The 144,179-nt window shown below is 38.2% G+C and overlaps 1 protein-coding gene across 1 annotated transcript; it reads right to left on the bottom strand.

The window, feature by feature from the left end:
- Nucleotides 1-58,780: 58,780 nt before the first annotated feature.
- LOC308653930 (cell surface glycoprotein CD200 receptor 5-like) lies at nt 58,781-117,679 on the bottom strand. Its single transcript, XM_081302703.1, has 10 exons — nt 117,619-117,679; nt 88,851-88,896; nt 79,416-79,649; nt 76,895-76,948; nt 74,965-75,285; nt 74,596-74,844; nt 69,478-69,531; nt 67,906-68,223; nt 61,507-61,630; nt 58,781-61,101 (listed from the first exon to the last, which is right to left on the bottom strand). The coding sequence occupies exons 3-10, from the start codon at nt 79,477-79,479 to the stop codon at nt 61,095-61,097; spliced, it is 1,191 nt and encodes a 396-aa protein (XP_081158829.1). The 5' UTR covers nt 79,480-79,649; nt 88,851-88,896; nt 117,619-117,679; the 3' UTR covers nt 58,781-61,094.
- Between the last annotated feature and the right edge of the window lie 26,500 nt (nt 117,680-144,179).

A 144,179-nucleotide genomic window follows, 5' to 3' on the forward strand; every position in this document is an offset into this window, starting at 1 on the left:
CTCTCGTGGACTTAGAATCATCTGCTAATGAATTACAGTAGATGGCTTAGAGAGAGAAGATGGGAGTGGAGGGGAGGGGAGGGGAGGGGAGGGGGGATAGTAGAAGATAGGAAAGGCAGCAGAATACAACATACACTAGTATGGCAGTATGTAAAAAAGTGGATGTGTAACCGATGTGAATCTGCAATATGTATATGGGGTAAAAATGGGAGTTCATAATCTGTTTGAACCAAATGTATGAAATATGATATGTCAAGAGCTTTGTAATGTTTTGAACAACTAATAAAAAAAAGAAAAAAAGCAACATTCCCACAAAAAAACAGAAAAAAAATAAAAACTATTCTTGTATTTAAAAAAAAAAAAAAGAATCATCTGCTGTGGGCCTCAGACCCCATGACTTTCTGTGCCTATCTGGAGAACCCCACCCCACACCCCACCCTCAGCTGAGCCTCAGCCCTAAGCACACAGGGTAGGGTGGTCCTTCAAATGAGCTTCACCATGAGGTAAAGGGAGGAGGCATCAGTGTTTTGAGTACGTTGCTTGTGAGACTGTTATTAGATTATAGTTTGGTGGGTAGTGATATCTCATTTGCTTTTATGTCACTTCATGCAGTGGCTTCTTGGAACCAAGCTAACTATGAAACAGCAAGGACAGCTCAGTTCATGGGGCCAAAGAGGACAGAGTGCAAGGCTCCAGGTGGCCTCTCTTGGGACTGATGTTCTTTCAGCCTAGGCCATTTTTCTAGCCTACAGTGTTCTTGGTTAGAATTTATATTGACTCAGCTGGCATGGCTGTGTTGTCACCAGAAGACTGTTAATTTCTCATAAAAGGCAGTGATATATAAGCTTTGGTCTGGGTCTGTCTGGAAAATAAATGAGTAAGTGTCCCCACTCCAGAATTACAGAGGAGCCACAAACTCCTTGGTGGGAGGCTACCAGGAAGTCTAAATATCTTCTACTATTTAATGCTCTACTAGCCAGCCCTTAACTTGTGCCACTCATGTGATTCTCTCTCACATCACACCCCTACCGCCCACTCACTCCCCTTCCCCTCCTCAAACAGTTCTGGAGGTACGTGAGGTGCAGCTGGAGAGCACCTCCCTTTTGTAACCGGTAAACTGAAGTCCAGGGAGAAAGAGTGACTTACCCAAAGTGAAACTGGAGCAGAATTTGGAAACAGGAAGTCCTTACTCAGTGAGCTTTACAGGAGAAGGCAACACCCTGGGTTAGACACTGTGACCCTCATTTGGCCTGTCTTCCTATACATACCATGGGGTGGGAACTGTCAGTTTCCACAGGGATATTTGAAAAATAAACATCGTGCTCTGCTTTCTCTGAATTTCCTGTAGATCCTATATCAGTTTCTCATGGCTGCCGTAACTAATGACCAAAAAACCTGATAGTTTACAGCAATATAAATTCATTCTCTCACCTTTCTGAAACCTAGAAGTCTAAAATTAAAGTATTCGTGGTGTTGATTACTTCTGGAATTCCAAGAAACAATCAGTTCTATGCTTCTCTTCCAGCATCTGGTGGCTGCCAGCAGTTATTAGTGTAGATATATCATCCCAATCCTTGCCTCTCTCAGCTCTGTGTGTGTCTGTCCTCTGTGTCTCCAGGAAGGACACCTGTTATAGAATTTGGATCCCATCTGGATAATATGAGATTATCCTATCTCAAAGCCCTTAACTTAATGACATCTGCAAAAATCCCTTTTCCAAATAAAATCACATATATCATTTTTGGGGGGACACAATTCACCATACCATGGATTCCTGATATCCTGGTTTTTTGGATTTATTTGCATTATCTCAGACTTGCTATATGTTAGAGCTAAGTAAGAAAATGTTTTCTGAGTTTCTACTATGCAGCAGCTACCGTCTCGTGACATAAAAGCTGATAAGATATATCTCTACCCACCTAACTGTAATCTAATAACAAGCTCACAAGCAACTGACCCAAAACACTGGTGAGGTACACACACAGCAGCAGATGGTAGGCCATCAGCCTGGGGGAGGTTTGCTTAGCATATAAATTTTAACAACAGTAAGGCATCTCTCCTAAAATCCCACTCACAGCTAAAGGAAATACCATCATTTCCTTTGTCTTTGGTGTGAGCCACCATGCGGGAGATGACAGGAAGTTGACATAGTTATGATATGCCAAACCTGACCCTTTTTTATGTGGCATGTAGTAAAACTTTGGCCAGCTTTGCCTCTCTTTGATTTCTAGGGTCAGACACAGTTAAACAGAATATGAAGTTCGAGAAAACATTTCAGTGTGTCAAATCGGCAATGTTCTAAATCCTTCCCAAAAGGCAATAAAGTATAAGAAAATGTATTGACCTATAGAAACAATAACTGCTTCAAAACTTTGTCCCTATGAAGTTAAGGAGACCCTAGGAACAACAAGTTCCCATGGAGCCTCACCTCTCCTAATTAAAAAGCCACTCTGCTGCACTTTTTCTGTCCACGTGGGCTAAAAACCTCTAAGCCACCTGAATTTACAAGAATCAAGGTCACTGAATGAATTGTGTCAAAAACAAGAGAATGTTAAATGCTTTGAATTCCACTTCCTCCTCCATTCCATTCCCCAGGTGTGGCATTCAGCTCAGCAAGTCTGTGCCATTTCATGAGTAGATGCTATTCATTGCTTTTTTCAATGGAACAGCCTCTGAAAAGCAGTGCAAGAACAAAAAAAAAGAAGAGTGTATACCTTGTAGATTCATATTCTTCAATTTTGCAAGAACTAGAAAAGGTTTAAATCCCCATAAATCCAAAAGAATAAAGCTCAAGAGCAAGGTTTGAGCAAAGCAGTGTGTTCCACCACCACACTATCCTGCTGGCACAGATGAGATCAGGACTTCTTGGTTTGGGTTTTGCAACAGAAGAGAGAGAGAGGCCCTTTCAAATTAGTAATGTCTGGCCTAATTCAAGGCCTAAATTGCTATAGCAGTTAAGGCCAAGTACTTAGAGATGGGATTAGAATGCTGGTACCTGCAAGAAAAACCTTGAATCAAATTCCAAATTAAAATTGTACTACGAGGGAGGGACAAGGATGCCCTCTTTATTAATTTTCCCTACTATTATAAAATTCTTCTGGTCCATATCCCTGTTTAATTGGTCAGTCACATTTGCTCTCAAGGCCATGAATCCCACTCTCTGATTATACCCTTTCAGAATTGTTCCCTAGGGCGTGCCAGTCTGGCCTCATACCAGATAGGAAGCTGTCTTGTGGTATTTACTTCTTCTATAGCAATGCATTTCTACCCCCAAAGTAAGGATCCTATTCCTTTCTCAGTCCTACTCATAATTCTTTGGCCTTCTCTCCTATTGCAGGCTTCCAAGCTGTCATCTGGAGATTTCATTAGCTTATTTATCCCCAAGGTCACAAGAACATGAAACACTTACCCAGACCTGACCACTTTCCCCTTGAAAGGCCCACTACAGACTTCTCCATCATACCCGCAGTTACAGCAGTATTTCTTGTGCACGTGACACCATAGCTCTGACACTTGCTTAACAAAATCTAGCAACACATGTCTCCAAATGTTTAATATTCTTGGGACACTTCCCAGATGTTTGTGTCTTCTGACTTTTTAATTCAGTTCACAATGGACCTTTAGACATGTCGGGGGCCTTTGCATTCAATCTCTTTCATATGTGAGGAACCCAGTCATAAGAACTTTTCTACTTTACACAGTTCTTTTCGATACCTAGAATCTTCCAGGAAAAGATTGGAATAAGGTTTTCTCTATTTCTATCCCTATTATACACTCAGGGACAAAGTAGCACAGGCAGAATAATTTTTTTTTTTAAAGTAAGCTATAAAATACGACATTGAAGGTGAGATATGGAGGGATAGAAGATGATAGTCACATTTGACAAAATTTTTGTGTTCGTGTGTGTGAGTTTGTTTGTATTTGCTGTTTTTTTCCCCTCTGTGTTTTCAAATTAGTGAATTTGCTTCATGGTACAAGTTGTTTCATGATCCAGAGAAAAGTCTGCCTAGAGAAACTCTGGATCCAACTTTCATGTCATGATTTCTGAATCACATATAAAGACAGTAGCAATGAGAAGAATGGTCCAGAATTAAGGCCAGTTTAAAAAAGAAATTGTGTAGAAGGTAAATTTTGAGGTTGAGCCCAGCTTCCTTTTTTGTAGCACTCCTCCTGAACTCATTTGGGTCCCCTCTACAGTGCCCTTTTATTACAGCAAAAGCTGCCCTTTGGATGTAGGCTTTCAAAATTCAGAGCCTTCCGGTCACTGTTTTATTGACCATTTTTTAACTTTAGTCATTAAGAATCCTTCACTCCAGTCATTTCCTTCACTGGGGAATTTATGTTGATCCTCTCCCAAAAGTGAGCCAGAAAGTTCAGCTGTTGTGATGGGTAATTTTGGGTGTAAACTTGATGGATTAAGGAATACCCAGACAACTGGTAAAGCACTTCTTCTGGATGTGGCTGTGAGCGTGTTTTCAGAGGACAGTGGTGTGTGCATTGGTGGACTGAGGGGAAGATCTGCCTTCTGTGTGGGTGGGCGAGAGATTAGAAGCCTTTGCAGAACAACAACCAAAAAAATATAATTTTCTTCTCTCTCTTGCAGCCGGGATCATCTTCTTACCCCGTCCTCCAGGCCTTCAGGCCTTTGGGCTGCATGACTTACCCCCATGGCCCCTCTGAAGCTAGACCTGGACTGAGCCAAGCTAAAGTCATCCTAGAGTCTCCAGCTTACAGACAGCCTGTCATGGGACTTCTTACTCTCTGCAACCCCATGAGCCAACTCCCCTAATAAATCGCCTCTGTCTGCCTATTTACTCACAGTCATGTGTTTCATAACAATGGCAGACCACATATACAATTGTAGTCCCAAGAGATTATAATGAAGCTAAAAAATTCCTATTGCTTAGTGACTCTGTCAGAGTCAGAACATTGTAGCACAGCGTATTACTCACATGATTTTGGTAATGCCATTGTGAACAAACCTACTCTTCTGCCACTGGTATAAAAAACCTACTCTTCTGCCACTGGTATAACAGTTATGTAAGTACTTAATACTCGATAATGAACTTATTAGACTGGATTATATTTTACTATACTATGCTTTTTATCATTACTTTAGAGTGTACTATCATTTTTGTATAAAAATAGTTTACTCAAATACTTTGCCACATTCTGATGACAGCAGACTCATATATCTTGTGTTACCACCTCTCTAAATTATTTCCTTTTAATTACTTCAAAAGACCATAACAGGTGATTGACCTCTGTTAAGTGTTCATCTCTATCATGCAGATATGTGTAAGTGTATTCTGTTATACTCACACAGTGATAAAATAACCTGAGGACATATTTCTCAGAATATATCTACATTATTAAGCTCTTGATTATATGTGTGTATATACATATAACATATCATATATATTGATTTATATATATATAATCATATCTGGACATAGATATAGAGCTAGGTCTATCCAATTGGTTTTCTCCAGAGAACAGAGACAGCTATGATTTGCCTAATAAAAAGAAGAAAGAAAATAAAACTGGCTTAAAAGATGGCTCCAATATAACCAAATGAAAGTGATTACTAGAGTAAGGAACTTCTCAAATTAGAAATTCATTCCAGTCTGAAATTTGTTTAGGGTAGAATAAATTAGTATTGGAAAAATTGTTTGAGAGAGTTAGAATAGTATTTCTTCTCTAGATTAATAATAATTCTGTGGTGAGAATTTTTTAAGAGTGTATAGGGTTCACTTTTCATTCAAAAAGCAAGATAAGATCAATTAGGAAAAAAATTAAAATACGGAAAAGAGGAAGATGAAAAATTCAAACACCACCCACAGAAATTCCTAATAGACTGAAAACTATTTTAAGAGGCAGTTTTGTGAGGAGAACTTGAGCTTTGAAATTAGAGAGGTCTGGATTTAAAACCAGCTCCAAGTGTGTGACTTTGGGCAAATCTGTTTAATGAGCAGATACTTAACAAATGGAAATTGAACAAGCCTGGATTATTTTTACATAATGAGGTCACTGGAGAGAAATACTCACTTTCTTTTCAGATAACTCACTGGATTCAGGTCAGTGTTTAATTATCCTTAATGTTCTTCATTTTTGTCTTCCTAGCCTCCAGAATTCTATGCAATAAATTTCTGCTTCTTAAAAATGACCCAGTCTGGGCTGGGGTTGTGGCTCAGAGGTAGAGCGCTCACCTAGCTCTGGCAAGGTGCTGGGTTCGATCCCCAGCACCACATAAAAATAAATAAAATAAAGGAATGTGTCCAACTACAACTAAAATATATATATATATTAAAAAATGACCCACTCTGATGTGTTTTGCTTTAGCAGCCTGAGTACATTAAGACTTTGTAATATGAACTTGGATACAGGGTAAGAATGAGATGACAATGAAAATCTGAAGGAGGCAGGGATGGGGAAAGGTAGGTGACTGGGTAGGTACCAAGGAGATTAATTCTTTTTATGGTTCTGCCAAACTTGTACACACACACACACACACACACACACACCACCCTACATACACATTTGCCAATCTCCTAAATCCCTAAATATTCTCCAATTGCTTCCTCTGGCAAAATGGCCATAGACCTTTAATCTTAAAGCATTCTGAAAAATATCAGTCCAGATAGAGACATGCACAGGAAAAAGACCAAGAACAACCAGAGATCTCTGCTTCTTTCTTAGGCTGGGTATAAATAATTAATGAAAAGATGATCAAGCCACCATTTGATCATATAGTTTTCTGTTTTAGAGTTTCTAAAACTTAGATTAATAAGACTGTGAAGTATAGACAGAGCCTCCAGTTTTAAATTAGATGATGAGCTGTTACAATTCAAACATGAGAACACTTGAAACTTTATATTCTTAACCACCACAGCACATATTCTACAAATATTGCAACAGTCTTTCCTAAAGAAAGGTTTGGTTAAACCACATCCACTTCTCAGTTCTCTCTGCATTGAGCGGGGAGTCTATATGTGAGCTTCCTTTGCCCTCTGTCTTGATCTCAGGTAGGACCTCAGGAGGCAGCTAAGCAAAAGCCACAAGGGTCTCTTCTAACTCTCGTTTGGGTACATTTGACATTTTCTCACGTTTCTTGCCACCATAAGAACCTCACAGAGAGAGTGTGAGTGTGAGGTTGATTGTGCTAGGGAGAGAGGAACTGAGGACTCACCCATAAGGCACCACCACCAGCCCAGAGGCAGGTTTGGTGAGAAGTGGCAGCAGCTGCAGGGTCCTTTCAGCTGCTAGGAGTGCTCAGACCCTCCCTAGCCTCTCCCTGCTTCCTCCCATGGGGGTAACAGAGGACTTAAACCTGGTGTTTGAGCTTCTTTCCTGCTCCACTTCCTCTCCCGCCATCCCTTGAGGCCTCCCTATACCATTCCTCTGTGCGAGGCAGATGTTTGGATCCCCCCCACCTGGGAAGCCTACCTCCAGGAACTTTTCTTCTTCCAATACCATGAAGACCTCAATTCTACAACCGTTAACCTCGATTTTAGTCTAACCAGCATATTTAATTATTAGCATAGAGAGTTCTGTTGGGATGATGATATTGGTCCATTTCTTCACCTAGGTGGTGACCTCACAGTGTGTTCACTTTGTGAGAATGCAGTCAGCTGAACACTGAGGAGTTATGAACTTTTCTGTTCATACATTGTGTTTCAATAAGAAGGTTTTAAATATCCCATCGTCTCCACTAGTATCTTCCCTGAGGACTATTTTCTCTTGTCTCATAATTTGCAACCAAAATGCCTGACACTTAAAAACTGATCAGAGGGTATGGATCTAAATGTTATCGAGCCTTGTTATAGAAGTAGTAAAATATAGTTAAAAAAAACAAACACTAAACTAGAATAAAGGGACTTAAATTCTGGTCTGGACATCTTATCATTTACCTGAAATAATGCAGGCATTTTCTTTGGCCCCTCTGAACTCAGCTTGTTAAACTATAAAACAGGCTTCTCTACATTTTCTTTCTTGACCTCACAAGGATTCTGCCAGGAATCAGATGACATATTCTATATGAAAGTTACAGGAAAGTGTAAAGTGCAAGGCACACTTATGTGGGTTTTATCAGGGCACTCCTACTTATATTCACGTCATGTGGTCTGGGTTGTATTTCTGGAGGCCAAGGATGGGACTTTGGTTTCACTCTTTGTACAGTAGAAATAGAAAAACTTCTATATTATGAAGGATTATTTTAAAAGATTGTATTCTCCTCCCCCAATCTGCCTCCTCACATTGCTTCTGAGAACCTTCCTTATGCTCTTTGAGTCTATCAGGTTTGACTCATGAGGACTGAGGACCCCTTCTGTCCTCCAAGGCCACACACTGGACTCGCTCACTTCCCACCCTGAAATATGCAGAGGCATCACTGGCTGGAAACAGCTGCAATGGACCTCTTAGAAAGATGGCAAGAGAGGAGAAGGGAAAACTGATGTCAGTAGAGACAACAAGGATTGCACAAACGGAAGGGCTGACCACTCTTGCCAAGATCTAACATGTAAGGCATGAGCCCCCCTTGAACTGAGGCTTTTGAACTTCTTGCTCAGAAGTTGATCGATCAATCAAAAAGCAATGCTAAATGGCCTTCCTGTCCTGGAGAGTGAACCAGGGCTAAAAAGATAACCTAAGGGCTAGAATATGTTGTGTGATATAATGGGCCAGGCAACCTCAGTTTGAATCTTAGCTCCACAGTTTTCTAGATGCATGCCTTTGATCTCTCTAGACCTCAACCTCAGACCTCAGGTTTGTTAATCTGAAAATGTGCCAGTAGGTAACCCATGAATGGTCTATGAAATTAATGATAGAATGCATGGAAAACACTTAGCACAGTGCCTGATACATAGTGAGTGCTCATTAAATATTAATAATCATTACTACTCTTGTTAAATAAAATTTATGGAGGTTGCTAGGATTAGAATGTCCCCGGTGAGATTTATTCTGAAATTTAATCCTGTTTTCGGGTATGAAGAGGAAGGAGCAGATGGGACCTTTACAAGATGACTGGGTCATGGATTAATGGACTGATAGGTTATCCTGAGACTGAGTCATTATAAAAGCCAGTTCGGCTCAGTGTTTTGTAAATGTCCTGCACCACCTCAGTACTCTGCATAGATTCCCTACCAGCAAGAAAGTCCTTTTCAGATATAGTCCTTCAATCTTGGATCTTCCAGTCTCCAGAATTATGATCTGAAAAAAACCTTTGTTCTTTATCACTTAGTCTGTGGCATTCAGTTTTAGCAACAGAAAATGGATCAAGACAACAACCATTGATTTGGACTGAGCTCCTGCACTAAGTCCCCAACAGATCCTAAACTGAATCACTCATGCTACGGTTCCACTGACCTTCTGAGAAATCAGAAGGGAGATGACAGCTAAATCCCCAAACAGGTCAGTTTTAACCAGAATGAATAGGAAGTCTCCTCTCCTTACAAAGAAAGCAACCTGGAGCAACCTGATGTTAACCAATCCTGTTTCTTTGTACTTTATAAAAACTGACTATTTTGACATCATAGCAGAGTGTCTTTCTATTTCATTTATGGAATGCCATTCAATTCTTGAATCACTAATGAAAGCCAAGCAGATCATTAAAGTAAATTTCCTGAAGTTTTGTTTATTGACACTATTAAGTATGAAAGAACCTCCTGAATATTTGACATTGAAGGTAACCCAAGTAGCGGCACTATGGGTGCCAAGGATAGGAAAGGAAAACAGGAAAGATCAAAGATAAAGTTTGTTGGGGATGGATGTCAGGTTTGGAGGAGTGAAGCTGAAGGAGAAGCTCTTACACCGTTTAGAATCACAGCATAAACCATTGTCAAATGGTTACCAGAGTTGTTAACATGGAGAGTTCCACTTATTTTTTAGGCCCAATACTGTGGCAAGGTTGATAAAATTTACTAATGTTAAATTGGCTGTATCATATAGGCAAAGATCTCCTAAACAGATTACAGAAATAACTAACACATATAGGAAAAATTAATGTCACTAAATTCAATAACTGTCCATAAAAGGATACCATTCAGAGAGTGAAAAGACAAGCCACAGACTGGGAAAAGATATTTGCAACACATGCATCCAAAATAGATTTAGGTAAAAGTATTTGAAGAAATCACATATGTCAATAGAAAAAAGCAATCAACCCAAATAAATAAAATGTGGGGGGCGTGGAGCATGGGGGTCAATGGAAAAAGACTTGAATTTCACAAAAGAGGATACACAAGTGGCTAATAAGGATATAAAAAGGTGCCTATCCTTTAATGAAACACAAATTAAAACTATTCCCTGCCCTCAGAATGAAGGAAATGTGTTGCCAAATACATGGAACATCTGGAACTTTCATACACTGTCATCAGGAGTGGAAATTGGTACCAACAGTTTAAAAGTGGGTTTAGAAGTGTGAAAAGACAAAAATTAAAACAAATTTAGTGTTAATATTTTAGATGGTTTTATTTGCGATCCTAAAATTTGGCAACATATGATTCAATAAAATAGACTGATCATGTCTGTGAGTTGCACAGAAGAGTTTGATTTTATAGGTAGAGTGCTTGCCTCGCATGCAGAGGCAGTAGGTTTGATCCTCAGCACCACATAAAAATAAACAAATAAAACAAAGGCATTCTGTCCATTTACAACTACAAAAAAAATTTAAAGGGGACAGGACTGGGGTGTTGGGGTGTAGGGGTAAAGCACCCCTGGATTCAATCCCCAACATGGAAAAAAGTGAAAAAGAAAAAGGAGTATAACAAAGTTAATTTTTATTTTGTGGGTTAAAGCAACTTTATTATGCCAGCTAAATTTGAGATCTTGCCTTTTATCTCCCTCTTGGTTACTCAGCAATTCAGATGAAGAGCTTAGATTGGGCTTAGTGACTTGGAACTTTGGCATGAGTGACTCCCTTTTCATTAGGTCTGTTGGGCCCAGTGCAGGGGTTCAGTCCAAACCAATGGCTCCTATGCAGTTTATTTAACATAATTATCGACTCTCCCTGTATATATGTGTATCCTAAAGTCCAAAGTTCCACTCCTTGGTATTCAGGATTATTCAAACAGCATTGTTCACAATAGCATCTTCTGAAAATGGGTCAAATATTCATTAGCAATGGAATGAATTAGCTAACTGTGTTAAATTTATTAAAATGGTGTACCATTTTTAGCATTGAAAATGAACAAACTCCTACCAGCAGAACAGCAATGTGGATGAGTCTCATAAACCTAATGCTGAGTTAAAGAACTCCAACATAAGAGGATGATTTCACTCACACCAAATCAAAATGACCAAAAAAAAAAAAAAGTTCTCTAGTGAGCACACTGAAAAAGTGGTTATCTTCTGGGAAGGAAGAGGGGCTGTAAGTGGCTCTTATGCACATGGATGATTCTGAAATGGTTTTCCTTGTATTTCTTGAATGTATGAAGGTCATTAAAATTTACTTTCTTTTTTTTTTCAAATATTTTTTTATTATTATTTTATTGTTGGTTGTTCAAAACATTACATAGTTCTTAATATACCATATTTCACAGATTGATTCAAGTGGGTTATGAACTCCCATTTTTACCCCGTATACAGATTGCTGTGTCACATCAGTTACATTTCCATTGATTTACAAATTGCCTTTCTAGTGACTGATGTATTCTGCTGTCTATCCCATTCTCCACTATCCCCCCTCCCCTCCCCTCCCCTTCTCTCTCTCCACCCCCTCTACTGTAAATCATTTCTTACACTTATATAATTTCTCTCCTACTCCTCCTTTCCTCTTATATGTAATTGTGTATAACCCTGAGGCTCACCTTCCAATTCCATGCAATTTCCCTTAACTCTCCCTTTCCCTCCCGCCTATCATCCCTGTTTAATGTTAATCTTCTTCTCCAGCTCTTCATCTCTACCCTGTCCTTGGTTACTCCCCTTATATCAAAGAAGACATTTGGCATTTGTTTTTTAAGGATTGGCTAGCTTCACTTAGCATAATCTGCTCTAATGCCATCCATTTCCCTCCAAATTCTATGATTTTGTCATTTCTTAATGCAGAGTAATACTCCATTGTGTATAAATGCCACATTTTTTTAATCCATTCATCTATTGAAGGGCTTCTAGGTTGGTTCCACAATCTTGCTATCGTGAATTGTGCTGCTATGAACATCGATGTAGCAGTGTCCCTGTAGCATGCTCTTGTTAGGTCTTTAGGGAATAGACCAAGAAGGGGAATAGCTGGGTCAAATGGTGGTTCCATTCCCAGCTTTCCAAGAAATCTCCATACTGCTTTCCAAATTGGCTGCACCATTTTGCAGTCCCACCAACAATGAACAAGTGTACCCATTTCCCCACATCCTCGCCAGCACTTGTTGTTGTTGGACTTCTTAATGGCTGCCAATCTTACTGGAGTGAGATGGTATCTTAGGGTGGTTTTGATTTGCATTTCTCTGACTGCTAGCGATGTTGAACATTTTTTCATGTACTTGTTGATTGATTGTATGTCCTCCTCTGAGAAGTGTCTGTTCAGGTCCTTGGCCCATTTGTTGATTGGGTTATTTGTTATCTTATTATCTAATTTTTTGAGTTCTTTGTATACTCTGGATATTAGGGCTCTATCTGAAGTGTGTGGGGTAAAGATTTGTTCCCAGGATGTAGGCTCCCTGTTTATCTCTCTTATTGTTTCTTTTGTTGAGAGAAAACTTAAAATTTACTTTCTTAAAAACTCATTGTTGGGCTGGGGATGTGGCTCAAGCGGTAGCGCGCTCGCCTGGCATGCATGCAGCCCAGGTTCGATCCTCAGCACCACATACAAACAAAGATGTTGTGTCTGCCGAAAACTAAAAAATAAATAAATATTAAAATTCTCTCTCTCTCTCTTTAAAAAAAACCTCATTGTTAATGAATTTTGTATTTTTATGGATGTGTTACGCACAAATAAAAAATAAGTTTACTCGTAAATGAAGTCAAACTTGCCCTCCCCTCCCCCACCCACAGAGAACTGCATCACTGTGACTCATGGAATGTGGAACCTGTGTGAGCCTGATTTTTGCAGAGGACCTGGAACTCTGCAGCCTTTCTGGGAGGAGAGCCACTTCCCATCAACAACACCTAAACATGGGCAAAAAGGTCTGAGAGGCAACAATGAGTTATCAAAGTGCCATTCAGGAAATTGATGAAACAACTTACACAACATGAGCCCACGTACTCAGTGCCAAAGCACAGCCACAGCTAGAGGGAGGCCTCAAGCAACAGGAGCCAGGGGGAGCTTCTGAGGGACAGCAGAGCCTGCATCCGGGCCTTGTTCTTCCTGGTGGCAGGCATGAAGTTTAGGGACCCAGGGACATAGTACATGGTATAAATAGGCAAGATCTGCACCCAACACTTAAATTTTTGGCAGCCTGGCTCCAGAGCTTGGAACTTGACTCCTATGCTGTGCACCTTCCTGAAGATGAATAAAATATAAGGAAGGACCGCTCAGTAGCCATGTAATATGGGCTACATAAACGATTTGGAAATTTCCAGTAGTCACAGACATATAAAAAATACAACATGGTAAAATTAATTTTAATATTATTATTTTATTTAACCAAAATATTATCATTTCCACATGAGATAAATATTTTGTAAAATTAATTTCTCCATGAGGTAGTTCACTATTTTTAAATATTGAGTCCTCAGAATCCTGTGAATGTTTTCTTTACAGTTCTAATCTATTTGGACTAACCACACTTCCAGTGTTCATGTGACCATTGTATTGGACAGCACAGGTCTAGAGAGGTGGAGGGGAAAGAGAAACACTATCCAGTGCGAGGAACAGCCTGTGCCAAAGCTCTGGGTTGAAGTCCTCTAACATTTGGGGCATCTTTTATGAACTGTCTGAATCTGCAGGCCTGAAAAGCTGCTTCCGGGGATGTTCCCTCTACGCCTTGGTATTCCTTTCTGCATCTGGTGATTAGAGAGAACTGAAAGTCCACATACAAATGAGCCTGTTCCTGAGTCCCCTGGGCTTTCACACCCATGAGTCAGTGTGAGGGAGAACCCGCTTTGAGGCACACCTCTGTAAGTCCACGGCCAAGCCTGGTACCAAGACCCTGCTTCTCCACCAGCACAACCTCGCCTACTCAGCCCTGTGCCTCTTCTCCCCACCAGGCACTCTCTTCTCAGGCTCATTTTTCACTGTCCTCCCGCTCCCATCCACCTCCACCCTCCTCCTCATCCCTGACCTCACACTTTCAGGGATGTTACTCTGCCTTCTTCCCTCCTCCCCTAGCCTCTCCAAACCTCCTCCACCATTTCTTTAGGACCCTGATCCAGATTCTTCACATGACCTACCAGGTGAGCTGCACCGTCCAACATGGTTTCACAGCCAACTTGTCCCCCAACCAGAGTTTTATTTTCTACGGGGGCACAGTGTCAGATAGATATTAGCAACTTATAAGTGTTGTGGGAATAAAACCTACAAGGGTTTAAAGAAACAGAGTTCTCATGCCAACAGATCTATTAAAAGAGGGCAGTTGAAGTAGCTGTGGTTTATTGTGCATTTGCCAAATATTGTCCTATTGAATCATTTATTGAAGTCTGTCTGATCACAACTTTAACTATGAATTAATTCTGCATCTGTATAGAAACAAATCGAATGTAGTCAAGTGATCTCGTTTAGAAGTGCTGGCATTCACATTTCTAGATGCTCAGGCAAGAACAGACTGAGAGAGGTTCATCTACAGACAAGCACACCATGCAGATGTTGGCATGTCATAAGCAATGCCAAGTGTCAAAACTTTGCAATGATGCACTGTTTCTGTATAACCTTAGGAAACTACTCATCATTGCTGCATATCTCGTCCTTACTTTGTGGTCTTTCTCAAGCATTAACTAGAGTAATATCTCAGTTTCTGGGAAACACGTGGCTATTTCTATAGACGAAACTGGTGGCCATCGGGACCATTGCAGTGGTATGCTGTAAACCACAAGGCTGAATCTCTGATGTGCAGATAATTTTCAGGCTGCTTCCTCTCTGAACTGCTTCTCTTTGAATCTGTGAAACGGGAGGAAGTGCACATACAGAGTAAGGGGGAATAAAACATCAGCTAGAAGGCACACATATTGCAGGAGTCTGTGCTCACTAGATGGAGCCCTGAAGAAGAGAGTGAGGATGAATGTGACTCCTCTGATTCTGCGTATAGGTGGGTTGTAGCTTTGGATTTAGTTTCATGAAAGGAATTATAGGGTGGGAAGGAGGAGAGGGCAGGATTAAGTACAACCTCAATTCATGGCACCCAATCATCACCATCCCAGGCAAGGCTCTTCCTTGTTTACTGTTGTTATTGTTTGTTTGTTATACTTCATATTATACGTGTATTCTTCATTCCTGGCTTCTACTTGCCACCTTCATAGATGCTCACTAATATGTACTTGGGTGTGTGCACATAGTAATACATTTGAAATTTTATGATTATCTCTGTGTACATTGTAAAGATGTGTGTGTGTGTGTGTGTGGATGGATGGATAGATAGATGGATAGATGGATAGAAGATTCGATTATGGAACTCATTCTTTTTCTCACTTATTGTTTCACTCAGCACTATGCTTTTAAGATTTGTCCATGAGCTTGATGCACCCTACTCAGGTGGCAGTTATAGAAGTAGACCATAATGCACAGTGGTTAGGAGTACTCAGGAGTCAGACTGCTGGGCGTCATAACCTGTACACCATCTGTGTCAACTTAACACATCTACTAAACAACTTCTAACCTTAGTTTTCTCATTTTTAAAACATGGAATAGTAGAAATATCTACTTCATGGCATACTAGGAATGTGTCGATTCCTTAGCACCCACAAGCATCCAGCGGGAGTTAGAAAACATCAGTATCACCATCATCACCATCACTATTATCCCCATACCAGTGCCACAGTGAACACCCTGATACACATCCCTTTATAAGCTTGTGCCTGGGTTTCTCGGGGGTGTAGACTCCAGAGAGAGGTGGCTTGGTCATATGGCATAGGCTCACCTAAGTATACCACATACTGCCAAATTTTTCTCCAGAAAGAATGCCCCAGTCTGCATTCCCACCGTCAATTCCTGAGGGTTCCAGGAAAGGTTTTCTCAGCAGTGAAGGTACAGATTTTAAAAAGTCTCCCTTCCGGTTGCTCTGATATCATCTGAGAGACTTCTCTATGACAGTTCAGCAGTCTGTGCTCTTCTGCACCCTAGGTTCTTAACAATGATCAAACGGGGGGGGGGGGGATCAGAATCACCCTGGGGTGGAGTTCAAAGTACTTCCCCAGGATTTGTACATTCTCAGTGGACAGAACCCTTGGTTTCCTACCCTCAAGTAAGAATCCTTGGCTCTGAGAGCCACTGTCACTAATGAATGATGTCCTCCTCAGAGAACCAGTGAGGGAAGAATAGGCCCACAGTGGGTGAGGAACCTGAAGGAGTTGGAGGCTGCTGGTGTGGACTGATGGAGCAGAAGGCACTGACCATCCCCATGTCCGTAAAACTCTCTCTCCAGTGGTCAAAGTTCTCTTCATGGCCCAGAGAATACCAGAAATGCCACTGTTTAATTCAGTCTTGTGGATTAAGCCCGCATTATCTCTGGAAGTCTGTGCTTTATTAGCACCTTCCCTGGGAGGACCCTAGTATCAACACTTATTACTACCAGAGGGTGTAAGCATTCAAGCAGTAGTCTCTGAGGTATTTGGACATTTAATAAGTGTTTGGTAGATGAAGTAGTATGATAAATGTCTCATGGGGTTGGGAGATGTTCGTCTTGTAATCCCCATGGATAGTGAGTTCAGCTCCAGGGGAGATTATGAGGCTCACTTCAGGGTATCATTTATACCTAGCCTGACACCCACATCTTCATAAAGATACTAAACTGAATAGCTGCCAGTAATACCTCATCTAGGTCTGGAATTCAGTAACTTCCAAAAATATCTATTTTTTTTGAGCGATTGAGTCAGCAAAATTCTGTTTCCTCTGTGTCTGCTTCACAAGACTTCATTAAACTTCAAAAGCAGAAACTAGATTATTCAGCCATTGCCTTAACTACTGGTGAGCTGTTTCTAGGACAGAGTTGGTTTCTCCTTTGAAAAAGAAACTTCAAGCAATTGATTGTGCTGAAGGTGTTCAAAAGTGAAATTAGCCCTTGGATGTATGAAGATGTGTAGCACTCAGGGATGAGAGAAGCAGAGAAAGAAGCCCTGAATCAGGTAATGGGCAAACTGATGCCTCCCTGGTGAGGTAACAATTCTGATACAATTTGGCTCGAGGCTTTCTCACTCTGGTCTGAGTGATATCTGCTATGTGTTCAATTTTATACACATAAGAGAAGATACTGGGGAAAAAATGAAATTGGCATAGAAATGTATCATTAATTTTTAAATATTATCCTTTATTATTACTTTGTATTCCAAGTAATTTTTTTCTGTGGATCAATCAGATGATGTGCAATAGATTCTCAATAAATGTTTTCTGATGACTGATTAGTCAGTAAAAGACAGGGCTGCTTACTCTGGTCTCAGATTTCAGGTGAGAACAGAACCCACTCTCACCTTCCACAGAATCTCTTGATGCTGTAAGACACATATTATTTAAAACAGAAACATATGTTGAAACATCATATAAAAATCCAAGCTGGGGGCTGGGGCTATGGCTCAATGGTAGCACACTTGTTTGGCATGTGTGAGGCACTAAGTTTGATTTTTCAGCACCACATATAAATACATAAATAAAATAAAGGTCTATCAACATCTAAAAAAATAAAAAAAAAAATCCAAGCTGGAGGCTGGTGAAGTCTCGCTGAAGAACTAGTCTGAGTTGTGGCAGGATGAGGTCTGAGGGGTCTAAGTCAGGCCAACAGCAGGCTCAAGGGAAAGGGAAGTGAAGTTCCTATGAACCAGTATTAGGAAGTGTGCCAGCCTGAGGGACAATGATGATTGCTATGAACGCTTAGAAGGCAAGGACTGATGCTGCAGAGCACGGATGAATTAAACAGAGGGCATTTGATGGAAGAGCCAGGTTGGAAGGTCATACTGGGGATTGGGGGCAGGGATCAGGTGTACAAGAGCAGAAGAGGTTGTAATGAGTCAAAGAGTAAGAAATAAAGATGCTAAGGCTATAGTATATTCCACCCATATCACCCACACTCCTACATGTGGACAGCAGGGCTCAAGGTGTACCCCAAGACATGCAGGAGGGGGCATCTTCTGAGGTTTTGCCTTCCTGGTTTGGTGCCAAATTCATATCAGCAAGTGTCCTTTGTCTCTGCCTTCTAGAACCAGGCTCTGCTAGATATCTAGCCTCTGTGGCCCTCTGAGAGAGGCTGTTCCCTACCCCCACCCCAAGTCTCTCTATGATCCTGAAGAGACAGGACCAAGGGGGAGAAATGTAAACTAATCTTACCTAGCCATCTGGGTCCTGGTCTCAATTGCTGTAGACTTTGACCCTGACTTTGACACCCCCCCTCCAATTCTAAACACTGAACTTCAGTCTTAACTCAAACACATTATGAAACCCCCTACCTTGAACTCTGGCCCCTACTGGAGATACAGTTATAAATAAAAACATTAGCCTTATCTTCAGGGAGACTACAGCCTTCAGAGAGACAGGGTTCAGTAAATAGGCAGTTTCAATAAAATGTGGTGAATACTGGGATAGGGAAATGGAAGCGCGTAGGAGGCTAGCTAACCCAAACTGGAGGAGGGAGGGTGGGGCAGGAAAGATTTTCAGAGGAAGTGAGAGTTATACCCTGATGCAAAGGACAAGTAGTAAACCAAACAGAGAAGAGGTCTGTGGGTGTGGGTGGGAGAAGGATGTAGGAGGAAGTTCAATGGCCCAGAGATTAAAGAAAGTCTGACGGGCTCAGGATCTGAACTAACTATGGCTTTAAAGTCATAGAGGCTAACCTGCTTACTAGCTCTATGTCACTTGAACAAGCTATTTGTCTTCATTAAGACAATTCTCCCATTTGCAAAATAAAGAAAACAGTATTTATTCAACGGAGTTATTGAGGGCAAATAATGACCTTGATTCCCTTCCCCTGAACCCTAATAACCTTTGAATCTGAGTCTATAAGTCACAGCTCCATGTTTTGAAGTCAAATTTGTCCTTAAATGCCAGGGTAGAGGTGATGAATACGGTTTATAATAACAATACAAAACAGTCCATGTTACAATGACCTGATTCCCTTCCCCTGCATAGTGATAGAACCTACTTGGTATCTGGCTTATAATAGGTGCTCAACATAGCTTTACTTTATTTTCTCAAATAACTGGAACTTAGCAGCAAGAATGAACATACTCTACAGAAGGGAACAGCTTGAAAAGATTAACTATATTTCCTAGATTCAAAGTCATCATAGCAATTATTTGCATTCTTCAGACCCAACCATGCTTACCCTAACCCTGTTCCTCACAGTTGCAGGTAGAGACCTCACTTTGTATTTCTTTGTAGGTACCAACGGTAGGTGCTCCCATTAGGTGGGCCATGGTGAGTTCATAGCTCATCTATTCAACTTGATTGCTTTTTAGGTTTCATGCCCAAAGACCATTAACCAAGGATGGATCCTAGAATGCTGGTTTCCTATGGAAAGCAGGAACATGGAGGTGAAGAGCCTATTGCTAGTAGCCTGGTCCCCCTCACATCTATTGGCTGATATTCTATTGCTTTTACTCAGATACCTTTACTTCTTACTTTAATCCTCATCCCTATCATGTCCAGTGCCAGGTTGCCTGAGCCCAGTGGGCATTGCAATATTGCTTTGGCAGATCCTTTGGTGCTGATTCCAAGATCTTTGATCTTTGCCATAGCATCTCAAACCATGGCTAATTGTCTTCATTATTAATTTAAAAGTGCACTAAAGGGGATTTTTATTTCTGTAGAATCTTAGTCCCTTTAATACCCCTCATAATACAAAACATTCCATATTACAATGATGTTGATTCCCTTCCCCTGCACCCTGATAATCTCTGAATCTGAGTCTATAAGGCATAGCTCCATTTTGGAGTCAAATTTGTCCTTAAGCAACAGGATGGTAGTGATTAATATGGTTTATAATAAGACTTAACTAAATATCTGATCCATCTTTTCAATGGTCCTGTTCTTATCTTGGGAGTCCTAGGATTACATTAGGAGAAATGATTCTTGGAGAGAGAGTTCAAAAAAATAAATAAAACAAACAAAAAACTGACAGGTGGGCCTAAACTGTGAATGGTGCTGACAAATCACTTATCCCCACACAAGGCCTTCTGTACCGTCCCCTGTCTGCCTATCACGGGCGTTGGTGTCCACCACACTGAAAAAAGGAAGAACCACAGGAGTCCTCAGCAGTCCTTTAGACTACCACCTTGGTCTGTGTCTTTGCAGACTGTCAGCAGGCCTTTCACTTACAGGAGACCAGTCATCTGATGCTAATCTTATCTTTCAGAGCCAGATATGCTGTGCTCATTTCTATGTTAGTCATCTTTGGTCACCTTTAGACTATGAGGAAACTGATAAACCTGTCTCAGAGGAATTTTTTTTTCTGATTCTCAAACCCCACTGGTTTTTTGATCATCCATGATAACTATCTTTCATATCTTTTATTTTTGTACATATGAATCAAGGGACATATAAACTTAGGTGCAAATTCATTTTGCACAATGCATTCAATTGATCTTTTACAATGCACTTATTCCCAGGGACCTAAATCTTAAAAGTTACCTGGATTTTTTACCTAGTTCTCTAGAAATACAATCCATTAGTACTTAGAGGCCTTGGTTGTCTACCTAAAAATCATTTGTTGCACGGCTAAATTCATTGCATCTGATGTCCTACTCTCTATCTGCTCCTGCCTACCCAGAAAACTCCCTTCCTGTCTCAATGAGGCTCACAGTGACTCTCTGGAACTTAGAAACATGTTGGGGCAATGAATATGGTTGTGGACTAATTTACTTCAGACTCAAGAACTTGTAGGTGTATCCTTCTAACACTTTCCCTGGGCCTCTTCTCAGAGTATCAATACCCAACCTCTGCTACATCCTGAACAAGCTGATTCACCATTCTTCCCTGATCCCACTGGCCTAAAGCTGCAGCCATGATAACTAAGGCACCTTCTCTTTCAGGTTGTAGGACACTAGTATATGATAGTGGGAGTGGCAATGATCCCACTGACTCTTAAGTCTCTGAGGACAGTGTCCCCTATGCCAAACCTTCTCCTAAATTCAGTCTCAGAGCCCTATAGTGAAGATGAGATCATTGACTCAGAAAGGCTAAGAATGTCAGTTTCATGAGGCAGAAACTTCTTTGTCTTATTCACTGCTATTTCCCAATACCTAGTGCAGGGCTCAGAACACTTAGTATTGAATAAAGGAATTACAAGTTCAGAAAAATGGAAAATCAAAAAAATACAATAAAGAGGTTTTGATTCCTCTGTGTTAAGAAGAGAAAATTTAAGAGGAATTTAACAGTTAAAGTTTTAATTTAAAAAGTTGAAGACCTTAATTAGAAATGGAATGTAAGAAGTACTATTAGATAATCCTAACAGTACAGGATTGATTCAGACTGCCAGAGTTCAAATCCTAGTTTTAATGTTTACTGTGCTTGTCAATGCTAGCAGGTTAGGCAGCCTGTCTTAGCTCAGTTTTATTTTCTATAAGATGGAGATAGTAATAGAAGTGTTGTGGAAATTGTATGAGGTAATACACAGAAAAGGCATAGCCTTCTAGCTACAGAGTCAGCCCCTCATCATTGATAGTTGCTACTATCAGTAAAATCATGACCTTGTAAGTAGTGGAATTATCTCATACCAACATCAATATTTTAGAGATGGTTTCCTTAGGGCTGTGTGAAAATATGTCTACTGAATATCTAGCCTTCAAAGGAAAAAAGATTCACATTGGCCCTGGACTGGAATGTAAATTTCTTAAGAATAAGAACTATGATTATTCATCTCTGCACCTTGAAAATTATTGGATACATGGTAGTCTGTAATAAACTTTTGTTAAAGTGTTTAATCTTTGTATTGGCTGACTAACAGATCTACTCTGCCTATAATTCCACATGATGGATTATTGCAATCATAGTGTTATGATCCCATAGTAAATATCACAGCAAACTCTGGTTCCAATCAGGTGGTGGCACAGTAAGAATACACAGCTCCAAAAAAAATGTTCCACATTTCATCAAGTTCCACACATTCCAAGAGGGATTAAAATCATTCAAGGACTCCTCTATGTAGTGTCATGCATGGACATGGCTGATTTATGTCTCTCTCTTTCTCTTTCTTCAGAAGTCTTTTTATTTTCTAACCCATTTGAATTACATAAAAATTCTTTGGGAATACTTCAGTCTTGTAGCAATGATCTGACAATGACTCATCTACATTTCATAATTAAACACTGTAAAAAGCAATACTCACAAGCTTGCCAGTGAATTCCTCAGCTGTCTTCTCTATGACCTATGGAAATAACAATGTCTTTTTCTATCATCACCATAAAGAAGATGGAAGGATATTTTGGCAAGCAGCTCAATTAAAAAAATTATCTAGCACCAGAATAACAAAGCAGAACTGAATCGTCTTGACTTTTATATTTAAACATGAATCCCAGATTACTTCAAAATTTACAAGTATTCCTGGCTTAGTACTAGGGTCACGGAAAGAAGAAAAAGCCTAATACAAAGTCCTAGGAAAGGGGAAAAGTATTGTTAGAAATGAGGTGTTCTCTAAGAAAAGGACAGTGTTAACTGGAATAACACTGAAACTTTGAATTTAAGTGAGAATTGCTATTGATTTTCTCAGAAAACTTCAACCTCCTACAATTGCAGGCAATTCTACTGAGAACTGAGCAGATTTGGTTGGTTATTTATTCAGGATAGAGCAGGTAGGTGGGTCTGAAGACCTAGTTCTGGATGTGTATGGCTCCTGGGAAGGATGGAAATGGGATGGGAAATGAGGATTGGCATCGTTGGAGCTGATGAAAGCCAGGATGAGAGGTACAATCATCTTTATATAGCACCACCTTCCTGGAAGAAAAATCTGTACAATAGTCAGAAGATCGAAATTTTAAATTAGAAGAATTATTTGGTCAAGCATGAAGTTAAGTGTGAAGTTGTGGCTGAAAATTCTTCATTTGTATTTCCAATTTGCACTAACATATCTATTTCAAAACTAATTCAGAAATGTTTAAAGGATATGTTGATGGTAATTAATCAAACTTTAGAATTACTGATATAAGTGGAATGTTATTTTTTAAATCCTAAATGATTTAGCTGTTTAATATGCTCTCTGTGGCAACCCAGAAAAAAACGAGCATACAAATATTGGCTTTAAAGAGCAGAGAATTATTAGTCTTTGAAAGATAGAGAAACTTGGAGTCAAAAAGAATCCCATGGCTTTGAAAAGATCAAGAAGAAGTGATGTGGTCCCCAACTATGAGAAAGTCCAATTTTATTTTTTCATATGTGGCATTAGAATCAAGGATTCCTACCCTGAACATCATGTGTAAAATTATAAATACCTTTGCTCTTTATGGAGAGTTTTATCACCTTCAAATTGCTGTTTTTTCCCATAGCACTTATCCCCTTCTAACAGACTATTATTTCATTTTATTGTCTGTTCTCCTCACCAGAATATAAGCTCTAGAAGTGTTAAGAACTTTTGAAAGTTTTGTCTACTGGTTTCTCCCAGCTTCCTATAATAGCACCTGGTGCATAGTAGGTTGAATTAAATGCATATATATTTTCAGGCATATATGGGAAACAAACATTTTTTTCCTGATAAAAGGAGACATAAATAATTTATATGGTCCTTCCCTCCTCTTCCTCTGTAGAATGTGGACATAAGTATGGGAGCTACATTGGACAACTCAGGTGCCTGAGGGGATAGCCAAGAGAGTTTCAGTTTCCTCCATCTTTACCTCATTAGAAACTGCTGTAGTTTGGATCTTGAGTGTCCCCCCAAAGACTTGTATGTTAAAGGCTTGGATCTTAGCCCATGGCATTATCAAGAAGTAGTAGAACCTTTTGGAGGTGGGCCTATTCAAAAGAAGTTATGGTTTTGAGTGCATGTCTTCAGAGGAGACTGTGGACACCAGTATCTTCCTCTATTTTTATCACTTCCCAAGCACCATGAAGTAAGCAGCTTCCTTTGCCATTCATTCCCACCATGACACACTGCCTCACAACAGGCCTCAAAGAAATGGGTCAATTGACCATGAACTGAAGTCTCCAAAACTTTGGTCCAATTTCATTTTTTAAGTTCATCATCTCAGGTATTTTGTTACCTGAGATAATTTGCTATCATAGACACTAAACCAGTATGAACAAGCTCCTACCTCAGGATCTCTTATTAAGTAGGAAAATAAATCCGCTTTATTTAATCTATTGTACTGGTAATTTACCTGCTTGTAGATTTATGTTGCTTTGTTGGTCAGCTTTCCATTGCTATGATAAAATACCCGTGAAAGTCAACTTAAAGAAGAAAAGATTGATTTGGGCTCATGGTTTCAGTCCATGGTCGTTTGGCTTTGCTGTTTCTGGGCCTGTAGTGAGGCAGAACATCATGGTAAGGAACACATGATGGAGTAAAGCTCTTCACCTCATGGTGGCCAAGAAGCAAGAGACAGAATTTACTTTTCCAACAAAGCTCTCCTTCCAAAACCCATTAAGCAAGAATCTTTAATGATTATTCCATTGATGAAGTCAGAGTCCTCATTTTCCAATCATTTTCCAAAAGTCCCACCTCTGAACACTGCTGTACCAGGGACCAACTCTTCAACACATGAGTCTTTGGGGGATGCTTTGGATCCAAACCATAACAGTTGCACTCTTCCCTGAAAATGATATTTCCAAACTCCATGGCCAGTTGATTTCATCCAGGTCTAGTCATCAGCAGCACTAGCAGGAAATATGAGTCAGGAAAGGAGAAGCCAAGGTATTTCTTCCCCTTTTCCTCTAATTCATGTAGTGTCTCTATTACTGGCTTTGTCCTCGCCATAATCCCAGATACTGCCAACAAGCCCTCTTCCATGGTCCAGCTTCCACTCATCATCCATCTTTTAGATCCTGAGAGCTCTGGTAAACATTATCTCCTTCCTTTGTCCCTGCAGTATTGCGGATGGTAGTGGCTTCCTGCAGTTACTAATCTCTAAACCACCAATCTTTAAGAAACCCTATGTGCCCTCTCAGCAATTCCAGCCCCTTGGTAGCTACTGCCCTGCACTAAATTATTTCTATTAGAATATCTGGCATGGACTAGGTTTTACTGACTGGATCCTGATTGCTGTGGCATTTTAATTGAGTTTCCCGGTAACTTGCATAGATCACCTTCCAAATGGATTCAAATCTTAAGAAGTAATTAAAGCTTCTTTATCTCGTAGACTGCTAGATTTTCCATTTTCCTTTTTAAATAAAATGCAAAACCTTGCTAATCAGAGATCCAAACTACTAGACTAATCGGAGCCTGACTATCCCCCTAAACTAGGTGGCAGCAGTGGGACAAGAAGACTTCCTGTTGGAACACAGTTTGCTTCTTGAACAAGATGTTGAGTCAAGCTGAATTCAAACCTATAATAAAATCATTTAAGATCATCTTCTTTCTCATACTCTAGATTGACATGGATTCATTTCTGCCTCCCTTATTGCCATGCCAACTAAACCCATCTGGTTCTCAGGGGAGTGGGAATAAGACAAAAGCTTCAAATCTCTCAGAATTAGGGGTATGTCCAACTTTCAAGCATGGCTGAAATGATGCATTTAGCAAAGGGCCTAATAACTCTTCCCCTATTTCCCTTGTGAATATGTGCTTAACAAATTTATTCTCCATGCTATGTGAAAGTCCTTTGTGGACTTTTCCAGAGTCTCAAATCTAATCATGGTTAAACCAACAAAGGGATTACGGCTTTATCAGAAGTTTATTTTTGCAAGACTGTCACATTTCTCTGTCAGATATGGTATCCTGTTTTGTTTTGTTTTTTCCCACTATGCTGAGCCCAAAGATCCCATTAAGTAAAGTTGAACTCCTCAGTTACGCAGAAATGTAAACAGTTTGCTCAGTGTGATTTGCAATTATATTTTCTTTTAGGAGAGAACAAAGTTCCCATACTAAACAGTGTCCCTCTCTGTAATGCAGGAATCTGAATATGATAGAAGAGGAAATTCTAAAATTTCTTCATCAGAAGAAAAGGCACTATAGATTCAAAACACACACACACACACTTTTTGCAATTTAATTCCATTTAATTAGCTTAGCTCTGGAGTCTACTTGATACAGAGTTGGATGACCTAATTAGGACATTCTATTCCTCTCTGTAGCATGAAACAAACCCAGCAAGAAGCTTTGTAAAATCAAGTCTAAAACCTTGTTCCAATAACAGTTCAGCCTAACCTGTGTATATGGTATTTTGTGGACTTTGTAACAGGTGTCAGGAGAAACATATTATTAGACAAAGTCCTATATACAATGTAGGTTTTCATACACTGAAGATCTAGTAGTATTTCCTTGGATATCTGTAGGCCTCACCAGTGAAACAGATGGTCCATGCTCTGATGTGATTAAGTCCAATCAACCACAACAAAATCATTCCTATTTCTATATGAAATTGTGAACTTAAATCTCAAGAAAGAAATCTATCATATACCTTCAGACCACTACACACTCTCTTTCTACTGGAGCCCTAGAAATCTAAGCCACATCTTTTCAGGTGAAATTCCTATGATGCAATGATAAATGATTCGGTTGGAGACAATGGCAATGGAAGAGGGTTTTGTGAAAAGACTTTTATAAACCTATTTCACACTTCATTTTTGTTCACGTACATAGTGCTTAAACAAGCAGCACAGTTGATCCTCTTTGCATTATCAGAGAGATGGTTTTTACCAACAATATCTCCATTTTTCTATGTGACTTTGCTACTCCCCTATCAAGAAGTGAGTCTAATTCCCCTTGATTTGAATCTGTGCAGGACATGTGACTGCTTCTAATAGCTGAGTATAGCAAAAGCAATGCTTTGTGATTTCCAGGATTGATCCATAAAAGGCAATGTGATTTTTGCCTTGTTCACCAGAATGGTTCCATTTGGAGTACAGAGATCCACATAAGAAACCCGAAGATCACTCTGCCAATAGTAAGCCAAACTCTGTGGAAAGACCACATGTAGGTACTGCATTTGACACTCCCAGTGTTGCTTCCGGAAGGTATCAACCACAAGCACTGTGAGTTATTCTTGACCATCCAGACTAGTCAAGCTTTCAGGTGATGACAGCCCCAGCGATGTCTAATTTCAACTTCTTCAGTGATCCCAAACTAGAACCGTTAATTGAGCTCTTACCAAATTTCTGAACCAAAAAGTCCTGAGCAAAAATAAAATCATTTTTAAGTCACTAAATTATTTGTTTGTTGTAGATGGAAACTTATTTGTTATTTACTTTAATGCAGTGCTGGGGATCAAACCCAGTGCCTCACACCTGCTAGGCAAGTGCTATACCACTAAGCCACAAACCCACACCTTAATGGTAGTTTTTTTTTTATGTAACAACAAAGCCAAAATAGAATTATTTCAGAATTACTTTTAAATTTTCAGGCTGTTTCAGAATCTAAGAAAATAAAAAGTTTCTGGTCACTCTCAGGGAAGGAACATCTTTTCTGAGTCTCTTGAACTTTTCAACATCTTGACATTCCTAGAATTTGCTAACAGTTAATGACCCTGATAAGCAGCCACATTATTATGCAATCAGGAAGAGAAATGTATATTTACCATAATTCTTCTACAAAAAATAATTTTACATATTTGGGGAAATACGTTTCAATCAACTACATGGTGAGGGTAGAGTGAGATATTCAAGTTCATTTTTAAGTAGTAATAAACAGTTGCTCAACATTTTCCTAATAGGAGAGGGAAGTCCTATACACTGTAGACTTTGATTTATTGAGCACCTAGAGATTGCAAGTTTAGGAGAAGAATTGAATTGCTCAGCAGAAGAGTAGAAGTTTGACCATGTTTGGAAAAAATAAAAAGCAGAACATACAGTTGCTGAGTAACTAAAATTAAAATTTTGGGGAACAGAGATTTTAAACAATGTTTTTAAAGAGTTCACTGTGCATTATAAGATAACTTTATTTTCTGTCATCCTTACCAGAGTTTCAATAAATAATATATTGCTTAATAATTCTCTTTTCTTGGTGGTTCAGGGAAATGCAGAGGTGTTGACATTAGAAAGGGTAGGAAAGACTACATTCAGAGACCATCTGAAATTTTTACCACACACTGATAAAGACATAGCAGGGCCAAACTACTGAAAAGAAAAAGGAAACTCCAAATAATGATTTACCTCAAGGTATCACCTAATCATAGAAGACCTGTTTTTTATTAGTGCATATTAATTATAAAGAAAATTGGCTTCATTATGGCATATAACTTACTTTGATCATATCCATCCCCCCATTGTCTTCCTTCACTCTCCTCTCTCCCAATTTCCCTTCCTGTTCTCTAATGGTATCCCCTCCACTATTTTTTTTTGTACTGGGGATTGAACTCAGGGACACTCAGCCACTGAGCCCCATCCCCAGCCCTATATTGTATTTTATTCAGAGACAGGGTATCACTGAGTTGCTAAGTGCCTCATTTTTGCTGAGGCTGGCTTTGAAATCTACAATCCTCCTACCTCAGCCTCCTGAGCCACTGGGATTATAGGCATGCACCACTGTGCCCAGCCCCTTCTATTTTTTCACATCATTTATTTTCTAGATTTCACATGTAAGAGAAAACTTGTGATAAGTGTCTTTCTCGGTCTGGCTTATTTCACTTAATGTGATAACCTCTAGTTCCATCCATTTTCCTGCAAATGACGTATTTTCATTATCTTTTGTGGCTAAAAAAATACCCTAATGTGTATATATGCCACATTTTTATTCCATTCATCTGTTGAAAAGCACTTAGACTGATTTCATAACTTGCCCGTTGTGAATCATGCCTTTATAAACAGGTATCTCTGTAACATGCCGACCTTACCTCCTCCTCCAGGTACATATCAAGAAGTGATATAGCTGGAACATGTGATAGTTCTACTTTGAGTATTTTTGAGGAAACTCCATAATGATTTTTAGAGTGGCTGTAGTAACTTACATTCCCACCTCTAGTGCATAAACCTTTCCTTTTCCCCACATCCTCATCAGTACTTACTGGTTTTTGTATTCTTGATAATGGCCATTCTGACTGGGGTGAGATGGAATCTCAAAGTAGTTTTAATTTGCATTTCCATGATGACTAAAGATGTTGAACTTTTTTAGTGTTCAACTGGTTCTACTGGCCATTTGTGCTTCTTTTGAGAAGTGTCTGTTCAGTTTATTTGTTCATTTATCTATTGGTTTATTTGTGTGTGTGTGTGTGTGTGTGTGTGTGTGTGTGTGTGTATGTGTGTGTGTTAAGCTTTTTAGTTTTTCACCTATTCTGCATGTTAATCTTTTGTTGGAAGAACAACTGGTCAAGATTTTCTCCCATTCTGTAGGCCTTCTCTTCATCCATTTTATTTCCTTTGCTGTGCAGAAGGTTTTACAATTGATGCAACCCCACTTGTTGACTCTATTATTTCCTGAACTATAGGAATCCTATTCTGGGAGTTGTTTCCTGTGCCTATATCCTGAAGTGTTCTCTCTGTGTTTTCTTTAAGCACTTTCAAAGTTTCAGGGATTAGGTCTTTGATATTTTTGAGTTGATTTTTGTACAGGGTGAGAGATAGGAATCTAGTTTCAGTCTTCTACATGTGGATATTCAGTTTCCTGATGCTTTTTGTTAAAAAGGCCATCTTTCCTCAAACCTATGTTTTTTAACCTTTGACAAGAATCAGATGGCTGTAGCTATGTGAGTTTCTCTCTGTGTTCTCTATTCTAGTCCATTGGTCTTCTTTTTTGTTTTTATGCCAGAACCATGCTGTTTTTTTTTTTTTATTTTACTTTTGAAATCAGGTATTGTGATGTCCCCAGCATTGCTCTTTTTGATCAGGATTGCTTTGGCTATTCTGGATCTTTTATGCTTCCATATGAATTTTAGGATTGATTTTTCTAGTTCTGTAAGGAATACATTGTAGTTTTTTTAATGGGGATTGCATAGAGTCTATAGATCACTTTTAACAATATACCATTTGAACATTATTTATTCTGCAGATCCATGATCATAGAAGATCTTTCTATCTTCTACTGTCTTTTTCAATTTCTTTCTCCAGTATTCTATAGTTTTCATTGTAGAGGTCTTTCACTTCCTTGGTTAGGTTTATTCCTAGGTGTGTGTGTGTGTGTGTGTGTGTGTGTGTGTGTGTGAGAGAGAGAGAGAGAGAGAGAGAGAGAGTGTGTGTTTTAAGCTATTGTGAATGGAATTGTTTTCTGATTTCTTTTTCTGCAGGTTCATTATTAGTTTATAAAAAAATGTTGACTTTTGTATGTTGGTTTTGTATCTCGCTACTTTGCTGAATTTTTAAATCAGATCTAAAAGACTTCTGATGAAATCCTTAGGATTTTCTCTATATAGGATCTTATCTTCAGCAAATAGGAAAAGTTTTACTTCTTTTTTTGTTTGTATAACTTATATTTCTTTCTCTAATTTCTCTGACTAAAATTTCTACATTGAGTGAGAGTGGTGAGAGTGGACCTCTTGGTCTTATTTTGGATTTTAAAGAAATTATTTCAGTTTTTCCCCATTCAGTATGATTGATGTTAGCTATGGGCTTGTTATACATAGCCTTTGTCATGTGGAGGCAAGATCCTTGTATACCTAGTTTCTTTGGGGCTTTTATGATGAAGGGATGTTAAATTTTACCAGGGAATTTTATGCATCTTTTGAGATGATCATGTTATTTTTTTCCATTTCTGTAGTGTATTATGCTTATTAATCAATATGTGTATACATTGAGCCATTCTTGCATCCCTAGAGTGAAAGCAACTTGATCATGGCTTATGATCTTTTTAAGGTATTGTTGAAATAAGCTTGCAAGTATTTTATTGAAGATTTTTACATCCATATTAATTAAGGATATTGGTCTATATTTGCTATTGTGTGTTCTCATCCAGTTTTGATATCAGGGTAATAATGACTTTATAAAATGACTTTGGACTCATTCTCTCCCTTTTTGTTCATGGAGCAGTGTGAAGATAATTGGATTTAATTCTTCAAAGATTTGGTAAAATTCAGCAGGGAATCCATTTGGTCCTGATTTTTTCTTTGGTGGGAGACATTATATTACTGCCTTAGTTCTATTTGTTATTAATTTGTTTGGGTTTTTATATCCTTTTGATTCAATTATGGCTGGTTTTATGTGTCCACAAATTTATCCATTTTTTTTCCAGATTTACTGGAACATAAATTTCCAAAGTAGTCACTAATGATCCTCTGAACTTCAGTGGTATCTGTTGTAATTTTCTCTTTTCACATCTAGTTTTATTACTTTTGGTTTTCTCTTGCTTTCCTTTGGGTTAGGTTAGTTTGGGTAGGGGTTTATCAATCTCATATTTTCAAAAAAACAACTCTTTGTTTAACTGATCTTTTGTTTGCTCTTTTAGTCTCTATTTTGTCAATTTTGATTCTGCTCCATATTAGTTCTTTTTTTCTCCTGTTTTAGATTTGATTTGTTCTTGTTTTTCTAGGACCTTGAGAGGCATTTATTTGAGACCTCTCTGATTTTTCAATATAGGCACTCATATCTATAAACTTCCCTCGTAGAACTGCCTTTACTCTATCCCACAAATTCTGGTATGCCATGTTTCTATTTTCATTTGTTTCTAGGATATTTAATATTTCTCCCATGATTTCTTCAATGATCCCTTGATCATTCAAAAATGTATTCTTCAATCTAAAATTGAATTGTTTATATAGTTTCTCTTGTTTCTAATTACATTCCATTTTGATCTGATATCATGCAAGATGTTATTTCAATTTTTTATATGTTATAACATGCTTTATGGCTTAAAATATGATCTATTTGGAGAAAATTTCATGAGTTTCTAAAAAGAATGTATATTCTGCTATTGTACAGAGTATTTTGTAGATATAAGTTTGTTTGATCTATAGTGTAGTTTAACTCTGATGTTTCTCTGTTGATTTTTTTGTCTAGATGACCTATCTATTTGTGAAAGTGGGGTACTGAAGTCATCCGCTATTATTAAATTAGAGTCTATCTCTTTATGTAAAGTAGTGTTTGTTTTATGAAATTGGGCCGACTGATGTTCTAGTATACATTAATAATTATATCTTCTTGATGGATTTTTCTCTTTACCAATATCCAGTGATCCTCTTTGTCTCTTCTAATTTTGGCCTGTGTGTTTTTCCCTCTCTGTGATAAAATAAATGAGGAAAACAACTTGAAGGAGGGCAGATTTATTTTGACAGTTTCAGACTGTCATTACTTGGCTCCAGTACGCTTGTGGTGAGGCAGAACATGGTGAGGAGGATGTAGCAGACCAAAGCTACTCACCTCATGGCAGATATGAAGTAAAAAAAGAATTAAAAGGGCCAGAGATGTGCTTTTTGGTATACTTCCTACAATTAGTCCTCACGTCCTACAGTTTCTGCCACTTCTGACAATGCCACAAAATTATGAATCCCACATTGTTGCATTAGGGACTAAGTCTTTATCATGAGACTTTGGGGAATATTCTAGATCCAAACTATAACTCCACCAAACAGCTTGAAGTCTGCCTTATCAGATATGAGTGTAGCTACTCCTATTGCTTTGGGACTCCATTTGTATGAAATATTATTTTCAATCCTTTCATTTTCAGTCTGTATATGTCTTTGTCAAAGAAGTAAGTTTCTTACAGGTGACAAAAAGTAGGGTATTTTTTTAATCCAATCTGCCAGTGCATGTCTTTTAGTTGGAAAATTAATACCATTTATATTTAAGATTATTGTTGAATGGTATGTACTAAATCCTGTCTGTTGTTTTGTTGCTTTTCTAATGTTTCTTTCTTTTCTAATTCTCATTTTCTTATCTACTCTTCTAGTTTGATTTCTTTCCTGTGTTCTCATGGTTATATTTATTGCAGAATGCCTGTTTTAAAAGAACTTTACACACACCATCCTCTGAAGGTAGAGAGAGGAATCAAGTTCACATAGAGGAACACCTAGGCACCAATCAGTATTTTTCCCCAGATGCTAATAATTGTTTAGTTTTGAAGGGAAAGAAACTCAAGGGGAGGTTTCGGCTGTGGATGGAAAGAAAAGGTCATATACCCAATTAAATGGCCTGATGATTTTCCAACTCCACCAGTGAGCCTTCATTTCTTGCTATCTTTTTTCAAATTTTTCCTGCCATTTTTTCCTGTTTTCAGAGAACTAGTTCTAATTTGAACCTATTGATGAATAATATGCAGCAGAGTGTTAATAATTGGTAATAAGTGTATATATTTTATATATCTTAGGGGCAGTTGCATTTGTAGCCTGTACAAGTTTTATTCCATGAACTCAGAGATGAGAAAACTATTTCATTTCTTTGGTTTCTTTCCCTCCCCTTCCCCTAAGATGGTATATAAACCTCAGATTCTAAACACCTTGTGTCACATTTTTTTTGAACTCCTATATATAGACAAAGTAAAAATCAGTCATGTATTGAACGTATCTTTTTAAAATTTATTTATTTGTTTATTTTTATGTGGTGCTGACGATTGAACCCAGTGCCTCACGCATGTTAGGCAAGGGCTCTGCACTGAGCTACAGCGCCAGCCTCTGAATGTATCTTTTTGCCAGTTTAGTTAGCAGGCCTCCAAGACCAAACTTCAGTGGGTAGAATTTTTTTTTTCTGTCTGATAAGAGTCTTCCTTCCTGAGATCATAGAAAAATCAAACATCAGATCATTCTGGCATCAATACAAAATACAGATCTTGTTTCAAAGGAAATAAGAGAGAGATAATTCTGAGCCAAATATCAGTGACCAAGGTCTGGGAACACTGATTCAGATGGCCCTGAATAACATACTCCACCATGAAAGAGGTTACGTGAACATTTAAGGTCACAGGAAAAGAGGAAATCATAAATCAATGCAATTACCGAATACATTGGTCAGAGCATTATTTAGGTGGATTCCAGTAATGCGGGGATATCTTTCCTGTGTGTTTCAGATATTATCTCATAGCAGTCTTAGCTTTGGGGTTTGTGGAAGTCAGAGGTCTGCTGAGCTTAGGCATAACTTCCAGTAGTTTTACGTTAAGAGTCATAGGAATGTTATGTCAAATATAGAGGATGAAAGTAGCTATTGAAAGACCTAAGATAGCCCAAGATAATTTTGGCTCTTGACCTGCAGCATTTCATCTCTCCTCAATCACGATGTTGTACTCAGTCAATGTCGGTCTTCAGAATCTTTAATGGAGATGTGACTTCTTCAGAGAACTTCAGCTCCACACTGGGTTTGCTGAGATACATTCATTGTCCAAATAGCATTGATCTGGTATCCCCACTATTTTACCTGCTGTGTGAGGGCAGAGAAATTATAGCTAAGGCAGAACTCTTTGTGAGGGTCCAAACTCCTCAGTCCTGTCTCCTTCCTTCCTGTCTCCTTGGTCCATGGAGTAAATCCTACCTCTCCTATGCAGATTTCCATTTGCTCCTGTCTTGGGAGGCACCTTCTCAAAGAGTACTCACTTTTCTCTCATCTCTCTGGCATAATCCTCCCAAGAAGCACAGTCCCCGAGTCAGAAAAAGACATTGCCTTTCTCATCTACATTAAATAATTTTTGTTTCATGTGCCCATAACGCAAACCTCCTCTGAGACAAGGGAGGGGCTCAAAGAGCAAGCTGGCTTTCTGGGGAAAAAAAAGAGAAAAACATATTGCAAGAAGAAAATACTACTATCTCAATAAAAAATACTCAGCAACTACAGTTGTATCAGCTATTGCTAAAAGTGGCAAGAAATGGGCCTTTTAAAATGGCTCCTTTCAGGTCATACAATGGGCCCTCTACAGAAAGACTAGGCCGAGTTTGAGGTTAAGTGCATTGGAGACAATCTTGAATTTGCACATGTTGTTCTTGGAGAAACATTTCTCATGCTATCCCAATGCTTGTGAGCCTTTTATTTCCTCCAAGCAGAAAATTCACAACTGAGATTCTCACCATAAAAATTACTCACCTACAATGACCTTGGAATCTCTGAACACAGTGTTCTTGCTTCTTGCTAAGGGTGGAGTAGCCCACCTTCCCTTGAGTTCAGTTTCCCTGCCCACCCTGTGAGACCTGCCTGCCAGGATGTGGTGTTGAATGGACTCTGAGAAGTAAACATTGAGGAGGATGTTTTCCTGCCCCACCCCTGCCCTCTAGGAGATGACAGCGATAATTCTGGGTTGTGAGCCAAAGGCAGGCCCTGTCCTACCTGACTCCTGCCAGATGCCTCTGCCTTAAAAACAGAAATTGTAGCTTTCCCCATCAGGTGGAAGCAGCCCAAGCCCTGGCACTGAGTGGACATCATACTTCCCCCAGGCCAGCACGGATGGACTTGAGAGGAGAGAAGGAGTTAGGGCATGGCTGCTGTTCCCCTCTTTCCTGAACTCCGGTGACTGTGAGATGACCTTCAGAACCAGAAGCTTTTGGTGCTATCTGGGTCCCTTTGACACCTGAACTCTGACATGAGATATCAGAGGGGCTCTGTGGAAACCCCCTACTATTCTCCTGAAAAATGACATACCTGAAAGTGTAGAAGGATATAGATTTGCATAACCTAAGATAGAGAGTTTAAAAAGGGACCAGTTGTGTTTCGTAAGTATTTGTAATGTTTCACTTTGGTCCAGGCACCAGCAGCCCGAGTTCTTACTCTGGTTTACATCTCTTAGTAGGTCTGCTTTACAGACTAGATAAGGTGCAGGGGGGATTAAATAAATGACTATTTCAGGTCCCACAGACAGTAAATTATATAGTCCAAGATTCTAAGATAATATTTCTATTTCTTTTCACCCATTTTGTAACCTATTCCGATGTTTATTTCATCAAAAAGTTTTTAGATTTGCTTGTTAGTTTAAGATAAATGCTTCAAGAATAGCAAAACTTCCTAACAACAAGATGGGCTGAGTCCCTGTTAGGAAAACTAGGCATGTATTTATAAAATTCTAAGTAAATTGGTGTCTCTGAGGAGGTCCAATAGAATCACAGTTGGCAAGGGAAATCTAAGCTGATCCTTTCTTTATTATCTTGAGAAGAGTTGTTTTCTATTTATACTCTCCTAGTTCAATTTAAGCATTAGTGTGTATATTAGGTGTGTGTGTGTGTGTGCGTGCGAGTGTTAGAGGTGTCCATGGGGTAGGCAAATAAGCTTTAATATAGAGCTGAGTAAGGCCAAAGAATAAGCACATTGTATACAACAGAACAACTAGAGTATTCTGTAGCTTTGAAAAACATTGTGGCTAAACAAAATGTTCTGCCAGGGGCAACATGGGTTATCCCTCTATCATCTCAGTAGGAACAGGTTATATTTTCAGGTTCTATTGGCCTTTATGGTCCAGTCTAATACACTGCGTTCCTGTGTAGCTCAGTTGCCAAACAAGACCAATAGTTCAATTTGGGGAGCTGAGAAAGAAGGAGAGAATTTTCAGTTCCTTTCATAGAGCTATATCTTTTCCAGAAAAATCTTTTGTCCCCAGCACGTGCCTCCATTAAAAAAAAAAAAAAAAAGAGGCATGTTTTCTTTGAGATGTTGGAGAATTTTTAAAGCCAATTTTTCAACTGGATGAGGATTTCACAGAGACTGCGTATTAGTAACAACCATTAATGCAGAGGTACCAGATAGATGTGATCTCATTTGACCTCTAAGGAAGGCTGTGACAAATGAAGCATTTTCACATTTTGAATGCAGAAATTAGGGTTCATATATTGTAAATAATTTGGCTAAAATGTTCCCCTGGAAAGTGATGGAGCTTTTGATCCCAAAGTCTTAACAACTGTACCTTACTTCCTCCCAAAGAGGTGGGATGAATTAGGATAAATTATCCACATAGGATAGATGGAAGTTGGCAACAGATCACACACAAAAAAAAAACAACAACCAGCTCTGAGCAGCCACTCTCATGAATTGGAGGATAACTTTAATCTTGATCTTGACTTTGAGGAGAATTCCCCCCTCATAAGCATAGTCAGTAAGTTTTCCAGTTACAACTGGGAACAGTTTTTAAAAAGATAATAAAATTTGGGGCTGGGGTTGTAACTCAGTGATTGAACACTTGCTTAGCATGCACAGGCTCTGGGTTCAATCTCCAGTACTGAAAAAAAAAATGATAAAGTTAATTGCCTTGCAGAAAACATTATTTTTTTCATCCTCTAGAGCAAGGGAAAAAGTCACATAAATTATCATCATCACTTGGTGGTGACGATAGAAACCAGGAACACTTTACCCAGCTACATCCCCAGTCATTTTTATTTTCTATTTTGAAACAGGGTCTCACTAAGTTCCTGAGAGTTTTGTTAAGTTCTGAGGCTGGCCTTGAACTTGTGATCCTCCTGCCTCAGCCTTTCTTCGATAATCCCAATCATTGCTAGAATTACAGACATGTACCACTGCACCCAAATATAAATTTATTTCCAAATTATTCACATGCAAAAACTTCTAAGGAGCTGATCACATGAAGATCATTTCATTTTATAGAAAAATCACATGGAAGTTCAAATATATCTAAAACAGAGACCTCTACAGAAACTTACTGCAAGTACCAGTAATATTAATGGTTTAAGCCACAGTAGTCTTCATAGAAAGCCTATTTTTAAAATGATTTATTTATTCTAATTTGTTATACAAGATGGCAGAATGCAATTTATTTCATATTACACATATAGAGCACAATTTTTCAAGTCACTGATTGTACATAAAATATTTTCACACCATTCATGTCTTTATACATGTACTTAGGGTAATGATGTCTAACTCATTCCTACCCCCTTGCCCCCTCCCTTTCCCTCCCTCCTCTTTGCCCTATCTGAAGTTCCTCCATTCCTCCCATGCCCCCACCACCACCATTATGAGTCAGCATCTTCATATCAAAGAAAACATTCAGCATTTGGTTTTGGGGGATTGGCTTGCTTACTTAGCATTATATTCTCCAACTCCATCCATTTACTTGCAAATACTATGATTTTATTCTCTTTTAATGCTGAGTAATATTCCATTGTTTATATACACAAAAATTTTCATATCCATTCATCTACTAAAAGGTACCTGGGTTGGTTCCACAATTTAGCTATTGTGAATTGTGCTGCTATAAACATTGATGTGGCTGTGTCCCTGTAGAATGCTGTTTTTAAGTCCTTTGGGTATAAACTGAGTGATGAACCCAGCTTGATTCCATTTTAAGGTTGGGAGCCATCTCATCACAAAGTCATGAAAAGTTCATTTCTGTTTTACTATAAATTACTTCGATTTCTAAACTTGTTTGGAATTCCTGCCCATGCTTTGAACTCACCCATGCCTTGCTTTCCCTGACCAGATAATAATCCTCTCTGAAACGTTAGTGACACCTCATAAATTCTGATGTTGGGATTTGAATTTACTCCCTACCTTGAAATGTCATGCCATTTAGATCATTAACCTGCTATCTGCCTTTGTATTATGCTTGTCAAAATCCTGTAAGTTCTCAAGATACCCCCCTTTGCAACTTTTTGTGCTATAAAACTGTGTCCCTAGAAAGCTGGGGTACTTATCTCTAGCCCGGAATTTCAGGTGAGACAGTCGATGGCCAGCCTTGTGTACACAAATATGAGCATGCTTTAATTTGATTTAAAATTGGAGTTGGTGGTCTTTTCTTTGTGTCGGTGTTCAACACCAAGGAGTAGGATAGCTGGGTCAAATGGTGGTTTCATTCCAAGTTTTCCAAGGAATCTCCATACTGCTTTCCAGATTGACTGCTCCAACTTACAGTACCACCAGCAATGTATACTCATTGCCTTTTCCCCCACACCCTCACCAACAATTATTGTTTGTATTCTTGATAACTGCCCATTCTGACTGGAGTGAGATGAAATCTTAGAGTAGTTTTGATTTGCATTTCTCTAATTATTAGAGATGTTGAACATTTGTTCATATATTTGTTGATTGATTGTACATCATCTTCTAAGAAATGTCTGTTCAGTTCCTTGGTCCCTTTATTTATTGGGTTATTTCTTTTTTTGGTGTTAAGTTTTTTTTAGTTCTTTCTATATCCTAGAGATTAGTGCTTTATCTGATGTGCTTGTGGTAAAGATTTGCTCCCATTCTGTAGACTCTCTATTCACCTCACTGATTGTTTCTTTTGCTGAGAAGAAGCTTTTTAGTTTGAGTCCACCCCATTTATTGACTCTTGGTTTTAATTCTTGTGCCAAAGGAATTTTATTAAGGAAGTTGGGACCTAATCCCACATGATGGAGATTTGGGCCTACTTTTTCTTCCATTAGGCACAAGGTCTCTGGTCTAATTCCTTGATCTAGTTTGAGTTGAGTTTTGTGCATGGTGAGAGATAGAGGTTGAATTTCATTTGTTACATGTGGATTTCCAGTTTTCTCAGCACCATTTGTTGAAGAGACTCTCTTTTCTCCAAAGTATTTTTTTTGGGGGGTGCTTTTGTCTAATATAAGATAACTATTATTATGTGAGTTAGATTCTGTATCCTCTATTCTGCACCATTGGTCTACCAGTCTATTTTTATGCCAATATCCTGCTGGTTTTGTTACTATTTCTCGGTAGTATAGTTTAAGGTCTGGTATAGGAAAGCTTCACTCTTCTTGCTAAGGATAACTTTGGCTATTCTGGGTCTCTTATTTTTCCAGATGAATTTCATGATTGCTTTTTCTATTTCTATAAGGAATGTCATTGGGATTTTGATTGGGATTACATTGAATCTGTATAGTGCTTTTGGTAGTATGGTCATTTTGACAATATTAATTCTGCTTATCTAAGAACAAGGTAGATCTTTCCATCTTCTATGGTCTTCTTTAATTTCTAGAAAGCCTATTTTAATGTTCTTTTTTTTAAAAAAAATTTTAGTTGTAGAAGGACATAATTTTGTTTATTTAGTTTTTTGATGTGGTGCTGGGGATTGAACCCAATGCCTCCTGCATTGGTAGGCAAGCTTTCTATCACTGAGCCACAAACCCAGCCCTATTTTAATGTTCTTCATAAGTGAAAATGGTAGTACCAGAAATTGTAAAATTATGATTGCTTTTGTTTACTTAGCATTACCAACAGTCAGGTCAAGATACAAAGAAGATAAACCAGGAGAAGTTATTTGGAAAGTATATACAGACATATATCTATATATCTTTATTTAGATATCTATATACCTACATATAGACCTCTCTAGAATATATAAAGAATACCTATAAATCAAAAGGAAAACTGGCAATCCAATACATACTTAAAATGAATAGGCAAATGACAGAACAAGCAAAACAGATGGTTTATGAACACATGAAAAGGCACTCAATATCACCAATAATTAAAATATACATTATTAAAACCATGAGATAGTGTTTCAGTTCTTCAGATCAAAAAAAGGTAAAAAAAATCTAAGAACAGAAAATACATAAATATAAGGCCATTTATATAAAGTTTAAAATCTACAATATGTAAAATTATAAAATGTATTTTATAAAGATGCAAATGAACATATGTGGTAGCTGTGAAAAATTTCAACATAATGACTTACTTTAGATGAAAGATAGTGGTTATCTCTAGAAGGAGAGAGTAGATGAAATCAGAGTGGGGCACACAGAAGGCTTTGACTGGATTTGTCAAGTTTAGTTTCTCAAGCCCAGAAGTGAGTCAGGAATATCTCTTCTACTGTTTACATCTTCTGGTTTTACTTTTTTTAATATATCATATTTTTTAAAAAAAATACTTTTTTTTAGTTGTAGTTGGAAAAAATACCTTTATTTTATCTATTTATTTTTATGTGGTGCTGAGAATCAAACCTAGGGCTTCACACATGCTAGGCGAGTCCTTTACCACTGAGCCACAATCCTGACCCTATATCATAATTTTTTACGATATCCCCAGAGCTCAATGCCATCTGTCGAAATGGGCCAAGCAATATTGGAATGCATTGCTTTCTTTGGATCTTGGCTGTGAATGAGCTTACATCTCATATTAAAAAAGGAAGATAATTCAGAAGTCCATCATAGACAAATAAGTGCTGCCTGGATTTTGTTGAACAACACTCAGCAAACCACTAGTATAGATTACATGCTCTGCCCTCAACCCAGGAGCCAGTAGGGGAAGGAACAATAATTTTTAAAGCCAGAGATAGATTTAGGTTTGCATTCTGACATAGACACGATTTAGTCTCAGTTTCTTCATTATTTAGTGGAACTAAAACATTGAATTTTTAGAAGAATGAATCAGTTACTTCATTCGAAGTGCCTGATACACAGTAAGTGCTTGTAAATAATGTGGTCGTGATCAAGGCAAATCATCAGTCTAGGGGAGCCTCTTTTGATTCTCTTATTCTTTCTTTCTCCCCGTATCTGCCATTTTCAAATTTGCCCTGTAATAAAATATTCTCATTCAAATAGGTTTCCTGAGGCTTATGGTAACATGCACCCGAATTTACTGTTCAGATGATTTTCTAGTTATTTCTGAACTTAGAAACTGAGAGGAAAAAATAAGTGTTCTACTTAGTCACATTTCTTTCTTCCTTAAATGCACTAGTTGAGGTCATGAGACCATTACCTCAGAGTGCTCAGACATTACTAAAACAAATTACTCTGTGTCAGTATAAGGGGAGCCCTAATACTCATTCCAGCTGAGGAGGTGGAAAGGCCCCTTGAGGAGAAGTGAAAGAAAGGATCTCTTGTTGGCTCACAGATGCCATTATTTAGAAATGGTTTGTTTTGCTAATATGACCAGATGACTCCCAGCCATATATAAAAACACCCCACGCTGCCACACTGCTTTGCTTGATGAGTGTCCTATAAAAGGCAGTTAACCTAGACTCAAGGGCATAAGTCTATTTGGGGATAAACTCTTCAAGGATTGCATTGTCTGCTGCCGAGAATGACTCCTAGTGAGTTGCTAACAGGAAGTCACAGGCTTGAATGCTTTACCCCTCCACTTCTTGCTGAGGTGGCATGAGTAAACTGCTTCATTTCTTCACTTTTAAACCAGGGATCATAATAACTTACATAGTTCTGACAAAATTCAAGAGAATATATGGAAGAAGCCTGGTAAGCATTCAAAATATGTTAGGTGACATGTGAGCTGACTCAGTAGGTCAACTTGGACTTGTAACTTCAAATTTCAGCTCCTAGTTTCAAGATGGTAGGGATTAAATGGAGTGCAAAGAATGCTAGACTTGCATGCAGTTGAGGAGAAAAATTAAATTGTTCTTACTACTTGCCAGGTGCCTTTGGACAAATTTCTGAACTTTTTGAGTCTGATTTTCTTAATGTACAAAATGGGACATAACAATATCTTCCCTCTCTATTTTCAAGATTGTTGAAGGGGACAAAGTTTGTCACTGTGAGTCACCAACTTCACGTTCTGCATTCTTCATGTTTCTAAAATTAACAACTATTGTTAAGCATGCATTTGTGTTTTCTCAAATTATTAACTTCTGATTAAAAGGATAGACTTTTAAAAGTCCTGTGGAAGAATTATAGCTAGGTTCTGGAATTCTGCAATCTGCTCTTTTGCAAAGGCAAACAGTATCTCCATAGCAGAGTATTTGTAACAACAATGATTAAGATAATTATCCACCTCTGGAGAAATACCACCACATTCTCTGACCTTATGCTTTCAACTTCAATAAAATTGAATAATTCCATAATGATTTAAATCCCAGAATTATCTTTACCTAAACAGAGTCTGGATAATTGTTTCTGAACACTTGGGAAATCAAATTTTACTATCAATGGCTGCATTTTGGGGTAAATCAAAGAATAAAGTTTATGAAATCCTGAGTTTATTTAAAGGATTCAAGCACATGAAGTATATGTGGAAGTTTATATAACCTTGCCTGAAAGAAAATAACTCAAGACAGATTTTAGTTTTATTGAATAGAAAATGTTCAAGCCAATTTATCTTACTCTCTTCAATTTGGAAAAAAAATCCTCTTTAATGTCTAAATAATGCAAGAATGCCTTCTTACACACACACACACACACACACACACACACACACACACACATACACACACAAAATGTAAATGTTCCAGATAGCATAAGTCCCTTTTATCACCATTCCCCTTCTCAAAGTTGCAAAAGTGACTATTATTATCAGCTCACTGTGTATCTTTCCAGAACTTTTTTCTTGGCATTTTCACATACATACATATTTTTGTTAGTATGTGTTCATGCATAGGTAATTTAAACTATTCTATAACTATCTTTTTACTTTACAGTATGCTTTAGTGATAGTTTCATGTCCGTTAAGGGATAGCTAACTCTTTTTAACAATTGCATAGTACTCCTTGCTATGGATATACAATCTTGTGTTGAACCACTTCTGCATTAGTCAGCTTTCTTGTTGCTGTAATAAAATTCCTAGAATCAACTTAAAAGAACAAAAGGTTTATTTTGGCTCTTGGTCTCAGAGGTTTTGGTCTATGATCCCTTGCCCTGTTGTGGTGGCACAATACATGTGCCAGCAAGAGTGTGAAGTAGAAGACAATGTTTACTTCATTGTGGCAGGAATCAAACTTAAAGTGAATCAAGAACCTAGGAATAAGACCAGAGACCCTGCTCCTAAAAGAAGAAAAAATAGGCCCAAATATTCCTGATGTTGAATTAGGCCCCAATTTCCTTAACAAGAGTCCTAAAATGAAGAAATAAAATCAAGAATCAATAAATGGGATGGATTCAAACTAAAAAACTTTTTCTCAGAAAAAGAAACAATCAATGAGGTAAAGAGAGAGTGTACGTTTTAGGAGTAAATTTTTGCCACACACATATCAGATAGAGCACTAATCTCCAGGATATATAAAGAATTCAAAAAGCTTAACACCAAAAAAATAAACAACCCAATAAATAAATGGGCTAAAGAGGTGAAGAGACACTTCTCAGAAGAGGATATACAACCAATCAACAAATATATATAAAAAAAGGTTCAACACCTCTAGTAATTAGAGAAATGCAGATCAAAACTACTATAAGATTTCATCTCACATCAGTGAGAATGGCAGTTGTCAAGAATACAAGCAAAAATAATTGTTGGTGATGATGTGGGGGAAAGGCACACTCATACATTGCTGTTGGGACTGCAAATTGGTGCCACCAATCTGGAAGACAGTATGGAGATTCCTTAGAAAACTTGGAATGGAACCACCATTTGACCCAGTTCTCCCAGTCCTCAGTCTACACCCTAAGAACTTAAAATCAGCATACAACAGTGATGCAGCCACATCAATGTTTATAGCAGCTCAATTCACATAGCTAGACTAAGTAACCAGACTAGGTGCCCTTCAACAGATAAATGGATAAAGAAAATGTGGTACATATACACAATGGAATATTACTCAGCATTAAAAGAGAATAAAATTATGGCATTTGCAGGTAAATGGATGGAGTTGGAGAATATCATGCTATGGGAAATTATCCAATCCCACAAAACCAGGAGCCAAATATTTTCTCTGATAAGTGGATGCTAATCCATAGTGGGGCATGGGGAGCACAGGATGAGTGGAGGAACTCTGGGTGGGGCAAAGGTGGAGGAGAGGTCATGGAGTTAGGAAAGACAGTGGAATGGGATGGACATCATTACCCTAGGTACATGTATGATTGCACGAATGATGTGACTCTACTTCATGTACAACCAGAAAAGTGAAAAATTGTGCTCCATATGTGCACAATGAATTGATGAGCTTTTTGCTGCCATGTATAACTGATTAGAACTAAGAAATTTTTTTGATTAAAAAAAAATGCCTGTATCAGTTCATATTCTCAACAATAGTGTACTGTTGGTATTCATGGTATTCATTTCTCTATATCTTTACCAACTTGATGTTGAACATTTCAACTTATGTGTTAAACAAAGGATGCTTTTAATTGTATTTCTTTGACTTGTAGTTCTTTGACTTGTAGTTCTACTTAGTACTTGTTCATTAGTGTATTACTTGTATTTTTCTTCAATAAAATACCTGCTGATACATATTTAATCTTTTGCTTTTTCCTATGTAGATGCTACATTGTATCTCATTAATCTTGCTTTTCATATTTTTAATATCTTGAAAGGGAAGACTTCCATTTGTTTTTTTACCTGCAGATTGTAGTATTACAAGTATTTTGCAATTAATTGTAATACTGTAAGTTATTTCAAGGAAATGTGTAATCTGACATCACACTTGCAACCAAATGACAGATATTACTCTCTATTTCTCAGAGATGAGGAAATAAAACCACAAAATGTACAAACTCAGATCTAAGACCCATTATCTTTGGATCCAGACTCTTCTTCTAGACTAATGTTTTGCAGTTTATATCCAGGTACCACAGAAGCCTAGGACCTCAGAAGGAAATCAATTTAGGTAAGCATTATCTAAATTTCATTTCACAGCAAACTAAGGCATGGGAAAGCTTAGTATCTGAAACCTGGTGTTAAAACTCAGATCTTTAGGTTTTCAGCTGGGATGCCTTCCATTAAAAAATGTGGGTTTCTAGACTGCCAGTATTTCACAAACAAATTCTGGTGTTTTCCCCTATCAATCTCCTGAAAGAAGAAAAGAATTTAGAACTATTGTCAAACCTTCAATTTTTTTCATTTTCTTATTAATGCATTGAAAGGAAATCTGTTAAATTTAAGTTCAAACTCAGAAGTATTTTATATATTTATATTCTATCTATGGCAAAAGAAAAAGGAAATGAAAACATCCTGGACTAGAATAATATATTCTGTATATCTACTGTCCACTATCTAAGTATCTCAAAAATATCATGGATGGTATTATGGTTTGGATCTAAATCTTCCCCAAGGGCCTAAATGCTAGAGGTGTTCTGTGGTGTTCTTGGGAGGTGATGGACTACTTAAGAGGTGAGACCTAGGAGAAGGAAGTTAGATCATTGGGGGTGTTTCCTTGAAGGGGATATTGGGACCCTAACCCTTCCTCTCTTATTATTCGTTTATTTGTTGCTTTCTGTTGCCATGAGATACTGTGCCACCACAGGCCCAAAGCAGTAGGACAAGGGACAATGGACCAAAACCTCTTGAGATCGTGAGCTAAAATAAACCTTTGTTCCTTTTAAGTTGATTCTAGGTATTTTGTCACAGCAACATAAAACTGACCAGCACAAATGCCGTTATGTCTAAAAGCAAGGATGGGCACACATGTTTGGAATCAGCAGTCATAACTATCCTGAGGCTTCCTCAGCAACAGGAGGGGATTCAAAGTTTCCCTTTTTTTTTTTTTTTTAAAGAGAGAGTGAGAGAGGAGAGAGAGAGAGAGAGAATTTTTAATATTTATTTTTTAGTTCTCGGCGGACACAACATCTTTGTTGGTATGTGGTGCTGAGGATCGAACCCGGGCTGCACGCATGCCAGGCGAGCGCGCTACCGCTTGAGCCACATCCCCAGCCCCAAAGTTTCCCTTTAATTGTGATCTTTCATTCCCTTATTTTCTACAGTCAAAACTAGGAAACACATGAACACCGGATTTCAGCAATCATCTTGTTCCCACTGCTAGTACTTTTATTTGCCAAGACAAAAGGATAAGAATGGTTTAGCCTGCATCACTAACTTCAGAAGAGTTGTAGCTATCCCTGGAAAGACAGAGATAGGAGGCTGTCCTTGCCCAGATTAAAAACTCAAAATCTTCTGGATTTTGAGCAAGAATGAAAATAAACCAGCGCTTGAAGTTCTAAGAAACTTTGGGTGCATGATCTCAGATCCTCGGTAGGGTCAGTTACACAGCAGGACAGAAAGAGTCCACCGAAGGGTCATGAGCCACATAGTTTGACTGAATGCTTTCTGATTATTCCTGGATCCCTGATTTGGCCACCTCACAGCCTGCATTTATAGTCCACAGGCAAATTCTTTAAGCTTCTGGTTGCATTTTCCATTTCAGTTTGTTATAAATAATAGGTCAGAACACATGTCCTTAATAGCCTCAGATCTAAAACATATGTGTGTGCAGTGAGACCACAGAGGTAGAGCGACAAAACCTGCAGCCAATTTTATTTTTAGCAGAGGCTTTAGATGTCTGCTCAACACATTTATCTGAAAAGTAATTGTTGTTCATCTAATATGTCATGTTGTCGAGAGACATACCCATGAAGAAGGCCAAGTTCCTGCCCTCCAGGAGCATGGAATCTCAATCCTTGTTCATGCAGAAAGAGTGCCAGTTTACAGAACCTGAGGTTCAAACAAAGTAACAGAAGTAAAGTGGAGATGAAGGGGAGCTCGCTATCAGTCCATCTCCAGCGAAAGAGAAGTCTTCACCAATTTCCTTTGGACTCTTTGGGTAGGGACTGCAGAATAGCTAGAGGGTTGCTCCACATGGTGGCAACCCTGGTCTAATTTATAAAGTTGTTCCTTTGTTTCCATGATACTCGAGTTCTGTGTACCCTTTCCTGGCTCTAGAGCAGAAACTTAGATACAAAACCCATTTTTCAAGCCAGCCTACCTTCCTCTCTTGGTGAGGAATCCACTCAGCATTCTTCCTTTGAACTTCACTTCTTTCCTCACTGATTTTGCATTCACTTCTCTGCTCCTTCTGGAGATTTCTGGTCCCAGAACAATTCCACTTTGTCTTCCTTTTCCCCTTTCCAACTTCTTAGAAGAAGATCTAGGAAGTTACAGGATTGCAGGAAAACTCTGAGTTAGGACCTCAACTCTACTTGTTGGACTTTGGAGCTTCAACTTTCTTTCTCTGTGTTTTTTTATCTTTTTAAAATTTTTCTTTTAAATTTGTTCATTTTAGATATACGAGACAATAGAGTATATTTTGACATACTATACATACATGGAGTGTAACAGTCTAATTAGGATCCCATTCTTGCAGTTGTACATGATGGGGAGTTTCCCTGATCGTATATTCATATATGAACATAGGAAAGTTATGTCCACTTCATTCTACTGTCTTTCCTATTCCTATTCCTCCTCCCTTCCCATCATTCCCCTTTGTTTAATCTAATGAACTTCTGTTCTTCTCTCCACCTCCCTTATTATGTGTTAGCATCCACATAGCAGAGAGAACATTTGGCTTTTGGTTTTTGGGAATTGGCTTATTTCACTTAGCATGAGTCTCCAGTTCCATCCGTTTACCTGCAAATCCCATATTTTCATTCGTCTTTATGGCTGAGTAATATTCCATTGTGTGTGTGTGTGTGTGTGTGTGTGTGTGTGTGTGTGTGTATATCACATTTTCTTTTTTCCATTCATTGGCAATTATTAAGAATACAAGTAACAATAAATGTTGGCAAGTTTCACTCATAAATTGCTGGTAGGAACGCAAATTGTTTTAACTACTATGGAAAGCAGTATGGAGATTCCTTAGAAAACTTGGAATGGAACCACCATTTGACCCAGTTATCCCACTCCTTCGTTTATACACAAAGGACTTAAAATCAACATACTACAGAGGCATAGCCACATCATTTATAGCAGCTCAATTCACAATAATTAAGCTATGGAACCAAACTAGGTGCCCTTCAACAGATGAATAGAGCTTCAGTTTTCTTAATTGTAAAATATATAAAAAAAAATAGTACTAACTATCTACCTCAGAAGACTAATGAAACAATTAAGGTATGTGAATCAAGTGCCTCTTTATAAGTGTTTGCTCCTGTCTTCTTTACCTAATTAAACTCTAAATTCCCCCTTTAGGTTGTAGACTCTGGTCTGAAGTCACTATTATTATTATTATTATTATTATTATTATTATTATTATTATTTTAAACATATTTATTTTTTAGTTTTTCAAGTGGACACAATATCTTTATTTTACATTTATGTGGTGTGGAGGATCAAACTCAGTGCCTCAAGCATGCCAGGCTAGCACTCTACCACTAAGCCACAACCCCAGCCCCACCTTTATTATTTTTAAAAAAGCTTCCTTGGCTCTAATCCCTGTACATCTCCCCGAACTAGCTCTCTCTGTCCTGTGAGCACTGTCTTTGGTTGGTTCACCCCAAGGCTCCTCAGGTTTCCCCAATGGTTCCCCCACCACGGTGTTGCTGTAAACTCCAGATCATAGCCTGTCTTCTCAGGGTATCCTCATTGCAATATGTTGATTAATTGATGCTTTCTAGGTGGGCACAGGGGGAGCCCTGATGGCACTGTGGTGTGAATATTGCCACAATGGCCTACTTCAAGCTACCAACAGTCTAATAATCAAATCACAAATTATCTGAATAATGAGTAACAAATCTCACAAGCTACCAAGAACAGGCTCCAGCACATGACTGATGTCATTCCAGTTGAATACTCTTTCTCTTTGTTCAAGAGATCTTCTCAGGGCTGGGGATGTGGCTCAAGCGGTAGCGCGCTCGCCTGGCATGCATGCGGCCCGGGTTCGATCCTCAGCACCACATACCAACAAAGATGTTGTGTCCGCCAAATACTAAAAAATAAATATTAAAATTCTCATTCTCTCTCACTCTTTCTTTAAAAAAAAAAAAAAAGAGATCTTCTCAGACTCTGCAACTACCATGAAGTTTCACAGGAACTTCTACCATACCCTGCTTCCAGCATTAGGGGCACCTCTAGTTTAGAACCTGTTCATAATGATGAAATGATTGGCATGCCCTTAAACTCAGTAAATTTCTGAGCACTTTCTGGACTAGATATTAAGTCCACTTTCCTCCTTAGATCGAAACTCATTTTCTCTGCCCCTGAGAAGTTGATGATTGGTAAGGATTTTCTGTCTTTCTTCTCTCCCTTCTTTATTACTTTCTTAAATGCTGTATTACTTATTTAAAACCAAAGAGACATACTATAGACTATTTGTCCCCTACAAATTCATATTGAAATCCTAACCCCTGATATGATAGTATTAGGAGGTGATCTTTGGTTAGGTGATCAGGTCACAAGGGAAGAGCTCCTTATTCCTGGCACCAGGGATTGAACCCAGAGCCACATCCATAGTCCCATACCCATATTTTTTGAGACAGTGTATTGCTAAACTGCAGAAAGTTACCTTGAACTTGTGATCCTCCTGCTTCATCCTCCTGAGTCATTGGGATTATAGGCATGTACCACCATGCTCAGTTCAAAGTCCCTTCTTTAAAAAAAAGATTTTTTATTCTAATTTGTGATACATGACAGCAGAATGCATTTCAATTTATAGTACACATATAGAGCACAATTTTTCATTTCTCTGGTTGTACACAAAGTAGCATCACACCATTTGCATCTCCATACATGTACTTAGGCCCTTCTTAAAGAGATTACCGAAAACTCCCTTGTCCTCAAGTTAGAAATACATTTCCTTTGCTAATAATACCTAGTCTCCGGTATTCTGTTATGGCCGCCTACATGGACCAAGATAAACATATATACAAAAAATTTTCACTTGGGACCCAAGAAGGAAAATTTTGTCTAAATTGTCATTTCTTCTGATCTCATGAGAGCAATAGGATTAGAAAGACAGAGCCAAACTCATGAGAGTTGAACAAGAAAAAGGCTAAGACTTGTCCTAAAGCTGGAAAAACAATGGTCTTTATCATTCCCAATCTGGGTCCAAAACCTCATGACTGCTCATAATTCTAGGCAAAAAGAATCTAATATTTTAAAATAATTTAAACCTTTCTGATCATCCAAATAAAATGCTTCAGGAAGAGCAAATCCCCTTAATTTTCTAGGTTTTTAATTTTATTTTATTCTGACAAGTTTGGAAGAGAAATGGGAAGTATATTTCAATAAAGAAATTCCAAATTGGCTTCAATTGAAAAAAATTCTTGAATCTGTTTGATAGGCTTTGAATTGTTTCTGGATTTTGTTTAATCATTCTAACTTAATGGAGTCAGCAAAACTTTTGGCCTTCAAATCGAGTAATAATGATATCCTCATTGCAAAAAAAAAAAAAAAAAAAAAACAACAACAAATATGTCTACATATCTCAGAGTCAGATGGAGAATGGATCTTTTTGACTTTCCATTCTGATTAAGAAATTAAATAGATAATTCACAATTTTCTATTTGCCTTGCAACCTGGTGCCCATGTCCCACCATCATCCTTTCCTACACTGACTAGGAATCAACTGTGTGACCAACAGACTGTGGTGTAGAAAAGTCATAAAAGATGTTGCAGCTTCTGCTTTGCTCACTCTTGGATTACTAACAGCTTCCACATCATGAGAACATTCAGCCCTGCAAAGAGGTCTACGTGGCAAGGCACAGAAGCTTCCTGCCAACACCAGATGGACTGTCAGCAAGTGAGTGAGCCATCTTCAAACTGGATGCCCAAACCCATATCAAGCCTGCAGAGAACTGCAGCCCTAGCTGACACCTCGACTCAACCTCACGAGAGTTCCAAGAACCCTCTATTTCAGCTTCTTGAAATTCTTGACCCATAGAAACTGTGTGAAAGAATAAGTGTTTATTTTTGTTATAAACTGCTACTTTTGGGGGTAAATTGCTATGCAGCAATACAAAACTAATATAATCAGTTAGGGATTTAAAAGCTAATATTCCGAGAACCAGTGTTTAAAAACCTCTCATGGTCAGTAAGAGCTAAAAGGCTGCATTTTTTCTTAAAATTTTTGAAGCTGTAGATGGACAGAATGCCTTTATTTTATTCGTATATGGTGTTAAGGATCGAATCCAGTGCTTTTCTCATGCTAGGCAAGCACTCTGCTACTGAGCTACAGCCCCAGCCCTAAAAGGCTGCATTTTAATCCCTGTGATAGACATTATTGGGTTTTTATGACTCCTTGGCCTTTGAGCACCCTTCCTCTGTGAATTCTGTACCTCCTGGATTCTGGTAAGAGGTAATGCATTTCCTAGATAATGCATTAGACCTAGCAGATGCAAGGTGCCAGACACTTACTTTGGCAATGTCAGCAAGAAGCTTCTGTTCCTTCCCATGCAGACCTCTGGTAGCTGGGGTTTGAACAAGGGTCCCAGGCATGACTCATCAGGTGCACTTGTCCACTTAGGATCTTACATCAAGAGCTAGCAGATGCAAATATGCAGGCAATGAGAGCTGGTGAAGTGTCTGACATCTGTTGGCCAAATGGCAACATTGTAAGCTATGGCATCTTGTGGTCTAGAGGTTATGACATTGGTGCCCTTCTTTACTAGATGGCTTTGTTCCTGCCCATTTCCCAATACTAGCTTTTCAGGATCAGAGATTCTATGAGCTACCTAGTAAATTTATTTTTTGCTTAAATATGTATCTGTTATATACACACTACATCGTGGTAGTTACAATGGAAGACATGAAGGAAGAATCAGATATGTAAAATATCTGCTGTCAACAGGAACTACTTAAGAGAGAAGATTATCTCATTCTGGTTGATTGACTCTGTCTTCAAAAGTACAATGTAATGGACAGGGAGAAACTGAGTCACCTTAGGGAAAGATAAAATAAAAGGACATAATTTCTAAAATAAACTATTATAGGTAAACATCAGTGCACCAGGGGTTTGGGATTCTCAAACACTAGTGGTTTGTTTAAAAAAAAAAAAAGCTTTCAGTCTAAGTTTTTCTTCTCTAGCCTTGTATTTAAATGTTTATTAACTTACTAAAATAACTTCTAACCTGTCATGAACAACAAGAAACAGAGGTATCAAGAAATGCAAAATAAAATTAATTCCAAAGCCATTCTAGTTAAAGCAAAAACACCAAGAACATGAAATTTAATATGTACACAATTTAACATGTTTGAATTTGAAACCAGCTAAAATGTATGAGATAGTCATAAATTTCAGATTTTATGCTGTTTTCTCAAGTGATTAAAAAGGCATATGCATGACAGTACTTGGATTTAATGGTTCATCTTTCCTACCATGTGACTTTCATTAATTCTTGAGTTACAAACTCTCATAAATTCTAGTATTTTTAAACTGCTAAACAAATCTGTAAGCAGGACAGAAAAAAATGATCTTCATGAAGAAAAAAACAAAAGTACAGAATCATAGCTTCCTGTAGGTCATATGTGGTTGGCTTCCCTGCAGCCTTATTTGGATCTGTCAGCCTTAGCAAACCCTAGAACTTTTGCCTTACCTTCTGCCAAGAAAGTACATTAGGTTGTTTTACTTTCTACTTTTTGGGGAAATGCATTTTTTAATTACATGGATATATTCTCAGTGCAAAACTCAAGCCTCGCAGCTTAAGCTTCTCTTCACCATCACCCACCATCAAGCTTACAATCTTCCAGATGATTTTGCAGGTACACATTGAATCATAGTACAGGTGAAAAGCTCAGCTTCTTAACTCTTGTATGCAAGAAAAATCATAGCATTTCGAGGATTTGTTTGAGCAACATGAAAAAAAAAGTATCCCCAGTTGTCAGCTCCTTCTCTCTTCATTTTCACCCTGTGTATCTAAATTTGGTGGTCATCAGAGAAGTACCTTGTTGGTGTTGTGTGCTACCTATGCCACAGGCATTAGGGAAGAAACCCTTGTTCCCCTTTATCCACCTCTTTGGATCTGGAGACTGCTCTTGCCTTTTTAATTTTTAATTGGCCCTTTCCTGATTACTAGTTTGAATATCATTTCAAGTTTATTTGATAGATAGATGAGGAGTACTGGGGATAGAACCCAGGGTGTTTTACCACTGAGCTATATCCCCTTTTTATTTGTTTGTTTGTTTGTTTGTTTGTTTATTAATTTTGAGACAAGTTACTGAAGGTCTGGCCAACTTGCTGAGGCTGGCCTCAAACTTGGTTCCCTTCTGACAGTCTCCCGAGTCACTGGGATTACAGACATGTGCCACTGTTCCCTGCTATTTATTGGACATGTTTATTGTCTGTCTTATAAAATGGCTATTCATATCTTTTGCCAATGTTTCCAAGGGATTTTTATTTTGTCTTTTTCTTTTGATTTGTTGGAGTTAACAGACTTGAGGCAATAATATTTTGTCTTATATATATTGCAAATATTTCCTCCCTTTCTGTCTTTCATGGGTAGAATTCCATCTATTCACATAGTCAAATATATCCACATATCCCTTTGTGAGACATATATTTCTCAATATTTTTTGGAGGAAAGTTTAAGTTCAATTTCAAAAATTCAGTATGTATTTATTGAGTATATATATATATATATATATATATATATATATATATATACACACACACACACACATTATGCTAAGCAAAAAAGATATGTATAATATATATTATATATATTATGCTAAGCAAGAAAACATAAAAATAAATGCCCTGTGGCATCTGTTCTCATGAATTTTACAATTTAGTGTTGGAGATAAATATTCACAAATACCTATAAAAATCAAGGATATTTCCACAAAATACTATTTTAAGAAGTTCTATGGTGGGGCCATGCCTCACTTAGAACAACGCATCTGGGAAGATTTTATGGATACTGTTATACTGAAGAGAAGGCAGGGGTGGGTACAAAGGCAGGAACACCACAAGCCAAAGCAGAAAACTAAACAAGAAAGGACTGAGATAAATTTCCAGGAAAGTTGGATAATAGGTGTGTGGATCGAAATAAGAGGATCATAGAGGAAGACAGAACACAAAAGTAGGGTATAGCTGTCTCAATCTTTTACCCATAAATAAGAAACACGGGAATAAATTCACTTCCTAGTCTCCTTGAGAAGCAATCATTAAGAACACTACTGACTATGAGGAATTAAGTAAAATTTGGAGAGATCATGTAAACCTAGATAGCCTCACCCTGACATGTGATGACAGCTGAAGATGGATTGTCCCACAGTCCATCCAGCGTCTACGTGTGCATTGCTGGGGGATCTGCTGATTTCTGCCTCTCCAGAGCTCTTGCCCAAGAACAGCTGTGGTTTGCAAGTTTTACCATCCTATAGAGGTGAGAATTAAATAATTTATGCTCTATGACTTCACAGTTTTCTGGAGAGACTGCCAAAGAAAGCATGTTTGGGGTAGAAATCAGAGAGAGAAAAAAAAAAAGCAAAATTGAAATAAATTTTAAAATCCAGGCCCAATTTTTTTAAGAATAAGGTTTCCTATCCGATCCTCCCTAAGTTCTACCTGCAGGATGCAATGGCTGTCACGGGTTACTATGGACAGCAACAGGCCATCTTGAGCTACATTTGATAGGCAGCTGGAGAGTATAGGGATGTGTGCTTTAGTGGAAAATGTTACCAACAGCTGACCTCCTTCGCCTCCACCGAAATGGCGGCCTTCCTCTGCACATTTTATGTAGCTGTGGGGAGAATGACAAAAGACAGATGCTTCTTGCTGGAATGCTAGTTGTTTAATCATTCTTTCTAGTCCCAAGACATTTACTGTAGCTTCTTGGAGCTGACATCTTGGGCTGCTCCTTGGTTTTCAATGTCTTGTAAATTATGTTGCAATTTTCCATTACAAGGAATATGGGGAAAGTCTGTGGCAGAGTTTTTTCAAAGGTGTCATGTCGTGGATGGTGTTGTCTGGGGCCAAAAGCCTTAAAACTGGGAATGCAGGAATTTTTGGTAAATAAACTGTAAGTTCTTGAAGGGGGACACAAAATATATAACCTCATCTCCACCTGACTCCCACCCAGCCTCCCTCAGAACTGCAGAAGCATTCATGTCAACTAAAAGGTTTCACAGCCACACACCAGGTTAGTTTTCCCAATAGCATGGCCTGCCACATGGTACCCACAAAGGAGGAAACCCACTTCCTTTCCAGGTTCTGTGGTCCCCACTGAACGCCCGCATGCTGCATGGCAGACTAGATGCCCCTCAGAATAATAGTAAAACTCGTCTTAGTCACAGACCACCCTCCTCAGTAGGTTTCTTGCTCTGTTTTCAGAAAGAATGAAAGAGAGAAAAAAAGAAAAGCAGCATGAAAGAGAAACTGCAAAGTCATGATGTCCTCAAGCGTTTTCATCAGATTACAGGGGAGCAGTAAATGATTGGCTTCTCATGTACATCCTTGTTTTCCCAGGGGGATCCCATTCTTACCAACAGGTGAATCGAAACAGCCATTTAGAAAGTGATTTATTTTCTTTTTAACCTAAAAGTCAGAACACTGAATTGAATTTCATTAAGTCCTGTTGTTTTAGCATATCTGGTTATATTTGGTTTTTTGTTTGTTTGTTTGTTTTTTTAATATGAACCTGTGAGTATTTTTTTCTCTTCCTCTAGTTAAAGTTGCAAATTATCTTGCTTTGCTCTATAGCCTCCCTCTACTGTGCAAAGATGCTCATTTCTTTTCTCCCTGGTGATGATTGTGTCTCTGAAGAGCTCTCTTCAATATGAGGGAGCTTTGGAATAGAGAAGGCACACTAGAAATGGAATCCAGTGTATATGGTACCCATGGGCTCTCTGTTTCTTACATAGGAGAAAAGAATACACACACACACACACACACACACACACACACACTCATGTGTACAGGAGGTACATTTGGCAGCAGGTAGGCTAAATAATAAGATCTTGTCTTCCTAGACCACTTTCCACAAGGACATTTATAAATATATAAAGATTATCTTCAAAACTCTCTCTTCAGCTACACTAAGTGCTAGTATTATTTTCCTATTTCATGAGGCAAAACCAGAATTAGGAGAAACGACTCAGCTCTGCCAGCTTCACCCAGCTCAGAAAGCAAGTCCCACCCTTCTGAGACTCAGCGACATTATCCATTAGACCCAAGCCTCTCCCAGCCTCTCTGGCTCTCCTCTGTGTACAGACCAATGTTCTTGGCTCCTCATTTGATCTTAAAATCAGTGTTGGGTGAATCAGAAGATTTGGACATTCTGTTCAGGGAACATTATAAATTCATCAAGATTTGCTGGATCTGCAAAACTCTCCTGGCATTCTTAGTAGAATAACTGTCCTCTGTCCCCAGATGACTTCATGAAATGTAAGATTTGTATGAGATGATGGTTTCCCCATCGCCTGGAGAGATAACCACCCTGACGTATGTCTCTGCTGCCCATGAGGTTTTCTCTTCTGGCAGTCTTTCTTGCCTGTCCTGATCCACCAAGGCATCGTATAAAACTCAATTTGACTATTACCATCTCCTTCACTGAGGCTTCACACCCATTCTCCACTTCTACCTTCTTAGCAATGCCCCAGATTTATTCAGGTCTCCACTTACATCTCTCCCACCAAGACATGTGTCTGGTGAAAGTTGTTGATCTTAGCCCTAGCTCCCCCAAAGTCAATCAACATAAGCAGAATATCTGTTTCTTAACTGTCCCGTGGCCTTGACCATCAAAGGAGAAAAGAAGCACATGGGAGTTCTTGGTTTTCACTAGGAAGACAGAATCCAAGAAAGAGAGGGACATTCCTCTTCCTCCGAAGTGCCATTGTCTGTCTGTTGCCATATGATGGCTGCCTGCCTCCCTCGGGGCACCAAGAAAAATAGGCCTCTTTCTAAGACCCAGTAGCCACTGAATTCTGAGAGTCTCAGTTTCCTCTTTTGAAAAATGAGGAAGTTGACCTAATTTATCTGTAGCTGCCTTCCAGTTTTAGAATACCAAGTATGCTTCTCAAAGATGCTGGGGAGGGCCTCGGAAGTGCAGAAGGCCAGCTAATTTTATCCATAGCTCTAACAATCTGGAGCCATTAACACTTAACAAGCAGTTGGAGTTTTAAGAACTGGGTGATCTCAACTCTTCATCTGAAGAAATGAGTAGTAATCTTGGTTCACCATGAAGACTCACACTACTTTTTCCCTGCAGCCAGGCTGTTAAAATCCACTCCTACCTCATTCAGTAAAGAAAATGTTTCTACTAAATTAGTGAAAAGAGTAGTACAAGTTTAGGAAGTGAAAAAACTTTTTTTTTCTCCTTAATTTTAAGTTAGAACATTCCCCACCCACTGCTGATGTAATTGTCTCAAAACCACCCAAGAAGACCTGAAGAATTAGTAAATGGTAGGGCAGTTGTATGGAAAAATTAAAGAAAAAAAATACAGGATTATTTTGCCTTAGGTTAAGTAGCTTTTTTAACTTGCTTCAAAATGTTAAAAGAATTAAGTTGAAGCACCATCTAGTGGCCCTCAATTGTGTCTTGCCACAAGTAGCCCCAGATTTTCTTTAGTTTGAGACCGTGATTAATTTTTCTGTACATGCATATATAATACATATGGGTGTTCAAGAAAGAAAAATAATATGGGTTTCCCCGCCTCACCATCTTTAATTCTCTTTATGTAGAGATAGGAAGATGGTGGTTGGAAGAGGGGGCTATAGTTTTCTACTCTTGCAGTTAAGTGCCATCAATAACGTCCTTCCAGTGAGAATGGGATAGAGAGGTGGCCTGAATTCACGTAAATCTCTCCCACAAATGATTGAGTCCCGTTGGTGAAAAAAGAATTAACACAACAAAGTCCAATAGATCTCAATTCCTCTGTTTCTCTTACTCACAATGTTATGTTCGTCTTTCCAATCCTACAAAGCAGATATGTCCTCACATGTCTAGTGACAACTAGATGACCTTCTCACAGCCCCAGATTCCCAAGTCCTTTCCCACCCACCACAAGCCACAGCATCACTTAACTTTACATAACCAACCGTTCTTGCAAAATCTTCATAGAAATGGCTCTGTGATTCCTAACCTCTGATGTTATGCCTGTTTTATTACCTCTAAGTCAAGAACAAAAATAGATCACTATATGCACATAAGTAGAACATAACCTGTTCTTGCAAGATTGACAACAAACCTTCAGATTGACCAACTAGGTGTTTATGACAATGAGGATGAAGTTTGGCTTTGTGTACAGTAAAACCCAAAATAGCAGTGCCATGAATAAAATAGTTTATTCTCTTATACAAAGTCAATAGGTAGATGGACTAGGGTTGGTAGGGCAGCTCCATGGTCATCAGGCCCAGGATGCTTCCATCTTTCTTTTTCCATTTTTTTTAAATCCATCTCGGTGAATAGTCTTCATCCTCAAGGGTCACTCATAGCTCAAGTTGGCTGCTGGACCTCCAGTCATCACACCAATGTTGCAGTCCAAGAAATAAGGAGGAAAAGTAGAAAAGCACCCTTCCTTTATCTTTCAAAAAGTTTTCCAGAAAATATCACAGAAGATATGCTTATATTTCATTTGCCAAAACTCAACAGGGAGGTGGGCAGGTTGGAGTGAGGAGATTCAGCTATACCCTATGTCGTTCTCACTCCCCCAGCAGGTTAGGCCAGACATGTTCTTATTGGAGTAGTAGGTAGAAACATGAAGGACCTCACGAGACCCATGCTCAGATGGTACACTGCCACTGCTGCCTCATTTTATTGGCCAAAACAAATTACATATGGTGGATAAGCATGTACTCTCCTTACGGAAAGGACTTTGAAATCCGCTGAAAGCTTACATGGGTAAAAGGGGGTGTGAACATAATGGCCACAAAGAGAAAGGGTAGGACCACAGTGGACCAGGCAACTTGCAATCTCTGCTGTCTTTTTCAGTCTATTACAGAATTGAATTACAAGACTCCTTCACTTTCAATATGCTATCATAAACATGAAAAAAATCTAATACAAAATCTAATAAATATCTATGATATTTACTAATGAAATTATTTATTAATTCATGTTAGATGACTAATAGAGTAGGCATTAATCTTAGCACTAGTCCTATTATTTACTATTGGCTGGATGTATAACAAGCTTGATTCCTTTTCTTCCAAAGCTTTCAGACCATTTTCCAAGCTCTGTACAAGTTACCATGACCTTCAGACTGAACACTAGACAATGGAATGCGAGTAGAAGTAACTGCTACTCCAAGTCTGGCCTGTAAAATCCTCCCACATAAAATCCTGCTGCCTTTTCACCAGGTGACTACAGAGTACTCTGAGGAAATCAGAGTCATAGAATAAAGAGGATAAAATGCTAGCTTGGAGCAATACCTGTGGAACCACTTTCCCAGACCCACCAACTACATTGGAGTGTGATTTGAGTAAGAATTAAACTTTTTTAGTGGGCAACCAAGAATCTAGGATGAAAGCACCACCTAATTAGAGTACTGGACTAGTGTAGTATCTTCCAGTATTAAGCATTCATTTTCTCCCCTACAGTTTTATTGAAAACAAAAGTAACAGCCCAAATCACTCACAACTTTACATAAGAAATGATTCCGTTAGCTGGGCTTGGTGGTGCATGCCTATAATCCCAGTGACTTGGGATGCTGAGGGAGGAGGATCACAAGTTTGAGGGTAGTCTCAGCAATTTAGCAAGGCCCTAAGCAAATTTAGTGAGACTCTATCTCAAAATAAAACATGAAAAGGGTTGGGGACGTGGCTCAGTGGTGAAACATCCCTGGGTTCAATCTACAGTATGGAGGGAAAAAAAAGATACATTTAGGTAAAACAAAATTTATTACTACAGGATTACCATCTGAATCCGCAGCCTTTCAAGATATTAGGGCTTCACCAATATCTTACCCTTACCATCATTAATCCATTCCAATCTGTAACTTAGAATGTAAACAACAATTAGTACTAAGACACTTAGAGCTCTAAAAGGTCAGGGGACCTTCAGCATCGTCTCCAAAGACACTGGCAGTTCCTTAGTTGGGAACAACTTATAACTTCTACTAAAATGCAACTATTGCTAAAAAAAGACTCTAAGCCATTCACTTAGGATTCAGTCCAAATATGCAATGTGACTTCCCTGGTACTTGCTAGCAAGAAAAAAAAAAAAAAAAAAAAAAAAGGACAGAAGGTTCGCTACTGGCCAACTTGCAGGGAGTGTTTATAGTGGCTCTAGCCATTGCAACTTTGATAGCATCTCAAGTGGGCAAAGGAACCAAGAAGCTGGATGAAAGCACCATCCAAAGGACTTAAGGACTTAGAAAAACTGCTCAGCATTGCTGTTTGAATCACTGAGCCATCTTCTTCTCTAGGCTGGGAAGCAGGATTGTTTTACTTTGTCTAATAAGCATTCACTGAAGGAAAGGGAAGAATAGACAAAGCATCCTTGACTTTTATGACAGCAAACACCAAGCTTTTGCATATGTGTATATACTGTATGTAAAGAGACTGAAACAGCTTGCCAACTTATGTCCATTCTCATAAACGCTTAGGTACAAAAGTGTACTTCAGCTAGATGTTGAACATGAGGCTGATTACAAATGGCTGTTTTCTTATGATGTCATATCAACTGACTTCCAGCTCTTCTGATTTTTATTCTCTAGGAAGAAACATAATAATAACAATAATATTATTAATGATGATGATAATAATAATAATGATGATAATGACAATGCAAGAAACAAGTCATCTGAATCATGGAAACATGGAAGCAAACTCTTGAGAAGTACCAGCAGCCTCTTAACCTCCTGCTGGAATCTCAAGGAGTGTGCTAGGCTAGGACTCTTGGTTCAAAATCACAACAAAGCTCTGGCCCCAGTTCTGTGGACACCTCTGCCAGGTCTTCCAGTTGTTCACCAAGCCTAATGTTAAAGAAGCGGCTGAGGCAGCAAATGCAATGTATCATGAAATGTGTCAAGCTCACTCCAGCACAGAAGGAACTCAAAAGTCTCCCAGTGATGTTTGCTTCCTACTGAGTCTTACCAGTTCAATCCTCAGTTCTTACCTGCAACCATTTATCCTCTGGAAGAAAGCAAATCCCACGATGACCAGAATGACCACAAGAAGAGAGAGTTTCGCATAGAGAATGATCAGCAGAGTTGAACCTGGAGATTCTGGTGTTCCGAGACCTTTAAATGTAGGTAAGAATTAAAAGTCTGTTGGAAGATTCTTATAATTCACAAATTAGAGTCAATGGTTTAAAAGAATACTTTAAAAGTATTCCTAAAAGTTCATAGATTGCCAAAATTTGAAAAATTCTAAATTATATTTCAAATATTACTAATGTATCATTATTTCATGACTGAGTTCAGGAACCATATCTTTGTTTTGTACTTGGTACATTTTAACACATATTTTCTGAAAGAATAAAAATATTCTAAGCATTTTTAATTGTTCTAAATATTTAAAGAAAAAGAAAATTTCCCTTGTATAGTTTAGTCTTATTCTGAATATTTGGGGCATGATCTGATAACACTTTCAACACACAGTGAAATGATTTTGTCACTGAGTAGATAGAACCACTTTAATAAAGTGTTTTATGTCTTCCTACTTTCGTTTTACTCATCTGTAAAATGCTCCCTGGGATTTGTTTAAAAGATAAAAGCAGACTAATCGGATCATTATTATGCAATCTTTTCTTCTGTGAAAAGGCACAATGAGGGGATAAGAAGACAATATGATAAGGATGCTGATTCATACTGGAGATGAGTGGGGGATCATGGAAGGAATAGATAAACTTTAGACAGGGCAAAAGGGAGGGAAGGTAAGGGAGGGGGCACAAGGATAGGAAAGACAGTGGAATGAGAATGACATCATTACCCTAAGCACATGTATGAAGACATGAATGGTGTGACTCTACTTTGTGTTCAACCAGAGACATGAATGTGCACTATAATTGAAATGCATTCTAGTGTCATATATAACAAATTAGAATAAATAAAATTTTAAAAAAATTTTAAATAAATTCTAAAAAAAGGACAATATGAATGCAGTCCCCAAAAAGCTCAGAGTCTAACTGGAGAAGTCAAATTTACACAAATGAAAGAGAAGTCATGAGAGAGCAAATGGTGCTGATGAGCATTAGATTATAAACCATCTGAGGAATAAGAATGGTTCATCAACTCTGGGGGTCAGAGAGAAGTGGGATTTAAACTGAGATTTGCTGTCTGCAGTGTTAAACAGGTTAAGAGAAGAAGGAAGGATGTTTCAAGGGAAAGGAACAACTTAAAGCTTTGAGGATTTGGGGCATAGAGTGGAAAATGTAGAGACTGGGTTTTCTGATAATCAGAACCTAATTGTGCAATTATTTGTGTCAGGTATTGTGACAGACCTTAGTGATGTAGAATTGGGGAAAAAAAGTGGTTCCTATTTTCGAGGAACTTACAACATACTGGAAGTCAAAGACATCTGTAGTTGTGATACAAAGAGAAATATAATGTCTTTGTTACCTGGCTCCTGGCACATAACTTCTAAAACCTTGGAAATACCACTATAGTCAGAGTATCTTTTGTATGCTAGCAAGATGACTGGTGTCTGGAAGACCTTATATATCTTCAGAATGAGGGTTAGTTATCAGAAAAAGTAAGGCATGATTAGAGTTGTAACATTCAGCCCCCATCACCACCACAACCACCATCACTGAGCTCCAAGGAGGCTAGAGATTGAGTTAATCATCAAACACCAATGATTTAGTCAATCAAGCCTATGTAATGAAGTCTCCATAAAGACAGTGAACAATGGGTTTTGGATAGCTTCTGCATTAGAAGACATATCCAGGAGCTGGGAGAATGGCTTTCTCTAAGATAGTATGGAAGCTCCAGGCCCCTTCCCCTGTACTTTGCCCTATGTATCTCTTCCATTTGGCTGTTCCTGTGTTGTTTCCTTTATAATAATGAATAACAGTAAATAAAATGCCTTCCTGAGTTTTGTGAGCCATTCTGGCAGATTATTGAATCTGATCAGAGGAATGTGGGAACTCCTTGAATTTATAGTCAATTAGCTATAAGTACAGGTGGCAACTAAGACCTGTTACTGGTGTCTCAAGTGGGGGCAGTATGTGAGACTGACTCCCTAAGCTGTGGGATCTGTTCTAACCCCAGGAGTTAGCATCAGAGTTAAATTGAATTTCAAGATACCTGGTTAATACCTGGAGATTTAGAGAATTGATTGGTGTGCAAAGAAAAGAACCATGCTCATTTAGTGTCATATTGTGAGTGAAAATAGTTCAGAGCCATCAATGACAGACATATGGAAGTACCCTGACAGAGGCATGCATGAAGCATTACGTCAATACAGAGAAGAAATAGTTGACTAAGCTTCAGATTAAAGAAAAAAATCATCCCAGAGGAGCAATGGCAAACTAAGTCTCAAAACCTCAATAGGAATTGATCAAATGCAATGCAAGAAATGAGCACAGAGAAAGAAGTACATTGTGGGGATGTTGAAGCTGAGTGTAAAAGGCAACAGAGAAACAGAGCAGAATACTTTTGAAAAGCCTAAAAGGACCCACATACCTGGGGTGCAGACTGGAGAAGAGTGAGACATGAGGCAGAGAAGAGCTGCTGTAGTGCAAGCTGTCAAAGGGGTTTAGCTTTCCATGAAGCCAAAGGAGCCTTGGGGGTCATGTAAGTAGAGGAGTGGGACATTTTTCATTTTAGAATGGTCCTTGTGAAATAATCCAGGGAATAAATTGAAAGTAAGTAAGCTAAGGGCCAGTAGTCTTGCTCTAAAGCCATATCAATAATCTTGGTGAGATATGATCATACAAATACTAAGATAGAAAGAGAAGCTTCCATATTTAAGAATGATTTCTAAGGTCAAATCAATAAAACAGAGTGCCTGGTTTTGAATATGAGGAATAAGAAAGAAGGATGTTGTAGAATCTGTTTAAGTTTCTAGCTTAAGAAATTTATCAAGTTATAAAGTGCATGTATGAATATGTAACAATGAATCCCACTATTGTGCATAATTATGATGCACAAATAAAAATATGGAGAAAAGAAAATAATTGAAGAGAATGTACAGAAAGATTTGTACAAAAGAATGTACAAAAATTTAAAGTTATAAAACAAACGTGCAGAACTCATGAAGGGGTAGAAATATTTGAGTTTCCCTTGATGCATCTAAGTAAACCTGTTCAGTTTCAAGTTGAGAGAGCTAAGAATCAAAATCTGGGCGAAAAGAAAACACAGATTTGAGAGTTAAGAATTAGCTGATAGATGAAGCAATGGGTATGATTTTGAGGTTATTCAAGGAACATAGATAAGTGAGAATCAGGTCAAGGATGTAACCTATAGAAATACTTTCATTCATAGAATGAATACATGAAAACGAATAAGTCAACTGAATGTTAAGAAGAGAACCAAGAGATGGAAAACAAAATCAACATACAAAAATCAGTAGCTTTCCTATATGCCAACAATGAATTTGCTAAGAAATCAGGAAAATAATCCCATTCACAATAATTTCAACAAAAATAAAGTACTTAGGAATGAAACTAACCAAGGAAATGAAAGATGTCTACAATGAAAATTTTAGAATATTGAAAGAAGAAATTAAATAAGACACAAGATAGAAAGACTTCCCATTTTCATGGATAGGCAAAATTAATATTGTTAAAATGGCCAAATAACCAAAAATAATGTACAGATTCAGTGCAATCCCTATTAAAATACCAATGGCAATCTTCATAGAACTAGAAACAGCAGTCCTAAATTTCATTTGGAAGAATAAAAAATGCACTATAGCAAAAGTAATCCTAAACCAAAAAATAAAATAAAATAAAATAAAATAAAATAAAGCAATGCTGGAGACATCACAATACCTGATCTGAACTTGTACTACAGACCTATAGTAACAAAAACTGCATGGAACTAACATAAAAACAGACACATAGGGCTGGGGATGTGGCTCAAGCGGTAGCGCGCTCGCCTGGCATGCATGCGACCCGGGTTCAATCCTCAGCACCACATACAAAGATGTTGTGTCCACCAAAAACTAAAAAATAAATATTAAAAATTCTCTTTCCTCTCTCTCTCTCTCTCTCTCTCTCTCTCTCTCTCTCTCTTAAAAAAAAACAGACACATAGACCAATGGTACCAAACAGAAGACACAGAAACAAGATTCACACACATCTACAGTCATGTGATCCTTGACAGGGGTGCCAAAAACAGACATTAGAGAAAATACAGGCTTTTTAACAAATGGTGCTGGGGAAACTGGTTATACTAATATAGAAGAATGACACTAAATCCTTATTTCTTTACTTTGCCCAAACATCAACTCAAAGTGGATCAAAGACCCAGGAATTAGACAACAAATTTGGTAACTCATTAAAGAAAATGTAGGGCCAACACTCTAACATATAGGCATAGGCAATGGCTTTCTCAATAAGACTCCTAAAGTTCAGGAAATAATACCAAGAATTAATGAATGAATGGCATCAAATTTAAAAAAAAAAAAAAACTTCTGCACAGCCAAGAAAATAATTAAGAAGGTGAAGGGAGAACCTACAGAATGGGAAAATATCTTTGCTAGCTACTCTTTGGACAGATAATTTACTATCCAGCATATGTTAAAAACTCAAAAAACTTAACACCAAAAACAACCCAATCAATAAATGAGCAAATGAACTAAACAGACATTTCTCAAAAGAAGAAATACAAATGACAACAAACATATATATTTAAAAAGTGTCCAATGTCTTTAGCAATTAGGGAAAGGCAAATCAAAACTATATTGAGATTTTATCTTCACTTAGAATAGCAGTAATCAACAATACAAACAATAATATATGTTAGTGATGATGTGGGGGGAAATGAAACACTTTTACACTGTTAGAATTATAAATTAGTACACTACTACAGAGATCAGAATGGATATTCCTCAAGAGACTAGAAATGAAATCACCATGTGACCCAGCTATATCAATCCTTGGTATTTATCCCAAAGAAATAAAGTCAGCATACTATAGTACATGCATACCCATGTTCATAGTAGCACAATTCACAATAGTCATATTTTGGAATGAGCCTGGGGATGTCAATGGATGAATAGATAAGAAAATGTGGTATGTATACACAATAGAGTTTTATTTAGTCATAAGGAATGAAATCATGTCATTTTCAGGAAAATGGATAGAACCTGAGAGCATTATGTTAAGCAAAGTAAACCAAACTCAGAACATCAAGGGCCCTGTTTTTTTTCCTCATATGTGAAAACTGTAGAGGAAAAAGGGAAAAAGGTTGCAGGGAGGGTCTCATGTCTCATGAAAATAGAAGGGACACCAGTAGAATAGAGGAAGGGAACCAGAAGGCATAGAAAAGAGAAATACAGGGAAATGATGTTAACCTAATTATAATGCTATGTCATGTGCATTAATCTCACTATTATGCATAATTATCATTCATCAAAAAATATACAGAAGAAAAAGGAAGAGAATCAAGTGAGAATGGGAGGGAAACACATGAGAAAGGAGGAGTGACCATACTGAATATTATCAAAAAATAAATCAACTATTAAGAATTAATAAATACTATTTAAAGTTACCAATTATTCAACATCATTGAATGGTAAATATTTAACATTAATATTTGTGAAAACTTAAAATAAAGCTAAATAAGCTAACAAACAAAGAAAAATTTATATTTTATTTGACATCTGGGGAATATTTGATGCTTTTTGTCCGACTACTTTCTGGGAAGGTAGACACAAAGGAATAAATGTCAAGGGATAGATGTGAGGTAACATAAAAGAGACAATAAATGTACGTTTCGTTTTGTAAAGAATCTTGGACATGAATAAAAGACAAGAGCTAGAGTGAAGAAGTAAGAGCATCAAGTTCTTAAACAAAAAACAAACTAGAAAAATTACAAACCAGGAAGCAGATCTATGGATAGACTCCTATTGCCAGTCAAATGGGAGACTAAGCAGGTCATAATAGATACGTGTCTATCTGAATAGTGGCACATACTCCCGGCTGCCGCTGTGTCACTGTCATAGAATTGTCTGTGTGATAAAATCCCCCTCTGGTGTCCAAATAGTTTTTGCAGCTGACTTGTCTGCAACTGCCTTTAAGACCCCAGCCCTGAAAGCAGGGACTTCAGAGGACACTGAAGAGATGTAAGGGAAATCATGCTTCAATCTTAACATAAGAAATATGAAATTTAGAGACACTTAATTCAGTCACAAATCTGATAATCTGAAATATTGTATTCACAACATATGACATTCTTTTCTCTATTTTTTATTTTTTAATGTTTATTTTTTAGTTTTCGGTGAACACAACATCTTTATTTTATTTTTATGTGGTGCTGAGGATTGAACCCAGTGCCCCATGCATGCCAGGCGAGTGTGCTACCGCTTGAGCCACATCCCCAGCCCAACAACATATGACATTCTTTACCTAAGACTTGGAGGTGATATCCACGACGGAAATTCCCATGATATGTTGCCATTTGACACCTAAAATATCCATCATGAGTGATGGCTGTTGCATAAATCTGAAGGTGAGGACTCTGGTCAGGTCTGGAGGCCCAGGTTATTCTCCTGTCAACACAGCTGGTTTTGATGGTCTGGTTTATTTCCCTGTCGTGAGCAATATTGCACGAAGGCTTGTTTCTGAAGCGTATTTGCCATGTTGTTATCAGTACTCTTGTCAATGGAATACAAGGGCAATAGAGCACCACCTTGGTACCCATCTGCACGGACAGTGAAGTGGTAACTGGACACACATGCATACATACACAAGGAGAATGAGAAAAGGAAGCCTTGATAAAGGACCTGTGTGTGTGATTTATCCACCGCACATTACATGAAGTCCTAGTACAACATTGCTTAGCTGGCGATCTTACTCCAGAAATACTAGATTTACATAAGAAATTAACATTCACAAAATTGATGAATACAAAACTATCAGTAACATCAAATCTAAATGCCTGTTACTAAGGGTGCAATTCCAGACAACATAAATGTGGGAAGTATGTGGCACTTTTACTAAAGTTAAATAATATAGCATTTAGATTGAGCGTGATGGAAATTTTTAATTTTTTATAATTTACAAATCACAAGTCAGTAAAACCAATATATCTTGAAATAATATGCAGTTTCACCAGTTCAGCCATTCCATGAAAATGAAAAGAGACCTAGTCTAGTGAAAAGAGACCTTCAAAATATTTATTTATGGTAAAAAAGTAGTTTGGTGTATAAAAAAATGAAAAACTTCCAGTTTTTACTGTAAATGTGTGATATTATCAAACATAGTATCTGGAGAAGTTTCCCTTCCTTCTTGTTTAGAGCAACATATATCCACAGATAAATGAATTATGATGTGTGCTCACATATTTTGCTGCAGCATGTTCAATCCAGTTCTCAGAATTAAATATAAAAGTTGACCCCTTGTGTCCATCTTTTAAAGCAAAACTTGAGACCTGTAACCTACAAACATCTTCTAATATAGAATCTCACACTTCCCATAAACCAGCATAAACTGTCCATGACTGAGCATGGTTTACTGAGAGGTGATTACTCAACCAATGCACCTGCCATAACTCACCTGTAACAAAAGGAAGGTCAGTGATGTCATCACTGTAACACAGGCAGAGCGGTTATGGTGGAGCAAACCTTTTGTGTGAATGAAACTTTCTTACCCTAAAATCTACAATTAATATCTGTCCTTTCCTGTTTTAGTATCACTCTCTCTCTTCTAGGTACTCAAGCCTTTGCATTTTGTGGTCAAATAAAGATCATGTAACTAGATGAAGAAAGAGATAGGACTTGAACACAGTCCTGACAGAAAGTAAGACTGTACCTTGTTCAGGGAGCAAGTAGTGGTAGGGTCACTTGGGACACCTCATCCCAAAACACTCAGATTGCCATATTCTAAAGCCAGACAAGAGGCTGCCCATCAGCCACTGTTTCTAACAAAGTTCCACTCTCCATCCCCTCAGTGCTGGCCCTCGATAAGGAAGCATATTACCTTCCATAGCGGGTAATGCCATCTGCTGTCCATCCAAGCATGAACTACTTGAATCTAGAGAATATTTAGAGAAGAGTAAATGAGATCGATTTGATATGCTCAAATGGAGGGGAAGCCAGTATTTCTCCATATTCTCCTTCAACATGAGAGACAATTGGTTAACCATCACGAAAATTATATAACCACTGCAAAACACAAATTAGAAGTTATGCCATCTAGTAATAAAACTATGTTAATATGTTGAAAATTATATTCAGAAGGTATTAATCAAAGGTTTCACGTTTTTCAGACACCTAATCTTGTCAACCATTTACACATGGTAACCCTGTCTCCCTTCTCCAGCCAGAGGGATTGGTCCAATGTGGGCATCTCACATGAACTGATCTGACTCAACTCCTTTCTCCATATGCCACTCCCTAATTAAAGTTGTTTGGTCTAATGATGGGATCCTCACCCTGACAAATAAAGCAGAGCCTTTTCTCAAGGATTTTAGAAACAGAATTGAGAAGACTTCATTTGTCTATCCTTTTCCCATATTTTTCCTACTTTGGAAGATAAAAAAATATGGAGGGGAAATGATGCAGAATAAGAGGGAGGAACAGAGGTGAGAGTCCTTATCTACTTCAATGTTCTAATTTCATAGTTCCAAGACCCACATGCAATAGTTCCCTTGGGTGCTATAATATTTTTTTATAATGAGAATAATCCTGAGCACCTTCACAGTAAAATTAGAGATTCCTGAGTCAAGGATCCAGACATTAGGAAGGGTGGAGATGAAGTGCCAAACCAAAGAGCAATATTAAAGGAAAGTCTGAGCTATGAACAGTGGAATGTGTGAACACACACAGCATTCTCCCTTCCCAGAACACCAGGGTCAGGTTTATTCTTCCAGGGCAAAGCACTAGAGAGTAATTCTCCAAAGAGTCTGAACAGTCCCAGAGAAAAAGACCTTCATAAATGTAAGGAAGAACCAATTTTTTTAAAGATAAAAATAATTTACCTTCTTGTTCATGTATCAAAACTTATTAGTTTGTAAATTCCACCATCAGATAATACAGCTTTGAATTGGTTCTTTAGTGTTCAATTTGAAATTTATTGAGAGCAAGGATTACCAAAGGTTAATAAAAGTATTGTATGTGGGGAAAAAAGATGAAAAACAAACCAATATCCAGGAGAAAAAAAGGAGCTCAGATTAAGTAAACGTAGGATCAAGCAGAAGATTGAGGCAAGGAGAATGTCCAGGCCCATAGCTTTGCAGAAAGTCAAGTGACCAGCAAAACTTATTAGTCTCAGAGCATTAAAAAAACTTCAAGAAAGTTTGTCTTCAGAGGGAAAAAAAATATTACTAGGTATTCTCTAGTTCAGTCAGTGAGATCAATAATAAGTAACAATAGGTATATATATCATTAAGGAATCCCAAAAAAGTAAAGCAATTATGAAGTCCAGGAAAAACAAGAAGTTATTCAAAAGAGAAAGAATTACTTTATTTCTTGATTCAGCACTTAATAACAAATTAATGCAAACATTGGCCACTTAAGTTAATGAAGTGGTGACATATTAATAACATGAAAGATGAGGAAAGGGAGTAAGATAAGGTTAAATCTTCATCTACCATAAGAGAAAGTGAGTACATAAAGTCTAAATTCAACACACTAAGAAACAGCACTGTGAGAATGTGGTTTAAGAAAATGGAGTTAATTACCACAAGAAACACTTAAAGATTTCAAAGTACTTGCCTCTGGGGATTTGAATGAGGACACAGTTGTGGGGTTGAAAAGGCACTAGTAGGGCTGGTATCTTTCAGTTACTGACTTATAGAACAATTTGACTTTTAATTCTGTATGTTACATTGATGTTAATAATATTTAAATTTTTAAATAAAAGTAAATGAAGGTAGGATTGAAGCAGAGAACCAAGAAACAAATTACAGATGTGATTACAAAAGCATTTAAGAAATTTTATCAGGAAGAGTCTAGAGGAGAAATTTTACCACACTAAAGTTCATGAAGGCAAATTTTTTTGAATAACTTTATCCTTTTACTAAAACCATAAGCATTTTCTTAAAATTATACTTTATCTTTAAATTAAAACCATGAATAATAAGGTAAGAAAGTGCCCCAAACAAAGTTGCTACAATAATAGAATCCATTGACAGCACAGTACATGAAATGTCACAGACACAATTAATATAGTCAAAATGGCCATACTGCCAAAACTGTCACACAGATTTAATGCAATTTCTATTAAATGCCCATGACATTCTTCATAGAACTAGAAAAAGCAATCACTACATTCATTTGGAAAAATAGAGACCCAGAATAGCCAAAGAAATCCTGAGCAAAAACAGTGAAGCAGGAGGCATCACAATACCAGACCTTAAACTATACTATAAAGCTATAGTAACAAGATGACATGGTATTGGTATTATGGTACAAAATAGAAGACACAGAGACAAACCCACTAAATACAGTTGTCTCATACTAGACAAAGGTGCCAAAAACATACATTGGAGAAAATATAGTCTCTTCAACAAATGGTGCTGGGAAAACTGGAAATCTACATGTAGCAAAATGAAATTAAACCACTATCTTTCACCATGCACAAAAGTCAGTTCAAAGTAGATCAAAGACTTAGACACTAGAACAGAGATCTTGAGCCTAATAGAAGAAAAAATAAGCCCAAATCTTCATCATGTTGGTTTAGGACCTGATTTCCTTAACAAGACTCCTAAAATGCAGGAAGTAAAATCAAGAATCAATAAATGCATGGATTCAAACTAAAAAGCTTCTTCTCAGCAGAGGAAACAATTAATAACATGATGAGAGAGCCTACAGAATGGAAGAAAATCTTTACCACACATACCTCAGATAGAGCACTAATCTCCAAGATATATAAAAAAGTCAAAAAATGTAACACCGAAAAAACAACCCAATCAATAAATGGACTAAGGAACTGAACAGACACTTCACAGAAAAAAAAACTATTGATCAAAAAATAAGTGAAAAATTGTTTATCCTCTCTAGTAATTACAGAAATGAAAATCAAAACTACTCTAAGATTTCATCTCACTCCAGTCAAAATGGCAATTATCAAGAATACAATCAATAAAAAATGTTGGTGATGATGTCCTCACTGGGTACACTCGTACTTGCTGGTGAGACTGCAAATTGGTGCAACCACTATGGAAAGCAGTTTGGGATATCTCAGAAAACTTAGAAAAAAACCACCATTTGATCCAGCTGTCCCACTCCTTGGTTTATATCCAAAGGACTTAAAATCAGCATACTACAGTGACACAGCCACATCAATGTTTATAGCAGTTCAATTCACAATATCTACACTGTGGAACCAACCTAGATGTCCTCAGCACATGAATGGATAAAGAAACTGTGAGATACACACACACACACACACACACACACACACACACACAATGTGGAATATTACTCAGCCTTAAACAAGAATGAAATTATGGTACTTGCAGGTAAATGGGTAAAACTAAAGAATATCATGCTAAGTGAAATAAACCAATCCTCAAAATTTAAAAGCTGAATGTTTTTTCTTATAAGTGGATGATGATCTATAGTTGCATGGGTGAGACAGAGAATAATTAAGAAACTTTGGTTTGTATAGATGGGTGTGAAGGGAGAGATGGGGCTATAGGGATGGGAAGGATGGGAGAATGAGACAGATATTATTACCTTATATACATGTATAATTACACTACTGGAGTGACTCAGTACCATGTAGAGCCAGAAGAATGAGAAATATGTGTCAAAACATATTCTACTGTCATGTATATCTAATTAGAATATTTTTTAAAAGAATATTTAAAAAACATGAATATACTTTTAAAAATACACTATTCAAGTCAATAATAGTATAGAAGGGAGCATTAAAAGAATAATAAGCAATAAACATTGATGAGCCTATATCAATATACTATGCTGATTTTAGTTCTTTTGGATAAATACCAAAGAGTGGGATAGCTGGCTCATATTCTGGTTCCTTCTATTGCTAGTCTTTGGAGTAATATTGATAACTGTTTTCCATAGTGGATGTACTAGTTTGCAGGACCACCAACAATGCATGAGTATACATTTTCCATAACATCCTTGCCAGCATTTATTATTATTATAGCTCTGACTTCCCTTTCTTGCCATTCTAACTGGTGTGAGATGAACTCTCAATGTAGTTTTGATTTGTATTTCCCTAATTGTTAGGGATGTCGAACTTTTTTTGTATACTTGTTGGCCATTTGTATTTCTTCTTTTGAGAAATGTCTATTTAGTTCTTTTGCCCATCTATTGATGATGCAATTTACAATAGCCAAGTTTAGAACCAGCCCAGTGACTCTAAACAGATGAATGAATAAAGAATATGCAGTATATATGTACCATGGTGTTTTACTCAGCCAAAAAGCAGAATGAGTTTATGGTATTTGCTGGTAAATGAATGGAACTGGAGAACATTATGCCAACTGAAATAAGCCAGACTCACAAAGTCAAGAGTCGAATCTTTTCCTCAAAAGTGGAAGCTAGAGCAACATTAGGGGAAACTGAGGGGATTCCATGAAAATAGAGGGAAGATCAGTGGAATAAAGGACAGATATTGAAGGGGAGAGAAGAGGGACAGGAAAGGGGAGAAGCTGAGGAATGAAATCGATCAAATTATGCTATGTACTTATGTGACTATACCAGTGAATATCACCTTTCACCTTTAAATCACCAATTTAAAAACAACATATAAAAGGAAGGAAGAACAATAGAGGTAGAGTAACAGGAGAAGGGAGGAATGGAGGCAAAGAGGAAGCACTGGGGAATGAAATTTAAAAATTATATTTCATGCATGTATGATTATGTAAAAATGAGCCTGATTATTATGTATAACTATGATGCACTAAAAACATTTTCAAAAAGGAGAATATACTGCATTCTAAAATATGGCTTTTTAAAACAAATTTTTCTAGACACCTCTTTAGGAAGAGAAGAGTGATAAAATGGAAGCTGAAAAGAACAACTATGAATAAAATTTCACCATATTTTCTTTCTTAACATAACTCTTTTAAAATAATGGGAAACAATCAAACAAATTTTAACAACTAGAAGAATTACTAACCAGGAAGCAGATCTGTGGATAGACTCCTGTTGCCAGTCGGGAGGGAGACCAAGCAGGTCACGGTGGACACATTGCCATATGGATAATGGCACCTACTCCTGGTCGTCACTGTGCCATTGTCCTGGTATTCTTTCTCAGTGACACAATCCCCCTCTGGGGCCCAAAAAATCTGTGCAGCTGGCCTTCCTGCAATTGCTTTGCACTCCACAGTTCTGTTCTTCCCCGGAGACAGGATCACTTCAGGGGCCACTGCAGAGATGGAAGGGAAATCAAGCTTCAGTCTCAACATACGGTTATGGGATTACAGAGACATCTGTTTCAGTCACAAATCCAGTAACCCAAAATATCACAGTAGACGACATTCTTTACCTAACACTTGGAGGTGATATGTACGTTCAAAATTTCCATCAGTTGTTCCCATTTCACACCTGTAATACCCTTCATGTGAGATGGACACTGGATGGATCTGAAGTTCAGGATTCTGGTCAGGTCTGGAGGCCCAGGAGATTCTCCCATCAGTACAGTTGTCTTTCCCGGTCTGATTTGTTTCTCTGTTGAGGGAAATGGTGCACGAAGGCTTGTCTCTGAGGTGTATTTTCCATGTTGTTAGTATCAACACTGATGTTGGTGGAATACGAGGGCAACAGAGCACAGCCTTTGTACCCATCTGCACAGACAGCCAAGTGTTATCTGGACATACACAAGGAGAATGAGAAAAGAAAACCTTGATAAAGAACTTTGTGTTTTCAATTTGTTTACAGAAGACTACATAAAGTTGTGCTAGAACCTTGCTTTCCTGTTGATCTTATTCCAGAAATATTAGACTTATACAATAAATTAACATTCACAAAATATATATAATATACTATACCAAATCCAAATGTTAACCAATTTCATTCAGTATTATGCATTATCATGGAAAGAAAATGCATTATAAATATGTTGGAATTAAATCAGAGTTTTGATACCTGAAGACAGACTGACAGAAAAAAGAGTTCTAGATAAAATGACAATTTAGGATGAGTAATGTCCTAAATCTAATGTTTTAGTGGTGAGAAATGTTGGATTAGTCACACAATATATGCTCCTTGGGAAACAAAAGAAAACAGAATATTAGTTATGTGGTTGTCTCCCATTGAAATTCGATAAATGCCAAAAAAAACAAAAACTGGTAGCATCAAAATTGAATATCTGTCCCTCATGGTAACATTTAAGATAAACATACATCTAGAAAGTATATGATACTTTCATTAAAAGTAACTCAGATAGAATTCAGGTTGAACCAGTTGGAAACATTTTATATTTTTAGAGAATAACAAACTCAGTGAAATCAACAGATTTTAGTATAATCTGTTATTTCATCAGATTAGTGATTACATAAAAAAGAAAAATGACAATGCCTAGAGATGTCTACATAATTCACTTCAGGTGAAAAAGAAATGTGCTATGTAAATTAAGAAACAAAACCCAAAATTTGTTCTGCTTTGGAAATTTTTCATAAAAAAAGGATTTTATTGCAAATGTGTGATATTTATCATAGACTTTGGATATTTTTTCTTTCTTCTTGTTTAGACCAACATATACCCACAGATAGATTAATTATGACCTGCGCTTAAATATTTTGTTTCAGTATATTCAATCCAATTCTCAGAATTAAATATAACAGTTGACCCCTTGTGTCTATCTTTTAATGCAAAACTTGAGCCCTCTGACCTACAAATATCATCAAACATAGAATCTCACACTTCCCATAAAACAGCATATGCTGTCCATGACTGAGCATGGTTTACTGAGAGGCGCACCTGCCACAACTCACGGGTAACAAAGGTGAGGTCATTGATGTCATCACTTTAACACAGGCAGGGCAGCTATAATAGAGCAAACCTTTTATGTAAATGAAGCTTTCTTTCCCTAAAATCTACAATTAATACCTGTCCTTTCCTGTTTTAGTATCACTCTCTCTTTTGTGTATACAAGTGCTTGCATTTCATGGTCAACCAAACATCACATAACTAGATAAAGAAACAGATGGAACCTAAACTCAGTCCTGACAGGAAGTTAAACCCACACTCTTCCCACCACTCTAGCTTGACAGAGGTGTAGCAGCAAATAAGACTGTGCCTTGTTTAGGGAGCAAGTAGTAGTAGGGTCATTTGGGGCACCCAACCACAACATTCAGATCACCATATTGAAAAGTTAGTCATAGGGCTGGCCTGCAGCCAGGCCATCAGCCACTGTTTCTAAAAAAGTTCCACTCTCCATCCCCTCAGTGCTGGCCCTTGATAAGGAAACATATTACCTTCCATAAAGTGCAATGTCATCTGATTTCCATCCAAGCATGAACTACTTGAATCTAGAGAGTATTTAAAGAAGAGTAAATGAAATCAATTTTATGTGCTCAAATAGACTAGAAGCCATTATTTCTCCATATTTTTATTCAACATGAGATCCAGTTGGTTAACCATCACTAAAATCAAATAATCATTGCAAAACAGAAATTAGAAATTATGCCATCTAGTAATAAAGTATGTTACTTGACAATTACCTAAAAATTATATTTGGAAGGTATTAATTAATGATTTCCTACTATAGGACCCCTCATTTTGTCATCCATTTTATACAAGGTAACCCTGTCTCCTTTCTTCCACCCCCAACTTCTTCTCCAGCTAGGGGTATTGGTATAGAATGGGCATCTAACTGTATATGCCACTGCCTAACTAAAGTTGTATGGTCCAGTGATGGGAACCTCATCTAGATGGAAAAGGAGAGCCTTTTCTCAAGGAATTTATGATCAGAATTGAGAAGAATTCATTTTCTCTCTTCTGTCCCAATTTTTTTTTTAATTTAAAAAGGGGATGCAGTGATGCAAAGTCAGAAGGGGGAACAAAGTTGGAAGTCCTCACCTCCTTCAACTTTCTAACTTCATGGTTCCTAAGACCCTTGGGTGAGATGAATTTTTTTTCTCATCAAAGTAGTCCTATACACTCTCAAATATGATTACTGAGAGCTTGCTTTATTGTGTTTAAAAAAAATAAAAGATGCAGGAGTGGGAAATTCAAATTATTTTGTTATTATGTGGTACTTGTATTAACCATGAAGCAAAATACTGTTTTATGAAAGTATATTCAGGTTAATCATAAATGCCTATTGCAAATTCTAGGGCAACCATGAAAAGTAAAAATAGAAACATATTTGTTACACTAAGAAAGGAGACAAAACAGAATTATTAAAAATGCTCCACTGAAACTATAAAAGGCAGACAGAGGGGGAAAAAAGGAAAGAGGGTAACAAAAGGAAAACAGTGGTATGATGTATTTGGATTACTACAGCAGCTGGTAATCCAAATACATCAGGTCTGAATATCAATGATCTAAACACACCAATTAAGAGAGAAATTCTTCACTATAGGTCAAACAGCAAGACCCAACTGTACTATATCTATACAAAATTCACGTAAATATAAGGATCGATATAGTTTAAATGTACAAGGGAGGAAAAGGGTTACTATGATAATTCTAGTAAAAGAAAGTGTGAATAGTTACATTAATTTGGTCAGAAAAGATTTCAGAACAAGGAAAAGTATCAGAGTTAAAGACAGGCATTGCGTAAGGGTAAAGTGATCAATTCTCCAAGAAGACTTAATAATTCTTAACACATAAATACCTAACAACTGAGTGTCAAAATGTGTGAGGCTAAAATTGATATAATATTAAGAAGAAATCAAAATGGACAGAACCAACAGGCATAAAATTAGGAAGGACACCCATAACTGAACTCAATAATCCCATCAATCAACTGGGTATAACTGACCTCTCTAGACTACTTTCAACAACAAGGGGATACATATTCTGTTTTTAATAGTTTTTAAAATTAGTCTTGTGGATATACATAACAGTGAGATTCACAGTTGTATATTGATACATGTACATAGGAAAATTAGGTCAGATTCATTTTACTGTACTTTTCTTATTCCACCCCTCCTCACTTCACATCATCTAGCAATCTGCTTCTGGCCATATATCCAAAAGATCTGAAATAATATGTCATGTATATCTGCACTATTCTGTTAATTTCAGCATTATTCAAAATAGCCAAGATATGCAAATACTTAAATGTCTATCACTGGGTAAATGGATAAAACAATTATATATATCTTCCACTTTACACACACAACAGAATAGCCTTTTAAAAAGAAGGAAATTTTGTCATTCATGACAACAGGGATGGAAGTGCTAAGTGAAATTATTATGCTAAGTGAAATAAGTCAAATTTGGGAAAATGAATACTATATTATCTCACTTTTTTAAAGAGAGAGAGAAAAAAAAATTTAATATTTATTTTTTAGTTTTTGGTGGACACAACATCTCATCTTTATTTTATTTTTTATGTGGTGCTGAAGATAGAACCCAGCGCCCTGCGTGCCAGGCGAGTGCGCTACCACTTGAGCCACATACCCAGCCCATGATCTCACTTTTATATAGAATCTAAAAAGGTAGATCTCATAGAAACAAAGAGTAAAAACGTGGTTACCAGACACTGGAGGTTTATGGGAGGAACAGCAAAAGGTAAGGTGTTGGTCCAAGGGTACAAAATTCTAATTAGACTGGAGGGATAAGTTTTAATGGTCTATTGTACTGCATGGTGACCACAGTTAGTGCATCACTGGAGTAAGAGACATCAGAAGCAGTGTGCCAGATAGTGCACAAATTTATCACTACAGGACAATTCAAAAAGCATCTTACAAGTGAATCAAGAGAATCCTTGTCCCTATTTAAAGATGGTTTTATTTTCTTCTAAAAATGTCAGAATGTCACACTTACCAGGTACCATGATAATGATGGAGGTCAGTAACCTCAAAGCCAAAGTACTCTCCAAAGTATGCATTTGGAGTGGTGTTTTACTTAAACACAAATCCACTGTGAATCAATCTCTGGGCTTGTTGAATCTCTCCCTTCTGGTCACTTGTGTTTACTCTCAGTTCAACAGGATTACATGTCATTTCTCCTTTTCATTTTGTTTATCGTTATCTTCATTTTCTTTCTGTATGATTTTCGCTGATTAGTCATGGGAAGGAAATACAATTAGTTTTGGTGAGTGATAAAGGAAAAAAACCAAGAATCATTGATTCTCCCATAGCCCTAAAGTAACAAAATTAATTACATAGCAATTTATGGGATAGGGAAAGTCAGTGAAATGAATCTAGCCTGACTTTCCTACATTTGTATATGAATATACCACATTGAATCTCAACATCATGTACATCCATAAGACACTAGTTTAAAAAAATTAATTATTAATTTATTAAAAATAAATGACATACCAATTTATTTTATTTTTAGTGATGCATTATAATTATACAGAGTGAGATTCTTTATATTTGTATATGCATATAGTACAATTGGTCGAATTTTATTTTAAAAGTAACATTATTAAAAGTATAAATTATATATGATAAAATGCACAGAGAGGTTACACCTTGGTGAACTTGTACATATATACATATACGCACATAAACATTTTCAAAACCAAGGTGGCTCTCATTTTCATTACTCAAAATTTCCATTATGCTTTCTCACTATTCTGTTTTTTAATTCTTTATTTGTTCTTTTTAGATATACATGACAGTAGAATGTATTTTTATATATTATACATACATGCAGTATAACTTATTCTATTCAATATTCTTTCCTCAGAGGTCAATACCACTCTGATTTATATCATCACTGATTCCTTTTTTTATGGTGCTAGAAATTGAATCCAGAGCCTCACAGAAGCTAGGCAAGTGTTCTACCACTAAGCTACATACCCATCCCCACATCATTAATTCATTTTGCTTGTTTTATAGAATCACATATTTAAAATTCTTTACATAGTTAAAGTTTAAATGCTATGTGGTAGGGTTTTTTTAAATGAATGTACTATAATTTATTCATCAATTTCTTTGTGGATTTGGATGATCCCAGTTTAAGACTAACATAAATATAGTTTCTATGAACATTCATGCTTTGCAAATGTTGTTTGGTCTATGTACACACTCATTTTCTTGAGTATATACCTATGAGTAAAATTGGTGGTTCATGCCAAGCTAAATAAGAAAAAAGAGAGAAAATGCAAATCCTAAAATTTGTGATGAAAAAGGAACTATCACCATGGACATTATTGAAATACAGAAGGTAATCAGAAACTACTTTGAAAGTCTATACTCCAATAAAATATGAAATCATGAAGACATCAACAAATTTCTAGAGACTTATGACCCAAATTGAATCAGGAGGATATAGAAAATTTAAACAAATGAATTTCAAGCAATGAAACTGAAGACACCATCAAAAGCCTACCAACAAAGAAAAGCCTAAGACCAGATGGATTCTCAGCTGAGTTCCACCAGATCTTCAAAGGAGGACTTACATTAACACTTCTCCAATTATTCATGAAACAGAAAAGGAGGAAACCCTTCCAAACTCATTCTATGAAGCTAGTGTTACCCTGATATCAAAACCAGACAAAGACACATCAAGGAAAGAAAACTTCAGGACAATATCCCTGATGAAAACAGACACAAATATTCTTAATAAATACTGGCAAATGCATACAAAAACAAATTTAAAAGATAGTATGCTGGGTGTGGTGGGGCACACCTGTAATCCCAGTGACTCAGGAGCCTGAGGCAGGAGAGTGTGAGTTCAAAGCCAGCCTCAGCAATGGTGAGGCACTGAGCAATTCTGTGAGACCCTGTCTCTAAATAAAAATACAAAATAGGGCTGGGGATGTGGCTTACTGGCTGAATGCCCCTGAGTTCAAGACCAAGTACCAAAAAAATTTTTTTTAAATAGTGTACCATGATCAAGTGGGGTTCATTCCAAGGGTGCAAGGTTGGTTCAACATACAGAAATTAATACACATAATTCATCACAAAAAGACAAGAATCACATGATTATTATCTCAATTATATGCAGAAAAAGCATTTGAAAAAATACAGAACCCCTTCATGCTCAAAACATTAGAAAAACTAGGGATATATAACTCAACTTTGTAAAAGCTGTATATACTAAACCCAAGACCAACATCATTCTAAATGGAGAAAAACTGAAAGCATTCCTTCTAAAAATTGGAACAAGACAGTGATGCCCTCTTTCACTGTTCCTATTCAACATAGTCCTTGAAACCCTAGCTAGAGCAATTAGACAAAAGAAAGAAATTAAAGCAATACAAGCAGGAAAACAAGAGCTCAAACAGTCCCCATTTGCCAATGACATGAATCTATACTTAGAAGACTAAAAAAGCCCACCAGAAAGCTTATTGAACTCATAAATGAATTCAGCAACGTAGCAGGATATAAAATTAACACGGATAAATCGATTGCATTCCTATACACCAATAACAAATCAGCTGCAAGAGAAATCATCTGTTCTGTTCACAATAGCCTCAAAAAAAATTGTGAATCTAATAAAAGAGGAGAAAGACCTCTCAATGAAAACTACAGAACACTAAAGAATACTTTAGAAAATGGAAAGTTGTCCCATACTCTTGGATTGATAGAATTAATATTGTCAAAATGGCCCTACTACCAAAAGTGCTATACAGATTTAATGCAATTCCTATTAAAATTCCAATAACATTCTTCATAGAAATAGAAAAAGCAGTCATGAATTTCATTTGAGGAAAAAAAAGAGATCCAGAATAGCCAAAACAATTCATAGTGAGAGAAGTATGCAGGAGGCAACACAATATCAGACCTTACGTTATAATACAGAGTTACAGTAACAAAAATGGCATGGTATTGGCACCAAAACAGACATGAAGACCAATGGAACAGAACAGAAGACACAGACATACCCACATAAATTCAGTTATTTCATACTAGACAAAGACTCCATAAACATACATTGGAGAAAAGATAGCCTCTTCAACAAATGGTGCTGGGAAAACTGGAAATCCATATGTAATAGATTGAAATTGAACCCCTGTTTAAGACCCTGCACAAAACTCAACTGACAGTGGGTCAAGGACCTAGGCATTAGAGCAGAGACCCTGCACCTTCTAGAACAAAAAGTAGGCCCATCTCTCCATCATGTTGGTTCAGGAATGGACTTCCTCAATAAGATTCCTAAAGCACAGGAAGAAAAATCAAGAATCAATAAGGGGGCGGTATCAAAACAAAAAGCTCTTCACAGCAAAGGAAACAATTAAGAATGTGAAGACAGTGGTGAGGTGGTGCACACCTGTAATCCCAGAAGCTCGGGAGGCTGAGGCATGAGGATTGCAAGTTCAAAGCCAGCCTCAGCACCAGCAGGTGCTAAGCAACTCAGTGAGACCCAGTCTCTAAGTAAAATACAAAATAGGGCTGGGGATGTGGCTCAGTGGTCAAGTGCTCCTAAGTTCAATTCCCGGTACCTCCCCCCAAAAAAAAGAATGTGAAGAGAGAGACTACAGAATGGGGAGAAAATCTTTGCCACCTGCACCTCAGATAGAACAATTAATATCCAGGACACACAAAAAACTCAAAAAACTTAACCCCCCCCAAAATAATGATCATAGGCAAAGGAATTGAAAAGTCACTTCATAGAAGAAGAAATAAAAATGGTCAAAAAATATGAAAAAATGTTCAACATCTCTAACAATTAAGGTTATAAAATTAAAACTACACTGAGACCCCAATCTCACTCAAGTCAGAAAGGCAATGAGTAGGAATACAAGTAACAATAAATGTTGAGGAGGATGTGGGGGGAAAATTAATCATACATTGCTGGTGGAACTGCAAATTGGTGCAACCATTCTGGAAAGCAGTTTAAGGATTCCTTAGAAAACTTGGAATGGATCCCCCATTTGACCCAGTTATCCCAATCCTCAGTTTATACCCAAAGGACTTAAAGTCGGAATACTACAGTGACGCAGCCACATCGATGTTTATAGTAGTTCAATTCACAATAGCTAAGCTATGCAACCAACCTAGGTGCCCTTCAACAGATGAATGGATAAATAAAATGCATTATATATGTACACAATGGAATATCACTCAATCATAAAGAAGAATAAAATTATGGCATTTGTCAGTAAATGGATGGATCTGGAGACTATCATGCTGAGTGAAATAAGCCAGTCCCCAAAAAACAAAGGCCAAATGTTCTCTCTGATATGTGGATGCTAACCATAGGGAGGGTAGGGAGGGGGATGGGAATAAGAATGATGGTAAAATGAATCTGACATAACTTTCCTTTGCTCATAAATACACTATCAGTGTAACTCCACAACCACAAGAATGAGATCCTAATTAGAATAGGTTGTACTCCATGTATGTATAATAGTCTACTGTCATGTATAACTAAAAACAACAAATACAAAATAAAATGAAGCACAGTTTAAGAATTTGATGGGTCATAGGAAAGTTGTATATGTGGTTTTAATAAATACTTCTTGTCCTGAGCCAAATTGCCCATTCTCATATTAAAGTTCTAACCCCAGTACTTTGGAATGTAATCTTATTTGGAAATGGCATCATTGCAAATATAATTTGTTAAGATGAAATGTACTGAAATAAGCCTGGACCAACCCAATATGACCAATGTCCTTATAAAGAGAAGAAAATTAGGCTAACTATGCACACAGGAAAAGAAGCATGTAGGATAAAGGCAGAGACCAGGGTATTGCTTTGTCTATAAGTTAAGAAAAGTGCCAAAGACTGTCAGCAGAACACCTGAAAGTAGAAGAGAGACAAGGAATGGATTCTTCCTTCTTGTTTTTATAGAATTTAAAGACTAATTTGACAAAAGGCCTTAACACAAATACACTTGGATAAATGAAGGACATAACTTTTTGTTACTTATAGCTACAAATCAGAGAAGGCTCCCATGAAGGTCTACTCAGGAGTTATACCTGAAGATAAGGTCATAACAAGCTGGGGCTATAGAGGACAAGCAATATATGGCCAGCTAGGGAGAGGGGACTGGTCTCCATGGCTTCTTGTACATTGAAAAATTTGAATAATCTCATGAGATCTGGGTTATCTGTTTATGAGTGATTCCTAGTTTTCTGACAGCTGGTTCTGGAACAATTAAGGGTGGGTGCCCAATGACCTGGAATGTGAAATCTGCATGAGAGAAGTGGTTGAGGTATGGAATTAAATCAGATGCTCAAGAAGGGAAACTAACAGCCTCCAGTCAAGGCCTCTAAATGGAGCTAGATGGTGTACGAGAGGAAATCTGAGTTTCCAGTTGCTCCACTGCTTGGGATTCAAGCATCAGGTGTACTTCTTCTCTGGGTCAAAGAGGGAATTCACTGAAATTCAATATCATACAGTGAGAGACTCATAGAAACTCAGAAATTCAGGTGCATTGTGCAAAGAACAAGGAAGAATACATTGGAGCCAGGCCAATTGCAGAACCAGTGCCAGTTCACTACAGAGAGGAGGGATAGCACAGAGAAAAGCACAGTGGACAAAGACATGGAAAGACCTGTAGGATAGAAAAGAGTTTGAACTTAGCTGATCCAGAGACTGCATAGCAAACTTGTCTTTGAAAATTTCTGTTTCCCAACTGGCAAACAGAGAGATGAGACAGGGAGCCATCATGAGGAGCCCACATTGCAACTTGCTGCTGGAGAGCTCAGAAGATCAGAGCAAACATTGCCATACTGTCCTAGCAAGCATCTATCTACCATAAAGACTAGAGTGTACCTACAAGAACTTAATTGAAACAGGCACAAACAGAATATTGTACCCAGGAGGACTCAAGTCAGAGATATGGAGGGGTGCTAACCATAAGGAGGGTAGGCTGAATCTGGTGGCTCACATGACCAGCTGAAGACGGTCAGGAAACTGAACAGGCAGGCATGAATATCCTCAGGGACAGAATTTGAGAAGGCCATTTTTGTGGGCAGCAGAATGTGAAATTAAAGTAGAATTCTTGGTGGGCTCCTGAGAGCCACCCAGCAGAGATTGGCATCTGGCTGGCCCTACAGGTGCATTGATCTAATCTTTCTAGAGCAGGTACCACCCAACAAAGTTCCAAAAGCCTGATCAGAAAACCCAAGCCACCAGAACTGCCTACTTAGAACTCTGAAGCAGCCCCACCCTCAGAGTGTCTCGATCCAGTTTGTCCAGACAAAATCCCTATCAACCGTACTTCTCATTCTGTCCTGCCTTAGACTGGAGAGAAGGGAAGCCTCCATTGAGGCCATGCCAGCTGGCAGTTCAAAGAACCACACAAAAAGAGAAAAGATTTGAAAAAACTCAGCCCTTGCTCTAAGGGATACACCACCCAGGAAGAAATGGAAAGGATAGTCAGGAATAGGCAATGATCATCCATTCTTCTTGACAGTTTTGACCAACTCAGTGAAGAAAATATCTTCATTTTCATTGAGTCTGTTTTCCATGGAGTGGTGGGAGTGGTGACATGTGTATTCATGCTGAGCTGAATATATGGATGTACATGTGGATATATGTACATTTACATATTTTTTTCTTTTTCTCTCACTTTTAGCATTTTTGAACGACTGCTATTTTTCTGTGTCTTGTCTTTTGAGGGATTGGGTTTTGTTTGTTTTGTTTTTATTTTTGTTTATTTTTAGTGCTTATTTTTAGTGTTTCCTCTCTTCTTCCTCTAATAGCCAAATTCTCTTCTCTCATTTTCTATTCCTTTACTTTTTCTTTTATTTATTTTTTCTCTTCCATTTTATAGCCATCACTTGCTATATCTCTTCTTTTTCTGTTAAAATTTTGAACATGTTCAACTTTCCTTTACCTTTCTATCACATTTTATTTTCTCTTAATGAACTATTATTATCATCTTTTAGAATTTCTGGTTCATATAATTCCAGCCCCCACCATTCATGTTGCTGAATTTACTAACACTGTGTATGGAGTAGTTGACACCTGAAGTTTACTTTAGTGCCAGATCTACTTTGTGGCTAATTATTGGTTTTGATTTTGGCAGTTGAGGACCCTTCTATTCCTGTTTCTATGGTAATTGGTGTTGGTAAGTCATAATAGGCACCAGGTATTTATTGTAATGTTGTAATTTGCTTCTGTTATTGCTATTGTTTGTTTTACCCTTTTCTGGGAGGTACCAGAAAATTACTGGGACACCACAAGTTCACAGGGTAGAATCTTTGGGGATGAGCTAAAATCAGCAAACAGAGTACACCTTGCTCCATACATAAGTGAACCATATTGAAACTTCAACAATACTTTATTGGGTTGGGGGTGGGGGTTGTGGCTCAGTGGTAGAGTGCCCGCCTAGCATGTGTAAGGCATTGGGTTTTATTCTCAGCACTATATATAAATAAATGAAAATAAAGATCCATTGACAATAATAAACAATATTTTTTAAAAGGCATTTAGAACCCCAACTAGACAAGATCAAAAAAGACCTTTTCATAACATAATTAAAATGCTGAACATACAGAACAAGGATAGAATTTTAAAATCTCAAGAGAAAAATATCAGGTCACATATAAAGGCAAGTCAATCAGAAATACTTCTGATTTTTCAGCAAAAATTTTAAAATCCAAAAGGACTTGGAATGATATGTTCCAAGCCCCTCAGGGATGGAGCAATGTCTTCTACAACATTGAACAGGGTTTTTATTTTCAAGTGGATACCCATTCTGGTTGATATAGGTCTTTATTTTGTGAATGTATGCTATTATACAAAGTTGAGCAGTTTACAAAATTTAAATGCAATGTTGGACCTGGAAGGTTGACTTGCAAATGTCTTTCAAAGTTAAGGGGCTTGTGGGTGCACAGAAAACAAAGGGGATGTAAGCATCCATGATACTGCTATAAAGCACCAAAGCACAGAATGCACTAGCATAATTAAAGTTTCAGTTAAGGATGGACAAATCTAAAATTCCTAACAGTCTAAGGTTTGGAATGATAATATATGTTTTTCTGCCAATTATTTTTTATTTTTAATCCTATTGGTGGCAAGGAATACTGGGGATTGAACCCAGGGCCTAACACATGCTAGTCCTGCATTCTATCACTGAGCTGTAGCCCCTTACAAATAGATTTTAAATCATATAGCTTTATTTGAGCTAATAGAGTGCCAGGTTGTTTGCTAATTAAAATGTCTAAGATTAGACTAAGATATGGGCTAAGACTGGAACTTAAGACTAGAGCAGGCTCTCTGGTTCAGCCAATTACTACAGGCTCTTTGCCTCTGTTGTCAATTTGGTTGATGATAGACAAGCCAATGAGACCCCTGGGCTGCAAGGTTTGCATTAACCCCACTCGATAGCATGCAGGCCTAAGCACTGATCATGTTTGGTTGAAACAGGACTTATTTGGATAGTTTATGTTTTTGGATCACAAATCTATAAACAAATAGTAACAAGAGCATCCAGCAACAAAAAGATGTGCAGCCCACTTGAAAGGTTTTTAGTGTTTGATACTGATTTTATTTTCAGCAAGCCTTATTAGCAAGGATGCTTTATATGGTTTGAGGTTTATAATTAATAAGGTATTGGTTTAATTATTATCTGTAAATATGATTTTTAATGACTGTGTGGAGACTATATTGACTATATTCCATCTTGGTAATACAAACTGTCTGCAGTAATGACCCTTGAGAACTAATTTGAACTTCCTGGAGGGTAGCAGAAGGAAAGTCCAGATAATTACCCTCTCCCTATGATCTGAATTTAGAGGGAGGATGTTTTGAGTGGTAGAAATTCAGACATAAATGGGTCTTGTATCAGACATTATTAAGAGTCTTCATATATAATTGGTCCTTAATATTAGAAGGGGGAATAAATCTCCCTTTAAGGACATGTAAGAATTCTGGTAAGTTTAAAAAAAATGGTGTGCGGTGTGAATTGGCCAAAGGGCCTTGAATTATGAGAGATCAAGATCTGGAGCAAAATAAAGACTTATTAAGGGATGCATTTGCCAGATTGGACTTAAAAAAACGAGGTGAAGATATAAATACATCTCATTAAATAGGCTGTTTGGGTCTCATTAGGAATATGACAATTCTACTGAATGCCTTTTCCAAGAGTTCAGCATTGTGTATTTGAAAGGTGAAATGTGTGCTACAATTAGTTATATTTGGAACTTTCAAGGGGATAAGCAATGTTCCGTGAGGCTTTATAATATGAGTTTAGTAAAAATGAAGACTCTGGAAACATGTCTCTCCTTAGACAGCATATTAAGCTCCTGCTATGAACTAAATGCTTGTGTTTTCCTAAAAATTATATATTAGTATCCTCCTGTGTGAGGATATAAGAATTCTTTCTGTAAGCCAGGAAGCAAGCTCTCACCAGATAACAGATCTTCTAGTGTCTTGATCTTCGACTTTGCAGCCTCCTGTAAGAAATGTGAGAAATAAACATTTGTTATTTAAGCCACCCCATCTATGATATTTTTGTTCTAGCAGCCTAACTAAGACAATCCCATGTGTCAGTCCCCTTGCATGTTGACATGCGGCAGCACTTGTTAAGGCTCAAACACACCAACAGGGGATTGATTATACATTGTTTAATCAATGGGTGTCTTTGGCAAGCACTGCAGTGGGGTTGGCAGTATAAGGATGAACTATTTGTTCCCCTGTTCCAGAGGACTCCTTTAGAATCCACACTGGGAGCAGGTCTTCAAGGGTATGACCAACAATACCCTTGAGGGTCTGGGGAGCATGAAGTTCACAGTGAATGCAGCCAGGTGGCCACTGTAAAGAAGATAGATAGGTTGCTATCCCACCTGAGATAGGTTGGTATCCCAGGTATCATTGCTCTTCTGTGGGGGAGCCCAATCCACTTTCCTCCATATGGGCTGTACAAACACAGGAACAAACCAGGGTGCTGCCCCAAATAATAATAAATACCAATGCCAAAAATGTGAGGGCCTCCTGAATAGGCCTCTGCCAACCACAGGCTGACAGGAAACATGCTGAAACACCTGGTCCAAGAAAGTGTGACTCAAGAGGTCCGTCCTTCCTATAGCCTTACCAGAGAGCCCCATCTGGCCTAGTCTCTAGCCCACCAAGTTAGGCCAATTAAAAGTGCTCATAATTCTTTTAATATTATATTAGTTGTTGGTAGACCTTTATTTATTTTTATGTGGTGCTGAGAATTGGACCCAGTGCTTCACACATGCTAGGCAAGCGCTCTATCGCTGAGCTACAACCCCAGCCCCAAACTGCTCATTTTTAATATTTCAACACAAAGGAATTGTGGGAAAGGAGAGATGTGGAAACGAGAGGCAGACATAGAAGCAGATGGCAGGCAAATCTAAAGCAAAAACTCACCACAGGCAATAGCTCCTACCCAAGCTGCTCTTCTGGTGGTTTTGAAACCAATTAGTAAGCCAACAGCTGACCTCTGAGAAGCTATGCCAGAACCAAGTTTATCAGCATGCTGTTCTGCTCACCAGTTGTTTCATAGAGTTCAGAGTCTATTGATTGTGGGACACCACACGGTGCTCTGGTAAATATAACCCTCGTTACTGACAACTTCAAAAGGAGAGGATTGCCACACAGTCACAAAAGGGTCACACAAGGGTCATACCAGGCACAGCTAGAATTGTGGGGGCAGCATATTATTGCAAACCAGGTGATGCTGGCAAGCTTTCCTGCACTCCTTGTGCAGCAATTTGAATAATTTTGTGGGTTCCAAAGCATAAGGGCCATTCCTAGTTGTCTGGTATAGGGTCATAGGGCAATTAGAACAGGTGCATAGCAGCCAGGGGCATGAGAGCCCAGATAAGGGAAGTGGTTTAGGTTTGGCTTCAACCAGTTCTCAAGAGGGAAACTTGTTGCCCCAACAAGGGCCTCAAAACTGAGTCAATACATCATTTATATATATACATTAATAACATATATACTAATTTATATATTTATGTATATAAAATAGGTTTTTAACAATATATAAATATATATTATATAAATTTCAAAAGAAACCAACCCCCCCTTCCCCTACACCTTGATCTCAGACTCCTAGGCTCCAGAACAATAAAACAATATGTTTCTGTGGTTGAAGCCATTTAGCTCATGGTACTTTGTTACAGTAGCCCTAGCAAACCAACACACTCCCAAACCAGTAGAGACGTTTTCATTCATGTTCTAAAGGGACAATTGCATGTCTCCCATCCCAATGCTCCACAGTTCACATTTCAGTTCACATTAAGCCCATTTTAAGTGTTCAGCAGGCTTTGTGGGTCATGGTTAATGAACGGGAAAACCCTGCTCTAAAACGAATTTGTTTTTATCACCATCTTGATGCACCAAAATATTCTCCTAAAAGGTCAAATATGTTGAACCCTTTCTCAGACCTTGAGAATATTGCCAAAAAATCAATCTGAATTATTTTTACCATATAATTTTAGATGATTTGCACTTACAGCCAGGTACAGCGGCACCTGCCTGTAATTCCAGCTACTTGGGAGCTGAGGTAAGATTGCACGTTCAAGGCTAGCCTGAGCAAAATTATTTGTTTGTTTGTTTGTTTGTTTGTTTGTTTATACATACACACAGTATGGGTTCTGTTCCTCTAGAGAACACTGATTAATATGTGGTAGAAATTATAATTAACAATTAAAAAATGTATCTTGGGCCACCAGTACTAAGTTTCAGGAGATTTTTATCACCTGGAGGGGAATCCCTCTAGCCGTCACTCCCCATTCCCCCTGCCCCAAACCCTGGAAAACACTCATCTGCTTCATATGTCTATGAATATGCCTCTTACGGGTATTTTATATAAACGTGATCATATAATATGTGGCCTTTTGTACCTGGCTTTTTTCATACAACATGTTTCAAAGGTTCTTCCATGTCATGACTGAATAATGTCTGGATATACCACATTTGGCTTACACATTTGTTAGCTGATGGATTTGAGAGTTGTTTCCAATTTTGGCAATTCCTAATAGTGCTACTATATACATTACTGTAGAGGTTTTTTAATACCTCTTTTCAATTCTTTGGGCCATAGAGTGGAATTTCAAGGCCATATTGTAATTCTATTTAACTTATTAAAAACTTGCCAAATTTTTGTTCATAATGGCTGTAATTTTTTTATTTCCCACCAGCAATATATGAGCTTTCAAACTTCTCCATATTACTGTCAACATTTTTTATTTTCCACTTAAAAAATTATCATTATAACAATCCTAGTGAGAATGAAGTAGCATCTCCATGTGGTTTTGATTTGCATTTCTTTGATGACTAGTGACAGTAGCCATCTTATTGCATGCATTGACTATTAGTGTATTTCCTTTGGAGAAATGTCTGTTCAAGTCTTTCAGCTATTTTAAAATTAAATTGTTTATTCCAAATAGTACAAGTTATTTATAAAATTTCTGGATACTATAACCTTACATATAATTTGCAAATACTTTTTCAAGTTATGTAGGTTATCTTTCACTCTCCTGATAATATATATTGATGCACAAAAGTTGTAATTTTGAAGCCACATATGTGGAATACACTTGTAATTCCAGCTACTCAGAATGTTGAGGCAGGAAAATCACAAGTCTGAGGTCAGTTTGGGCAACTTAGTGAGACCTTATCTCAAAATTTAAAATTTTAAAAAGAACTGAGGATGTACCTCAGAGGTAGAGCACTTTCCTAGCATATGCAAGTACCTATATTTACCCACCAGTACTACAAAAGTCATAATTTTGATGAAGTTCATTTTTAATGTTTTCTTTAGATTCTTGTGCCCTTATGGTATCATAACAACTAAGTTACTGTAAATACAAGGTAGTGAAGAATACCATATAATTCATACCATATAAAAATTAACCTCAAAGAGACCAAAGCCCAAAGAAACCTTTGAACAATTTGGTTTCTTTGGGCTTTGGTCTCTTTGGGGTTAATTTTGTATATGGTATGAATTTCATTCTTTAACATGTGGTGGTCCATTTATTCCAGCAACATTTATTGAATAGACTATTCTTCCTCCATGAATAGTCTTAGCTCATTTGTAGAAAATCAGTGAGTCATAAAGTGTGGGTTTATTTCTAGACTTTCAATTCTATTCCATTGACCTATGTGTCTATCTTTTCAGTACTAAACTATTTTGATTTCTGTAGCTTTGTAGGCAGTTTTGAAATTAGGAATGTGAGTCCTCCAACTTTATTCTTTTTCAATATTATTTTCAACTGTTTTGGTTTAAATTAAGATTCCATGTGAACATGAGGGTTTTTACTTCTGAAAAAAAAAGTCACTGGGATTTTGATAGGAATTGCATTGAATATGTAGATCTTATTGAGAGGTATTGTCTTTTTAACAACATTGTCTCCAATTCATGAACATGGAATGTATTTCCATTTACTTAAATCTTCTGAAGTTCTTTTGACAATGTTTTATAATTTTCACTGTACAAGTCTTTTAACCCCTTGATTAAATTGATTCCTATGTCAGTGTTTTTGATGCTTTTGTCAATCGAATTGTTTAATATTCTTTTCAAATTCTTCTGAATTGTTTAATATTGTTTAGTATTCTTTTCAGATTGTTCATTGCTAATGTATAGAAATGCATCTCTTTTTTGTTGGTTGGTTGGTTGGTTGGTTGGTTGGTACTGGGAATTGAACCCAGGAGTGCCTTACCACTGAGCTACATTCCCAACCCTTTTTAATTTTTATTTTGAGACAGGATCTGACAAAATTGCACAGGTTCCTGAAGGTGCTGAGGCAAGATTCAAATTTGTGATCCTCTTGCCTCAGCCTCCTGAGTCACTGTGATTACAGGCATTTACACTGCATACAGCAGAAATGCATCTCATTTTTGCGTGTTGTTGTAATATCCTCAAACCTTGCTGAATTTCTTCATTAGTCATAGTGGGTTTGGGGTTTCTTTGTGGTATGTTTAAGGCATATGTCATATGTGAGTAAGGTAATTTTACTTCTTTCTCACCACTTGGGACAATGTTTATTTCTTCTACTTACCAAATTGCTCTGAATAGAACTTCCAGTAGAATGTCAAATAAAGTGGACAAAGTGGGCCCTCTTGCCTTGTTTCTGTTCTTGGGGGCAAAGCTTCTGAACTTCATCACTGAGCATTCTGTTAGCTGTGGGTTTTTAATAAATGTCCTCTATCGTGTTTGGATGTTCCCTCTGTATTCTGAGTTTACTGAGTGTTCTTTTTATGAAAGGGTGTTGGATTCTGTGTAGTGTCTTTTTTTTTTTTTTTGGTATCATTGAGATTATCATATTTAGGGTTTTTTCTTTATTACATTAATGTGGATTATTACATTGATTGATTTTAATATGTTGAACCATTACATTCTGTTGTTCAATTCCACTTAACATGCTGTATAATGCTTTTACGATGCTACTGCATTATGTTTGTGAGTATTTTGTTGAGGATTTTTCTATCAATATACGTAAGAGATATTGTTCTATATTTTCTTGTGATGTCTTTGTCAAGTTAATGTTGCTCTCATAGAATTAATTAGGAAGTGTTCCTTTCACTTATATTTATTGGAAGAATTTAATTTGTTAACTGTTTAAATGTTTAGTAGTATTCACCAATGAAGTCATCTAGTCCTGAGCCCTTCTTTGTAGGGAGGTTCTTTCCCTCCATATTTTTTATTGGTGTATTATAATTATACATAATAGTGAGATTCACTGTTACATAGTCATACATGAACACATTTTAACAATAAAATTTGGTCAATAGCATTCCCCAGGATTATTCCTCTACTTCCCCCCACCCACCTCACTCATCACTTTACCGGATTTCCCTTAAACTTTCATGTGATTCCTCTGACACCTTTCTTTTTCTCTGTCCTCATATGAGAGAAAATATATGACCCTTGACTTTCTGACTCTGGCTTATTTCACTTAACATAATGCTCTCAAGTCCCATCCATTTTGCTGAAAACAACATAACTTCATTCTTCCTAATGGCCTATTATGTGTATATGCCAAATTTCTTTAACCATTCATTCAGTGATGGACACCTAGTCTTGTTCCATAGTTTGGCAATTGTGAATTGTACTATAAACATGCTATAAACATGGGTATACATGTATCACTATAACATGCCGACTTTAATTCTTTAGGATAAACACTGAGGAGTTGTATAACTGACTCATTTAGTGATCCATTTCTAGTCTTGTGAGGAATCTCCATACTGATTTGCGTACTGGTTATATTAATTTACAGTCCAACCAAGAGTATAAACATGTTCCTTTTTTCTGTGAGGAAGTTTTTGATTATTGACTCAATCTCTTTCCTTGTTACAGGCCTATTCATATTTCCTTTTTTTTTTCTTTTTCTTTTTCTTTTTTTAATTTTAAGTACTAGGGTTGAACCCAGAGATGCTCTGAGAACTTTCCTGGCCCTTTGTTTTTTATTTTGAGACAAGGACTCTGTTATTCAGGCTGGCCTTGAACTTGTGATCTCCTACCTTGGCCTTCTGCAGATTTTTCTAATTCTTATTGATTCAATTTTGGTACTTTGTGTGTTTTTAAGAAGTTGTTAATTTCACATAGGTTACCTAATTTATTAGTGTACTCTTATTCATAGTGTTCTCTCATAATTCTTCTTTCCATAGTCAGTAGTAATGTCTCTGCTTTCATTTCTAATTTCAAAAAATTTGAACCTCCTTCTTTCTTTCTATCTTAGCCAACTAGCCAAATTCATTTATCTTTCAAAAGCAAACTTTTGGTTCTCTTGACTATTATTTTCCTATTATTGATTTATCTTTATCTCCACTCTAGTCTTTATCATTTTCTTTTTTAGTTAGCTTTAGATTTAATTTGTTTTTTCTTTTCTAGTTATTTAAGTTGTACATTTAGGGTTATTTATTTGAGCTGTTCTTATTTAATATAGGCATTTACAGTCATACATTTTTCACTGAGAAATAGAAACACTACATTGAAAATTGAGATCAATTTTAAAATTTTAAAATTGAGATCAATTTTATTCATCTCAATGTATTTCCTAATTTCCTCATGATTTTTTTTTTTTTGTCCCATTAGTTGTTTAATTTCCACATATTCGTGAACTTCCCAGTTTCCCTTCTGAGACTGATTTCATTACATTGTTTCCAGGGAAGATGCTTTTTATTTTATTACATTCTTAAATGTATTCAGACTGGTTTGTGGCCTAACATATGGCCTATTCTGGGAACTGTTTCATGTGCCCTTGAGAAAAATTTGTATTCTGTTGTTTTGGGGTGGAGTATTGTGTATCTGTCTGTTGAGTCTAGCTGTATTGTAGTGTATAGTGCTTTCAGCCTTCTGTTTCCATACTGACCATTTATCTAGTTGTTTTATCTATTATTGAAGGGAGGGAACTGAAACCTTCAACAATTATTATAGAACTATTTTTGCTGTCTGCTGTCAGTTTCTACTTCATGCATTCTGGAGCTTTTTTGTTAGGTGTGTATGTTTATAAGTAAGTGTGTATCACCTGTTGTATCCAACATATTAACATTTTATCAATAGTAAGTGGCATTTTTGTCTTTTTGTAACACTTTTGCCTTAAAATTTGTTTGATAATAGGTATATCCATCTTAGCTTTCTTTTGGTTACTACTTACAGAAATATATTTTTCCATCTTTTCATTTTCATCTTATTTGTGCCTTTGGATATAAAATTAATCGCTTTTAGACAGCACATAATTGGATCATGTTTGTTTTCCCACCATTCTCTAATCTCTGACTTTTAAATGTAAAATTTAATCTGCAGTTATCATAATCAGATAAGGAAGTACTAATTCTACCATTTTTCCATTTGTTTTCACTGTATCTTATACATTGTTTGTGTTTCTCGGTTCCTCAATAATACTTTCTTTTCTGATTCTTTTTTAGAGAAATATTTTGTTTTCTTTTTCATTTCCTTTTTTCTTGTTTTTTATTTATGTGGTTGTACTCGATATTATAATTAAAACTTACATTTATAACCATCTAGTTTAAATCAATATAACTTAGCTTCAACAGAACAAAAAGAAAAGGTGAAACTTTAGATCCTATTCAACTTCATCTTTTTCCCTTAATATTTCTATTGTCACAAATTCGATCTTTTAAACATATGGGCCCATTTAACATAGGTAACCTTTTTGAATTTGCCTTTTAAATTATGTAGGAAAAAAATTAGAAACTAAAAATAAAATAATACTGACATATTCACACATGTAGATATCTTTACCAATGTTTTTTATTTCCTCTTATGACTATGAGTTATTGTTTATGGGGAATGAACTCCTTTATTTTTTTTCTAGAAATATCTTAATTTCTCCATTAATGTTGAGAGATAGTTTTGCCAGATATGGAATTGTTGGCTTATAATTATTTTTCTTTCAACACTCTAAGTATGTCATTCATCCACATTCTGGTTTTCATGGTTTCTGATTAGTCACTGACCATTTATCTTGTTAAAGTTCTTTTGTGCAGATAAATCACTTCTCTTTACTGTTTTCAAAATTCTCACTTTGTCTTTGTCTTTTGACAGTTTGCTTATAATGTGGATCAGTGTGGATTTCTTTGAATTCATCCTACTTGGCATTCATTGAGTTTATTAAATATGTCAACACATGTCTTTCATCAGATTTTGGAATTTTTCAGCCATTATTCCTTCAAATATTCTTTTGGTCTCTTTCCTCTCTCTCTCTCTCTCTCTCTCTCTCTCTCTCTCTCTCTCTCTCTCTCTCCCCACCCCCCCCTTTACCTCTCTCCCTCTCTCCCCTTTCCTTTCCTTCTAGGGCTCACCTTGTACACATTGTACAGTTGATAATGTTTTACAAGCCTCTTGGGTTCTGTTCATTTTTCTTCCTTTTATTTATTTTTTCTTGCTTCTCAGACTACATAATCTCAATTGGGATTATCAATTTCTCGGTCTCAAGTTCTCTCTTTCCTCTGCCCTCTCAAATCGGCTATTTAACGTCTTTCATGATTTTTTTCATGTCAGTGATTATACTTTGGCTCCAAAGTTTCTACTTTTTTCCTTTATTACATTTCTATCTTTGCTGGTATTTTTTTATTTGGTGAAATTGGATTCTTCTGATTTTCTTTTATTTCTTTTTACAAAGTCTTCTTTAATTCTTTGGGCATACTGAAAATACTTGATTTGAACCCTCTGACTAGTAGGTAAAATATCCATGTTTCTTTAGAGACACTTTCTATTTTCTTTCTTGATTTCCCCCTGTGTATGGCGCAAAATTCCTTGTATCTTTGCATTCCTGAGAATTTTTTTAATTGTTGTACACTAAACATTTTGAATATTATAATGCAATACCTCTGGAAATCAGATTCTTCCTTCTTCCTTGGGTTTGTTGTTGCTACCTGCCATAGTTCTTGTTGTTTGTTTAGTGAATTTTTTAGTCTGATTTTTAAAATATAAATTCTTTGCTGTGTGTACCTAATAACTTCTATGTTCCATTATCTTATTATAATTAGTCATTGATTTGGTAATAATTTCCTTAAACACCTGAAACCCAAAGAGAATATCTCCTAGTCTTTGCAGATGAGTTCTGTGTACATTAGAAAAACCTTCAGCATACACCAGGCAGTTTACAAATATACCTTAAACTTCACTGTCTTCCTACCTGAATGTTAGCCAGATGTAAGAATTTAGGGCCTTTTCGGACCTTTTCTGAGCATACGTCCAGCCCTGGTCAAGTGGACAGATGTTAGTTTCCCCAATGCATATGGAAGCTTTGCAAAGTACATAGCCTCCCACAGATCTCCCTTCCTAGCTTCTTCCTAAGCTCTTCAGTCTGTGTCCTGCTTATCCCATTTTTTATCCCTCACCCCAGAGAGCCATTCCTAGAACATTTGCCTTTTAATGGTTTTCAGCAAATGACATTCAAGGGGTTCCAGCCCTGAGGTAGTTTCAAAGTGAAAAAAATAAAGTCAAGCTCCCCACCTGGGGGCCAAACCCTCAGAGAGTCACTAGAGAAGCCAAAACATGCCACCACGATTGTTTGAGAATGATATTTGTATTGCCCTTTCTGACAGTCACTGTCCAGCTGTGGTGTGGAGATGGTAGGCAGGTAAGTTAAAATGCCATTATCATTCTCTTACTGAAGTTTAGTAAATTTTCTCTGCATTAAGCATTCCCTTGGTTTTGATAAAGTATTTTAATGAAGTTTGAGAGTTCCAAAGAACTAGAGGAACAGAGTTTTGGAGTTTCCTACATTTTTGTTGATGTCACTCAATATATTGGCTTTTAAATGATCTTGGATCATTTCTATACCATAGTCCCTAACCACCCTGCATTTTACAAACCCTTAAAATCTTGCTGTCTTCAAAAGTTAAACTCTGCGATTCCCATTGGAGATAACCTACATCCTGTACAGAAAATATGCTCATTTTCAAAGTCACTTTTAGACATTTTAAAGCCTTTCACCAAATATGACTTCACCTGCTTTTGCTTGAACATGCCAGGGACTTCAGGGACTCCATCACCCTCCACAGCCAGCTGCAGTCACCAGCCCCCGTTGAGTTGGGCAGTATACCCCCTTTTTCTTCCACCAGCCTTTCTAAACTGCATATTTAACCCTGAAATAGTTACCACATAACTTCCTGTTCAGGTTGATGTTATCACAGATATTTCCACCACTAATACAAGCATTTCATAATAGCACTAATTGCACAAACACAAATATATGTACGCACAAAGCAGGTATTATGTTCTCATTGTGTGGTCACTTGTGGTTGTTACAAGCTTCATAGCTTAGAATACGCTATCCTTTGTTTATTTCTCATCTGAACCACAGTCAAGTTCATTTGAATGCTACAGTTTCTATATCTGCTCTAACATTTGAGAAAAATATTGTTTAATCAGTAGTCTTCAAATAATTTTGATAATGAGCCAGAATTGGCTTTGTTTCTGAGGGTCTGGGTTTTTTTGTTTTGTTTTGGGTTTTTTTTTTTTCTTCTTCTTCTTTTTCTCCCTAAGAATAAAAACTAGCCCTGCTAATTACTTCATGATTATATTATCAGGCAATAGATCCTACCAGATATTAAATGAGCAGCATCATAAAAATAGACATGCTGAGCTAAGTAAGGAATTATGGGTCTTATTTCATCTTGCCTGTATATCTGTATTAAAAGGAACAGAAGAGAATGAGAAAACACTCCTTCTTCTTTTTTTAGATGTTGATGGACTTTTGTTTTTATTCATTTATTTATATGTGGTGCTAAAAATTGAACCTAGTGTCTCACACATGCTAGGCAAGTGCTCTACCACTGAGCCACAACTCCAGCCCCACACTTCTTCTTTTAATCCTTCTTCTTCCCTCTTCTATTTCTCTAAAACAACACAGTTCCAGATAGTGATGTCCAATCAACCAAGAGACAAATCAAAATAAAAACCATGCTGATGATAAACAAAAATTAATTTAAATATATATTTAAGACTAAATATTTGAAGGAATTATGTCTAAACAACAGAATGCAAATGCTTTAAATCCTCAAAAATGTAAAATAATAAATAAAAAATCAGAAAGTGGAAAAAAGAGCAAGTTTTGCATGGAGTCAATGGACATTGTGTGACTGTGAAAACCTAACTTTAAAAATGAACAGACAGGCTCTGGAAAGCAGTATGGAGATTCCTCAGAAAACTTAGAATGGAACCATCATTTGGCCCAGTTATCCCACTCCTGGGTATATACCAAAAGGACCTCAAATGAGCATACTACAGTGATGTGACACAGCCACGCCAATGTTTATCACAGCACAATTCACAATAGCTAAGCCATGGAACCAACCCAGGTGCCCTTCAACAGATGAATGCACAAAGAAAATATGCTATATTATACACAATGGAATATTACTCGGCCATAAAAAATGGCTTATGACTTTTACCAGTAAGTGGATGGATCTGGAGATCCATAATACTAAGTGAAATAAGCCAATCTCATAAAAACAAAGGCTGAATGTTCTCTCTGACATGTGGATGCTAACACACAATAAGTGAGGGAAGGGAAGAACAGCAGCTCAATGGATTAGACAAAGGGAAATAAAAGAAAGGGAGAGAGGATGGGAATAGGAAATACAGTAAAATGAATTAGACATAAATTTGCTATGTTCCTATATGAATACACCACCAATGAAACTCCACATCATGTACAACCACAAGAATGGGATCCTATTTAGAATAGGTTATATTCTATGTATGTATAATATGTCAAAAAACACTTTAATATAATGTGTAACTAAAAAGAACCAATAAAAATTAAATTTAAAAAACAAAACAAAAATTGAATGGTTAGTTACTTCTAGTTACATCTCCTAATATAGTTCATAATTTCTTTAGCAAACTCCTTTAAAAATGAGTATCTCAAAAAAATAAAAAGCGAGTATCTTATTGGCAAAGATTTCCTTTTCAAAATAGAGGAGGCAATGATCCAAATCCATTGAAGTATATATTTATGAAGATTTCTCTTTCTATTCAACATGTTCTTCTTTTTAGTTCACTGAATGTTTTCCACATTGTTATAGTAAACCATAAAATACTGCTGAAAAGCTCACTTTTCTGTACAGATATAGACTGTCTTTTTATTTTAAATTTTGTTGTAGATGGACACAATACCTTTATTTTATTTATTTACTTTTATGTGGTGCTGAGGATCAAACCCAGTGCCTCTCACGTATGAGGTGAGCCCTTTACCACTGAGCCACAACCCCAGCCCTATAGACTTTCTTTTTTATAACAGTTTTAGTTCACAGAAAAACTTGAGTGGAAAGTACAAAGCATTCTGTGCTCCTTTCCCACACACAGGTGCAGCCTCCCCCATCATCAGCATTTCCCACCAAAGTGGTATATCTGCTATAACTGATGAGCCTATGTTGATTCTCGATTATTCCTCAGTCTACAGTTTATGTTGGTGTTCACTCTCAGTGTTAAATATTGTGAAGAAATTTTTATCTCCAAATTAGAATTGTTTCAGTTTCACACTTTAAGATCAAGTAACAATACTTCTTATTTAAAATAAGATTTCTAGATAAAAGCATTTTTGTGAAATTATTTTTTTCTCCTTTTTATATACATCAATAGAAAAGTATGCAGCTGATATTAATATGTTTGTTTATGATTGGTGGAATTGTAAGCACTTAGGTTTTTCTGTATTGGTTGAAATATAGGTATGTTTCATTTTCAAAAAAATAAAATGTCATTTTTTTAAATGCTTAAGTAATCCCGATAAATATTCCCTCAATAAATGTTAATGCTGATTTATAACATATTTTGTAAAATTGTCTTAGAAATTTATCTTGAAAACCAGTAAGAAACTTGAAAGACCCCAGAAGAAGATATAGTAAGCTTTGCAATTTGAGAAGATAAGAGCAATAAGAGCAATAAGTAGAAAAATCCAAATGTTTACTAGGGTTAAAATTGGGAAACTATTTTCATCAATCATGGCCACTGTTTAAGGCAGGTTAGACTTGTTCCACAGTGTGCTAGACTGCATAAACAATCACAGTGGCTTACGCACATCATGTGTGTATGCAGAAGGCAGTTAATTAAGGTTGGAGAATGTGCAAATTAATAACAAGAAAAAAATGAGGGCTGGGAATATAGCTCAGTTGGTAGAGTACTTTCCTCGAATGCACAAGGCCCTGGGTTCAATCCCACGCACCACAAAAAAGAAAGGAAGGAAGAAAGAAAGAAAACACTCACAGGCCCATTCACATAAACCAATTAATGCTGTTGATAAATTTTTATGACTTTTCCACACTTGAAAAGTTCTATAAGTTTAAAGCAATGTTAAAATTAATGTAATCTTAGGTGATCATAACATACATGACGGGGGGGACAGTGCTGGGGATTGAACTCAGGGACATGCAACTACTGAACAATATACCCAGCGCTTTTTTTGTATTTTATTTAAAGGCAGGGTCTCCCTGAGTTGCTTAGGTCCTCAATAAGTTGCTAAAGCTGGCTTTGGACTCTCCATTCTCCTGCCTCAGCCTCCTGAGCCACTGGGATTACAGGTATGCGCCATCATGTCCAGCCATAATATACATTTCTTTTTTTTTTAAGAGAGAGAGAGAGAGAATTTTTTTTAATTTTTTTTTTTTTTTTTTTAGTTCTCAGCAGACACAACATCCCCGTTTGCATGTGGCGCTGAGGATCGAACCCTGGCCGCACACATGCCAGGTGAGCCGCCACAGCTTGAGCCACATCCCCAGCCCCCATAATATACATTTCTTATCAACTAAAACAACTGATGAAATTCTCTTTTCCTTTTTTTCCTTTAATTTCAGATTCCTTTAGCATGTATGGAAATTGCACAACAAAACTCATTAATTTTTTCAATCGATAGGTTTAAAAATTAAATTTTAAAATTGAAAAAGTGAAAAAAGGAATTTTGTACTCTTAAAGTATCTTGAAGATCCCAAAAAATGCACCTAGAAAACACAAAATTACACAAGCGTGTACTCTATAAGACATTAAAGCAATAATATGAACATGTCATGTAGGATCTAGAAAATGAGTGTGCATTCAGAAATAAATTGTTAAAAACAAACAAACCAAACTCTTAGATCTGAAATATACCAAAATTCAAAACTTTTTGAGAATTGGCATGATACCCCAAGTGGAAAATTCCACACATGACCTCATGTGACCAGTTACAGTCAAAACAGTTGCACTAAAAATATTGTACAAAAATAACTGCAGTCTATATGTATAAAGTGTATGCGAAACATAAATTAATTTCATGCTTAGAATTGGGTCCCATTGCCAAGATATATCATTATATATAGGCAAATATTTCATAATCCAAAAAAATCCAAAATCTAAAACACTTTCAGTCACTTCCAGTCACAAGCATTTCACCTGAGAGGTGCTCAACCTGTAATAACCATAGTGTGTGTCAGTTGTTCATTCAAGTAAGATGGTATTCCGGAAAAAAATAATAAGCAGTTCATTCAACTCAAAACTCAAAAAGTAACACAAGCATTTGTGTTAAAGACAACCATCATACTTTGAGAGGTATCACAAGTGTTTTATGTATACTTCACATTTCACCAAATGGAATATATTAGGAGTTGACATTTAATAAAAATCAATATTTTTAAAAAGACAAACAATATCTTAACATTATTGTGAAAACAGAAACAACCTTAAGAACTTCTCTCAGAGGACCATCTTTGGTCTTTGGATCACATTTTTACTACAGCTAAGCTAAAACAAGCTTGGAAAACCAAAGTTTATTCTTTCCTCTTGATTGTCAAAGACATTAGAAAGTTGGAAAAGAAAAACCATGTAATCTGATTTTAATTAGTTATTCTCTGCAAAGGAATTGTGAATTAAAAAAAACTTATTTCCACTTATAAAAGGAAATTCGTTTCTTTTTATATTATGTTCCTCCACAAAGATTACTGACAATTGTAAATTTAATAAATTTCCACTTATAAAGGGAAACATGTTTCTCTCTGTTATTTTCTTCCACAAAGATCACTGCTACACCTATCTCAAAAATTATGCATATAAGACATAAAAACTTTCATACAAATAATCAACTCCCCTCATTCTTTAGTTTCATTATTATCATGAGAAAAAAAACAGGTGAAATCTATCAGAATTTGGTGGTTCTAAAACAAATTAGTTAAATAGAATACAAACTTCTTAGGAATGAAAACTGCTCCTTATGATTCTCATTTTACCTCCTTAATGTTCAAAAGACATTATTGATACATTAAGCCACTCAATGATGACCTAAAGATAAACAATAGCACAGACATCAAATAGATATAGGTCTCTGCTATCCAAATTTATGAAGAAATCTGAGGTCAATGCCAATCCAAGCTATGTTAGTCAACTTTGCATTATTGTGAAATAATACCCCCAAATACCCCCAAGAGAACAACATAGAGGAAGGAAAGTTTGTTTAGGCTCATGGTTCCAGAAGTTTAGTCCATGATTGGCCCAGTCTGTTGCTTTAAGTCCAAGGTAAGGCAGAAATGCATGGCAGAGGAGAGCAGCTCCATTCCCGGCAACCAGGAAGCAGAGAGAGGGAAGGGGTTAGGGGTACCCCTAGTGACCCACCTTCTCCGGCCAGTCCCCACCTGTCTACAGTAACCACCCAGTCCATTCAAACTACATTGGACTGATTAGGTCACAGCTCTCATAATCTAATCAATTCACCTCTGAATATTTCTGCATCAACACAGGAGCTTTTGGTGGACACCCCATATTCAAATCATCACACAAGATTGAGAGTCTGTCAAATCTACTTTTTCCCTCATGATCCCACAAATAGTTGATAAATTTAACCAAAAGAGCCAGTCAGGGTGGTGCATGCCCATAATCCCAGCAGTTCCAGAGACTGAGGCAGGAGGATTCCAAGTTCAAGACCAGCCTCAGCAACTAAGTGAAGCCCTGAGCAACTTAGTGAGACCCTGACTCAAAATAAAAAAGTAAATAAATAAAAAGAAGATGTGGCTAGGGATGTGGCTCATTGGTAAAATGCCTCTGAGATCAATCCCTGGTACCAAAAATAATTAATTAACCAAGAGAGTATGCAGGACATCTGGGTTTGGCATCTCATAGTCTGGAATATCTGTACTTAGTGATTCAATGAGATTTATTCTTCATTTAGTTGACCAAAATCTGTTTGTTTCTAATCCAGATAAATCAAAGACAAGGATAAAAAAAAAAACTATAACAAAAATGAGACTACTCATCACTATGTTCATCCCTCTCTATGCAAATGTGTATTTACAGTCACACACAATACAAGGGTTGCACATAAAATCTGCTTACACAAGCTTTGAGGGGGAAACTGGCAGCAAGAAGATTAAAGAAAACCATGAAACTACACATGTAGAAATAAATGCATGATCTGTTTGCCTTACCAAAAAAAAAAAAAAAGAGGAAGAGGAGGAGGAGAGGAGACCAATACAAACACATGAACTATGGCAATATATATTGTTTAAATCTTTGATGTGAATCATTCAAAAAAATCTTCTTATTTACCATTTGACACCTGGAGTAGGTTTCCAAGTTTTGAATATATAAACCTTATGAAGAGATCAAAATTAAATCAGTAGCAAAGAATTCATAAACCATTCCAGTGTCGTACTCTTAAAGTTGGTAACCAATAGAGTATAGGATGCAAATTTCTAGTTCAGTTTGAAATAATTTTTAGACAGGTTATTCAACAATGGAATAGATGGCTCTGAAAATGCTGTAATAAAGAATAATAGTTGGGACTGGGGCTGTGGCTCAGTGGTAGAGTGCTCACCTAGCACATGCAAGGCCTTGGGTTCAATCCTCAGCACCACATAAGAATGAATGGATGAATTTTAAATAAATAAATAAAATACATTGTGTCCAACTAAACCTAAAAAATAATTTAAAAAAAAAAAGAATAATAGTCAAGGAACTAACTACGTTAGTGTTGTAGGAACTACATTATTTAAAAAAAAACTTAGTAAAGAAAACATGGGGATGAAAATTTGGGGGAGGAATTGGTAATAATTTTAAATTTGTTAGTCAGTTTATATCTCCAGCTAGCTGGGCTGGTGACCTATGCTGGGTTCACAAAGTCTGGCTATATTAATAACAGAATATGGCAAAGAAAGCACACAAGCACACAGAAATACTTTTTCAAAATCTGGAACAGCTCTAGACCTTAGGAGTCTGTTGGAAAGAAAGAGTGTGCACCTGGATTCCTTATTTTTATGGGAGGGAGGGTGGAGCACAAAAGGAGGTTCATAGAATGTTCTTTCCAAATAAGGCAGTGGGTTAAGTCTAGCTTGGTGATTGTGGTCAGCAGATCAACTGACATCTTCACAAGTCACACCCATCTTTTTTTTTTTTAATTTTTTTATTGGTTGTTCAAAACATTACATAGTTCTTGATATATCATATTTCACACTTTGATTCAAGTGGGTTATGAACTCCCATTTTTACCCCGTATACAGATTGCAGAATCACATCAGTTACACTTCCACTGATTTACATATTGCCATACTAGTGACTGTTGTATTCTGCTGCCTTTCCTGTCCTCTACTATCCCCCCTCCCCTCCCCTCCCCTCCCCTCCTCTCTCTCTACCCCCTCTACTGTAATTCATTTCTCCCCCTTGTATTATTTTTCCTTTTCCAGTCACACCCATCTTTGCTGTGTGGGAACACAGGCAGAGTGAGAGGGAAGTGCACACGTGTGTTGCTTGGCCTAAAGAGCACGCAACACCAGGCCAGTCCTCCCATACACGCAAAAGCGCATAGTTCACACACACACACAGCCCAAGGAAGGCCCGTGGCAAGGTTAAACTTCAGTTAAAAGATTACTTTTTTGTGTATTTATACAGTGGAATGCATTACAATTCTTATTACACATATAGAGCACACTTTTACATATCTCTGGTTGTATTCAAAGTCTATTCACACCAATTTGTGTCTTCATACATGTACTTTGGATAATAATGATCATCACATTCCACCATCATTAATAACCCCGAGTCTCCTCCCTTCCCCTTCAACCCCTCTGTCCTATCTAGAGTTCGTCTATTCCTCCCATGCTCCCTTAAGATTACTTTTGAACGGAAGTTTGAAAAAAAAATGAAGAAGTTACCCTGTGAATATCTGGAAGAAGAAAAAAAGAAAAAGAAAAACACAGCAATCCAAAAATCCGTGAAATAAGCAGTTGCAAAACCTCATGAATGTTTGAAGGAGAGAAAAATAGAGTGGCCAGGGTAAGTGGGCGATGGGGATCCTAGTAATTAGCCAGGTGAGGACAGAGGTGCCAAGGAGTGGAAGGTAGATCCCATAAAGCTGCGGGGAACACCAGAAGCTCAAGGTGAAGTGGGGATCCACTAGATGGTGAAAGAGGAGCGACGTCATCTACATACGTTTTAACAGCCTCCCTCGGGCTTTTGTGTTACAAATAGTTTATGTTTGAGCTGAGGTGGGGGCCAGTTACTCAGCAGTTCAGGTCTGGCTTTGGCTTAGATCAGGATGATAGTAGTAAAAGTATTAAGAAGTGGTAGGAATCTAGAAATACTGTGAAGACAGAGACTGCAGGAGTGGCTGATGGATTACTTCTGTAATATGCCACAAAGTCAGTGAGGTGGCACACAGCTGTAATCCCAGCTACTCAAGAAGCTAAGGCAGGAGGATAGCAAATTTGAGGCCACCTGAGCAGTTTAGTGAGAGCCTGTACTTTATATATGTAATATGAATTGTAAGACATTCTGCTGTCATATATAACAAATTAGAATGATTTTTTTAATGCGGCAAAAGGAAAATAATAAAAAGGGGGGAAATAATTTTTTATAAGAGCTATCAATTATTTTTCACCAGCCATTTACAAGATGTTCTGCTAAGTATTTGTAAGAGGCATCTCATAGCAGTCTGGTGACACAGCTGTCTGTATGCCCATCTTAAAGACGGCAAAGCTGAAGCTTACAAGATTACATTACAGGCTCCAAAAATGCTGCTCTTTCCTCAACCCTACTTACTCTTGATTTTTTTTCCTTATTTTTAAAGGAAAAAGATTAGTCAAGCAGATGTCAAAGAAAACATATGCTGAGAATTAAATGGTGGAAAATTCAGTAACATCCTAACCAAATAATTCATATTCTTCCTAATAAAAAAGATAAAGTAATTTTCTGAGAACACAGAAAAATGCATGCAATTGAAAGCTAATGAGAAGTGGAGGTTAGGGACAGTCACTGGATGACATATGCCGGAGAAGTAAAAAAAAATATGCATTTTTTAAAAGATGATCTTTTATCTCTTTCAGAAAATAAAAATATCCCTCTAATATATTGTGCATAAGCTCCTGGACAGTGTCCTTCACTATGTAGTCACTACATTTTTAGTCAAATGAATTATTTATTTGACACTCAAAACTTTGGTTTTTTATGCTGGGGATCAAACATAGGGCCTCCTATGCACATTTTCTATCACTAAGCCACATCCCCAGCCCCACTCAGAACTTCTTAGTTTCAGATTATGAAACGGAGTTTTTTCTTTTTTTAAAAGTCATACCATACTGTTTTCTTGTCTAGATAAATTGATTTATTCCTTAAAGTTACTTTGAAATTGTTTTTGCAAGAGATAAGAATATTTTTCAAAACATAATTATATTTTGAGGAGTTAAATGATAGAACAAAAAAAAACAGACTGAGGATATAGTTCAGTGGTAGAACACTTGACTTACAGGTGGTGAGCTGTAGGACTAATCCCCAGTACAGCAAAAAAAAAAAAAAGAAAGAAATAGAATTTAAAGATAATTTCAGGAATTTAGTCCCCAGAAGTAAAAGAACAGAGTTGCCATCAACAAGGAGTAAAAATCTGGGAGTGGAGCATGTTTGGAAAGATAAGGGGAGTTGTTTGGGACATATCAAATTTGAATTGTTAGATGTCCAAGTAGAGCTTGGTGGGTGGTCAAGCCCAGGGACCCAGATCTACTCACACCAGCCTCTGCGGAGCCCAGGCACACAGCAGGCCTGGTCCACACCTTTCCCAGTGGGGCAGACACCACCAGAGCCTAGCCTTTGGTGCAGGACCACCCCTTCTGACCAGCAGACTACTGCAGGAAGTCAAGCCCAGCAGCCCAGATCCACCTACTCCAACTTGCACAGGACCTAGATCCAGGGTGCAGTAGCACTATTGAGGGACACCAGCAGGGTTTGGAAGCCCAACATCAAGGTGAGGTACAGACAATCTGCATGGGTACCACAAGAATATAGGGAATAAACTGTAATATCTCAGATTCACACTGCAAGAAAGGAAGACACATAGACAATATGAAAAAACAAGGGAGGAAAATGCCCCAAACAAATCAGGACACTATAATAACAGAACCCATGGACAATGAGATTGATAAAATGTCAGAGAAGGAGTTCAGAGGTTCATAATTAAAATGATCTGTGAATTAAAGAAGGACCTAAGTGAGCAAATACCAGCAAAAAATTGATCACTCCAACAATAAGACAAGAAAGTAAATACAGTAACAAAAGATTACTTCAGGAGAGAGATAGAGAGCCTAAAAAAAAAATAGTCAGAAATCCTTGAAATGAAGTATACAGTTAATCAAATAAAAAACTCAATAGAAAGCATAACCAACAGACTAGATAACTTAAAACTTCAGATAATGAAGACAAAGTATACAATCTGGAAAATAAAGTTGATCCCACAGTGAAGAAAGTCAGAAACCATTAACAGAACATCCAAGAATTATGGGACAGCTCAAAAGACTAAACTCAGTCATTGGGATAGAGAAAGGCACAGAGTTTTAAACCAAAAGAATGCACAATCTTTGGTGCATAAGCTCCTGGACAGTGTCCTTCACTACATAGTCACTACATTTTTAGTCAAAAAATATCAGAAAATTTTCCAAGCATGAGGAATGAATTGGAAAACCAAATACAAGAGGCTTACAGGACACCAAATGTACAAAATTACAACATATCTACACCAAGTTACATTATAATGAAAATGCCTAGCATACAGAATAAGAATAGAATCTTAAAAGCCACAAGAGAAAGGAATCAGATCACATATAGGGGGAGACCAATTCATATCTCAGCAGATTTTTCAACCCAGACCTTCAAAGCCAGAAGATCATGGAACAACATATAGCAAGCTCTGGAAAAAAAAATGGATGCCAACCAAGAATCTTATATCCAGCAAAACTACGCTTTAGATTTGATGATGCAATAAAAACCTTCGATGATAAACAACATAAGTTAAGAGAATTTTCAACGAGGGCTGGAGTTATGGCTCAGTGGTAGAGCACTTGCCTAGCCTGTATGAGACACTGGGTTCTATTCTCAGCACCATGTAAAAACAAAATAAAATAAAGGTGTTGTGTTTATCTACAATTAAAAAATATTTTTTAAAAAAATTTACAATGAGAAAGCCTGCACTACAGAACATCCTCAGCAAATTATTTCAAGAAGAGAAAATGAAAAACAATGATGAAAATCAGCAGAAGGAGGTATTACACTAAAGGAAAACCTAATCAGTGGAGAAACCAAGTCACATTAAATACCAAAAATAGATAAAAAATGGCTGGGAATACAAATCATGCCTCAATAATAACCCTGAATGTTAATGGCCTAGACTCACCAATCAAAAGACATAGACTAGCAGATTGGATCAAAAACAAAACAAAACAAAAAATACCCAACAATATGCTACCTCCAAGAGACTCATCTCATAGAAAAAGACATTCACAGACTGAAGGTGAAGGGTTGGGAAAAATCATACCACTCACATCGACTGTGGAAGCAAGCAGGGGCTTCCATCCTCATATCAAATAAAGTAGACTTCAAAGTAAAGTCAATCAAAAAAGATAAAGAAGAACACTACATACTGCTCAAGGGAACCACATACCAACAAGACTTAACAATTATAAATATATATACACCCCAAACAATAGAGCAGCTATGTTTATCAAACAAACTCTTCTCAAGTTCAAGAGTCAACTAGACCACAACACAATAAATTTGGGTGACTTTAACACACCTCTTTCATCACTAGGTAGATCTTCCAAACAAAAGCTGAACAAATAAACTATAGAACTCAATAATACAATCAATAACTTAGACTTAACTGACATATATAGAATATTCCATCCTTCAACGAGAGAATATACTTTCTACTCAGCAGCACATTGATCCTTCTCTAAATAGACCATAAACTATACCACAAAGCATCTCTTAGCAAATAAAAAAATAGAGATACTACCCTGCATTCTATCAGATCATAATGGAATGAAATTAGAAATCAATGATAAAATTAGAAATAAAATCTACTCCAATACCTGGAGACTAAATAATATGCTACTGAATGAACAATGGGTTACAGAAAACATCAAGGAGGAGATTAAAAAAAATTAGAGATGAATAAGAACACAAACACAACATATCGAAATCTCTGAGATGCTATGAAAGCAGTTCTAAGAGGAAAGTTCATTGCATGGAATTCATTTCTTAAAAAGAAAAAATCAACAAATAAATGATTTAACACTACATCTCAAAGCCCTAGAAAAAGAAAAACAAATCAACACCACAAGCAGCAGAAGACAGGAAATAATTAAAATCAGAGCTGAAATCAATGAAATTGAAACAAAAGAAATAACTGAAAAAAAAATGATAGAACAAAAAGTTGGTTCTTTGAAAAAAATAAATAAAATTGACAGACCTTTAGCCATGCTAATGAAGAGAAGGAGAGAGAAAACTCAAATCACTAACATGCATAATGAAAAGGAAATATCACAACAGACACTACAGAAATACAGAAGATAATTAGAAATTATGTTGAAAACGTGTACTCCAATAAAATAGAAAATATTGAAGGCATTGATAAATTTCTAGAGTCTTATAATTTGCCCAAATTGAATCAGGATGATGTACACAATTTAAACAGATCAATTTTTTTTTAATTTTCTTTTTTATTTTTATTTTTTATGAGAAAAGTTAATAAATACCAAAATAACTGTAGTAATTGACTCTGAACAGATGTACTCTGAAGTCACGTAACACTTTTCTTGGTCAGAACTTGACACACTGAGTGTAAATATACAGTCTTTGACTATTACGTAACAGTGAAAGGGCAAAGTTAGAATGGCAGATTATTTTCTGTAGTACATTTTTGTAACTAATATTTCTTGATCAACACTGACTTCATTTTATATTTTTCTGGTCAAAACAGCAGCAAAAACAAGAATTGCTTTCTTATTCTTGAATGAAGCATTTTTTTCCATTTCAAAATGATAGTACTGACCCAGCACTTGCCTCCTCTTAATGAGTTGTCTCCTTTCTGCGGGCCCTCTCTGTGGTTAGGTTTCCTAACATTAGTATAAATGATTACAAAAAAAAAAGTGACCCTTGAAATGTGTCACAGGGAGACAGAGGAAGAAAGCGCAGGAAAGGGGAAGGACAAGACCATAGTACACAGAAAACAGACCAGGAGCAGCTTTGACTGCTGTTGATAGCTTAGGCTACAGATTTGAAATGTTTTTCATTCTGCATCTATACAAAGAAAATTGTACTACACAAAAGGAGAAAACGACAGTGGCTGAAAATAGAGGAGACAGTCTGCACTGTCATTTAAAAGTGATCATTGCTATTTTCCTCCTAACAGAGAAATTATTCCAAAAGGGAACAGTTAGAGAAAATCCAAGACACAGAAAACTGGTAGGGAACAGATCAATTTTAAGTAACAAAATAGCAGACGCCATTAGAAATCTACCAACCAAGAAAAGCCGAGGACCAGATGAATACATAGCGGAGTTCTACAATACCTTTAAAGAAGAACTTATACCAATACTCTTCAATTTATTTCAAGAAATAGAAAAAGAGGCAGCACTTCCAAACTCATTCTATGAGGCCAATATCACTCTGATTCCAAAACCAGGCAAAGACACATCAAAAAAAAAAACAACTTCAGACCAATATCTGTAATGAACATAGATGCAAAAATTCTCAATAAAATTCTGGCAAATCAAATACAAAAACATATCAAAACGATTGTGCACCATGATCAAGTTGGATTCATCCCAGGTATGCAAGATTGGTTCAATATAAGGAAATCAATAAATGTAATTCGTCACATCAATAGACTTAAAGATATGAATCATATGATCATCTCAATAGACGCAGAAAAAGCATTTGACAAAATACAGCACCTCTTTATGTTTAAAATACTAGAAAAAGTAGAGATAACAGGAACGTATCTCAACATCGTAAAGGCTATGTATGCTAAGCTCCAGGCCAACATAATTCTAAATGAAGAAAAATTGAAGGCATTCCCTCTAAAAACTGGAACAAGACAGAGGTGCCTTCTTTCACCTCTTCTATTCAACATAGTTCTTAAAATACTGGCTAGAGCAATTAGACGAAAGAAATTAAAGGGAAACACATGGGAAAAGAAGAATTGGCACTGTTTGCTGATGATATGATTCTATACCTAGAAGACCCTAAAAGTTCCACCAGAAAACTTTTAGAACTAGTAAATGAATTCAGCAAAGTAGCAGGATATAAAATCAACACCCATAAATCAAATGCATTTCTGTATATTAGTGATAAATCCTCAGAAAGGGAAACAAGAAAAATTACCCCATTTACAATAGCCTCAATATATATATATATATATATATATATATATATATATATATATATATATTTGGGAATCAACTTAACAAAAGAGCTGAAAGAGCTATATAATGGAAATTACACAGCCCTAAAGAAAGAAATCAAAGAAAACCTTAGAAGATGGAAAGATATACCTTGCTCTTGGATAGGCATAATTAATATTATCAAAATGACCATACTTCCAAGAGCACTATACATATTTAATGCAATTCTGAACAAAATCCCAATGACATTCCTCATAGAAACAGAAAAAGCAGTCATGACATTTGTGTGGAAAAATAAGAGACACAGAATAGCCAAATAAATCCTTAGCAGGAAGAGTGAAGCAGGTGGCATCACTATACCAGAACTTAAACTATACTACAGAGCAATAGTAACAAAAACAGCATAGTATTGGCACCAAAACAGACTGGTAGACTAATGGTACAGAATAGAAGACACAGAGTCTAACCCACAAAACTACAATTATCTTATATTAGACAAAGGTGCCAAGAACATGCATTGGAGAAAAGATAGCTTCTTCAACAAATGGTGCTGGGAAAACTGGAAATCCATATGCAACAAAGTGAAATTAAATCTATTCTTTCACCATGCACAAAACTCAACTCAAAATGGATCAAGGACTTAGGATAAAACCAGAGACCCTGTGTCTAATAGAAGAAAAAGTAGGCCCTAATCTTCATCATGTGGAATTAGGCCCCAACTTCCTTAATAAGACTCCTGTGGCACAAGGATTAAAATCAAGAATCAATAAATGGGATGGAATCAAACTAAAAAGGTTTTTTCTCAGCAAAAGAAACAATCAGTGAGGTGAATCGAGAGTCTACATCTTGAGAGCAAATCTTTACCTCTCACACATCAGATAGAGCATTAAACTCTAGGGTATATAAAGATTTCAAAAAGCTAAACACCAAAAAAACAAATAACCCAACCAATAAATGGGCCAAGGACCTGAACAGACACTTCTCAGAAGATAATGTACAATCAATCAACAAATACATGAAAAAATGTACATCATCACTAGCAATTAGAGAAATGCAAATCAAAACTACTCTATCATTTTACTCCAGTCAGAATGGCAGCTATTAAGCATACAAACAACAATAAGTGTTGGTGAGGATGTGGAGAAAAAGGTACACTCATATACTGCTGGTGGGATTCCAAATTGATGCAGCCAATCTAGAAAGCAGTATGGAGATTTCTTGGAAAATTGGGAATGGAACCACTTCTTGACTCAGCTATCCCTCTCCTCGGTCTATACCCAAAAGACTTAAAAACAGCAATACTACAGGGACACAGCCACATCAATGTTTATAGCAGCACAATTCACAATAGGTAAACTGTGGAACCAACCTAGATGCCCTTCAATAGATTAATGGATAAAATAAATGTGGCATATATACACAATGGAATGTTATTCAGCAATAAAAGAGAATAAAATCATGGCATTTGCAGGTAAATAGGTGGATTTAGAGAAAACAATGCTAAGTGAAGTTAGCCAATCCCAAAATACCAAATACCGAATGTTTTCTTTGATATAAGAAGGCTGATTAATAGTGAGATAGGGAGGGGGAGCATGGGAGGAATAGATGAACTCTAGATAGGGCAGAGGGATTAGAGGAGAAGGGAGGGTATGGGGTTATTAATGATGGTGGAATGTGAGGATCATTATTATCCAAATTACAGGTATGAAGACACAAATTGGTATGAATATACTGTGTATACAACCAGAGATATGAAAAATTGTGCTCTATATGTGTAATAAGATTTGTGATGCATTCCACTGCCATATATAAATAAAAAATAAATAAAATTTTTTTTAAAAAAATTTAAAAATGTAAAAAAGAAGGAAGATCTTTGCAGGGTGGAGGGTTGGAGGTATACATAGATATATAAATGGGGAATCTGTTAGCATACATTTTTGGGGCATCTTGTTAATACTATGATATTGCACAAAGAAACCTGACATGTTTCAAAATGTTTCCAGATATGTTTCACAGTAATTCAAAGAAGAAAAACAGAGGAGTTAGTCCCTGTCATTCCAACATAGTGTTGCTACTCTTCACAACACTCTATTGAAATTGCCTTTGTGCTGGTCAATCTGAAGGGTATTTTAAATTACTATTCCACCTAATCTCTTTAAGGAACTTGAAATACTTGCATCTTTTTTCCTTCAAACTCTATAATTGGTTTCCATTGATTTTATTTCTCCACAAAGTAGAACTGTACTTCCTCTCTTGTTTTAGTCTCTCTTCTCTGTCCCACACCTTAAAAATGTGACATTCTTCAGATTCCATCCTGTGTCTTTCTCTATCCAATGCAATCTTCTTCCCAGGAAATGTTCATTTACTCCTATGGCTTATCCATAACTTAGGAGAAAATAACTTACAAATCGGAATCTCATTCATTATTTCCTATGCTTCAAACCTGCATTTCCAACTCATCTCAAAATCTATTTATCCAAACTGTGTTCTTTTGGTGATCAATGGCAATGTCACCCACATTGAGGAAAATACCTCTGTCATCAGCAACCCCCACTGAACTTCCATGTTTAATCGATATAAAATTTTTATTGATCCTATAACTAAAATATCGTCTAAGTATTCTGAATATTTTGTTTTCTGATTGTTTATATCCAAGCCCAACACTTATCATACTCATCTCAGACTATTAAAATAGGCTCCACCCAGATCTCCTTGACATTATCTTGTTTTAATTCTAGTCCACTAAAAAATAATAATAATAAAACAAGCAAAATATCTTGTGGTTATGCCATTCCTTTACTTGAGATCCTCCATTTCTTTCAGTTGCCTACTGAGTAAAATCTAAACTTCTGAGAACAGCATACATGGCTTTTTACAATTGGACCTTTATTTGTCATGTTTTATATCCAGGCAAGAGATTTAAAAGATTGGGCTAATCTGAACTATATAGATCTTTATATTTGTTTTGAGCTAATATAATTTTTTAAATTAGAAAAGGTTTATATAAAATATAGATGTCAGGTTGTCTTGAGAAACAAAGGTCTGGTAATGCCAGGTTCTCATAGTCAAATGTAAATCATCAGCTGGAGCTGAAAAATTAAATTACTCTTGTACCTTCTGTCACCCTTTCTACCTACTATGCTCTGCATTTTACCACAGTCCCATCTGGGGCTCATCTATGGTATCTGTCTGCTTCTGAAGCTCCTTGTTACCTCTGCTCTACTCACCACCCACCCACTGCATTATGTTCCTTCTCTAGCCAACATGAGATTTCATGATTCTCTGTATATGCAAAAATCTTTACTTAGAATGTCCTCTTTTGACTGTGTCATCCTGATTAACTTTTTTTTTTTTGAGAGAGAGAGAGAGAGAGAGAATTTTTTAAATATTTATTTTTTTAGTTTTTGGTGGACACAACATCTTTCTTTTTTTCTTTTTTCTTTTTATGTGGTGCTGAGGATCGAACCCAGCACCCTGCGCATGCCAGGCGAGCGCGCTACCACTTGAGCCCCAGCCCCCTGATTAACTTTTGAAATATCTACCTACCCTTTAGGCCTAGTATAAAATTCATCTCCTTTGCAAAGTACTCTTTGGGTTCTTCCCAACCTATTTACCATACAACAGTCACTGTCTGCTGTATAATTCCATAATTCTATTACAGCAATCAAGAGGAGAATTGGCAACACAAAAACTAGAAATAATGGGGCAGTATGAAGACCATCATCAAATAACATGATTAAGATAATTTTAAAAAAGAAAAGAAAGCAAACTGAAAGAACAAAACTAAAACATAAAGTCACTGACATTAAATCTCAATGATGAATTTTAAAAAGTGTAGATAGTTAAAAAGAAATAGTAAAGTGAAAGATTGATCTGAGAACAATCTTACTGCAACAATAAAATATAGCAAGGAGGAAACTATAAAAGAGGTAATAAATTGAAGGACAGAATATGAAAATCCAACATAATTCAATTAAAATTTCCTAAGAAGCTAATTGAGTGAATGAAGTTTTCAAAATCAGAGCAGTAACTATAAGCGTACTTACCTCCTGTCAGACTCTTATTCCTAAGTGTAAAACAGAGCAGGTTGCCTGAGACACGTTGCCACCCACCCAGTGGTATGTTCTCCTCATAGTCACCATCCTGTTAATCTGAGGTTCATGCTCAGTGATGCAATTTCCTCCTGGGGCCCAGAATATCTATTCTGCTGGTTTTGCAGGCTTCAGTTTTATTTTCCCTTGAAAGAAGGGACACCTCTGAAGACCATTGATAAGACAGAAAATTGATTCAAGTTTAATTTTTACAAAGCAAGAGTTTATGAAGCGTTAGTGAGGATTGTTGGTGAATATCAGTCAAGGGAATGCCTCTATAATTAGATCATCTGACTTCATATGCTGCCACTACTGTTTCTTCGCTGTGCAATCTTCTCTGTGCCCTGTGAAAACACTGGCAGTAAAAGGGAATTAAGTGTAGGTCAGAGGTTATTCCTGTGGGGATGTCATGGGTTTCTATAGCTCTACTGTTTCCTCGCTGTGCAATCTTCTCTGTGCCCTGTGAAAACACTGGCAGTAAAAGGGAATTAAGTGTAGGTCAGAGGTTAGGCAGAGAATAAGGTCAGAATGTTATTCCTGTGGGGATGCCATGGGTTTCTATAGCTCACTACTTTAACCACTGTCTTATAGCCAGACCTCTCTTTAAAAAAAAAAAAATACAAAAATCCTACTTTCTCTACATTCCTTTATCTTGAAACTTGAGGCTAAGGAGTGAAATGTCTCGCAGAGGTGGCAAACTTCACAGACCTTCAGTATATCTTATTATTTTTCCTAAACATTGACCATATCTTTGTAAAATACACACCTCTTTATTAAACTCCTCAAATTACCCAGTTAGGGTGTGTAACTTGCTTCCTGCTGTGGCTCTGACTGATACACATCTCATTTTGGAGATGTTAACGTGTAAAAAAACAATCTGCATCTTAGATATAATGAAATAGAGTGCTTAGCCTCTCTGTGCCTCATTTTCTTTTCTGTAAAATAAAGCTAATCATTATTATTATTATGAAGATTAAATGAATCAATGCACTTGAATACCTAGATAAGTATCTGAAATGTAATAAGTATTCAATAAATACCAACATTAGCAAATTCGAATCATTGGAATAGGTGATATGAATCATAGAAATAAAAGTCAAAAGACAAATCACACTTCTAAGAGTCTTGGGCAAATGTTATCATTCCATTCCAGACCTAGACAGGTGTATCATTCTGCCAATGGATATGCTTCTTTACCCACACAAGAAGGTCATGGCCATGTTGGAAATCCCAACTGAGCATTAAAAGAATATACATTCAACATCCATGAGTGATGGCCATTTGACCACAGTGAAGGGTAGGATTCTGGTCCATCTGGAGGCCCAAGTTATTCTCCTGTTAGCACAGCTCATTTCTATCATGTCACTTCTCTCTTACCTGCAAGCTCTGCTGCAGGAAGGTTTGTCTCTAAAGACTATTTCCCATGTTGTCAGCATCACAATTGTCAGAGGCATAAGAAGGGCAAGAGGGCACACAGCCTTTGTAGCTACTAGTATGAACAGGTAAATATTAACTAGATGTGTTAGTCAACTTTCTGTCTCTGTGACAAATAACTGAGAAAAAAGAATTTTAAAAGGGGGAGAAGTTTATTTTGGTTCATGGTTTTAGTCCATTATTAGCTGGTTCCATTGCTTTGGGCCCAAGAACAGGCAGAACTTTATGGCAGAGAGGCCTGGAAGAGGAAAGCTTCTCAGCTCATGGCAACAAGGAAGGAGAGAGAGAGAGAGAGAGAGAGAGAGAGAGAGAGAGAGAGAGAGAGAGAGAGAGAAATAGAGAGAGAGAGAGAATAAGGAGGCAAAGACAAGATAAACCCTTCCAGGGCATGCCTCCAGTGACCTACTTCCCCCAACTAAGTCCCACTGCCCAATAATCCATTCAAATAATTAATCTATCAAATGGATTAATCCACTGGTAAGGTTAAAGCCCTCATGATTCAATCATTTCCTACAAGCCCACATCTGGACATCACTGCATTAGGGACCAATGCTTTATGTTTCTGAGTCTTTGGAAGATGGTCCAATTCAGACCATAACACTGGACATAGAAAGAAAGTATTGATAAAGATCTCCATGAACCTGTCATTTTAAAAGGTGCTATTCAATCTGTCTCACTAATCACATCTTTTACCTAAAACATTTCTATTGTATAAAGATGAATATTAAATAATATCCTTCATAGATCCACCTGATATAAATACCAGTGTCCATATGCATATAACTACAGCATTTGACTGCTATGAGTCACATATCTATTCTCTACTGAGTAACTAAAAACCTGAAATTTAATAAGCATTTAATTTACATAAATAACTCAGTATTGATTATCTCAAGTCAACCAGAAGATGACTTTAGTGCTGAATCTTTGAGGGCTCGCTATTGAAAGAAGAGTTGTGTGGGGCAAGCTTACACAGAAATAAAGGATAAACTAAGTCCTTGGAAGCAATTTAGCAGGGCCAGATGAGAAGGGTACACCTAGTAAGAAGAGAATTGTGTAAAGATGGGTTGGTTAACAGAGGTCTAGAATTCAGTGGCAAAAAATAAATAAATATTTTATCAATGATGGTTTTGTCAGACCGGTTACTTGATGAAGCGATTTGGTTGCATTGTGAAAGGTATCTCTGAAGAAGAGTCTAAGCGTAGGGAGATGGGTTAGATCAGATACTCCAGGGGGAGGATAATAAGTTAGGGTGAGTCCTGTAAAGGGAATGGGAGACATAGCACCTTTCTGGATAGAACAGCTGACACTTCTGTCCTGTATATCTGGGCACTACTGGTGCAAGCTGTATCTGAAGGCACATTGCTGAGAGCTGGGAGATTAAAACAACAAGATAACTAGCTCCAGGATTTTTTAACAGGAATGAATTGCTAAGGTGCAAGTGCAATGAGGCTTCCTGGAGGATAAGGGTGAGAAAAGTCCCTTACACAGAAGATAATTGAAAAGAATGTTGCATTTTATTAAGAAGAATCTCTCGCTTAAATACTGCACTCCTTGGTGCAATAGAAGTGAAGAAATACTCAAAAGATAACAACCCAAAGAGAAGGGAGATAAAGGGGAAGTAGTTAAAATGAATGAGGAACAGAACCTGGTAAATGTTGGCTTCCCTCCTTAGCTTTTTGGCATTTGCTTTTGTTTGTTTTCTTGGTCCCAAACCCCACTTTGTTTTATATTTCCCTTTGGTCTACAATTAGGGTATATTGCAAACTAGGACACAGACTTGTCACTTCAAAATCTTTCTAATTTTATTTGTAAACTCTTTCTATTGTATCTTTATCTCATGAATATCAGAGAAAGGAGAGGGAGAGGGAAGGAGGGAGGTGGGGGAAGGGAGAAAGAAAATAAAAAGAAAAACTAAAAGATGAGTAGAGAAATCTCTAAATATCATCTTCTACTGAATAATAATCATCTTCCTGTGTGCACATTCTCTAGATAACCCAAGTACTGACACTTGTTTAAGGTGGTATTCTTCTATTCTCGATAATGGTACTTAGATGTTGGGAACTTATAGATTATTTTTTTAAAAATTAATGGAAATGTTTTAAAGTAAAAGCACTTGAAAATCACTTGCACCTTCTATTTACTTTTTAAAACAGTATTTTAACATCAAACCTCAGAAATTTAAGATTTATACAATTTTAAAATAAAGGTGATTTCTTTCAGTTAATGAGTTTTGGTTTACTTTATTGCTTTGCTTTTATTTTTATCACTTCTCCTTGAATTCATTTCCCCATGTATCATGAAACACTATGCTAAGATTAAAAAAAAAAAAAAAACTTTTGTTATTAAATCACTGTGTAATCACCACATGGACGTAAGGCCAATGATCATTAATCTCAATATAGTTCAGTTTTCTTCATTGGTTAAAATTACATGAATTGTTCTCTATTAAATGGGGGAAAATATAAATATGTCCCCTAGGAAATAAAATGCATGTGTACAAACTTGTACCAAACTGTTCAAGAATATTTATGATGAAGACAACCAGGAGGAAGTAAGCAAACTAAGCAAAGGATACTTAGTGGTTAATAGTGGTGATTCATTATTCTCTAGCATGGGGTACTTTTATATTTATTTACACTTACTTTTACACCATCCCATTGAGAAAAAAAACATTGTCCTCATTTTATTGAGGAAATTGATGTGAGATAATTTGACAAATATTATTAGTAGCAGATAGCTCTAACTCTCAAAGTCCAATTTAATACCAGTATTATTCTCACTATCCTTGATTGTTCAAAATCACTGAAATGAAGATCACTGTAGCCTAGAACAAAAGTATTCATAAAATACTTTTTTTTTAAAGGGGGAGAGAGAGAGGGAGAATTTTAATATTGATTTTTTAGTTTTCGGCGGACACAACATCTTTGTTTGTATGTGGTGCTGAGGATCGAACCCGGGCCGCAGGCATGCCAGGCGAGCACGCTACCACTTGAGCCACATCCCCAGCCCCCCAAATACTTTTTTTTTAAAGAGAAAGAAAGAGAGAGAGAGAGAGAGAGAATTTTTTAATATTTATTTTTCAGTTTTCGGCAGATGCAAGATCTTTATTTTATTTTTATGTGGTGCTGAGGATCAAACCCAGAGCTCCGCGCATGCCAGGCAAATGCATTACGGCTTGAGCCACCTCCCCAGCCTCACATAAAATACTTTTTAAACAAATGAAAGTTTATTAGCTTGCATTACAGTAATAAAACTAAATTACTAAACTGTATTGTTCAGAATACAAGAAGAAATGATAACCAGACATAAAGTTGGTTTGAATGTAAAAATGTTAGTTATTTATAAATATAGAAATAAATTCTTCAAAAGATATGATGAGAAAGAGAGAAGAAAATAATTACTGAGCACCTACCCTGTGAGAAGCATTTCTGTATTCAGTACTAAAATAAACTCTCTATGAGGGCAAAATAGTTATCCCATTTCACAGATGCAGTCTACCTCCAAAGGAACAGAGCAGATTCAAACCCAGTCAGTAAGAGGGAGCACAGAGAATGGCCAGGGCTTTTCTACATCACACTGCCTCCTGAACACTTCTGTAAGAATAAAGAAATAAACAAACTAATTCCTGCTAAAGTGGATTAAATAACATATGCCCATTTATAAAGAGATTTGCATTTATGTAGGAATTTCCTCTTAACTCTTTACTTTTTTTTTTAGTATGGTGCAATGATATATCCTAAGACTTATTGTAAGACTGTCTTTTCAAATAATAAGACTTCCTTGAAGCCTTGCTATTCGAAGATAGGCAGCATCAGCATTACCTGGAAGCTTGTCAGAAACACAGAACATTCAATGACTGTTCTAAAATTTTTAGCCAAGAAATTAAAGACGAGAAGAAGAAAATAGAGCATTTTTAAATACATAAAACATTCTAGTGTGAAATGTTCTAGTGTGTTTTCTCATCATGATTTTCTCTCTAATCCACCACAAGATCTCTTACCCCTGACAGACCTGCCAGCTATGACATGAAGATAAATTGGGACCCATATCCCAAAACCTGAAGCCATCTTCCAAAAGGAATTTTTGTCCTGTGCTTACCTCTATAACCTCTATATTCTGTTCCACCATATCCTAGGCAGGCTGTGGTCTTTTACTTTTCTTTGCTGCATCATTAGCACTGGTGAAAAATCCCTCACCTTATTAGCCCTTTGTAGTTTTGCTTCATGAGCAATATAAAAATAAATGTTTTCTGTTTGTAGAGTTGAGGTGATAAAGACTGAATTTCCTTGTCTGTACTTTCTTACATTTATTTATTTTTAAGACATATATATCTTTTTCGTTATTGATGGACTTTTATTTCATTTATTTATTTATATGCAGTGCTGAGAATCAAACATTTTCCTACATTTCTTTTTTTTTTAATTATTTTATTGTTGGTTGTTCAAAACATTACATAGTTCTTATTATACCATATTTCACAGATTGATTCAAGTGGGTTATGAACTCCCATTTTTACCCCGTATACAGATTGCTGTGTCACATCAGTTACATTTCCATTGATTTACAAATTGCCTTTCTAGTGACTGATGTATTCTGCTGTCTATCCCATTCTCCACTGTTCCCTCACCCCTCCCCTCCCCTCCCCTCCCCTACTCTCTCTCCATCCCCTCTACTATAAATTGTTTCTTCCACTTATATAATTTTTCTCCTACTCCTCCTTTCCTCTTATATGTAATTGTGTATAACCCTGAGGCTCACCTTCCAGTTCCATGCAATTTCCCTTAACTCTCACTTTCCCTCCCGCCTATCATCCCTGTTTAATGTTATTCTTCTTCTCCAGCTCTTCGTCTCTACCCTGTCCTTGGTTACTCCCCTTATATCAAAGAAGACATTTGACATTTGTTTTTTAAGGATTGGCTAGCTTCACTTAGCATAATCTGCTCTAATGCCATCCATTTCCCTCCAAATTCTATGATTTTGTCATTTCTTATTGCAGAGTAATACTCCATTGTGTATAAATGCCACATTTTTTTAATCCATTCATCTATTGAAGGGCTTCTAGGTTGGTTCCACAATCTTGCTATCGTGAATTGTGCTGCTATGAACATCGATATAGCAGTGTCCCTGTAGCATGCTCTTGTTAGGTCTTTAGGGAATAGACCGAGGAGGGGAATAGCTGGGTCAAATGGTGGTTCCATTCCCAACTTTCCAAGAAATCTCCATACTGCTTTCCAAATTGGCTGCATCATTTTGCAGTCCCACCAACAATGAACAAGTGTACCCATTTCCCCGCATCCTCGCCAGCACTTGTTGTTGTTGGATTTCTTAATGGCTGCCAATCTTACTGGAGTGAGATGGTATCTTAGGGTGGTTTTGATTTGCATTTCTCTGACTGCTAGCGATGTTGAGCATTTTTTCATGTACTTGTTGATTGATTGTATGTCCTCCTCTGAGAAGTGTCTGTTCAGGTCCTTGGCCCATTTGTTGATTGGGTTATTTGTTATCTTATTATCTAATTTTTTGAGTTCTTTGTATACTCTGGATATTAGGGCTCTATCTGAAGTGTGTGGGGTAAAGATTTGTTCCCAGGATGTAGGCTCCCTGTTTATCTCTCTTATTGTTTCTTTTGTTGAGAGAAAACTTCTTAGTTTGAGTAAGTCCCATTTGTTGATTCTGGTTGTTAACTCTTGCGCTATGGGTGTCCTATTGAGGAATTTGGGGCCTGACCCCACAGTATGTAGATCATAGCCGACTTTTTCTTCTATCAGACACCGTGTCTCTGATTTAATATCGAGCTCCTTGATCCATTTTGAGTTAACTTTTGTGCATGGCGAGAGAAAGGGATTCAGTTTCATTTTGATGCAAATGGATTTCCAGTTTTCCCAGCACCATTTGTTGAAGATGCTATCCTTCCTCCATTGCATGCTTTTAGCCCCTTTATCAAATATAAGATAGTTGTAGTTTTGCGGATTGGTTACTGTGTCTTCTATTCTGTACCATTGGTCCACTCGCCTGTTTTGGTACCAGTGCCATGCTGTTTTTGTTACTATTGCTCTGTAGTATAGTTTGAAGTCTGGTATCGCTATACCGCCTGATTCACACTTCCTGCTTAGCATTGTTTTTGCTATTCTGGGTCTTTTATTATTCCATATGAATTTCCTGATTGTTTTATCTATTTCTACAAGAAATGCTGTTGGGATTTTGATTGGGATAGCATTGAACTTATAGAGAACTTTTGGTAATATCGCCATTTTGATGATGTTAGTTCTGCCTATCCATGAGCAGGGTATATTTTTCCATCTTCTGAGGTCTTCTTCTATGTCTCTTTTTAGGGTTCTGTAGTTTTCATTGTATAGGTCTTTCACCTCTTTTGTTAGATTGATTCCCAGGTATTTTATTTTTTTGGGGGATATTGTGAATGGAGTAGTTGTCCTCATTTCTGTTTCAGAGGATTTGTCGCTGATATACAGGAATGCATTTGATTTATGCGTGTTGATTTTATATCCCGCCACTTTGCTGAATTCATTTATTAACTCTAATAGTTTCTTTGTAGACCCTTTTGGGTCTGTTAGGTATAGAATCATATCGTCTAAAAATAGTGATAATTTAAGTTCTTCTTTTCCTATTTTTATGCCTTTAATTTCTTTCGTCTGTCTAATTGCTCTGGCCAGTGTTTCGAGGACTATGTTGAACAGAAGTGGTGAGAGAGGGCATCCCTGTCTTGTACCAGATCTTAGAGGGAATGCCTTCAATTTTTCTCCATTCAGGATGATGCTGGCCTGTGGCTTATCATAGATTGCTTTAACAATGTTGAGGAATGATCCTGTTATCCCTAATTTTTCTAGAGTTTTGAACATAAAGGGATGCTGTACTTTGTCGAATTCCTTTTCTGCATCTATCGAGATGATCATATGGTTCTTATTTTTAAGTCTATTGATGTGGTGAATAACATTTATTGATTTCCGTATATTGAACCAGCCTTGCATCCCAGGGATGAATCCTACTTGATCATGGTGTATAATTTTTTTGATATGTTTTTGAATCCGATTCGCCAGAATTTTATTGAGGATTTTTGCATCTAGGTTCATTAGAGATATTGGTCTGTAGTTTTCTTTCTTTGAAGTGTCTTTGTCTGGTTTAGGAATCAGGGTGATGTTGGCCTCGTAGAATGTATTTGGAAGTTCTCCCTCTTTTTCTATTTCCTGAAATAACTTGAAAAGTATTGGTGTTAGTTCCTCTTTAAAGGTTTTGTAAAATTCTGCTGTATACCCATCCGGTCCTGGGCTTTTCTTAGTTGGTAGTCTTTTGATGGTTTCTTCTATTTCCTCTATTGTTATTGGTCTGTTTAGGTTGTCTATATCTTCCTGACTCAATCTGGGCAGATCATATGACTTAAGAAATTTATCGATGCCTTCACTATCTTCTATTTTATTGGAGTATAAGGATTCAAAGTAATTTCTGATTATCTTCTGTATTTCTGAAGTGTCTGTTGTGATATTGCCTTTTTCATCCCGTATGCTAGTAATTTGGGTTCTCTCTCTTCTTCTCTTCGTTAGCATGGCTAAGGGTCTGTCAATTTTATTTATTTTTTCAAAGAACCAACTTTTGGTTTTGTCAATTTTTTCAATTGTTTCTTTTGTTTCAATTTCATTAATTTCAGCTCTGATTTTAATTATTTCTTGCCTTCTACTTCTTTTGCTGTTATTTTGCTCTTCTTTTTCTAGGATTTTGAGATGAAGTATGAGATCATTTATTTGTTGGTTTTTTCTTTTTTTAAGGAATGAACTCCAAGCAATGAATTTTCCTCTTCAAACTGCTTTCAATGTGTCCCATAGATTCCGATATGTTGTGTCAGTGTTTTCATTTATCTCTAAGAATTTTTTAATTTCCTCCTTGATGTCTTCTATGACCCATTGGTCATTCAGTAACCTATTGTTCATTCTCCACGTGGTGCATGATTTTTCCTTCCTTCTTTTATCGTTGATTTTCAGTTTCATTCCATTATGATCAGATAGGATGCATGGTATTATTTCTACTCCTTTATATTGTCTAAGAGTTGCCCTGTGACATAATATATGATCTATTTTTGTGAAGGATCCATGTGCTGCTGAGAAAAATGTGTAACTACTTGATGTTGGGTGGTATATTCTATATATGTCAATTAAGTCTAGGTTGTTAATTGTGTTGTTGAGTTCTATAGTTTCCTTATTTAACTTTTGTTTGGAAGATCTGTCCAGTGGTGAGAGAGGTGTGTTGAAGTCTCCCATGATTATTGTATGGTGGTCTATTAGACTCTTGTACTTGAGAAGAGTTTGCTTGATGAACGTAGGTGCACCATTGTTTGGGGCATATATATTTATGATTGTTATGTCTTGTTGGTGTATGGTTCCCTTGAGCAGTATGCAGTGTCCCTCTTTATCCTTTTTGATTAATTTTGGCTTGAAATCTATTTTGTTTGATATGAGTATGGACACTCCTGCTTGTTTCCGCAGTCCATATGAGTGGAATGATTTTTCCCAGCCTTTCACCTTCAGTCTATGTATATCTTTTCCTATCAAATGCGTCTCCTGTAGGCAACATATTGTTGGATCTTGTTTTGTGATCCATTCGACTAGCCTGTGTCTCTTAATTGGTGAGTTTAAGCCATTAACATTTAGGGTTATTATTGAGATTAGGTTTGTTCCTCCAGTCATATTTGTTTATTTATGTTACTAAACCTGATTAGTTTTCCTCTTTGGTTACTTTCCCCCCTTTACTGTCCTATCTTCCACTGATGGTTTTCAATGTTATTTTCAGTTTCCTCTTCCTGTAATGTTTTGCCAAGGATTTTTTGAAGAGATGGTTTTCTAGCTGCGAATTCTTTTAACTTTTGTTTATCGTGAAAGGTTTTAATTTCATCTTCCATCCTGAAGCTTAATTTCGCCGGATACACGATTCTTGGTTGGAGCCCATTTTCTTTCAGTGTTTGAAATATGTTATTCCAGGATCTTCTAGCTTTCAGAGTCTGTGTTGAGAGATCAGCTGTTATCCTGATTGGTTTGCCCCTAAATGTAATCTGCTTTCTTTCTCTTGTAGCTTTTAAAATTCTCTCCTTATTCTGTATGTTGGGCATCTTCATTATAATGTGTCTAGGTGTGGATCTCTTATGATTTTGCACTTTTGGCGTCCTGTAGGCTTCTAGGATATGGGATTCTGTTTCATTCTTCAAGTCTGGGAAGTTTTCTCGTATTATTTCATTGAATAGATTGTTCATTCCTCTGGTTTGGAGCTCTGTGCCCTCCTGTATCCCAATGACTCTTAAGTTTGGCCTTTTAATGTTATCCCATATCTCTTGGATGTTCTGCTCATGGTTTCTTAGCAGTCTTGCTGAACTGTCTATGTTCTTCTCAAGTTGAAATACTTTGTCTTCATTGTCTGATGTTCTATCTTCTAAGTGATCTATTCTGCTGGTAGTATTGTCAATTGAGGTTTTAAGTTGGTTTATTGCTTCCTGCATTTCTAGGATTTCTATTTGTTTGTTCTTTATTACTTCTAGCTCCCTGTGAAATTGATCTTTTACTTCCTGGATTTGTTTCTGTAGTTCCTTGTCAATGTGATCTTTCATTGTCTGATTTTGCTGTCTCATGTCTTCCTTGAGAGTCCAGATCATCTGAAGCATGTATATCCTGAACTCTTTATCTGACATTCCATCTGTTGCAGCTATTACCTCTTCTAGGGTTGAGTTGACCTGCATTGCTTGTGGTTTTTTCTTTCCTTGTCTTTTCATGTTGCTTGCGTTTCTTTCTGCTTCGTGAAACTGTTGTGTTTTTGAAATTTTTCCCCCTGTTTATTTTTGTTGCTCTTGTATATTTGGGATATCTCTCTTGTAGGGCGGGTAGTGGCTGTGATCCTCCTCTAATCAGGGTGATCTATATACTACGCTGGTTGGTCGTAGGTCTGCCCGCCCTGCGGGCACGGGTGGCTGCTCTACTCTGCCCCCACTCCAATTGCGGTGACGTTCCTACCACGTCCTCGGATCGTTGGTCCTGATCCGGACGTGGGCAGCAGCTCTTCTCCACCCCTACTCCAATTGATGTGACGTGTCTACAACGCTGGTCGGCCTCCAAGCCTGTTCCGCCGGTGGGTCTCAGATCTGCCCACCCTGCAGGCCTGGGCTGCAGTTCTGCTCAACCCCCACTCCCAGTGGGGGTACCTAACTGCCTCTCCAACGGGTCTCTGGGCTCCTTCCGGATGCTGGCGGCGGCTCTGTTCAACCCCCACTCCAACCAGTGTGACGTGACTGCCTCGATGCTACTCGTCCACTACACTGGCCGGCTGCCGAGCCTGTCCTGCCAGTGGGACGCAGGACTGCCTACCTTGCAGGGTCAGACGGCAGCTCTTCACGGCCTCTACTCCAAGTGGGTTGACTTGGCTACCCTGCCGTCGGGTCGCTGGTCCTGTTCCAGGCGTGGACGGCTACTCTCCTCGGCCCCAGCTGCAGTTGGGGTGTCGCGATACCACACCAGCGGGACCCTTAGCCTGCTCTGGGCACAGGAGGCAGCTCCACTCTGCCCTCCAGGCCCCCGCAGTACCCAGCAGGACCCGGACCAAGAAGCAGTCCCTGTAGGATCCCCAACCCTGAGCCAGAGCCGCTTCGGGAGCCAGGAGCCGGTCTCTCCGATCCCCGCCACTTTCTGCTAGGAGCAGGCTCCTCAGGGCAACCGCCGCGGGTTCCCCAAACCCAGGCCAGAGCCGCCCCGGGAGCCCAAGCCTGGCCGCACCAGACTCTCCCTGCTAGGTGCCCAAGCCTGGCCGCACCAAACTCTCCCTGCTCGGTGTACGCTCCCCTTGGAGCAGAGTCTAAGACGCACTTCCCACGGGCTCTCCAGCTCCGGGTCAAAACTGTTCCAGGAGACAGAGTCCCGCTGCCCCTCGTCGCAAGTTTCACTTGTGGCTGGCCACAGCTCGCGGTCCCCGCAGGCTCCACGGCCCTGGGCTCAAGCAGCCACGAGGGCCAGAACCCAGCCTCTCTGATCCCTGCCACACTCTGCTCGGAGCAGGGTCCACAGAGGTACCCCAGCCTCAGGCCCAGGCGGCCCCCGCCTGGGCCTGGCAGCTCCAACCTCTCCCAGCTCAGTGTACGCTCAGACAGGGGCAGGGTCAAAGACACAGTCGCCGCGGGTTCCGTAGCCCCGGGCCAAGAAGGATCTCCCGCCCTGGGCCAAAGCAACCCGGGGAACTAGAATCTGGCCGCTCAAAGCCCGGCGCCCGCCTTGCCAGGGGTGAGGCCTGAAGAGTATTCTCCTCAGAGTTTCCAATCCCGAGCCTGAGCGATCTGTCTGCGCGACGCAGGCAAATACCAACCTGGAATCACATGTTCTGTAGTTGAATGAGCTGAGATCAGTAGAAAACAGGGATGATTGCGTCAGCTCTCCATGATGGCGGCTGCAGTTCTCCTGCGTGTTCCGACCGGTGTCGGGAAACGAACTGGACCGATTCTCTCCTGTATTTCAAAGCTGGAATTCAGCACTCAGCGCGGCTAGTGTGCCACTGGCAGGAGCCTGCAGAATCCGCTTCGCTGTAATCCCTCTCTGGTAACTCGCGGCTAATGAACTTGGGCGCGTCCCAGACTCCATCCACGGGGCGGTCCGCCGACCAAGTACTGCTTCGCTCCGTGCGGAGAAATCGCCCGCTACCAAGCCCCTGCAGCCGAATCCCGCGCGCTGGAATTTTGACCTCTAGATTCTGGAGCACTTCAATTTCACTGGGGATTCCCACCAAGGTAGCCTTCAGCCATTTCACCTCGTGTTTCTCCCACACAGTGGCGCAGCGTACTGGTGTGCTGCACTCCCTTGGCCGCCATCTTCCTTCCCCCTCCTACATTTCTTTATTGAAAGAATTCCCCATGCAAAGACACTTCGCCAGGAGAATTCCAATTTTATTGCAAAAAGCTGTGTGCTTATATAGAACTAAAGGGGAGATGGTAGGGCTTAGATAAATGGCAGGCCACCCATTTATTGGCAAGTTCTTCCAGATATCAGCTCCGGAGCCCAGGAATTAGCTCTCATTGGGGCTAAGGTTCCCCGCCAGCGAGATTTGAAATTGGCGCCGGCGGGAGAGTTCACAAGGGCGGGAACTTTTCACGCCACTGCAGAGAAGAAGGTAGGAAGAAGAAGTCCTTAGGCGCCATGTTGGGGTTTTTCTCTGGGGTACGGCTGCCGTTTATACTTTCCCCAACATTCCTCCCTTTTTGTTTTCTTAGGAATTGGGGCGTCGTTAGTCAGATCCAGCTGCTTCCTGCTGTGTGGGGGTGCCGTAGGGCCTAGAAAGGGAAGTGGAGGAATGTTGGGGGGGGGCAGGTCTGGGGTTATCATGGCAGCCAGAAATAAAACCCAGTGGCTATAGACAGCTACTTCCGTAGGGGTGAAGTCTATGAAAGTTCCCTGAAGCCACAAGTCGTCGATGGCATCGAACCAGTCCTGGATGGAGGAGATTGTTGGTATCAGCCACTGGTCCTGTAACAAAGACTCTAGGAAATACTGGAAGCGTTGCCTGGACATGGCGTCACCAGCACCTGAAGAAGATCAGAGCGAATAAAAACAGAATGAAGATAAAAATTAAAGCAAAGGTCAAGTTTTGGCAGAAGTTCCATGTTGGGGGACTGACAGAGAAGAGGCCAAGGACCATGAGGAGGCTTAAAAGGACATAAAGACTCATGAATCCAGGATGGCAGATTAAGAGGTTCTCCGAGCTCGTTGTCTCCCGCTGTCTGATGTCCGTTGCATTCCATCGTGCCTGGTAGGGAGCTTCAGCACTGAGTGAACTCTTCTCTTGGAGATGTTGGGGGTTCATCGGTCATCAGAGGCTGGTAGTGCCTAAGCAGAAGCTGGTTGAAAGTTTGATTAGAAATTTTCTGCAATTGGGTTTGAAGGAACTTCATTATGCAGGGCAAGAGGGCACAAAAAAGGAGCATACCAATAAGGGGCCCCAAGATAGGTAGTAAGTACGTGGCAAGAGAAGATTGGAAGAACCCCGTTATGGGATTAGAGGAGGTGGGTTTGAGCAATTGGGTCGATAATTCCTGCAATTTAACAACATTTTTTTCTATTAGCCCAGACTCATTAACATAGTAGCAACATTCCTCTCTGAGGAACAGGCAGGTACCCCCTTTTTCTGCAGTGAGAAGATCAATCGCTCTTCAGTTCTGTAAAGCCACTTGTGCCAATGAAGTAACCTGCCGCTGCAAGGAGCCCAGAGACTCAGCAGTTTTTGTTGCAGGTCATTGGATGCCCATAGAGCATGACCTATAGCTCCACCAGAGAGTCCGAGACTCGCCACTGAGGTTGTTAAAGTGAGGCCTACCAGAACCGGCAGAAAGACTGCCCTACGGGTGCGGGAAGGTAGGGCCAACTGTCGGAATTCGGTGGGAGTATACAAAGACAGCTGAGGAACTACAGTAACCAAGAAACAGGTGCCAGAGACATTGATAGTTGAGGTACTTAAAGACCCGTTACACCAGAGGAAATGTCCAGGTTGCATAAACGCAGGGCTCGATGGGGTGCTATAGTTCAAGGAACAAATGGGTAAAGGATTCATTGTTGGCAGGTGGAAACAGATGAAAGGAAATGAAGTATTGGTGGAATAACTTTCCCATAGTGGGATACGTGTCATGTGTAGGGGTTGTCCTTTCTTAGAGAAATTGTAGGTTTTTGTTGAAATATTTCCTGCTGCTAATGGGACTGCTGCTAGAAGTGGACGACTAAGTGAAGCACAGAGAAAGCACTGAGAAGTAGGCACAGAAAGAGGGGTGGAGTTTAATAATCGAAGAGTTTGGTGTAGCAAATTGAGCCATGTGGGAGGGAGGCCTGAGGGGGTTGAAGGCTCTGAATCCTCTTTGGATGGGCTATGGATAAGATCTTGAAGTTTTGATTCTGACTCCTTGATGTGTTCGACTACCTGGATGGTTGCCTTAGGTGGCGTAATCAGGGTGCGGCCAACAGTCATCCACCCTGTGGGTCTGGCTGAGGTTGTCCGAGCATAGACAGCAAACTCAACATAGTCCCAACGTTTGGCCTTGGGGTCAGGTATATCTAAAGTATACCATCCATGGTTATCGGATGAAGAGCCTTTATGCCATTTTAGGTAACTAGAAGTCCACCCTTCAGGGTAACCAAGTGAGTGGTAAGAATAGCTACCACGTTCATCATGGAACCTGCATGACCAATAGGGGCACCCATTATATATCTCAGGCCACCAATGGCAATAGCCTTTGGTTTGATCAAAAAGGAAGCAAATGAAAGGCCAGTTCCAGCTACCAGGGATGAAGGTCCTGGAAGGTGACAATTTTAGGGAAATAGAGGTGCAGTTGTGGATGAAGCAAGTAGTTGCATCCACTTCGCGGACCTTCTGCATGCCATGTTCTGAGTATCGTTCCCGAAGAGTGAATAGATACATGGTAGGAGAGGAGGGTAAAGACCGGTCGCGACAGAGCACAGAAAAGAAGCAGAGCACAAAAAACAAGCAGAGAGATAAGACTGGGGTGCTGGGAAAGCTCATTGTGCCTTCTTTAAGAGGAATTGGGCTGTGGGGAACACCGTGTGAGCCGCAACTTAAAGGGGTGAGATGGGTGTGGAGAGCAGGAGTAAAGGGGAGGTTCAGGAGGTGATTCTTGGAGTTCCTCTGGGGTGGTCCTGTCGTCAGCAGGTGGGGCCTCCTGGTGATATGGCTTCAACCTAGAAATGTGAATCCAGGGAGTGAGACGGTTGTCTGGTAAGGAGAGTTTGGCGGAGGTGGGGGTACAGAGAATGACAGGATAGGGGCCTTCCCATTTTGGGGTAAGAGGCCCTTTCTCCTCTGGGGTATTATAGTAGACTAGACTTCCAGGTGTTGAAGGAGGAGTGTTTGGAGAGGAGACTGGGTCCGGAAGAAGCCAGTCTTGATATTTCCAGAGTTCCGAGCGGAGATGAAACAAGAGAGGCAAAGACAAATCTCGGGTGAGAGGTCCTTGTGAAACGACCAACCCAGGGGGTATAAGAGGTCTTTCGTACATTATCTCAAAGGGAGACAGTAAAGATGGTTTCTTAGGGAGAGCTCTGATTCGAAGCAAAGCCAAGGGAAGGAGTTTGACCCAGTCTAAGTTTAATTCCATTGTCAATTTGGTAAGGACTTCCTTTAGAGTACGATTTACCCTTTCCACTTTCCCTGAAGCCTGGGGGCGATATGGACAGTGGAAATTCCACTTGAAGGAGAGGGCTTGAGAGACCTTTTGTGTGATCTTAGAAATAAACTCAGGACCATTGTCAGATTGTAAGGAAGTGGGCATACCAAACCTAGGGATGATGTCTGTCAGTAAGATTGAAGCTACAGTGGAAGCCTTTTTATTGGAAGTGGGAAATGCCTCAACCCAACCAGAGAAAGTGTCCACAAAGACAAGGAGGTATTTAGTGCGCCGTACTGTGGGCATGTTGGTGAAGTCTACCTGCCAGTCAGCAGCAGGAGTGTGTCCCCGAGCTTGGTGGGAGGGGAAAGGTTTAGGCCTTAAAGGAGTATGAGGGTTGGTCAGCTGACAGATCTGACAATTAGAGGCTATATTCTGTAGCATGGCTTTGTCAGAGGGGGTGAGGGAAAAGAAGCTCTGTAAAAAGAGGGTCAAAGACTGAGAATTGGAATGGAATAGAGTATGAAGGAACTCGAAAAGATCCTTGTTCTTACTGGAAGAAGTAGGGGCTTCAGATGAGCTGTCTAAAGTGGCCATTATATGTCCCCCAGGGGGGCCATAATTGGAAGTGGTAGCAGCCATTCGTGCTGCCTGGTCAGCTTTGGCGTTGCCCTCAGTGATAAGAGAGCCGTCCTTCTGATGGGACCTACAATGGACAACTCCCAACTGGGTGGGTAAGTGGGAGGCCTCTATCAGATTGGTTATAAGAGCCAAATTAGTGATCGCATTACCTTTGGTGGTAAGTAGGCCTCGCTCCTTCCATATTGCAGCATGGGATAATAGAATATGGAAGACATATTTTGAGTCAGTATAAAGGGTGAGGGATTTGCCTTGAGCTAGAAGGCAGGCATGAGTGGCTGCTATGAGTTCAGCCTGCTGGTTGGTAGTTCCTGAAGGCAGAGCTTTGGCCTCTATAATCTCAGTGGCTGAAACTACAGCGTATCCAGAGTAATGAGTGCCATTCTGCCTAAAGGAACTGCCGTCAGTGAACCAGATAAGGTCAGGCTTGGTTAGTGGTCCCTCAGAAATGGAAGGATGACAGGGGAGGAAATCATCTAAGGTTTCCAAGCAATTATGAGTTGGTGTGTCAGACGTGGGAGTCGTTGGGAGCAGTGAGGCAGGGTTCAGTGCAGAGCAGGGGAGGAACGTAATATTAGGGTTTTCCAGAAAGGAAGTGAGGAGTGACGAACTCTGGATGGAGGAAGGGTTTGAAGGCCCTTATAAGTTAAAAGATCCTTCAAGTGATGTGGGGAGTGGATAGTTAAAGGGGCCCCAAAAGTCAGCTTAGAGGCTTCTTTGTGTAAAATTTGTCCAGCAGCCAGAGCTCTTAAACAAGGGACCCACCTACGGATGGTAGGGTCTAGTTGCTTGGACAAATATGCCACAGGTGCAAATGTAGGCCCATAGTTTTGACCTAAGACCCCAAGTGCTTGCCCCCTTTTTTCATGGACATATAGATGAAATGGTCTTGAAGGATCAGGAAGGTGAAGGGCGGGTGCCTTTAAGAGGAGTTGCTGAAGCCTGCGGAAGTGGTAGTTGGGGGAGGAGGCAAGAGATTCACTAGGGGGTCCCTTTGCTAGGTCATACAGGGGTTTGGCTAGAAGAGAATAATTTGGGATCCAGGCCCTAAAATAACCTGCTAGTCCTAGGATTGATAGTATTTCGGCTTTCGTATGGGGCACTGGAAGGTTAGAGAGGAGTTGCCTCCTATCCAGTGTTATTTCCTTTTTCCCGGGTGTAAGGCGAAAACCAAGATAGGTGACAGAAGACTGGGAAACCTGGGCCTTGTGGGGAGACACCCTATATCCCTTGTCTGCTAGGAAATTAAGAAGCTGGGCGGTGTGGGATTGAGAGTGTTCCCAAGAGGGACTACATAGAAGAAGGTCATCAACATATTGAAGGAGAGTAGAGTCAGGACAGGTGGGGTAAAAGGATGTGAGGTCCTGGGCAAGAACTTGGCTAAAGAGATGGGGGCTATCCCTGAATCCCTGTGGGAGGACAGTCCAGGTAAGCTGACAAGAATGGCGGGTGTGAGGGTCAGTCCACGTAAAAGCAAAGATATCCTGAGATTCTGAGGACAAGGGAATAGAAAAGAATGCATCTTTCAAATCTAGGACTGAGAAGTGGGTAGTAGTGGCAGGGATCTGAGAGAGGAGGGTGTAAGGGTTGGGCACTAGCGGGTGGATGGGGACCACAGAGGAGTTGACAAGGCGAAGGTCTTGAACCAGCCTGTAGGACCCGTTAGGTTTTTTAACTGCCAGAATGGGGGTGTTGAAAGGAGAGTGTGTAGGACTAAGATATCCCTTTCGTAATAAATCTTGGATGATGGGTTCTAATCTGAGGAGGGCTGTGGTTGTGAGTGGATATTGTGGTTGACTAATATATCTTGAAGGGTCCCGTAAGACAATATGAATAGGACTGCATTTAGCCATAGAGGGTGTAGTTGTGTCCCAAACCTCAGGGTTAACTGGTTTAGATAGTTGTGGAAGAGTGTGTGAAGGAGGTGTATCTGCCCCTAGGAACATCATGAGGAAATGAGAGGTAGGAGAGATGTGGGGTGATATGTGAATGGTGACTTTCAATAGGGAGAGTATGTCCCTTCCCAGAAGGGGAATGGGGCAATGGCTCATAACGAGAAAGGAGTGTGTGAAGGACAAAAGGGATCCCTGCATATAACATGATGGGGGGGGGTGTTCGAGGGAAAATCTGTTTACCTCCTACCCCGACAATAGGAGTTTTTGAGGGTGTGGTAGGACCCCAATACTCCCTCAAGACCGAAAAAGCAGCACCAGTATCTAAGAGGAAGGTAATGAAGCGTCCATCCACCAGGAAGGTGACCCTAGGCTCTTGCTTCTTGATGGTAATAGTCGGGAGGGAAGGCCCAGGGCTCTGTCAATCCTCCTCTGCCAAGCCCAGGAGAGGCTGGGGTTGCCAGGTGGCTGACCAACCTCCCTTCCGGGTTGTTGGGGAGTCCACCCCCCAGTGTCCCCTTTGGTGGCATTTTGGGCAGGGGGTGGAGGGTGTCCTCGGCGAAGGACAATCCTTGGCCCAATGTCCCTCCTTACCACATTTGAAGCAAGCTCCAGGGGGTGTCTTATTAGGACAGCGTGGTGATGACCTTCTCTGAATGACCTGGGCCAACATTTGGAATTTGGCATTTTCAGCCCTCTGCCTACAGTGTTCGCTTTCATCCTCTCTACCATGAAAAACCTTGAAAGCTACAGCGAGGATTTTGGTCTGAGGAGTAGCAGAGCCCTGTTCAAGCTTTTTAAGCTTGGCTTTAATGTCAGGGTAGCTTTGGGCCAGAAAATATGTCATTAAGACATGACGGCCATCAGGGGTTTCTGGGTCGAGGTTTGTGTACTGTTGAAGGGCCTTGGTTAGTCTATCCAAGAATTCTGAAGGTGTTTCTTCCTTTCTTTGAATGACCTCCTGCACCTTTTGAAAGTTAACAGCCTTGCGAGTAGCCTTTTTCAGGCCCGCCAAGAGGCAGGATGTAAAAAGGTCACGAGACTGCAAGCCTTCAGGGGTGTTGTAATCCCATAGGGGATCCTGCTCTGGGACAGCATGAGGGCCCGTGGGGTGGTTGGGATTGGTCCTATGATTTTCATCAGCATGGGCTTGAGCTAGCTCCCAGACCCGTCGCTTTTCCTCGGGGAGAAGTGTATTGGCCAAGAGCATGTAGATGTCATGATGAGTGAGGCTATATGCTTGCAGGACCCATTGAAACTCCCGAATGTAAGTGGTGGGGTCAGTGGTGAATGAGCCTAGCTTCCTCTCTAGCTGAGTAATGTCCGACATGGAGAAGGGCACGTGGACTCTGATGACACCCTCGGGACCAGCTACCTCACGAAGGGGTGCGATTGTCTTGGGGGTGGGAAGGAGTCCCTTAGACCTGGTAACAGGAGGACTGAAAGAGGCAGGCGGCAGACAGGAAGGAGAGGGAGGGGAAGGGGGTGTCTCTGTGGAGGAGGAGGTGGAGCAGGCAGAAGAGGGCGGAGGGGAGGGGGATGAAACGGAAGGCTGAGGATCCGTGGAACCAGGTGGAGGAAGAGGAGGGTATAGCGGGAGAGAAGGAGCAGATGGGGCTGGGGGATAAGGTGGGGGTTCATCTGCTGGGTCAAATGAGGAAGAATCTGCGAAGTCAGGAGTAGAAGTAGGGGAGGAGAGGGGTTTGCAAGCAAGGAGGACTTGAGAGGGAGAGCAGGAGGAGCAGAGAGCAGGGTGCTGTGCGAGAAGGCTAAAACCTTCAACGCAGGGAATCTCCCTCCACTTTTTCAGATGCTGGCAGTAGTTAAAAAGGTCTCGAAGGAGGTTTGGATCTAAGGAGCCTTCTGGAGGCCAGTGATTGCCATTATCCAGTGGATATGTAGGCCAATCTTGGGTACAGAATTTGATAAGAAGTTTGGGCTTGATGTCTGGTGTGAGGGAGAGTGTGGCCAGATTTTTTATTAAACATTTGAGAGGTGAGGCTTCAGGTACAGATGAAGAGGTGCCCATAGTCACAGGGAGAGATGGAAGAGAGAAAGAGAGAGAGAGAGAGAATAAGTGTAAGCAAGAGAGACAAAGGGAAAACCCGGGCTGGAACGGCTTCCAGGAAGCCCAGGGTGAATGGGGGTCAGGTGGGCGTCCCCAAAATGACCAGCCGTCATCAGGAACTACAGAGGGCACTACCCGGTCGTCACCAGTGAAGTGCGATCTGTGAGACCCAATGGGGTCGGAGCCACGGGCAACCTGACGTCAGGAAAGTTTTCGACCGCAGCGGAAAAGTCAGTAATGAAAACAGAACTCCGGCTCCGGTGGAATGCAGTTCCAGGCCGGGAGTTCAGTTTTCCCCGAGCAGAAAGGCAGCTTCAGCCAGACACAGCAGCCCGGCAGGAAACAGCAACTCTAGCCGGCAGCAGCAGCAGCAGCAGCGGAGGAGGAAAAAAACCATAGAACCTCTCGTGTAAACTCAGAAGCCTCACGCCCCAAAGGGAAACGGATCACCAGAGGGTCCACTGCAACCAGTAAAGGTCTTAGTAAAGGTTCCCCCCACCGGGCATCTGGAGTGTGCCAGACGATCACGGTCACAGTTCCAGCGTTAGCCCGGAGGGAGTTGGTGAGCCGGGGTCAAGGGAAGCTTACCTACGGTCGGATCAGTGGTGAGTGCAGGGAAGCTGGCGTCTGAAAAGAGCAAACCAGGGCGGAGTGTCTTCGGTGGAGCAGGGGACGGGGCTCTTGTTGGAAAGAGCTCACCGGTATCCTCACACGGGGCACCAGAATGAAAGAATTCCCCACGCAAAGACACTTCGCCGGGAGAATTCCAATTTTATTGCAAAAAGCTGTGTTCTTATATAGAACTAAAAGGGAGATGGTAGGGCTTAGATAAATGGCAGGCCACCCGTTTATTGGCAAGTTCTTCCAGATATCAGCTCCAGAGCCCAGGAATTAGCTCTCATTGGGGCTAAGTTTCCCCGCCAGCGAGATTTGAAATTGGCGCCGGCGGGAGAGTTCACAAGGGCGGGAACTTTTCGCGCCACTGCAGAAAAGAAGAAGGTAGGAAGAAGAAGTCCTTAGGCGCCATGTTGAGGTTTTTCTCTGGGGTACGGCTGCCATTTATACTTTTCCCAACATTTATGATACTAACTATGTCAAAATAATTATTATAAATCATGTATCATTTTGTTTGTTTTTATAAATAAGGAAGTAGAGAGAAAGTTTAAGCAGCTTATCTGAAGTCAATCAAAGACAGTTCAGTAGAAGTAGGAGAAAAATCAAGGTCTTTTCATGGGTAGTTTCCCTTATCTTTCATTGTATTTTGTGGGTGTGCTTCTATGAATGTTTGTTTGGTAATTTGCAAGAAAAGTTAAGCATGATCTCTCCCTCCGAAAGTATGAAACAGTGAGACACAAAGCATTTAAAAGTAAGTATTTAAAAGATAGTGCAAACAATTCTCTACTTAAATGTTAACTTCTACTTTATACTTTTTTTTTTGGGCTTTTTTTCTGGCTAAATCAATTTGAGTTATGCTGTCTCCTACCACAACTCAAGGTTTTTCAATAAAGTGTGAAGTGAAGGAGCTGACCAGTAAGCTAAAGTTTCTACTCATAAATTGTCTTTACACTCCCACAGCCCAGACCCACTGTGCCATGTGGAGAGGAACACCCCAAACCACCTCCATCTTGGGACACTACAGCCACTGCCATACCCATTCCCAAGTGGTAAGCTCCACCATCGGACAAGGGACTGGACCAGGAGGCAGCTACCTGTTGCAGCATCTCCCACCACAGTGCCACAGTGAGGTGCCCAGCACCATCACACAGCCCATACTTTCAGCCTCATCTCTGAAAGCAGTTGCCTCCATCTTGGGACACCTCCACCATCATCTTAGGTTACCTCTGCTGCCACCTCACCTATCCTTAGTTGGGGCAGATTCTATCTTAGGTCACCCACTGAGGCCTGGAAGCCCAATAGCAAGGTACCTACAGGCTTGACACTACTGCCACCACCAACTAGTGACCTGGTCACTTCCATCTAGGGACAACAAGTAGGATCTGGAAGATCATCACCAAGGTCCCTGTGAGCCCAGTTACATCAGTGGTATCCCTACTAGGAGGGCTAACAGTCACCATCCTGTTGCAGAGGCAACAAGAAGCTTTGCATGGGGTCGCCTCTCTCTCTCTCTCTCTCTCTCTCTCTCTCTCTCTCTCTCTCTCTTTCTCTCTCTCTTTTTTATTTTTTCTCCTGCTAACAGCCAACTTCTTTTTGATTTCACTTTCACTCTTCCTATAATCCAATACCTCTATATTTTCACATCCTACCTCATAAAAATCACAACCTTCCCGCCCCCTTCCCTCTTTGTCCTCCACTAGAAACTATAAGCCCTTATGCAAACCTACTGGCTACCTGTTAGAAGATAACCATAAACTTCATTTCTATTTATATCGACAAAACCATAAGGTTCTAAATAGAAGCTTGTCACCAGCTGTCCATGGGCTGTGTGTGTAGACTCTTGTGCATAGGAGCCAAATGAGGGGATAGGTCTGGCACTGTGAACTCCCTATCAGGGATTGATTGCATAATGCAGGTGAACCTACCCCTCAACCTCTGCACAGACCCCACACAACACCTGAGTTGGGTGCGACCTGCCAAGATATCAATCTGCTGAACACAAGCAAGACTCCAAGCAAGTTTTCAAGCAAGACTTGAAAACTTATCTCTGCCTCTGATGTCCCTGTTATAAAATAAAACAAACATGGGCTTAGGCCCTATGTCATTTGGGTGTGGAAGCAGGACCCTGCAGAGCCGTCCTGCCCTCAATTTAAAAATTATTTCTGTGTTGTGGAATTTTCACCGTCTTCTTCTTAGCTTAATATTGCAGCCAGCCCATTTAACCCAGTTTGCCTCATCTGCATGGGTCATGGCCAAAAGAAGCTAATTGATTTATGGCTGCATATTAGTAGCATTGGGTGCTGTAAACATTGATCTCCCCCTTAAAGGTGGAGATCATAACCTGCAGGGACACTATGATATTATAGGGTAGAAACTGCAATACCTCAGATTTGCACTGTAAGAGAGGAAGACACACAGACAACATAAAAAAAAACAAGGGTGAATATGCCCCAAACAAACCAATATACTATAATAATAGAATCCATTGACAGCACAGTGAAGGAAATGACAGAGGAGTTCAGAATGTACATAATTAAAATGATCTGAGAATTAAAGAATGACCTAAATGAGCAAATACAGGCAAAAATTAATCACTCCAATAAAGAGATAAGAGAGGAAACACAGGCAGCTATTGATCACACCAACAAAGAAATAAGAAAGCAAATTCAGGTAGCAAAAGATTACTTCAAGAAAGAGTAGTGATTTTGAAGGAAAAAAACAAACAGAAATCCTTGAAATGAAGGAAATAATAAACCAAATAAAAAAAACAATAGAAAGCATCACCAACAGACTAGATCGCTTGGAAGACAGAACCTCAGACAATGAAGTCAAAATATACAATATGGAAAATAAATTTGACCACACAGTGAAGATGGTAAGAAACCATGAACAGAGAATCCAAGAATTATGGGATAACATAAAAAGACCAAATCTAAAATTTTTTGGGATAGAGGAAGGCACAGAGTTTCAAACCAAAGGAATGTACAATCTCATCAATGAAATAATATCAGAAAATTTTCCAAATATGATAAATGAATTGGAAAATCTAATACAAAAGGCTTACAGGACACCAAATGTACAAAATTACAACACATCTACACCAAGACACATTATACTGAAAATGACTAGCATACAGAATAAGGATAGAATCTTAAAGGACACAAGAGAGAAGAATCAGATTACATATAAGGGAGACCAATTTGTATCTCAGCAGAACTTTTAACCCAGACCCTCAAGGCCAGGAGATCCTAGAATAACATATACCAAGCACTAAAAGAAAATGAATGCTAACCAAGAATCTTATATCCAGCAAAATTAGGCTTCAGAGTTGATGATGAAATAAAAACCTTCCACAAGAAATAAAAGTTAAAAGAATTTACAGAAAGAAAGTCTGCACTACAGAACATTGTTGGCAAAATATTCCATGAGGAGGAAATGGAAAACAACAATGAAAATCTGCAAAGAGAGGAACTACACTAAAGGAAAGGCCAAAGGAGAAACAAAGTCAAGTTAAAAACCAAAAATAAACCCAAATGACTAAGAATACAAAATATATTTCAATAATAACCCTAAACGTGAATAGCCTAAACTCATCAATTAAAACATAGACTGGAAGATTGGATTTTTTTAAAAAGACCCAACAATATGCTGCCTTCTAGACGCATCTCACAAGAAAAGACATACACAGACTGAAGGTGAAAGGATGAGAAAAAAAAAACATATCACTCATATGGACCACATAAAGAAGCAGAGTATCAGATAAAGTGGACTTCAAACCAAAGTCAGTGAGAAAGGATAAAGAAGATAAAACAATCTTAAATATCTATGCCCCAAACAATGGGGCATCTATGTATGTCAAACAAACACTTCTCAACTTCAAGAAACAAACAGACCACAACACAATAATACTGGGTGCCTTTGACACACCTCTCACCACTGTATAGATCTTCCAAATGAAAACTAAACAAAGAAAAATTATAACTCAATAAAACAATCAACAATTTAGACTTAACAGACATATATGGAATATTTCATCAATGAGCAAATGCAGCACAGGGATCCTTCTCCAAAACAGATCATATGTTATGCCAAAAAGCAAGTGTTAGCAAATGCAAACAAACAGAGATACTACCCAGCATTCTATCTGACCGTAACAATGAAATTAGATATCAATGATGAAATAAAAAATAGAAGCTACTCCAACACCTACAGACTAGATAATATGCTACATGATGCATGAATAACAGAAGACATCAGTTAGGAGATAAAAAAAAAAAAAATTCTTCCGGGTAACTGAGAACTCGGATACAACATATCAAAATCTCTAGGATACTATGAAGGCAGTGCTAAGAGGAAAGTGTATTGCATTAAGCTCATTCATTAAAAGAAGAAAAAGTCAACAAATAAACGACTTGACATTGCATCTTGAAGCCCTAAAATAAAAGAACAAACCAACACCAAAAATAGTAAAAGAAAATAATTAAAATCAGAGCTGACATCAAAGAAATTGAAACAAAAGAAACAATTCAAAAAATTGACAAAACAAAATCCTGTTCTTTTAAAAAGTGAATAAAATTGGCAAACTCTTAGCCACTCTAATGAAAAGAAGAACGAAAACTCAAATTACTAAAATTTGTCATGAAAAAGGAAATATCACAACAGACACTATTGAAATATGGAAGATAATTGAAATTATTTTGAAAATATATCTCCAGTAAAGTAGAAAATC

The sequence above is a fragment of the Spermophilus citellus genome (genome assembly GCF_964194105.1).
Source record: "Spermophilus citellus genome assembly, chromosome: 7".
NCBI lineage: Eukaryota > Metazoa > Chordata > Mammalia > Rodentia > Sciuridae > Spermophilus > Spermophilus citellus.

What these genes read in the sequence shown, in the direction of transcription:
- LOC308653930 (XM_081302703.1), bottom strand. Translation starts at nt 79,479, where the DNA reads ATGCATACTTTGGAGAGTACTTTGGCTTTGAGGTTACTGACCTCCATC. An exon ending in ATATCACCTCCAAGTGTTAG is followed by an intron (nt 74,845 to 74,964) that starts GTAAAGAATGTC and finishes CCATCTCTGCAG; the next exon opens with TGGCCCCTGAAGTGATCCTG. An exon ending in GGCATTACCCGCTATGGAAG is followed by an intron (nt 68,224 to 69,477) that starts GTAATATGCTTC and finishes ATGTGTGTCCAG; the next exon opens with TTACCACTTCACTGTCCGTG.